Below are 144,179 nucleotides of genomic sequence, written 5' to 3' on the forward strand. Positions count from 1 at the left end.
TTCTTCTCTCTATCTCTCAGCTACGAGATCACACATGGGGACAGAAATGAGTTTCTTTATTATGTTTTCATGTTTTTGTGACTCTGTTTTCTATTTGTTAGTGCGCATAAACACGGAACCACACTTGTTTCTTGTTAGTGCTGAATACCATATATCCACCTCATGACTTCTGGACAGGTGGAATTTTTTGCACTTGTCCTACAAGGCTGGCAGTACTCTATTGATTGATGCTCCAACAAATCTCCAGAGAAAGATGCTTTAGATGTCTACCTTTGCTTCCTTTCTGAAGGCTAAAATGCCATGCTATCAGAAGTGATAAGATGTCTGACCTATGCCTTTGCTGGTGAATTCACTCTCTTCAAACCATATTTCTCAGCTGACTTGTTTATTTGCTATAAACCACTCAGGAACAGCCTCTGGAAATAACAGTCAGGAGAGAGACCCACTTTTTACATGGCTTGATAGTGATAGGACAAGTGGAAATGGTTTTACTCCAAAGGAAGGGAGATTGAAGCTAAAAGTTAGGGGAAAATTTTTTACTCAGAGGATGCTAGGCACTGGCACAGGGTGCCCAGGTGAGCTGTGGATGACCCCATCCCTGGGAGTGCTCAAGACCAGGTTAGATGGATCCTGGGCAGCCTGAGCTGGTGGGTGACAACGCTGCCCTCCCCATGGCAGAGGTGTTGGAACTGAATGGTCTTTAAGGTCCCTTCTAGCCCAAGGCAGTCTATGATTCTATGATTCTAGTTCAACACTAGGCCTTGATTTGAGTCTTGCACACCTTGAATGGAAATTTTGTGAAATATTTTTATTTATCTAATGCAGAGAAAGTAGATCATCAGCTCAGTATGTGTCTGGAGTTTTTTTTTCCTTGCAACAGGAGAAAGAAATCACATCAAAAATTCTACTCTATATGGCATTTGCTCTGGAAGAGAACAGTGCTTATGAAAGCAATCATGAAGAATTGCACCAATGTTTTTTAAATGCATAAGAAGACATTTACCATGCTACAGTGAGTGGATTGACTGGAGAGAGAGAGAAGAGAGGAATGATGCTTTTTTTTTCACTTGTTTCCATAGACAAAGATCTTGTAGATGAAACAATTTGCCCCCGGATTAATCTTAGAAAGAGAGAAAGCACTCAGACACTCTTTTTGCTCATTCCCCGTCAAACGGATGGAGATGATCTAAGAGTACAGCACTATTGGACTTGTCATGAAATGCTAGCTCCTTCTTGCATGTCACAGGCCCGTTCCTCATGCTTGGCTGCACCTCCAGTTAATGCTCATTGGTGGGACTGTGAAGAGAGGAGGTAATGAGTTTTGGAGTACTTTACTTCAGAAAATGCCAGACTCAATTCAGCTCTTGCTTTGAGATGTTGACTGTGGTTAGTATCTGAGGGCTACTAGGCAAATCACTGGTCTCCAGTCGCCTTCCTTTGAGATGAGTGCCCAAGAAAACACCATTCTTGCTGGCACTAATTTGAATCTTTTCTGCCAGTGTCAGGCCTCATCTACACCACCTGTTGTGCCAGTAAAAGCTGCCTTCTGTCAGCACAGCCTGTGTCCTCACCCAGTGCTGAGGCCTAGAAGGGGGGTAAAACTTGGTCTTTCTCTTTGGTGCTACCCCAAAATTACTTTTCCAGTACCATGCCACCAGCACAGATGGCAGAGATTACATCTCCCTTGCCAGACAGAACAGTGCAGGAGCAAGTCTCCTAGAATCTTATTGGGTCATGAACATCCATAAGATCTGATCACATTTTTAAATATCACTGGTTGCAGCAAATGGAAGCCTAGCCATAAAACTTTCCTTCATTGAGAGCCTGTGCTTCCCCAGTAAGGGAAGCGTTTATTACAACTCAAAGGGGTCACCAGCAAACCGTTAGCATAACTGACATAGTCCTACACACTTGGCATGCCCCAAAGTGAGTACATAAATACCTTCAAGGAAACTGGGGTTGATCAGGTGACAGAGACAGAACTCCAGATGAGGTTTGTGTAGGTGGAGAGCTAACGACTGTACCCTGACAGCCCAGTGAAGACAAGCCTTCTCTCTTTAACGCTGTCATTAACCTATTGCCAGAGGCATTCACTGACATTGAAATTTTGGGAACTATTTGCAAGCCCTCGAAAACACCTTGTGCAAAATCAATCCACTGTTGAGTATGCATTGGGAAATGTTATTAAGGGGAGAATAGAAACCAACTTCTTGAGATACTGGAAGTATGACTAGGCAATGAACAACAGTGCTTACTGAGAAACAAGATTTCTCTGGGACAATACAGCTTAATGTGAGCTTTGGGTTTCACCAGATTTTTTTCTCTTTTAAAGGATGTTGTCTAAATGAACAGGGGTGAAACTCACTTACCAGCAGATGTTCAAGGCCAGGTCAAAAACAAAAGGTCAATTTAGCAAATTAGAACTGAACTCTGAGTTAAATACCCCAAAGGCTCCAGAATGTAGGTGCTGACCCATCAGCCTTTCTTTTCAAACTTTTCCACTTCCCAGTGCAATCTCAAATGCCCAGTTCATGAAAGGAATAGTTTCAAAAATGCAGCTATACTTTACACTGCACATCACACTGAAAGAGGTTTCCTTTTCTAGAGCACATCCCACATCAGTGGATGGAAACTTGTGTATCCACAGTTAGGCAAGCAAATCCTCTTTCATATAAGAGCCTTTCATTTTTCATAGCAGTCTTTCACATTTCCATGGGTTTTGGATGTAGTACATTCCCCTTGTTCTCTTTTTCCTTCATTACTCTTATTTCATTTTCCATCCATAGGTAGTGCATTAGGAAGTCAAAATGTGGTAGCAAATAAAGATGGGCAAAATGTTCAGATTTCTGGGTAAAGAGCCATTTTTTTCTCACCAGTGTCACATTTTCTTCTTTGCTTGGGTCGGTCAGGAGCTTCCTCTGAGGTCTCACCATGGTACCAAGCTTGTTTGAACACACATGCATGAGGTGATTCCTTCAGTATGTGTGCTTGTGCATGTGCATAGCTGAATGTTTAGAAGAGAGGCCATGAAATGAGCACCATTTCAAAGGCCCCTGTTTGTCTTGGCATCTTTCTCCTCTCCATTTTTGTTAATTATTTGACGAACTCTTGCTTTGCCTGATGTCCTTCCAAAGGAGAAGAGTCTTCAGCCAACTGCACACCATTATTCAAACGTTCAGTCATTGCTCTGCAAAAGCCTCTTCAAAGCCCAGCCTTCTGCCCCTGTTTCTGTTTATCAAACAGCTGTGTTGAGATTGGCTTCGTTTGGTCAAGTTCAAGAAGCAGAGCTGCCAAAATTATGAGAGGGAGCAGGGGAGAGTGAAAATGCCTCTCACCTCACAGGGAGTGAGAAAAGGGAAAATGGCAGCCTCTGGTCCAGGATGTTATAAATAACCAATTTGGCACTGCTGCACAAGAAACAGCTTGGCTAGCCTTCTCTTCTCTTCTCCTTCCCCACAGGGTTTATTATGTATTTAACCCTTTGCAGCGTTTCTGAGGGAGAAGATTGTAACAGCCAGAAGACCTCTCTCTGTGTAACCCTTTACACACCACATACATCTCCAACATAACCCAAAAGGTCAATGGACCAAGACTGAGGCAAGGCTCCTTACCTCACTAGTGTTTACTCATGAAAGAAGCTCAAACAGCACAGCAAGTGCAAAATTAAGTAGGATTTGAAAAGGCACATGTTTCAGTTCCTTCATAGCAATAAACCTTACAGGAAAACAGAGAGGATGAGAGGAGAAAAAAATCTGTTTTGACTGAAGGACACATTTATTTACAAGGTTGGTTGCCTCTTATTGCAAAAGACATGAAGATATTCCCTTAGGTTAGTTGCAGCTCAGGATTTGTGCAAAAACTCCTGAGAGTCTTTTTTCCAAGAGTGTAGACATTAGGGAAGGGCAGTAGCTCTTAGAGATCCAAGCAGAGGAACTGCGATTGCCATTTGGAAGGATGCTGAGAAAGGACCAAGGAAACAGGACAAATCCCAACCGCTTCCCAACGGTTTCAAACTAAAAGAGGGGAGATTTAGATTGGATACAGGAAGAAGTTTTTTTACAATAGTGGAGGTGAGGCACTGGAACAGCCCAGAGACTTGAGTGGATGCCCCATCCCTGGAGGCATTCAAGGTCAGGCTAAATGGGGCTCTAAGCACCTGATTGAGCTGTAGATGTCCCTGTTCACTGCAGGGGAGTTGGATCAGAAGACCTTTAAGGGTCCTTTCCAACTCAGACGATTCTATGATTCTATGAAACACTTCAGTCTCTCTGGAGGTTTTTGCTAAATAGAGATTGCCTGTTGTAAGATGCCCCAATGTTTTATCCAGTCTGCAGTGATTCTCAGTTTTGACAAAATATACTCACCACCTCTGAAGTGTAAAGAATTTTAAATCAAAAGGGATTAGTGTTAAATCCACCAGTACCTCTGAGTACAGATCAATGCGCTGTGTTTATTTGCCACTGGCACCAAGCTGGGCCAGGCGGAGTGATTAATCCCCACCTGAGGCTGAGGGATAAGCCCCGTGTCTCTACACTCCATGCTCAAGTCTCTGCTCAGCTCTGTTTTGGGGAAGAATGCCACAAAAAGAACAAAAATTCGATCATCATGGAGAGGTTGCAGAACTCATTCTGTAAGAACTCGAGAGACATTATTCTGAGCAAATCCTTCTAAAGTGCAAATTTGCCAAGGGGCACATCTGGCAAAAACACTTCTTTTCTAACTCTTTTTCCCAAGCAAACTTTTTCACATTTCTCTTCTTCCTTTGAAACAGTTTTCTTACCTCTCTTCAGATAGCCTGGACATCATCTGGATTCTTCACTTTGGAGTCCAAGGCAAGGCTCCCAGCAGTGCCTCCACGTACTGACCTCTCTCTCTCCTTGTCAGCACTTTGGAAGGGTCTTCCCTGGGACCCTTTGTTCCAGCTCTCTCTGACCTTGGCAACCTTCTAAGAAAATCCTCAGATCATCAGTCACACACTCTCTCTGTAACTTGATTTGGCCAACTCTCTTGTTTTCCATCCCCTCTGGTATCCTTGTCAGTCTCCCAGATAGCACTTTTCCCCACTCCATTTGTCTTCATTTGGAGCCTCTAGCGATACCTCTTACCTAATCTCTCCAAAATTCCTTTCACTCTGTTATTCTGTTTTGCGCAAGATCTAAGCCACCACTGGAAATAACCATCCACTCAGCTTTCACTTGCATTGCTCCTAGAAAAGCCTCTACATAAATGATCATATTTATTCTGGATGTGAATCCTTTCCAGCAGAGGAAATTGGTCTGAAATTTTAGGCACTTCCTTAGGTTCTGGGTGGAGGATAAAAATTTCAGAGAATCTTTCAATTAATAGTTATGCAAAAACATCTCAGTTTAAGTCAAATAGTCTTTGAATGTGGCCCTAGAACAGAAATCCTAGCAGAAGGGCTCTCCTGTGCCATCCTCAACAGAAATGTATCATCCACAAAAGCATAGAAATAGCCAATTTAAAGGTCCAAGATTCCTAAAATCTGAAGTTGGCTATAAGCTGGGTTTTTCCAAAGGAGTTAAGTATAGAGATACCACATAGAGTGTTTCTGTTTTTGCTTGTGCTTTTTCAGCCACTGACACCAATGGGACTGATGGAGCAGTGACCTTGACAAGCCAGCTTCACCAGACTAGTTTGTAAATTCTAAATAGTAGGAAGCAACCAACTACCAAAAATGCTCTCAGAATAAATACTGCTCTCCTAAATTAGCAGTGCCCAGAGAACCTTCTCTTTTTCGCATCTTTTGATAGTAGCTCTTGAAGATAAATATATCTGAAAAATTGCCTGGCAGAAAATGGGTCATATATCTCTACTTGGAATTCTCAAAGCTGACATATTCATCTGGTGCAGAATGAGATATTCATACTAGCTCAGAAGGCTGAGAAAAAGAGCATAAATTATCACACAGAGTTTCTTAGAACCCCTGCAATAATTCTGCTGGTATCTGATCAGGTTCCCTCAGAAGCAGCTCATTTGCCCTGGAAGCAGAGATGATGAGAGCTAATCAGTTGGGGAAAGAAACTTATCATCTCAGTGAAGCATCTAAAGGACACTCTCTTTTGTCTAGTCTTGATCTCTAGAACTTTTTCATAACCAGAGTGCAGAAGATTACCGAAGCCAATAATTCAGAACTACAATCTGCTCCAGAGTAGAAAACCAGAAGGCCACGCAAGGGGCAGATTCTGTGCTGTCCCTCAAGCTGAAGACAGTTTTTCACACTGGAGTATCCAGTCTTTTACTTGTATGATATTCCTCCAGTTTCAGGTTTCATTGGGAGTTTTCAGTAGCAAGCAGACTGTCTTATTTCAGATGTTTGTGGAATTGAACAGCAGAGAGAAAAATGCCAGGGTTCAGACCTTTCACTTGAGAAACGTGAAACTTCCTTTTGATATATTTCTTCTCAAAACGTGGTATTTATTTAACAGGCTCCCTGACTGACTCTGGAAACCTGCTATTTTGACTCAAGAATTTTTCTCAGTGAGTTATATTAGATAAATATAACCAAAGTGTGTGATTATGCTGGGTCGATTAACTCCTGATGTTGAAACAGAACCATTCCTTTGGCTGTTCTCACCAGCAATTTGTCACTGGTTTATATTAGAAAAACCTCCCAATGACTGAGTGATGGAAACTTTAAAAAGCCATTAAATCTTGCCCCGCAGTTAATTGTTCCTGATTTTGTTTATTGCACTTATTCACAGCTAGGTTTTTCCCTCTACAGTCAAGGTGCTGGTGCTCTCTACAAGACCTGGAATTAACATAGTGGAAGTTTCTCATGCACTTTTTCCTGCATTGTCTGAACATGTCATAGAAATCTCAGAGTCAATCTGCTTTACTTTGCTGGAAGAGAGAGTCTGAGCTAAATCCTACACTGTGCTGACTGTCTTTAACTCCTGCTGTCAAATGGAGATCTCAGAGGAAGAGGCATGTATGGATCATACCTTTTCCTATGTTTCATGAGTTCTAACTGTGATTTTTAAGCCCTGTTTCATCTTGTATCACATTCCTGTGATTTGTCTTTCAGTGAGAAGAAAATAGCAATTTTGTCTATTTTCACTTTATTTTTCCCCAACATAAGACAACATCTCCAGCACAGTGAAAAGTTTCTTAATATGAATACTTACTAGTGCCACCAATGGACAGTCCTCATACAGTGTCTTCACTATACCGTTATACTACTGTCAAAACTCTGTAAAATTGCTGGATAACATCATGCCCAAACTGATGCATCTCGTATTTGGAGGAGAAACAAAATATTATATTGTGCTAACAAGTCTTTTTTTAAATCATTTTAGGAAAAAAACACAGGGCTAAAGTATTTACAGAACCATAGAATAAATAAGGTTGGAAAAGACCACTAGGATCATCTAGGGCTAGGAAGTGTGAGAAATCCATGACTCCACACTATGGCACCAGGAAGTGCCAAAGAACAGTAGAATGGGTTTAATAATCATCATGGCTGTTTATTTCTAATCATTAATTGGTTCTGATCCCTATACTTTTGGCTTGATGACAAAAGTCCACCTAAGCAGCAATTAATATTGTTTGATGAAGGTTCCTGGAAAACAAGGAAAACGTGTTGGCTGCTGGAGGCTTGCCAGGCATGAGGCAAGTAACCTGCTGTGTTTGTAGGCATTTGATTTGATAAAATAAACTGTCTCAAAATGTTTATATCAGGTAATAGGGGAGTGACATTAGCAACACCAGCTTGTGCCCAAAACCAAAAGAAATAAAGGCATTTTTGCAAATGTATCATGAAGGCAAAAATTGTTCCAAAATCTTCTCAAGAGCGTTGGGGTCCCAAGCAGCAGACAGAGACAACCTTCTGGGGAGAAGTTAAGGGTCTTTGCAGACTGTGTCACTTTTTGACTCTGGCTCGTGGAGGCAGAGGAAGAAGACTGTGGCACAAGGGAGTGAGAAAGTATTAATACTTTGCCTCAGTCCTTTGACCTCAGAGATTTCCTTGTACTTAAACCGAGAATATGGCTCCCAGAGGTTTTGGGAAATGAATGGTTGTCAAAACAAATACCACTCCCTTGACACCCACCCTCCTTCACTGTAAACAGTCTTTAATCGCTTCATGATAGGCTGCACCAATGGGATATTGTGATTAATACTGTTTACCACTAAGGAACTCCCATTGCTTTTTTACCAAGGAGTCATTAGAGTTGGGCTGTACATTGAACATAAGGTTACCTTCCTTTGAAACAACAACTCAGGGAGCACACTGCTCACAGTTATTGCTCTATGATGGGATCCAGATGAATAAAATGAAGAAGAGGTCTCCTGCACACTGCCCCTTCTCTGTACAGCTCCACAAGCTCCTTAGACATTTTTAAGCATTTCTAGCTTCATTTGCAGGAACACAGAGGCAGGCAGTTGTTTCATCTGACCATTGTTCACCAGTTAAGAGTCCATCTCCTCTGCTGTCTACTGAAAACATTGATCCAGAGCATTTCTTGAAATGACATAGCAAGCTGGATGGCCTGTTCTAAGAACAGCTTCTTTGAATTCATTTTCCCTCTTCACTTCAAATTGTGAAACATTTTGATTTTAAAATTTAATGGGTTTGTGTTGGGTTTTTTTTGTTTGTTTGTTTGTTTGTTTTTCTTATCATGTCTTTTTCTTTATTTCTTTTATTTTTTATTTTTCCTATTGAGATCAAGTTTAAGTTGACTGGACAATTTAGAGGATTTGACTGAAGTCCCATGAAACATAATCATGATGTCCTGAACAGATAGAGGGCAAATTTGCTCAAAGATCTCTTATGGTGCCAGTGTTTCTCCAGGCATAAAAAACTATTCCTATTTGTCATACTGTTACTTATGAAACACTCCCAAGCTGGGCTATTTGTTCCAGCTCATTTTTCCAAATCAGCAGAATTCAGGCAGAGATCGTGGAAAGAACCAAGCAAATATGTTGCTGGAAACATTATCACAGACTCAAACTGGAATCAATTTGAGGCAGGAACTGGGAGACCTCATCTTGTTCACTCAAATAATTGTGAGACCAATGGATATTATCCAGCTGCTGGGCTGCAGGTTGGAGTGGCCTTCTCAGTGAAGCTCCTATGTGTCCTGCAAGTAGGCTGAAATGCATTTAAAGTTTTCAGTGACCATTGAGACAAATAGAGGCTTACTTCCTGCATAACACAAGCCACAGAATTTCAATGGGAAATCCCCTCTGTGGGCCCATAACTTCTGGCTAAAAATGAGTGAATTTTATGATGTCATGTTGGGTTTAAGCTTTTCACCCTTGCAGCAACACAATTTGGTTGAAAATTGCTCACTCTCTCTTTTCCTTTTTTTCTTGTTGTTGTGTATATTCGTAGAGAGTGTGGACTGAAAATGGTTGTTTTCCCCATACCTTTTGTAGCACTTTTCTTAAATGATGCAATCAGCCTGAGCCACAATTGGGAACCAGTGATGTGCAACTTGATGAAATATACACAAGATCAAAGCTCAGATGGTTCCGAGCCAGCGAGTGGGAATGTGGGTCTGAGCTTTCCCAGAGTCTGGAGGAGCTGGTTCAGCCCATTGTGAAAGCCCTGGGTAGATTCCAGGTGCACATTTTCCTAAAATGTGGAGGTATTTAGATCATTATCTCTCATTTGAGCTTATTACAATGAATTGGCTTCTCTGTTCACTACCTTTATAACAGGTTCGATGATTTTTTTTAAGAAACTTTTATAGCATTATGATATTTGCTTGAATATGAACAGGAACATCATGTTTAAAGATTGATGGTGCATAACGCAAGGTGAAAAGGGGTTCGTAACCTTACATTGGACCTTAATTCTTTTTTGCAGTTCCAAAAAACACAGCAGTGCCTGCCCAGAAGATAGCATATACTCCAGCAGCTGCTGTAGAGAGTTAATTCCTAAGGGGCATTAAGTGCAGTACCAGCCAAACGCACCTCAGAAAATAACAGCCCCTACCCATATATTAATTCATTCTGTAATTAACACTGAGAATAATAATACAAGTGTTAAACTTTTATTAACACTCTCCAGTGTTCTTCTTGTCACGATTTATAACTTTGTCAAATTTTTATCATTTTAACTGAGACTTTCCATGTTTATGCTCTGACTCAGGTGGGCTTTTTTAATTTGTTTTGTTTGTTTGTTTGTTTGTTTGTTTGTTTGTTTAATTAATGTTTTAACAGTCTGTCCATTTCTGAAAAGAGAAACGGAGGAAAATAAATTCCTCTTCTAAACCCCACATTTTTCCCCGACTGTTTTTCTTGAAACAGTCCTGAAATCTTAATGCTTTCAGGAAGAAAATTGAGAGGGAATAAGCTGGGGAAGAGGAAGGTGCTGTTATGTGGGGTTAAGCCCCTGGACATGGCCATGTCCATATGGTTCTTACAGTTTATAAGAACTGAATGTTGTCCAACCACTAAAGTCTCTGCATATTGTGTCTGAAAAGTGCCATTCTCTACTGTAAACTTCTTACGTGGCAGGCAGAGAAATTGAAATCCTAAATAGAAGGACATAACTGCAAACAACAGCAATACTGGTAGTCATGGTAGTGGTTGCTCTTTGAGCTACAGAAAACTGCAGTGAGCTGCCAATCTAAGTAAGTGAAGGTCATGGTTACTAGCCTCAACTCTTCATTTTTTTTCAGTTTTCCATGACAGCCAGCCCTATATCACTGCCTGGGGAGGGAGATAAGGACCGTATATATGTTTTAAAAATACGTTTATGGAAAAGCTTTGTGAGAGATGTATACAGAGCTAAGATCTATTTCATGACAATCTGCCTTTTAGGAAGATTACACGCTATATCTAAGTGATTGATTGTGCTGACTGTAGTGGCTTAGGCCACATCTCCTCCCAGTACTAGGAAGAGGAACCAGCATTTTGAATACCCATATATTTTTGCTGGCAAACAGAGAGATTGAAACATATCACATCTCCTTTTAACCATCTGTTCTTGTATAGTAACAACTCCCTAACTCTGCATGTTGCACCTCCAATCCATGTGGCAGATGTACAGTGTGCTTTCAAAGGTAGTGGGCTCTCTGACGCTAGAGATTCATGCATACCCTCCCCATCTCCAATAGCATGTACTTACTCAGAGAAATCAAAGACCTAAGTCCTCTTCAGAGTTTGCTCCAGTCTGTCGAGTCTGCCAGCCAATATAGGAGGGGAGGTTCTGAATGTGTTCTCAGATCCATTCTGGATTAGTTTCTCAGCCTGTTAACCATGGACTCTTCTATTTCAAGTTACTGCTTCCCCACAGCCACCCTCTGAAAACCAAGAGGAAGCCACTCCCAATACAGGCTTGTTCCCTCTGGTGTATTTTCTCATAGGGAAGCATGAAAGAGGAGAGGGAAGAAGGTAATCCAGACTATTTCAAGAGCACTTTTTTCTAGGAAGATGTTTATTTAAAAAATGTATCTTCCCTCAAACTTTTGAATTCTTCAAATCCCACCACTGGAGCAAATATTCACATTAGCTGAAGTCAATAGCACTGTATAAAGTTCAAAAATCAGTGCTAGGAAGAATGACATCTGATTCTTCCCATATTTTTCTACCTTGCTCTCCAGTTGGTGGAGCTGGAAACCTCATGAGAGACCTTGTCCTTCTACTGATCTCCAGTGACAAATGACTGTGGGCAGCTCTGGAGACATGACGGAACATTCAAGGTGTTTGTTTTCCCCATGAACTTCAAGACCTCTCTTTGTTTCTGCCTGAATCAAAGCCTCTTAATGACCAGGATGTTGAAGTCCAACTGGTGGGTTCTGCTTTCCAAATTCTGCTGTGAGCAAAACAGGTGCAGCTTTTTTTTCAGAATTGATTACCCCAATTATTTCACTTTATTATATGAAGCCTAAGGAAAAGATGAAGTGCCCTAATTCCTGGCCACCTGCCAATTGCTGCTCAATCATTAGAAATTACAAATTGATGCTGGTTGTTTTGTACTATTCCATGGGAAGATTTATGTCCTTATGTAGCCATGCTGATGGAATAAATTAAGCTGGGCATGAGAAAGGAATAAAGATTTACTCAGCATTTGAAAGCCTGGCTTCAATGCCTCATGGAAGAGTGTGGCAAATATTCCCTAGACATGCAAATATATCACATATCCTTAACAAAGAAAACCGGGGTAACTTGCCATTAAAGCTGTGACATTTCACCCCAGCACCTTCTCATTCCCAGATAAATCCTCAAGCTGCTGTAAAAAAAAAAAAAACAAAAAAAAAACCACTGCGTTCTCCCAGTACAGAAAATGTATACTGGTCTTCCCAGTGGCCATGATTTTTAGAAATGGAACTGAAATGAAACCCAGCCTCAACCCTAGCTTTTCTGCAAGCTGAATGATGTTGCCCATGTAAGAGGAATTGCCTTCTAAAGATGAACTGAGAAGGAAAAATTGCTTTTGAATTGCTTCTTACTTTGCTTTCTTGGGAAAAATAGGTTTGTTTGAAATCTAAACTGGGAGTTTTCTGGCCATTAGGGCCATATCTTACTGGAGTACAGATTGAGGAAAGACAGAGACTCTAGAAGAGGACTATGCAGGAAGAGCAAGGCATTGAAAAAGCCATGGCTCTCAGTGCAGACTATCTGGCACATAGTAACCTGCAACAACCTCACACTGCTTGCACCATGCAGTGCTCTTCAGTAAACATATTGGCACAGTGATATTATTTTAGTTTTTTATTTTGAACAAGGGACTGCCCAAGGAAAGAGACTAGACTTAAACAGATCATCTTTCCTTCAAGCTTGCTGCCAGGAGGAACTGAAGTTGGTTTTCGTTTGTGTTCTTTTGGCAAGCCAGCTCAGTGACTTAGAGTCTAGATGTGTTCAGAGCTATGAACAGGATTTTAGTCATTCTGCTTGCATGGATTGGGCTGCGTCAGCCACCATTGCCCAGGCCTTTTCCAAGAGGGAAAAAAAAGACCGATTTATTTAAATTGTCAACATTCCAAAAAATTCACTGGACAAATCAAGGAAAAGAATGAGTTAATACCTCTGTTTTGCCCAAAATAAAACTGAGTTAAAAGGTATCTGAGTTTTTTTCTGCTTAGGGATTCACCATCCTTTCAGAAGAACTCACGTAAGACTTGAACCTAAAATACACCAACTCGTGCAAAAACATTGCTATTTGATACTCCTTGTTGCAAATGCATTTTTTTTTTCTCAGTGATTCATAGAAGGTTGTTTCTTGGACGACTTGTATTTCGTTTTTTGCCTTCAAATACACATATTGTGTGAGTCCAGCTGTGAAGTAATTCAGATAAATAGTCCTTTTCCCTAGGCTGTTCATGGGCAATTTCTTGCTGGGATTTATCTATCCTGATTGGGCAGCATGGCCTTGTAGTTCATTTTAAATTCACTCTCCATAAGAGTTCTCTCTAAATTCACTTGTTTCCAGCCTGAAATGTGTTTCACCATTTAAAAGAATGCCAAAAGTTGTGGGATTGGATAAGCACAGGATTGAACCCGAAGTCATTTGCTGGAATGTTTAATGAGGAACAAGCATAAAAGGAGTGAGTCAAAGAGAAATTGCTGATTAATACAAAAAGTATATGCACAAAAATCCATCTGTATGACTCATTCAAGAGGGAGAGTGGCGCCGGATAAGTCCAACTTGCTCATTGTAAACTGAAAATAAGAGGAATCTCTTGGAAAATAAAATGACAAACATCTTTCTCTTGATGCATCTAGAGCAATCTGACTCCTGCCATCTGCTGAGGCTTTGTGGAAAATGTTGGGAGCGCTCCTTATGATATTTAGTTTTACAACATTTCTGCTCACACAGCAATTCCTATTTAGGTATGTTCAAAGAATGTAACTTACAGAGTGCTCAGAAAACAGGACCTGTCTATACCCAGATTACCCCTTCTGTGTCTATGTTGAGACAGACTTCAGATAGCAAGGTTTGCATGTGTTGATGTATGTGCCTCATTTTTATCTGTCTTTCCATGAGAAAAATCCTGAGTGAGCTCTCAGAACTGCAGTGGTTATGAGAATGTGAATGGAAGACATACATGAAGGCTTGATCTCCTGTTATGTCAAAGTATAGAAAAATTTAGTCCAAACAGGTATTCATCTCAGAACCACATGGCAAATAGCAAGTTTTGATGTTTGTCTCTAGAATAAGCCTCACAATCCAATAAGTGTCACTCTTCCTGTAATTTGTTTAATTTTAACAGTTTGAGCCATACTAGAGTTGACATTAACTGAACACACTCTATCAACCTCAATAAAGCAAGACAAGTCCTTCAAAGTTTCTTAGTCTTACGGTGTTATCAGTTACTCCAGGGTGCAAGTGGGATTTATCACAGTAGGACTGCAGGCCCTGTAATCTAAGCCTGAATGCTAATGCTCTTGGTCTAGTGGTATTACAATGAATGTAAATTCTATATGAAATAAAAGGGTGATTTTTCCCCCTGAAGAAAAAAAAAATGCCTTATTGGTTAAACACTAGGACATTCCCTTGGAAAGGCAGTGTTTTTTCCTTTTTTATTTTTTCTTAAAGGGAAAAAACAAGTACAAATTACGTGTGCTAGGAAATGCCAGCCAATAATCAGTAGATATAATTCTGCAAAGTGTTAGTGGCAAAATCTTTCTGCAAGGAGCACAGGGCCAGTGTTGAGGCCAATTCCTTCTGGGTAATCCAACCAAATCCCACAGCACTGTGCTGCAAACTGTCCAACCCATCTCCTGCCTCATGCCTCAGAGGCTGACTTTCATAGAAAAGCATTTTACTTCTCACATCCACCCCAGAAACTCAGCTCCTGCTATTAAATAACTGAAATGTTTTTGAGACATTCCGATAAGGCCCCGAGCCACCAACCTCAATGCTACCAAATTTCAGGCAAGAAGTCCCTTCTGGCTTTGCTCCTCCTGAGTGGGCTGAGGTTAGAATCTGTAATTGTGGGTTACAAGTGCAGAAACAGAGAGAAAAAGACCAGATCCTTGTGGAAAGGAGGCCTTGAATGTGACATGAAGGGAAATGTCTGGATTCTACTGGCCTTTATTTTTAATAGCTGGCACTGGAGGATATTGTGATTCTTTCCTTCTCTTTTACAGACTCCTATTTGTCCATTGAGGGAGAAAAACAGAGAGAGATTGAGTGACACTGGAACATCAGCACTAGTAAGTAGAAATAAACAGTTTCCAGCAATTTTAGAATGGTATTTCTCTGAAGAAATGCTGTACTGCATTGGCTTTGATACTTTGGACTGTGAGGGTGGAAACCAAATTAGCATCAGAAAGGAAGACGTGTAGGCTGCTCCAAGTACAACTGATAGGTTTAATGTTAACATTATGAGAGTCTTGCCAGAGATTTTCACTGCCACAGAAACTCAGCAGTGAAGATAGGTAAGATGCCCAGGGAAATGGCGCTGAAAACATGAACTGGAGTCCAGATGGCTCTCCCAAAAAAGAGACTGAGAAATCTTCCTGGCAAAAAACAATCCCTGTCCTTGCTGCCTCTTTACAAACAGAGCCACAACTGAAAATCAATGCAATTAGCTGGATGACCTAGAAAAAGGCAGAGGGAGTCTCTCTTTTTAGAGTCTCTTTCGGTTGGACCAAAGTCCCATTCATCAAAAGAATCCAGCAAGAATTTCACAGCCTACTGAAAAGTGGTTCATTGCAATCTGAATTGAATGCAGTGTTTCTCGTTGGTCCTGTATCCAGTGCAAGTCAATTACATTTCCGCCCAAGGACTCCAGGGAGCTGGTGAATATTGATTGGGTTCCTAAGGCATAGGTAATCACATTAACATGAAGTATCATTCAACAGCCTGAATTTCTTAAAATCTAGATTGTGAGTGTTAATGTAACTGACAGAATAGCTTTCCAACACCTTTGCCCACAGATACCTACAGTTCAGTTAGGTGCTTCCAAATGTGACAGCAACCCCAGGGTTAATGCACCAGTCTTTCCTGTGTTATTTGTAGCCCTCTTTTAAAAACTATTTGTTCTCTCCCATAGTCTGGCATAAAATACCCAGCATATAGACCCTAATCTCTGCTGCCCAGAATAAAAACTAGTTTCTTGACCTCATTTTCCTTCATGGCCCAATCCAGTCATGGCATTTCCCCTAGCCAGGAAGGCAGACAAATGAGTCATGAGGGAGCCTACTGTTACAAGACTCCATGAATCTCCTCGCCCTGAAGAGCTTTACAGGCATTTCCCCCCCTCAAGGGACTCAAACTCAGAATCTCCAAATACACTTACCCTCTGCCAGCCTAGGTCCTGGGAACTTGAGTTTATTCCCAAACTCAGATGTTCCAGTTGACAGCGTTAAGCAGTGGCTGCCAAGCCAAAAGGCCAGTGAGTTGATGGGTTTTATTAAAAATAAATAATAATTTTTAAGCAAAGCTGGGTCAATTTTATCTTCGCCTTTGAAATAGAATGGATATCCTGCCTTTGACTTGGACTTCACTCTTTACCTGTTGGTACTTCCAGAATCATAAAAAGCAGCACACTCCTGCTGATTTCTTTGATGTTTTTTGATTTTTCGTTTCTAACTGATAAGAAATCGATTTTCTTTCTCTTATGTGAGCTCTAAGGAATTGTTTTTAAGCTTGAGGACAGTAATACAGACAAGCTTTTTGAGACGTCTGTTTCAAGTAGCCATTCATGTCCATATTTGAACATCTATAGGAGTTGCCCTTGTACAAAGTTGAAACACCTACTGAGGTACATTCAGCATGAAACTAGAAGTCAAACTGCAATAATTTTGATCTGAACCTCTGGGTTAAAACATAAAGATTACTTAGGTGTTAATGAAGTCTGTTTCAGTTCAAGTCTCTTTTTAAAATACCTCTGTTTATTATTAAGCCATTAAGAAATCTCCCAAACTGACAACAAAAAAAGGCAAGTTGAACTGATTGAGGATTTACAGCTGTACCCGTAGAGTCCAAAACAAAATTTCACCAGAAGAAGAAGAGAACTTAAAGGTTTTACTTGAATGAAGGTTTTTTGGTTACACCCAAAATCTGAACAAAAAGTTCAGCATTGTTCCTAGAAAAAAATCCTTACTCATTAATTACTACTGATAATGTTTATAATGTTTGAAAAAATACTTTAAGTGTAGTTTCTGTTCATTCAGAACATTTTACTTAAAAATCATCTCAAATATTTGATTGTAATTTGGTACTAAGCAGATATGTGTTAAGAGAGGATTCTGTACATCCCCTCTGAGCCATCTTCATCTTGAAGGATGTGTTTTTTATTTCCTGTGAGCCTTTAGTCATAGCTCTTCTTACAAAGACTGGAGATGGTTAATTTCTGAGAAAGAGGTGTTCTTAGTAATGGCAGAGAAAAGAGGAAAAGCTGTAAAATGTTTCTACAGTGTTGTCTTGCTGACTGTTTCTAACATGTAACAGAGTTTTTAAAAGGCTCTTAAAGGGAGTCACTCAGCCAGCTATATTGTGTCACTTTCCACTTCATGGGATTTTTATGAATGTCTGGGAACAGCTCTAAAAAATGTAGGAGTGGGTATTGAAGGATGTATAATGGACCACAGGAAGGAAAACACTTTGCTATTCAGTTCTGCATTCAGAATTTACCTAATACCATCCTGTTCACTAGTTTTTAGGCCAGGTGTGAACATAGCCAAGTTCCACCTGCAAAGCCCTTAAAAGTCCAGGTCATGATGATCTCTGCGTGATGTACCAGGGCAAAAAACTAAACACCTCTCACGTCTGCCATCCTGGCAAACATCCCAAGAGACAAGGTATTAGAGATAGGGCAACAGATGTTCAACAAGTCTAAGCGGAAGGTGTTGCATTTGAATCAGGGCAATCCCCGATGTGTATGTGTGTACAGACTGGGAGAAGAACTCATTGAGAGCAGCCCTGTGAAGGACGTGAGAGTTCTGGTGGATGAGGCCCCAGGCAACTCTGTCCATGGCATGAGGGCTTAGAACTGCATGGTCTTTAAGATCCCTTCCAACCCAAGCCATTCTGCTGTTCTGTGATTGTAGTAGTCATTGGAGGTAGATGGTGAACTGATCAAGGTTTCTGCAGATGAGCTGGAGAAGCTAAATGTTTCTTATCAGATATGAGCTAAATAACTGGAACAGCTTTCAGCTGTCAGGACAGACATTTTAAGTGTGACTATTTTCAAATATGCTTTGGCTTTCCAAGTAAATATCATCTAGTCTAAGCAGATTCTGAGTATTGTTTGACTCTGATTCTAACCTAAGGCCAATTTCTCTTCAGTGACAACAGTCCAATTCAAAAATAACTCTGCTGATTTCAGTGATTTGACTCTGGATTTGTGCCACTCTGCCCAAAATGTGAATTTGTCCTCTCATGGACTAACTGTCCCAGTAGAGTTTATGTGTGGTGCTCATTCAAGTCACTAAGAATAAGGGACAACTAGTTAGGGGTGCAGTGACCTCCTTATTGCCTCTCTTGTGACACCAAAAAAAAAAAAAAAGAGGTCCCACAAAGTCAGCCATCCAAAGTACCAGGTTGGCTGTAAACAATCCAAAGGGCCCTCTTTTCCCAATGCAGGGAAAATAGTTCATTAGGCAGCCCTGAAATGTATGGATCGTGTTTAGTCTACATGCTTAAAAATAATAATAATGTTCAGGCCAGAAGGAATTTACAAGCTTAGAGCACCATGGAAAGCAACTACCTTAGTCTGCAGACTGAAAATAGTCCAGAGAGACTCAGATAAGCTCCTCCTCATCCAATTAATTCATCAGACTTGGCCATGCATCATTGGCCCAAAACAGCACCCTTTCCTAGGCAATAATCTCTCTCTTCAGGATCCTTCATGAACTGTGCCAGATTCCTCCCGGCCTGTGCAAATTTGATTGGCATTGGACATCTGCCAAACAGCCAGCTTTTCCTCATGGGATCCAAGTTCTCAGAGACCAAAGAATCTCTTCCAGCAGCACGAAGCATAGGGCACTACACTGTTATTTATACGAGGCTCAGATCCTCAGTATCCTTTTTATGGGGAAGGGGATATGTCTGAGATCACACTCTTCAGAGGATCGCATCACTCTGGAGCTAGGAATGTTGGCCTCAAGATAATTAGCCCAGACACATTTCAATGGCAAATCATATTTTTCACAGTCCGGACAGCCAGACGTGTTTACCTCAATTCCCAGGAAAAGCAAAAGTTAGAACATTGAGACACTCACCATCATTCAGCTTAGAGGCTTAACCTCTTTGCTGGGAGCTAATTTGGGAACACTAAGCAGCATATCAAGGCCATCTCAGCAACACCCCATGCAGCTGCAAAAAGCCATTCAGAATCACAGCTGGATGTCATATCTTAACAGCTGCCATAAATATTCCAAACCTCTTCTCCCATGTTGGGATAGGAGTCTGAAGATTTAACAACACTGATGGCAAGATGTGCTCTGGAATTATGGATAATCATTTTCAGAATGATAACTATGATTTCTTTAATGTATCTATTGAATTTTGCAGTATTTGGAGAAACAAATTTTGTGATTCCAAGTAAACTTATTCCACGACACCATCTGTTACAATTGTTACTAAGCAGACAGCATTGAGCTCTTGTAATGTCTTTGGAACCTTTGGGTGAAAGAAACTAATTATTTATTCTGGACAGGAAAATGCACTAACTCCTCTCAAGTTCACTTTATGGATGTTCGTTTAAGAGCAATGAAAGTCAAGGTGAATTCAGGCAGCTCTGGGGTTTGTAACTCTATACATGTAGAGAGAGCCAAACTCACTGCTGAAATAAATGAGAAAAACTCCACTGAGGTCAATGGTTCCACCATCGCTGGTGTTAGCAATGGAGCCTGACTGTGTATGCACAGAGAAAGTGTCAGACATTTTCATACTAGAAACTTACACACATTCTATAGCCAAAAAGTATGAAGTCAGTCAGCCAAAAGCAGTCCTTCATCTTGCTAAGGATGGGTTGAGTGGTCTTGCAAAAGAAGAAAGCATGGTTTGTAAGACAAAGGTCATCATTTTTAACTAACACTGGGCTTTCATTTAGATATATGTTCATGAACAGTACAGATTGTCATGTAGCTTTCTGAAGTTCTATAGTGGAAATGCTAAGTCATGCTTAAACCAGTGATTGAGCACCTGGTGGGAAGGCAGAGCCAACCCAGGGAAGCTCAGCTGCATGCAATTTACCTGAGTGACCGGAAGGGCTGGGGCCAGGAGCCGCCCCTTCCCAGACCTCATTTAAGGGTTGGCAGTGAAGGTGAGGTTGTGTCTTGCTGGGGGTCTCTGTGTACTTGGAGGCTGTGAACACATTTTGAAGGTAAGCTGTTTCTTTCTCTTATTTTTGCACCTGATGTTGCTGTGTGTCTCTGAGCAGATCCTTACTTGCTGTGGCCTGAGACCTTGCTGTTTTGTTGTGCTTTCCATCAGGTCATGAGTATGTAGAATGGAAACAAAGAGCCCTTAAATTAAGGGCTGGTTGTGGTCTTGCTGGTCACGCTTTGTCTAGAGCTGTTGTTGGTGAGCATCCTCTAATGTTTGGCTCCTCAGTCTAAAATGGTTGTTTTGGTTACTTGCTCTTATTAAACCTCCAGATTACTCACAGGCAGAAGTGAGCAATGTTGTTTCCCTGGGGACCTCGTTAGTTACACATGTCCTGTTGGGGGAAACATGATCAGCAGTAAATGAACAAAACAAGCAAACCAACCAGAATATCCACTGTGAATGTAGGGAACCAAGGTGGGACCCCACATTTCTTCTTTGCTCTCAGATCAGCTCTGTTGACTACTTAATGCTTTTAAAAAGGTCAGAGACCCTTGACTAGAGGCTTTCAGCCAGCAGCGTGATGGGAGGGAGGATATTAGAAATGCATTCTCCTAGGAAAAGCTGTGCTTGCTGTAACACTAGACACAGAAAATGCTTCATGTTTTATTCCTAAGTCCATAGAGATACTGTGGTTCTAATCCACTGTGATGCCTGAAGGTTGTACCTCTTGTACCCCTTTGCCTTCCCTACCTTCTTCAGTAACACGCCGTAGAGTTGCTTGTTCCAAGTGGTCCACAGCAAGGATGCTTAGGATGAATTGCAGAGCAACGCCTGTTAACTAAACTCTTTATGAATCATCCCTAAAAGTTGTTCAGAAATACAAAAAGCTTAGAGAGCCTTTGCATCAATGAACTGAGGTGCAGTAGAACTGCCCTCCTTGGACAGCTGCTCGTTATTGAGTTCCTATTACATTTCTAGAAATCTTTATTGAAATGTGTATTTTCAAGTACTAACAGCAAGGCTATTTCAAGTAAAGGCTTAGTAAGCAAATATATTTCTGTACAAAGTATTTATCTGAAGACCTCAAGTTGTCTATGTTGGGGTAAAAATAATCTTGACAACCAAATACAGCCGTACTTCTACCAGAAAACCTAACTCATCTCATCCCAAAACTTTTCTGGAGCTGAAAATTGAGATTATGTCCAAGGAAGGTGTGGGTGTGGTTATAGATGTCTGAGAGTGGGAGGAGGTAGCCACAACTCAGAACTAAATCTTAGTAAATAAGATACTGATTTCTGTTGTTTACTGTGAAGCCTTGCTTGTATGTATCAGAACCAGCTCAGGCAGTTTAATTTCAGTATGCAGTGCTGCTGGGGGACTTACTGTGACTAAACCTTTAAGATCATGCTCTAAGGACTTCTGGCCCTGGTACAGTGGCAGGAGATTACTTCATCCTCTTTGTTTGTCCCAACCTTGAAGCTGTAAAGCACATAAGATAATCCGTTGTTACAGATTATAGTTTCTAGACTCTTGTTTATTAAACAAGAGTCTATTTTTAGGCAATAGATTTGCTTAGGGAAGTTGTGGAATCTCCTGAGTATAGTTTTAATAGCATGTTAGACAAATCATGTAGGTAAAGGCAATCCTACCTTGAGGCAGGCAGATCATCCCAGCTTTGTTTTACATGACTCAGTATATTGTGAGGAGAGGCAAGAAAGATACCCAAGCATAAGTTGGCAATAGTTGCATATATATATTTTTCTGCTGTAGACAAACAGTAGTGTCTGGGGACAGATGGTTACAAAGCAAATAGGAGAGGATTTAAATAGGAAGTAAGGCATCAGGAAGAAAAATGAGTAAGGAAGAAAGGTGTGGAGATTAAATTCCTGGTAGCTCTTAGAAACAAAGCAGTGGAGCTCCTCCTGACAACAAACAGACTCAGCAATTGGGGAGTCTAATGAATATTCAGTTTTAAAACACTGATTCAAGGACCTTTATGGACTCACCTCCTTTGAATCAACAACTCTTATGGAAGAGCATGTGAACTGCTCCTGCTGAGTTAGCATAGGCAGTGTCTCCTTGAGATAAATGCTCTATCTCATACTGAGAGTTCATTCTGCCTTCACTGTCCCTATTTCAGTGCACACTAACTTTTAACTCGTGTTGAATTTCAGTATAATCATGGCTGCAGAGCAAGAAATCACCCGTGTCCTTCTGTTCCTATATATACCTGCTTGCTATGTCTAATACTTAGCTCTTTGGATAAGATCCTTTTCTCATTTTTCTCATCTGTGTCTGTGCCGCCTTTGACACAACAGGAGGTGTACCCAATAGAGGGCTGATGATAACAACAGTCATACTCTTTTAGATGGCATCGCTCACCTTGATCTTTAGCTTTTTGCAGACTACTGTAGGAAGATCCTCATATACTAGACCATATGCAGAGCTAAAACAAGGGAGAGGGGATTTGGTGCCAGTGGTGTTTCAGCCTGTTCTGAGCATGCTGGGGGTGGGAATGTGGGACCTTGGTCTGTCTGCTTTACCTTTCTCCAGGTCCTGTTGCATTGTCTAAGCTGTCTTTGAGGGCTTTGCCACCAGCCTCTTGTTCTATCTCACTTTGTCAACAGTCCCTGCTGCACTTAATTAAGAGCTGGATCCTTCAGACAGAAGCATAGTAGCCCCCAGCAGTATTACAAAGGAGCACGTGTGTAAGGGAAAAGCAAGCATTTCCCATGCAAACCAGGGCTTGCATGCTCTGCCAGGTCAATTACAAGCTTTTGCAGCCACAGAGGAAACAGTTTTTTCCCCCTTTTATTAAAATGGCTGCTCTATCCCGTTGTGGATTGAAAGAGCTACTTGGCTGCCCATGGATCCCAGCTGACCTCCAGCCACAAGACCAGGCCTTTACCAGAAAGGAGGGGGACCATCAATCTCTAAATGAAGACATTGTCCTCCTGATTATCTCTTTGTTGCCAGTAGTGTGTGAGGCTACAGAAAGGAAAAGCAAGCAGTTCCAAGATGGCTGTGGGCGAAGGAGCGTGTCCCAGACTTGATGAGGCTTTTATTCTCTCTGGCACTGCACAAACTGCTCTGTCAGCAAGAGATGTCTCTATACATTAGGCATGAATTTTCTGGGAAAAACTAGGTCCCTTTCCCTCCTCCCACTGACAGTGCTCGCATGTAGCACATCTCTCCTGCACAACTGTTGTGGCAGTATGTTATGCTTCAAGGTTCCACTATTTTCCTCCCTTGCTTGAGCTTGGATGAACCTGTACATATATCTGGAGGGTTGTGTGAGAGAAGGTTCTGACAGATATGGGCAGGGAGCAGATGCCAGTCAACTGAGACTCACTGGGGAGAGGAAGAAAGACTGTGATTGGGTGCCTGAGCTGAGCTAGTGAAGGTCTCTCCACAGAAAAGAATCCATGAATTACATCACCTAGTCTTAATTTTCTGCAGTGTCAAATGTTGGAGTAGTTTGCATGGAAAGACTTCCAGTTGATGACTGAGAGGAGCTACTGGAGCAATAGGATTTGGTATATGGGATTTCTATCTGTGAAGGATAGAGGACAGACCTTATGCATCTTGTTCTGAGAGAGTAACTGAGCATTCTGCTAATGGCAAGGAGAAAGGGACTGTTTTAAAAGATTAGAGCTCAGGGGTATCATAATTGAAGTTACTGTTCAAATCCAGTGTTCATAGATAAAACTTCTTCCAACTTTCCCCCAAATCTTTTCCTCCCTTGCTTCAATTGCGGTCTGCCTGTGAAGGTTCACAGGCTGTTTCATCTTTAACTCATATATTGCATTTTGTGTTCTTGATGGGCAAGAGTCATTGCAATCAGCACCAGATCTATAAGGTGGAGAAAGCACACTGAACAGTCCAGTTGTGAATGCTTGTTTCAGAGGTCTTAGGTTTTTAAACACCTAGAAGCTTTTTTTCACTGTAGGTATAGAATTTGTTTCTATTTAGTTTGTCTTTAAAATGTTGATTAGCAACCTGGTCTCTCATCTCAGCATCCAAATCTTGTACCTGACTCCTTCCTCAGCTTGGTGTCTTCCTAATCTTGGCCTTGACTATACACTGTTCTTTTTTTGTGCGTGTTTTCATCTTTTTCCTCTGGAACTTCATATTTGGTAGCTCAGAATTTACTCACAGCTTGTGATTTTTTTTTTTTGCTCTTGCTCTTATATAAAAACCTGGATCATAAGAGGCTTATGAAGATCTGCTGACTTTAGTATCTTCACTGCAGTAGCCTGTTCTTCTAGCTGAGCACTCTTCCATGGGTGGTGTGCCCACCTCTCTTCAGGAGAAGGAGCAGACTGCTTTTCATGGGATGCAGTGGTCCCTCAGCTGCAAGTAACTCTGTACCCATGACAGCATGCTGCAGTGTTACAGTATCCTTTTATCTGATGTAGCGTTAGTCTCACAGATACTGTATAGCTACTGTGTGACTTTCTCCAACTTCTCATCTTTCTGAATTCCCGAGTGCTTGTGGGGAAGATACTGCAGGCACAAATTCCTTTTTGCAGTCAAATTGCGTACATTCTGCCAACGCATACTATCACTCACTGTCCAAGCACAGTGAATCATACTTTGCGAGGTGCCCTTTCAGTTTCTAATTAGCACATCTAGACTGAGCAGCCTCAAGTTTTTTCCATCTATCTGCATAGAAAACAAGCTAGCGTTAATAAGGCAGACACCTTATAAAACGTGCCTGGGGAACAACGCTGCAAGAAAAGGTTTCCATTTTGCCAGCCACAGGGTTACATGACATGAGAAGATGAGTTATCTGTTTTTATAGCTTCTCTGGTGATTTGACAGTTTAGAGTTAGCCTACAATGTGTAACTTCTAGTTTTGTTTGGATGTGATGCTTCTTGCTCCCCTCCTGCAGAAGCTTAAAATGCTGTTGAAGCCACCTCCTCTCCACTACACATTTCTTATGAGTGCTTCCACTTTCAGGTGTTTCACCTCTCTGAAATGGGGATATTAGAGCTGCATCAGTTCACCATAACCCAATTGCACAGCAAACTCCTTGACTCCAGCTGGGTGTCATCTTCTGAAGCTTGTGGGCCTCATTCCTCCTCTACACCCAAAAAAAAAAAAAAACCTGTAGATCACTGCAGTAATGTTCTCCCACACTTGAGTGCCTGGGGTACTGCCTGGCTCCTGCTGAAATTGTCTAGGTTTTGGTGGAAATGCTGCCGTGGTCCACTGAGATCTCGCAGGCTTTCGCCCTCAAACCCTCACTGAGGAAGGGAGGTTACATAGTGCAGCCTCACTCCAAGCTGGAGTGATGGGGTGTGCTGCCATTGGTGGCTGAACACCATTACAAGACAGGAATTTCCACTTGTAGTGTTGCCTCCTCACTGAGTGGCCTCTCTACCCAATTGTCACTTTTGAGAAGGGCAGGACACTTATTAGGCAGTTATTCCACTCTTTGCACATCTGTTCGTTCTTGTGATGAGCAGGAACATTCCCTGCTGCACCAAAACATAGGCTTGGCTTCTAGGACTTCAGTCTGAGCCCAGTATAATAAAGAATCTTTTTTTCCATACACCGTTCCAAGCCTATGTTGAAATTCAATTTGGGTTGGAGGACAATCTCTGAAGCAAACAATCCCCAGTGAGTATTTCCAAAGAGGTTTGAATGTACTCTTCAGGAGACATCAGTGGTTGCCCCAGGGCCTTCCAGCCTTTGCACTGCTTCACACACAAGGCAACCAGGAACATGGAGTTTTCTGAGCACATTAGTTTAGATATGTCCACAACACTGAGGGTGTCTGTCATATCCATCATTATTGAAGGTTTTGCATGTGTTAAGCTCCTGTCATTATAGATGCAAGCTTCTTACTCCATTATAGATGGCAAGCTTCTTACTACAACATCACTTGATGCTTCAACAGCTGCTCAATTTCCACTCAGGCAGTCCTGTCTATTGCTTTCCACTGCTGTTTCATCTCCCATCTCGCTCATGGGAGGGATGAGTAAGTGATGGGGAGGAGGTGGGCACCGACGGCTCTGACAGAGGCATGTTTTTACTGGATGTTCTTGTTGTTCCTCCATATCCAACAGAACAGTCTGTCTTCCCTGCACAGTGAGGGGTGCACAAAACATTTCTGTGTGTTCAGAGGGAGCTGTGCTGATATTGCCTCTGGCTCCTCATGTGCAATGGGGAGGCTCAGATGCGGTCATTCCCTTCTAAAGCCCTCACTGACTCAGACCTCCTACTTGCCTCTGATGGGATTAAGCCATCCTGGCTGTGATTTCGGAACCATCTGCGGGCCTGGTGTTTCATTTCTTCATAGTTTAGTACCTTGGTGGTATTATTGGTGGTGTTACAGTAGAGCGCTGGCTCTGTACCTGAGGAAATTTCTCCATTATATTTCTCTTTTCACTATGGCTTCTTGTGGAACCCAGTGGGGTGTAGCAAAAGGAGGGAATGGTCCAACACTTTTTCCACATAGAGAGAACTGCTCCAAAAGTAATGCCTTCTACTTCGTTATGTTGGCCTGTGGCATCAGAGGTGGATGTTGGTGGTATGGCAGAAGAGGTTGAAGTTTCCCACCATGCACCATGCAGGTTCTTGTTCATTGCTGATAAATGCTAATAAAAATGCACAAATAATGGTGTTGACTGTATTGAAAAAGTGTTTTGTAGCTGAGAATTTACTCTATCAAATAGTGTTGCTGTGCTCTTTGCTGTTGTAGTTTCCATGGAAATAAGTAGGTGGCATTACTCCTGGAGTGACAGATGTATAAAGACAGATTCAAAAACTGTGTCCCCTACTTTTTTATTTTGAGTGGTAGAAATGTCATTGTCCTTCCCCAGTGAAAAAAGTTCCTTTTTCACATGGGATTGCTTTTGCGAGCTTACATGTTTGTTTTTGGCTTTATAATTCTGTTTGTTTGTGCCCATGTATTAATGAAGAATCAAAAGTTGAATGTTATTTGAAACATTTAGATTCTCCTGCTCAAAAGAGTTCTGAATTTTCCTGTTTATCTCTCTCATGAATGACATGAGCTGGACTATTTTGAAGAAGATAAAATACTTACTTGATACCAAATATGTTTTCCCACCATCTGCACAGAAATCTGCATGTTGATCTCCTATTACTTTTCCATTTCTTAAAGCCTCCAGGAAATAAGAAAAATCCCCAGAATTCCTCATAGCCTGATGCACTTATTTACTAGATTGCAGTGCATTCAAGTTTCAATTATAAACCAGCTTTTTTTTTTGAGTACTCAGTGGACACACTCCAGCCCACATCGTGGCTTCTCCCAGATTTCTCCCACCCAACCTGCCTTCAGTTGGCCTCTTCTCTGCTGCTGTTGCCACTTTGAAAACTAGCTGCCCTAATGGCAAATTTTCTTTCTTTCTCTTTTGATGCTTTGCTTGGAACTATGCTCCAGCAGCACTGTTGAAGAGAGTTCCCAGTCCATTTTGGTTTCTTGGCTTTACCCACAATGAAGCATGGAAAGTATCTTGTATTATGTTCAGCAGGGTGTGGGGGAATAAAGGGAAGAAACCAGTCACTTCTGGTCAGAAGGGAACATCTGATATGCCAAAAACAACCAGCTCAGCTGGGATTCCCTTTCCAAATTGGATGTGATGACTCAGAAAATCGAGAAGATAATGAGCTGTTTATGAACAGGTCCTGTTTGTTTACTTTGCCTCAAAGCTGTGAATGGCCTGTTCATGAGAAGCATCCTGGGCCCTGACCCTGTAGAGGGACTCTGGGTGAAATGAGCAGAGATGCTGCAAAGGGAAACGCACTGCTTTCTGAAAAGCAAAGCCACCTGAGAGCTGGCTGTCCCATGAGGCTGCAGAGAGGACACTCAGTGCATGGTATTAAATGAGTACATGTTCTCCAAGAGTACAGGCCTAACAAGGACACTAAAGGGAACACTACCAGCCCCAAAGCTGACCTGGATGAAAGGCAGACTTCCAACTAGAGTGAAAGAAAAAGAACACAATTTTCCTTTCATCCACTGTCCTGGCATCTTGTCAGACACCAGTCAAAGAAAGCTGAAGGCCATGATGCATTTCTGGGAAATGGGAATACTTTCTTACATGGGATGTTGGAAGAATGTCTGTCCTAACGTGGCCTCTAGGAGTCTCCTTATCTAACTCCAGTTTAAAGTACTTCTTAAGGCGAATATTCAACTGTGAATTAAATGTTCCCAATGACAGATATCATCCCCAGACCTTAATTTTTGTTGTTGTGAAAATTCCTTTTTACAATATTCTCTCTTATATCCTGTCTTATTGTGCCTTGTCATACTACTTTTAATGAAAAGTTCTCTATTACTCCATTAGTATATAGAGTTTGTTGCCACAAAATATTAGGAGGATGAGAACTCAGTAGGAACTCAGTAAGGTTCAGACATAAGAAATATGGAATGGGTTCTGAATTTATCTGTTGTGGAGCCCTTTCTATTAAAGGGGCATGGTTCCTCTGTCAAAAGATGGAGTCAGGGTCGTGCTATCTCTTACACAGGGTAATTTTGCAAAATGAAGTGGAAAAAGAAAAGGGGGGTGGAATTGTTTCTCTCTTAAAATGGGGAAAAAAATGTTCTTGAGGAAATTCAAGCGGGGTTATTAGTGGCAAATCAAGGCAAGGTTGGCTCTGTTGATTCAGGGTTCAGTTTTATACTTGTGAGAGCTGATGAAACAGAACCCAATCCTGAGAGATTTTGGAACTGATTATCGCACTTCCATAATCAGAGTGGATTTACAATAAGTCTTCCAGTAATTATTGTGACCATATGTGATGCCTATGTGTACGCCCACAGCTTCTTGCAGGCAATGTGTTCTACATTCATTACCTTTTGTTTGTTTTTACACTGGGAGACTTGCATGTGCAAAAAAAGTGTTCAGGCTTTGTTTGCATAGGCAATGTAGGGAATATATAAACTTACTAAGTGTTTGGTTATTTGGTTTTTGCATGTGGCACTCCAGTCACTACACTAAGCATTTTGATCACGCAGGAGAGGTCAGGAGAAACATATTTTCTCTGTAGGACACAAAGCTGGCACATTTAATGTGTTCAATAACATGTTCAACTGTGCTCATTTGTCACAACAGGAATGCTGTTTCTTTGCTTTTCCTAGGAATAATAGCATCTTAGTTGATACATTTGTGGATATTTCCATCACAATGGAATAGGCTGTACTTTTGTCAGCACTGCTTTTGTAAATGAATTGATAGGTCTTTGGAGATGGACTGAAGAAGAACAATTTGGACACTGGTTTGAACTCGCCAAGAGGCAGTTCTGAGGTATTTCTTCATTCTATTATACTTGAGCAACTCAAGTACAAAATGCAGTACAGGGTACGGCTCTGGTGTCTGCAGGTAATGAATCACATCCACATGGACAGTGTTGTGGGAACAAAACTGGCAGCCATGACAATGAGGGCACAAGTCTTTTTCACATGCACTAAAATAGTAGCTACAAAGGAGGCATCACTTTTGGAGCAGCCCATTTTATTATCTTGGCCTGTGATGTTAGAGGCAGATGTTGGCAGTATGGCAGTAGAGACTGGACCTTCCCACCTATCTTCTGTTACAAGTTCTTGTCAGGTGACAGATGGCAGCAGAGGGGCAGTTTCTCAGAGTGGCATCCAAGATGGAAGTGCATATGAAGTAAAAGTGTGGAATTTAATCTGTCCATACAGAAAAAATGTCACCTGCAGTGACAATGGTAGTGGAATACCACAGTTAATTGGAAATATGGAGAATTTCTCACTTGAATTATTTGTATTTCACATTGTCTGTCTTCCAAGAAGATACATTGTCACTTGATGGAATGACTGGGTAATCTTTTTCAGTGTAAGAAATGTGAAGACTCCATCTGGACTGTTAAGGGCCCACAGGAAATAAACTTTTAGCTCAGAGCATCTTAAGAACAAATGCCAAAAATAGCTTTTTCTTCCAGTTTGCATTCTAGTCTTACCTACGTGGTCATAGAGACATTAGCACCTGTATGTCAGCTAACATACAGACAAAATTGTAACATAATCATTATACCAAATAGATACCATCTATGTGACTTATGGCAGGATAATGTAATTCATGTGCCATCAGGAGTGGAGCTTCCTTCATGCCTTGTCACATTTTCATCAAAATTCCTGGCCTGGAGTGATGCTTTTCAACAAAGACAAATATCTCTCCATCGCTGACATTATGGATCAGTTATGTCAGCATTTCCCTCTCAGAGATCACAGTGAGAAGCTCCAAGAGACAGAGCACTCGGCTTTGTCGCTTGAAAGATAAACCAACAAACAAAAGAGAGAGGACCTGAATATGCTTCATTATTTCTTCTAAGCCTCTTAATCCTTGAAGGGTTTAAAAAGTAAATTAAGCAGGTGGATAAGATGACATTTACAAAAGAGCTTATTAGAGGGTGTTGCGTTTGTTGTTGCAGAAGTAGTGTGATACTGTGGTTTAGAGGATGAAGCAAGAAAGGTCTCAGGGCACAAAGCTGGTGTGGACCACTGATTCACAGATGTGGTCATAGGACAATCACTTGACTCTGGAGTCTTTGTACAACTGTCACACTGAGCTGGGTAGTCAAGCAATAGTGCCAGAATAAGGAAAAATAAGGAAGAAAGGATGTCCCGCAGATTCTTCATCTGTATTAGATAAAATGGAAATCAAGAAGAAAAAGGAAAAAAAAAAGGGAAAGGAATTCATAACTATTTTCAGTCAACTGAAATCCATTTGGTGTGACCAGCTGCCCTGCCACAAAGGAGAAGGAGAAAATTCTTCCAGTGACACAGAATGAGTCACAGATAACTTTATCCTTGTATTGCCCGGGGCAACTCCCATGATTTCAACAAAAAAACTTCAGAGGAAAGACAAAATGGTACTTCAATTTGTATTGTTTTACATGGGATGTTGTATTTCAGAACTTAACCAGTGCTCTGGTTTTATCCTCCATTCCTGGGAGAAACAAGGACAAGTGATCAGTTTGTTTGTCTTCCAGTATCAGCTATTTTCAATGCTTTTTTTGTCAAGGTTTGCACCTTTCCAGTGTGTCCAGGTGAGAGAGAGAGGCCCTGACCTTCCGTAGGAAGCGCTGTGAAATGAGCTTTAGACCTCAAAAAAGGACTGCACGAAAGCCAGCCATGGGAAACAAGCTTTCTCTCATTGAACTGCATGTTAAGATGCTAAGCACAGCTTGACCTCTTCCCTAGTGCATCTGCGTGGTGGACTGAGCAGCTGCTGCAGCTCAGGGCTGGCCCATATGAATTCTTCCTTGTGGCCTTGTTCTTACCCAGCCCTGGAGATGGACTTGATGATTGTTGTGGGTGTCTTCCAACTTGGGATAATTCTATGATTCTGTGCTTGATTCTGTGCTCCCTTGATGTAGATGCCATGTTTGCTGTAGGAGGTACATAGCTTGCAGTACAGAGACAACATAGGGCATCTGCTAGGAAGAGTTAGCCTTTTGAGACACAGCTGAACGGAAAAGTACAAGCTGGGATTCCTCTGCACAGCCTTGAGGTCTCAAAGGAAGCCATGAAACAGGATGAGTGCAGAAAGCCCTGCTGGAACTCTCTCAGCCTCCTCCTGGCTTTTGCTCGTGTCCTTTGCTTTGTGCGACAAGCCCATGCTCTGTGCTAGCCATCTGGGACAGCATCACTCACATTTGTGTTCTGACATTCAAGAGTGATTAAATGCATTCTGCAAAAGGCAAAACCAAAAAAAAAAAAAAGCCAGTGAAACAGCAGGGATAAATAGATGTGTTTCTGATCTCACCCAGCAGTGCATCTATAAACTATTCCCTTTCTAACTTTTGTTCTGACTTTTTCACCCACTGTTCCTTCTCACCAGGCTTCCTTCTAAACCTGCTGCAGAGAGAAATGTTTCATTAATGCTAGAATCAGTAGGATTTCAGTTAACCTAGTATGGAGAGTTAAATGCTTTTGGATTCTATTTTCCAATAGAGATGTTTCACAAAACAGGAGTACACCCTGCCTGAAAATGGGCTTGCAGTCACCTGAGAATGCTTAAGTATTTTTCATTGCTGCTATTTCAATGCTCTAGGGGTTTGCCACCATTGTACAAGGCTGCCAATCTAATTCCCAAGAGCTGGCCCACATGGATTCTTTAATCACGGATTTCATACCCTCAGCACATCCCAGGTATATGCAAATGGCTGCTGTGTAAAACCCAGTTGCTGCTGGTCCCTGATTTGGAGCAGCAAGAAAAACACATCCTTAGCTCAATCGGTGGTATCCTGAACACAAGCACTGTAGATCTTGGTGAGGCTTTGACCTTAGTTGTTTTTTTTTTTTCCTGTAAGCTCAGCTGGTTGCTGACTTGTGCACCTCTCCCATCACTGGGTTTGCTTCGAGCTCACTGCAGTGCCCTGTGCTGGGAAAGGCCATGGCTCCGGCTGCTGGCAGCACACAGAAGAGAGATCACTGAAAATAAACAGAGATCGAGCAACTTGGTTTTCATAACCTCGGTTAAACGCAGGGGGTGAAGGATCCGAAGCAGCAAAGTCATGCGAGTTCAAGAAAGGCAGAGGGTAACCCCTGAGGGGCTCTTTTCTTTGGCAGCTGGGGAGTGGATGGTGCACAGAGGAGGGAGGAAGAAACAGTTATGGAAATTTTTGGTCCTCTGTGCACAGCAAGTTTGCCCTTATCTCCTTCTGTAGCTGTTATAACAGAGCTGAAGTACCTCACTTATGCTGATGAAGTCAGCTTCCTGAGATTCTGTGGCAAAATGTTGGATCATAACTCACACCTACCCACAGACCAGAGGTAAATTAAACTTGAACTAATACTATGAATTGCTCTCTTCTCTTGCTTGCCAGCAGAGACCTGAAAGTATCCTCCTTCAAAAGTATCCTCCTTCCTCTCTTCAAGTGGAGCATAATCTGAAACTTCTTCCCAACTCAGGGCAGGGTGTGGAAGGTTTGCCCTATTCATCCTGTGGTACACTGTGTGGGAGCAATGCATTTATTTGGTCCTGTCTCTAAGACCTTCTGGGTCTTTCGTGCCTGTTAGGATGACAGAAGGACACCACAAATAATGGAGTGTAGAGTAGGGGGAACTGGTCCACTCCAATAGGAAAACTTACCAGACCACACCTATCAGCAAGAACACTAAGGGCTCTGGTTTGTAGCCTGGTTCTTTCTTACTGCACGCTGTGGCCTTCCACCTTTTCCTAGTTTATTCTGAGTATGGAGGAGTAGTGCATAAATTGTGAAATGTGTAGAGTGGCAAATTTACCTCTTCCTTGGAGGAGGGGACAGAACTCAAGAACTCACTTATGGAGTCCAATTATAGGTTTCTACAGAAATGTAAGTGCTCTGAAAATGAACAAATGCCTTAAGCAATGAGGTGGTCTTCCTTGTTCTCTGGGTATATGTCAGCACTGCTTTCACAGGTGGGAAAGAACTGAGCAGGGCTGTCCATAACATTGGGAAGGAAATCTTACTTGGGAGTCTGGGGACTCCTGCACTGCTGGAATGAATCCATTTTGCCTTCTGCATGGCAACATCCAATAGATGTTTCAAGAGGCCAAACATATTTGTTTTCATGTGAATTTTGAAGAGCAACTTCAATCTGATTTACAAGGATTTTAGCATTTGTGAGTTGGCGTTCATTCCCAATGATCTGACTGGATGTCATTGCAGAAGTCCTCAAAAGTCTCCAGCATGCATTTGAGCAGTTCTGTAACATGTTGCTACATGTAATATATATGAAATATTATTTTCATGGAGTAAATCAAGCAAATACAGACTGTAAACCTAGGCAAACTTTTTTTCATAGTAGCTCCTTTCCACTTCATCAGATTTCTATGATTCTAGAACCAAATGCAGGCTAACATATTTACGGTCAGTGCTGAAAACTTCGGTGTTGTGACTGAAATTTCACTCTTTGTTCAGGAGGGTACAACTTAGAACTTACAACTTAGAACTTATATGCCACAGTGGTTGCCATATCTTAGGTACAGCTTGGTTTGCTTCAGGGAAATCAGTGATGTCTGTCTGCCTACAGACAAAACCTGTCCTTTGTCGTTCCTGAGACATGTTGTGTCCAACCTGCCCTTAAAAATCTCCAAAGAAGTCCACATCTTGAACTTCATTTCCTTTCCCATTAAGAAGGATTTTCTTATGATACCTAACCTACATGTCCCTTGCAACACTTTAAGTTTTGTCCTCTGCACCTTGGCCATAAAGAACAAATTGTTCTTTTTCTTCTGTCTTTTATGTATATAAAACCTGTTATCATATCCCTTCTCAGTCTGATCTTGTCCAGACTAAACAACACCCTTTCAATCTTTCCTCATTAGTCATGTTCTCGCGACTTCTGATCATCCTTGTTGGTCTCCCCTGGACATTGTCCAACCAGGCTCATCCTTCTTGAACCATGGTGCCTAATATTGGAGAATGTACAGCAGCAAAATTACATCTCATGTCATGCAAATGGTACACTGATTTATACATCCCAGTATGCTATTTGCTTTTCTCATGGCAATTATAAGTCTTCTCATTTCTGTTCAGCTTGTGATTCACAGTTGTCCCAGATCTGTCTCTGCTGATTATTTCTCATCCCGTATTTGTACATCTGATTGGTCCTGACTAATTACAGAATCATGTTCCTTGTATTTGTCCTAACTGCATTTCATCCTTTCCCTTTCTAAATCCACAGATTATTCCCCCACTTAAACTTCAGAATTATCAAATATAAGCAAGTTTAAGCCTGTCATCTTCTGTGCTTGCAGCTCTTCTCAAATTGATATTGGTTGCTAATTTAACTAGCATGTTCTCCATCACTTCATCTTGATCATTAACAATCCTGAATAGTAACAGGTTCAAATTTTTTTCCCTGCAGAATCTTGCTGTGTACATTTCTGCAGTAGAATAAGGATCTGACTCCAGCTTGTTGGTACCTGAATTTGGACAAAAACCTGTAGCTACACATTGCTTCTCAGCATTCTTCAGCACCTGAAGCTCTTCCTAACATTGGTATGAATTGAGGGAAGCTCAAAAGTGCTGAACTTTAAGCCATCTATAATATTGTTCATTCTCAGTGTACATGCTCTGTATTCATAGGTCAATGAATGTATTCCACATCATCGTACTTTACCTTCTTAATACATTAATGTTATGAAAGATAGGCTGTAGGCTGGGACAGGTGATGCATAAGCTAAAATGCCATAAGCAAACGCTGGTGAAAGCAAGGTAGCAGATCATTAACTTCTGGGGAGGATGCAGACTAACTTCCACTGTCTAAAGCACTTGTTCAGCACATCCTAATTCGGCCTTTGCTTTCTGCTTCTGTAGTTAGTTCAGTTTCAGCAAGTGAACTACTTATTCAGTTATTTCCTAAACAGTTCTCACATTTGTCTATATCTTCTAATTGTGTTCCCTTTCTATATATTGTTGTATTTTCCTCTGCATAGGAAGGCTTTTCCATCCTGTTAGCAGAGTATCTGGTTAGATACCCTATCTGGTAAGAAACCCCTTTTTGTCCCACTCAGGAGATTGAGAGTGGTGGTCCATTAAAAAAAATTTTTCAATGCTCATGAATCAAGGCTTCAAGCTAAACTTTTATAGCGTAACTGATTGTAACTGTGGGCTCTCTAGCTGGCATTTCAACTCTGAATGCTCCTATCACAAGCAGCTGCCTAGGGACAGGACCAAACCTATGCTTCACCTGTTAAATGTGACAAAAAGGAAGAGCAACTCAGAGAGATCCTCACTGGCAGCATGGCCTGTATGTTTGTTTTTGTTTAGAGCAACTTTTTCCTAAACCCTGGAGATACCCAAGACCCATTTGTGTAAATGTAGATGAAGAAAGCTGAGATGCCTGGGAAATTGAGCCTTTTCAAATTCAAGCAAACCTTGATGAACTTCCATCTGTGATTTGACCAGTAACCTCTGAGTCACAAGTAGGGTGAGAAATCACCTTCTTCTTGTGTCTGTGAGTCTGATAATGAACAGCCTTTGTGGCTTAGTCCCCAAGGCCAAAAGTCTTGCAATCTGCCTCAATTTAATTTTTTTTTTTACTTTTCCTCCCACAACTCCTCCTTCTGGAAGTCACTTATCGTTACCTCAGGATAGTTGCCAGATTTCCTTCTGGCATTACTTCTCTCTCTCTTTTCTGCAATCTTTGATTGCAAGGTACCTTAATCGCTTCCCATGTCAACTACTGCAAAGCCCTTTTTTATAGCCCTCATAAATACTTACTGGATTTATATATATTTCCTCTCTAAACTTCAAGGGATGCAGATCATTGCTTAGAATGGCAGAGCTGGGGGTGGGTGGGGCATTGATTCAGATCTCCACATGACTCAGGCATGGTAAACTTTCCTGCAAGCTGAGATGAGATTGGCTCCTTCATTAGGATGCAAAAAAATAATGGTTTGCAGCACTGGAACAGGGTTACCTTTCTTCTCCCAGATATCTCAGAGTGCTTAAGGATCAATATTTTCCCAAAGCACAACACCAGGCTACCTAGAAATCTGAATTTACTTCTTTTCTTTGTGAGTCTAAACATTTTGTTACACGTTAAAACAGAGGTTTTGACCCTTTTTAAAACTGTAGTTCCTCCTATTTTCATCTTTTAATCTGCCTGGTAATCAAATGATTGGTTTTTATTGTTTATTAAGCTAAAAGAAGCATAGACTTCATCCAGAAATGACAGGTAAAAATAGACCCACCTGGATTTCTTAGTGACTTTTCTGATATTGTTTATCGTTTATTGGATGCATGTTAGATTATCAGACTAATGAGAGGAATTTCTTCTTCTGGCTTGAGAACTTGTTTTCTTTCCATCCTTAGGCTTTATATCAGCTATCTATAGGGTGTTTCAAAAGTAATTGTCTTGTCTCAGCACAGTGAACTCACAATCTAATTCCCATAACACTGGTGATACAAAGCTGTCATGACAGCCAAGATATTTTTGCTTCAGTATTCCAAATACGCTTTTGTCTGCCTTCAAACAGCATTGATTTTATACAATTTTCCTTCCTGAAAAACTGTTCAGTGATGACTTAGAAGTGAGAAATTCTTGTCTTGTTAGCTTTTCCACCCAATTCCATGTAAAATTTACTTAAAAATCTGGCTTTGACTGACCCAGAAGTCAAATATAAGAGCTACAAGGCCCTGATTAAGAAAGCACTTAATCATTTTCTGTGCTTTGAGTTGGACAGATGTTTTCCTTTGTCAAGGACCATATCAGTAGCTGGGGGAGGACTTGGGGGAAAGAGTTTGGCTGAAAGCCTATGAGAATTCATAACCCGGAGATATATCTGCAGGACCTTACTAGAAGTATTGGTATTCTAGGACTATCAGCTGTCTCTCATTTTGCTCAGGATTTTCCAAGATACTTGTGCAATAGAACTCAGTGGCTTGGGTTGAGTCTGAAAACAGAAGCCACTGAAAGCCCCAGGAGTTGTCCTGGGACCGTCTACCTTTCATGGAAAACTGAGAGGGACCCTGAACAACTTCTGCATAGATTAGATTGCCCTTACTAAATATAGGAAGACCTTTAGTCCTCTGTTTCTCTTGATAAAGCTTTATTTTTAAACATATTTTTGTCTGACCTTGAGGTTTTAAAAAAAGAAAGAGAAAAGGGAGCAAGAAAATCCCCTTGATATGATTCCAAGGAACACTGAAGATAAAGCTGTGCTGTGGTTAGCTGGGATTCACTGAGTAGATGACTTTCATACAGTCTCGCAATGTCACATCAGCATTGTTCAAGTCATTTCTTCCTGGCTCCAAAGGGATATTGAAAAGCACTTCTTCCAGAACTTATCTAGTTCTGATCCATAAGGTTTATCCTCTTTCCTCTGGATTTGCAATGTATTTTCCCTGTTTTTCTAAACTCCACAACTATGGACAAGAAAGAACAGCAGTGAAAATGGTTGTCAGCATCTTCAGGTTTCAGTAACTTGATTTACAGGCTCTAGCACCAAACCATTGAGCTGTAGGTATTAAGCTCTCCCGTAAAGACTTGGCAAGTTCTCTCAGTCTGTCAGCCAAAGCAATCCAAATGGTTAAGGAGTCCGTGGCTCCAGTGGGGTGACAGGACACAGACCTTCTTTCTTAACTTAAAAGTCAGTCTTTCTAGTCCAGAGTGCACTGTCATAAGAGTGTGCTGGAAACCTGTACTGCCATTTGGAAAGTGTGAATTTTGTCAAGTGTGGACAAGCTTTCTGAAACAAAGTTTAAAATAGAGGCAAAATAAGCTGTTGTACACAATATTCACCTAGGAAAACATCACATGAGCAGCGCTAGCCATACCCAGATTTTAGAGAAAAACAAGCCAAGCAGAAAGCAAAGCTCTGGCTGCAAAAATAATTTCACTTGAGTATTGACAATTGCTTGTTAAACAATTGAGAACATGCACAGGCACAGCAACAGAAGCACTGGGTTAACATACAGTTTCAGGACCAACTGTCAAGAAGGATGTGAGTGAACCTTGCACGACCTTGAGAAAAGCAAACTCCCTAGTGACACTGGGACCACAGCAAGTGCTGTTTGTTGATGCAAAGCTGGTGTGAGCCACGCAACTCCATTTACCTTCCATCCCAGGGGAACGTTAATTTCCACCCCATCCCCTCAGTACCAGCTGGGTCCCCATTGCTAGCACATGCAGGGTCCAGGAAAACCATGCAGATGTTTTCATGAACATAGCAGAAGCCCTCTCTTTCTGCCAGGACTCACACTGGGCTTTCTGTAGGAGCAAATGTATCTGTCGCTTCTAAAGCAATGTGGTTTTGGAGCAGCTCTAATTTAATCTGAAGTTGAGAAATAAAATCCTCCTGACCTAGTTGTTCTATTCTCCTTACTCTAAACAATTCTGACAGTAAAGTGGTTATTGTTTGTCTCTGAACTTGGAATCTCAACCTGAGACCACCATCCTCTATAGTTAATTTCAATCCTGGATATGATTTCAAAAAGTTATTCTTTGCATTTTCCAAACCAAAAATGCACTGGCTCTTCTGTTATTAAATATCTCAGCTCTCAGACTGCTTATAGTTCAAAATAAATTATTTCAGATTTCTAGTCTTGTGGGCTGAATGTACTTTGCAACATAGATGCATCCTGGAGCTTGACAGTTCCTACTCTGGACCACAGCCAGCTGAATTTGATAGCCATACTGAGATTTAAGAGCCACGTCTGAGAGGTGTAGAGATTCCTGCAACTGCAAAACTTACTGGGGGTGACTAGAGGTTCTGGGGTTTTTGTTGTTCAGATTTACATAACGCTTATATATGTCTGTGTGTTCTGGAAGCTTTCTATCGTGCCTGCAGTACAGTGTTAGCTCTTTGAGTAAAATTCATGATCCTTGGAATGCTTATTTTTAATATTTCTGAGCAAATCACCTTATAATTCTCTTGGCCAGAATATTTCCTTAACCTGAAAGGCCAATGCAGCTCTTCCCAGGATGCTGCCTACTTCCTGGTTCTCAGGAAGGGCGTGAAGCTGAGAAAATGTGACCAAGTTCTTTTATTGTTGTATTTTCCAACTCACATCATCAGCCACTCTACTGTTAACATCTCTTGAGCAGTTTAACTACTGTGGTAGGCCCTCACCTGAATCTTTTGAAGGACTGCCAGAGTACAAAACAGAAAGGGTTAAATTATGTGCCTATGCGCAAACTTAGAAGTAATGTGCAGCCATGTAGAAAATACCTGACTAATAATTTACTGTGTATTTATAGCTCAAAACAGTTATAATAGAAACAACTCCTGCAGCAGCCTTTACTTTTAAGGGAACCTGTATGGCTTGTTGAACAGATCATCTTTGCTATTCAATATGGAACGTGCCATCCTTAGAAGAAAGGAATTTGCCAGTCTCGGCAGCAGGCTAGGCCAACTGTTCAGTCCTCTACAAAGCCTATTTGTAAAATTTTGAGGAAGGCAACTCTTCTCTGACGTCTTCAGTAATCTGGGATAATAACTCAGGATGAAGGAGAACAGTGCTTGGGGTTAAAAGAGAAAAATACTGATGAAGAAATCTTTCAGTCCTCTCTGCTATTACACACATAGCTATGAAGTGCTGAGCCAAATCACCTGCATTTCTCAGACCACTTGTCTTCATTAAGAGACCATACCTTTCTTTAGCTTTGAAAAATTTTGCTTAGCTCCTTTGTTATGTGTGCATCTATGAAGTGCCTGGTTTTATCCCCCATGGAAAGGGCAGAATTTGGGTCAGTATTTGATTTGAGCCTGAATTCTTCCAAGAGTCAGCAGGCTCTGGATTTCTTTTTTTTTTTAAAGTACAACTTATGACACTCTAGTCCTGATTCCAACTCTCTCTCTCTCCCTGGCCTGCACATAGAATTGTAGAAACATTAACCCATTACCACTATGCCTTTTAAACCATGTCTCTAAGTACCACAACACACATAACAAGACCAGAACTCGTGTTCCTCTTCAGGTCTTAGTCCAACCCTGACTTTGTCACAGAGGCATGTGCCATAAATGGTTAGAGAGGAATAGATATTTCATTCACTATCCTCAATTTCTGAAAATCACACTGGTCTGCACCCAGCTCTTTGCGCAGCATTCATCTCTTGAAAATGTGCTTTTGTCCCCAGCTTTACAATATTGAGGTTATGTTCTCCCTGCCCTTGACAGCACCTTGTTTGTTTTCAAAGAGAAGGATGATGTTGTAACCCAAAGCTGGATTTGAAGAGGGTGTGACGTGACTGGAGGGTGTCTGTAGAGCAGCATATGGGTGTGGGAGGTATCTCACAGCTGGGTAGGTTGAGGTCAGTGTAAGGTGTCTTCAGAGCATGAACTGTCTGAAATGTGATCCAGTTCTCTTCCAGAGCGTGTTCTGTGCTCAGCTTGGTATACACCCATGCAGAGATCCTAGTGTTTTCTTCTCTGAAGTTTGCTACTTTGCCTGCTGTTCATCATAATTGCAGTTTCTAGCAGGGCATTTTTAACCTCAGATTGCAGAAGACATTGAAAATACTGCTAGAGTGAGAGACCCGGGAAAACATGTTCTAGTTGTAGGTGCATGGAGAGGGATCACAAACCCACAGGGAAAGCATGTACCTGTTACAAAGCTGCTACAAGATAGCTAAGAATCAGAGCAGGGTACTTTTGGAGTAGTGTCTTTGGGAAGATTGCCCAACGTTTAACATTTGAATGCATTAAATTCACTCAAAATGTTTCACTGGATTCAGAAAGGAAAAAAAAAGCTGAAGTCCCCAGAAGGAGTGGATAGAAATTCTTTTTGCTCTTCTTAAAGAAACTGTCATACGTTTCTTTCTGGAACCTTTCCCTAGGTTTTGGAAGGTGGTAGAAGTATTATCGATCATTTCAAACCCTTCTCTCACCTTAAAGGATCTGCCACTGAGCTGTGCTTTGACAAGTAGAAATAGTGGTAGCAAAAGAGTTGGAGCCTTTGAAGTTCTGTGAAAAGTCTGGATGCAGCAGACAGCTTTACAAGGTGCCTCTGGTAATTTCATCCCACTGGTTCCCTCTTTCCCATTTTATTTACCAGGATAACATTTTATACTTGCCATTTCCTTCCACTATAGAGAAAAATGCTTCTTTTCAGGGACTTGAAAACATTGGCTCCTTTTTGCTCATCCCCTCCTTTTCCATTCCAGCAGAATGCACTCCTGCAGTAGCCTGAGGGGTTTTAGTCCTTTCTACAGTGTGTTTAAGGCATGAGTCTACCTTGTCAAGTACCTCAGTATGAAGTACACCCCAGGAACCACCAAACCACATCAATGTCCATTTTATCTCCTTCAGAGCAGTCAGCACCTGCTCCCAGCATGCAGCATCACCTTGCAAAATCAAAGGATTACTTGACCAAGAAATCTTTGACCTTTTACAACTAGATTTTCAATCTGTATATTGATTGAGATGGCTGCAAAGCAGGGAGACATACTCTAGAAGCTGACATTAAAAAACGGAGATTTTACAAAATTGACTGCTGGTTGGTAGTTTGATCTCTAAGATCTTCTTAGACAAGGAGAGGGAAGGTATCAAGGGAGAATACAGTACAAGCATGATGGCCACTCCTGGGCAGTAGAAAGTGATGACTTCTCCTTATACCTGGTTATCAGGAAAAGACTCAGATGTGCAGTACAGGCAGCTTGGTCGTGAGGCTGGTGAAGACAGCCGTGACATGCCTCACTTCATGCCAGAGTGGCTGGTGCATCTGCTTTTGGGAAAGGCTTGAGCAACTACTCTTATTAAGAACAGGATATGTGTAAAATATATGGGATGTGCTCTGCATTTGACTATTCGAAGACTAGACTCAACAACACTGGAGTTAAAACACCTTTTCTGTGCCTCTTTTGGGGTCACTCACCTCTTGTTGGGCGCCCTCCCCCCCGTGTTGTTTTCACCCCATTGGTTTTACAGCTGCCATCACATCCATCACAAGTCATATATATAGGCCAGGACAGACAATAAGGTCTCATTTCCAGCCTCCACAGTGGCATCATAACCCATTTTCTTTTATGAACAGATCTGCTTAAAATGCTTTGAAACCACAGAAAGGGACAAACTGGGAGATGAGCGTGCTGCACCCCTGGCTACTTGGCTCGCTGCCCCAGGGGAGCCAGGGGTGTGGTTACAGTTCAAACCAGGACAGGCTCTTTTTTTTCATTCCTTTTTCTGGTCCTGTTAAAGCACAAACTGAACCCATAATGTGAGGAGGAAGAAGCAGTCATCCATGCTATAGCAGCAGATCAGAGTGGGGGGTGCCGTATTACGCATTCTTTTATGTCCCTTGCTAGGAAAAGAAAATTAGAAAAGAGTCATGCAGAAAGTGAGAAATTAGTGGAAAATCCACTTTCAGTGGTGCAAAGGAAAGCAGATGTGAAGAAAATGTTAAACTTGGAAGTATACTTACACTTTTTGATTCAAAGTATGCTGTAATTCTCATGCCTGCTACTGAAGACAGGCTTATATGTATGGCTCTGCACTGATGAATTTTGTTGCACCATCTTGTTTAATCTGTTCCTGAGAACATGCCTGCCTGTAAAAGAATAGTACCCTAGCTGCCCAGGAGAGGTGACTAAAGTAACCATCAGGCAGTTATTTCACTGAAGCTCAAGGGGAAGATGAATATTTCAGACCAAGCACTAGCACGCTGTTGGAAAGTGGCAGTTGTGACAGCAAAAGCGATCACCCATAAGAGGAGCCTAAGGGTAGCACTCAGAAGGCCATCTGGTTTGCAGAGTGCTCCTGCCAGTGCTTTCTGCTCTGTGTCAAGCTCGGCAACTGTGACACTGCAGAATGATACTTTGGAAAGAGTTAAGTGAGGCAGGAAATGTAATTAATCTTTAATAATTCTTTTCTTACCCCAAATATTCCACAAGTTTTCCTCAGGCTTTGGACCCAGCCCAATGGTCTGCTCCTTCCTCATAATGTTTGAGAATGTGGGGCTGAAAATGAGTGTTGGTAATGCCTTTGCAGATGACCTTTCCCTGTAACAGGCTACACTGACTATTGGCAGTGTCCAATCCAAGATTTGGCTCTATTATAACTCTCCTCCTTGCAAAACTTTCTGTTGCCTGAAGTCTTTGGCAGAAGATATGAAAGATGCTTCACAAAATAGAGCAGAAGGGGGTTCCCACTGCTACTAGAGAGAGGTTGTTGCTAGCTCAGCACTAGCCTTTTTTAATGTGCTTTCACATGAGGTATGTTGCCCTTCTGGCAGCACCTCCAGGCCTGACTTTTCTCTTTTGTCCACTTGTGGGCCTGGGATAGGGGTTGCTCAGAGAAAGGTTCTCACAGTTCCCAGCAAAGTGCTGTCTCCACTCGATGACCTCCCTTATTGGTGGATGTTTTGGAGCTCAGTTGCAAATTAGCCTGTAATCTCATGTCTGATAACCTGTGTTGCATGGATGTCACCTGAAGTCATCTTCTCTCTTTGGTATTGCTGGATTACCATCTGACCCATCTCTGACCCATGACTCGATGGTTAATGCCTTTGTTCGGGGCACTGTAACTCTGTTCTTGCAGTACGTAAAGAAAGGCACAAAATCTGTATTTGTGAACCATAGATGGGGTGTGGTACAGGTAATCATCAGTTTAAAGCACAGAGTGCTAACTAACGTGCAGGTACTTTACCAGGATGATTAAAACTTTGGTCTTTAGGACCTTTTCTGAAGGTCATCTTTGTGCTTAAAAAGCAGGTCTGGGAGTAAAGATTTTAAGGTAATAATTTTTGCTTTTTACCTGACTTCTAGTCTTTGACTGTTGTCCTTCCCCTGTAATTTGTGATAACACCAACAGATTTAGCACTCTTTATCACTCTGCTTGAGACAATACAGCTCATACCAAAAAGTAAAACACTTCCTAACTTCTGTCAGTGGAAGTTAAGGAAAAGCTATCCTCAAAAGCTACCCTCATTTGCTCTACATTTGGGGATTGCTGCAACACTAACAAAGCCATGTTTGCCAGGCAGTCTGCAAAGACTTCCCATTTGCTACTTTCCTTTTATTCTCCAGTTCCTCTATTCTACCATGCTCTACAGCTAAGGATCAAGCTCCCATACTTTTCCCTGGTACTTGGAGGCAGCAGCACAAATTTCCTAGCACAAGTACAAGCCAATGACAAACTACAAACAGTGCTGGACTATACCATAAATCCACTCCAATAACAGGCTTAACTTCTTCTGAAGATCTCTGAGCTCCTTGACTTTAGCTGTCCAGCTTTTCTACTGAAAACTGAAGCCAGCCTCAAGCATTACGCCTTTTGGATCTTATTACACGTTTAACAAATGGTATCAAAAATCAACAAAGTAATTAATTAAGCAACCCTAGGTTCATAGGTTCCATAGGTACATTAGGTTGGAAAGGACCTACAAGGTCATCTAGTCCAATCATCATCCCTACCCACTAAACTACTAAATCAAAACTAAACTCTGAACAGTTTGGGTACAAGGGCACTAGAAAACGGCATTTTCTGTTTTGTACAGCAACACATTGCAATAAATAGTGAGTTTTAAAAATATTTTTCTTGTTTAGTGTGAAATATGATTTAAGGTTTTCTTTGTTCAGATGTATAATGTTTCATTAGGTATGTACAGCACAGAATATGAACATATTTTTGCCCAGTCAGGTTGTTGACTTCTGTCCCCAGATTCCTCAAGTTCATAAATAGCATCTCCTTGGTACTACTTTACTGGTCTTATGACACAGGCTTGGAACCATCACTTTCGCCACAACTTCTCAGATGCTGAGATGTGTAATAATCAGCATCTCCAGGCTGGTGTCCAGCCAGTTTAGGATCACATTCAAGAACCATGACATCACATGTACCTTCTACTCTAAAACCTGTCATAAGCAGGATCTAACTGTTGGTGGGCTGAGATACCTCTAAATGCTTAAATACATTCCTCAGCGGTTTTCAGCTTTACTAGCATCTACTTTGGGAGGATCTCATGACATTTGATGCATCAAGCTGCTCACTGCCTCTCTTGACATTGACAGTGATAGACCCATGTTTCACATTAGTAAGATGAATGAACAAAGAGGGAACACAAGCATAGCCACCTTGCACTGATTACTGATCTTCAGCACCTGGTACTGATTAAAAAAACTATTGTTCTTGTAATATCCCTTTTCTGCCTTATGTCTCATCAACTCTTCAGATTAGATTGCTGGACTAATCCTATCTATGATCACTAAATTCTCTGTTTAAGTGCTTGTGGGTAGGTAGCATCTCCTCCTTTGAAAGTTTCTGATGATGCCTTTCGGCACGTTCATCAAATCTCACTGTCACATGGGCCAAGTCCCTCACAAATGTCTTATAACTGTTGTTTCCGTTTTCTTATCCACACAGATCAAGAGTGGGAGAAATATTAAAACCGATTGAGGGGAAAAAAGCAGACCACATATTTTCTGATCACATTACTAGGTTGCATCGTGCCTGAAGTTCTCAGCTATGATAGCATTCCTATCCTTAACAAATTTTTGAGTTCTCCTGGCAGAACAGCTATGTATTTTGTGAGATGGAGAGAAATCTGTGATGCCCAAGGTGGCTTCTGCTCTGTGAAAAGGGGATTCGTAGTGCCCATCTCTGCACTTTCAGTACAGTTAAGGAAATATCTTTCCCTTTTGATATTGTTTAACTGCCTCAAAATCAGATCCTTATGACTAAATTAGAAGGACCTTTCTCTCACTTTTCCTGATCTGCACTTTGGGGGGAAAAAAAAAGTCATTAGAGGTTTCTGAGCAATCTGCCTCAAATTATCCATGGGACCCAGTACATTTTGGAAAGACATTCATTGGATTATTTAGTTCTGTACCTTGCCAGCCTCTCTCAGCTGGAAAAGGATCTGTAAAAGCTACTGCTTCTTTACCTTAAGGCCAAGTCTTGAAGTGTTAAAGCACAACTCCTGGTAACGTGGATCACAGTAAAATCTGAATTCCTTTAATTCACTTTCACCACTGGTTTATAACATTGGGACCCAAAAGGTTGCTTTGCAAAATTAAAGAGGATCAAGTGTCCTGTAAACTTTTTAATACCATGTGAAATTTGAAAGTCTAAATAGCACAGGCTTAGTTCTAGTGTCTATCAACATTTGGACATTTAATGAGTTGCATTTTATGAGTCTGTTTTTCTTGGGAACAATAAAAGGATATATGAAGGGGTAAAGTTAGAAGACCATAGCACAATGTACCTTGCCAGGGTCTGTCTAGCACTTTCCCAAGGGAAGGATGCATTAGGTCTGTAGCCATGGTGTATCCTGGGTGATTTTGAAAGGCCTTTGAATAAAAGAGGGCACTGTAGACCTTTTTGCTGAAGTGAAGGTGATGGGGAGGCAGAGACAGATACTGGCAGGCATCTGCAACCCATACAGTTCAATGCACAAATGCAATTACAAAGAAATTTACATGTTTCTGGCTCTGGTGATGTGGTCCCTATTCCTTTTATCTTATGCATTTTCTTTTGCTCCTTTTTCCCATTGAGAATTACATGACATGAGATCAGAATGCATCAAGCTGATCGTTAGGCTGCTATGTGAACCTCCAACTATTTGTTGCGATTAGTATTGTTTCAGTTGTCACAGAGAGATTTCTGCACTAGAGACCTCACCAAGAGCTGAAGTAGGAGAGTCCCAAAAATCCAAAGCAGCTGTATGGATTCCTAAGTTAGTCCTAATCAGTCCATACTGAAACTAAATTCCAGCAGAATTCGTTTTCTTCATATCTATGAATTCTCACCTCAAAACTTTCCTTAAAAAAACTTTCCTTAAATCATGTTTTCTCAGATTTTTCCAAAACATATTTGCACAGGGCTGAGAGACAGAAGAAAAGAGTTTGACAACAACTCATAGAAAGCAACTTCCTTTTTGTTGTATCTCCTGACTTCAGGATATATTTCTGTAATACCTGAGAAATTTTTCATCCCTTTTTGTTGTGCTTCACTTCTGGTAAGAGGGAAGCTCACCATTTTGTGTAAGAATAAATTCAATATGTCTTCCATCTCTATTTTATTATGAAAAATATGAAACTCTTGGAAATAACTGGAATATGGAGATATAATAAGTCATGCAAAAAACTATGGCTAGGCATTCCACTTTCCATTTTCTTTCTGTCAGTGTGCAACATCTTCTGCACAGTCACATGTTGAAACGTGTGTCTGGATTCACATATTACCCATGTTACCTCCATCCCCAGTGGCAATAGACCTGCACCAAATAAACATTACACCATTAAGCTTATTCACTATTGACTCTTGGCAGCAGCCTCGCAGGCTTGTGGGTAGTGTAGAATGTGTAACTGGGTTGGATCAGTGACTTCACTCTTGAGGGAACAACCCTTGCCTCTCTTGACCTAAGCTGTGCCTTGCTGAGCAGTGGATGCTATGAGAGTGCCTTCCAGCTACCAGCGGGTGGGTGATGACTAACTGGGACATCTCCCTTTTTCCAGGGCCAGGCGCTCCTTGCCAGTGACAAACCCGTTGTGCTGGAGCTTGCTGCCCCTGGCATTCCCTGCCTCTCCAGCTATAAGTCATAAGGCTTTGCTAAACCCCAAATTCATGCAGTTTGGCACCCTCTGGAGCAGGAGTTCTATCCAATACATACTGCTGCACACAAGTCAAGCAATAGTTGTGGCAAGGACTGGGCCAGAAGCTGGCCCACAAGCTCCTCTTTAAACTTCAGGAGGCAGGTTATTAGCTGCAGGGACAGCATGACGGGAATGCTGCATACTGGGAGGAACAAGCCAAGTATTTGGCTGAAAAGGAAGGGAGGCAGCAGGAGTTTTACAAGCTAGAAGGGAGGTAAGGAAAAGGCCAATAGAATAAATATGATGTATTTTAAATATCTGTTTCTCCCACAGTATGTCTCCCCTTTCTCTGCTTTCAGCCCCAGTTTTCAAGGCTGGAATGATAACCCCCTGTGCTTGCTATTAATAAGATGGTGCGCAGAGTTTTGTTTAGTCCTCAGCATGACCCAGAGGCAAGCATGCATGGGAACACAGGGGTATACTGCTGGGGGAAAAGGGTGGCTGCTTGAATTGTCCTAATGAGCCGCTTCTGCCAAGATATGGTGCAACATCATACTTCTATTGTCATTGCTACCATTCATCACAAGTTCACATACGTTTGTGAAACATCTGTCTAGTCTAAGGAGGGTGACATTAGTTGGGGGATGGCTTACGGGGACATAGCGATGGTGTGGCCCCAGCAGCTCCCAGGGATCCTGCAGCCCTTCTGGGAACAATAACACCTCTAAACAGCCACGTAGCTGAAGCTAGGGAAGGTCTGATGTTGGAGGAAGGAGGTAGGGGTGGGAAGAAAGGAACTGCGATGCTCACACACTCCAGCAATCCGGGGCTTTCTCAGCAGCAGAAAGAGCCAGCTTTTGCCTCCACCCTGGCCCAGCGAGGCTTCCCAGTGATGGGAAACACAGCCAACTTGTTTCCTGTAAACAGGCTGCTCTTCCCAAAGCCACGGCAGTAAGACAAGCCACTGAAATGCAAGCAAGCCCAAGATTGGGACAGGTGCCACTGTTGGTGACAGACTAAAAAGCCTCACTTCTCCCATCTTCCTACAGTGCTCTGCTTCTTATACATTCTCATGCCCTTTGCTTTCCACCATAGCTCTCCTCCTTTCTTCTCTCTTCCCATCTACCCATCTCCTAGGTCTTGCTATAAAAGTGATTTTTCTAGCAACTGCCTCATGTAAAGTTATGGCCATTATTCTCAGGGGGTACCCCTGGGCAATATTCAGGACCTCTAAGATGCAATAAATAAATCTGACTTCTTTTCCCAGTACCTCTTAAATTTTGGGAATGGGGCAGAGGATTACATTGCTGTACATATTTCGTTCAAGGCTGAAATTTGGCAGACACTTTCTCTGAGCAATATTTTAAAGAGAAGCTAGGATAGCTTTACACATGACCAGTCACTCCTCCAGCTTCATTTCTCTGCTTTAATCTGACAACAAACTGGGTCTGTATCATTGGAGGAAAAGATGAGCTAAGTCAAAGTCATTACCATGGTGAGGATCTGTCTTGTCCTGTATCCACCTCCTAAACAGGTAGCAACAAGTGACTGGGGACCACTAACCACTGTCAGCTCTTTAACATAGGCTATCACAACTTCTTACCTCATCCACAGCTGAAAACTTGAACCAGGTGATATGGTTTTGACATTAGTTGTGAACCATAGTTTCAGTTTCAAGGGCTGGCACATGGATGATTCCTGGGACAGCTAGCATTTTCCTTAAGACCTCAGCTCCTGGACTCCTTGCTTCTACCAAGTAATCCCTGTTTTGTTTTTTTTTCTTTATAAATTGTCCATTCACACAGGTATCATGATTTTTGAGAAAATACTGGTGAGGTACAGAAAAGTAATTTAAATATCCAAGTACTAGCAAATGTATTTTGAATAGTGCTATTAAAAAAAAACCTGTGCTTCTTTTTCTCTTAAATCTTGCAATATTTTGTAGTCTGTCTCATAGCTGTTAATCAATTATTACTTGGCAATATTAGGGAAACTATGAGCTGGAGAGAATGGTGGTGAATTCCCCAAAATAAAGACACTGAACTTCTGTCTCCCACTGAAACAAGTTCAGGATACTTCGTAACATTACATTCTGTAGCTGCGTAGTGCTAGACAAATCACAGCCAGCCAGTGTCAAGACGTAGGAAAAAAAATAGCATCAGTCTCTTGGCTGTATGTAAAGCAGGTAGATTTAGTTTTTGGTTTCAGTGTTATCTTATTTTCTTTTTTGGGAGGAGGAAAGAAAGGTGGAAAATACACTGAGGATTGAATTTCAACCTCGTTCTTTATACACACACACAGTTGGTGAAGAAGAATGTGCCACCTCTGGAGCCCCTGGAGCTATAAGTAGACTTCTCTCCTTTGTTTGGTCTATTTTCTGTTGCTGAGGAACATGGGAAGGGCTTCGGTCACCATAGTAATTCAAAGCATTTACAACTGAACCTTTCCAATCCGAAGCCTGACATGACATGTTTGGTTCTCCCTCCTCAGTGTCAGTTACTGTGCATGAAAGACATTTCAGTACAACTAGGGTAGAGAGGACTTGATCAGAGCATGACCAGATGGCACCAGCCAAAACACACCTTAACTCAGCAAAGGCAGTGAAACGTTCCACGGAGATGTGAGTGGATCACTGCAAGGTGCGGTTAGATGAAGCTCAGGCCTGAATTCATCAGCAGTGGGAAGTTCAGTCTTGAAAAATGAGGGCACTGGGAAAATTCAAAGCTGCAGAGCCTGCCAGTTGTCAAGGATGATACCATCCAAACCCACCCTGAGAATTGAGGATCAGCCCTCCTGGAGAAGAACTATTGAGGAAAGAGGTGCAGAAACACTTGAAAAACTGAAGGAAAAAATGAAATAAAATATGGTGAAAGGGCTATTACTTGTTCTACCTGGAGAAAAGGGTATTGCCAGGATAAGTTTCTCCCATCCAGACCCATCTCTCCCAGTCTTGCTTCAGAGGGAGTTCTAGAGAAAGCTACCACCTTCCTATGATCTCCTTATTCCCACCTGGCACGGATCTGGGGCCTTCCCTCAACTTTGGCTGACCTTTGTTTGAAAGGGTGCCTCTTATCCAGTGCCTTGGAGGTCCTCCAGGTAGCTCTTTGCTTTGCCTTTCAGCAGGGATTACACAGGATGCCACAGTTTGATCTGGCACTTGAGCTGAATGCATTAAATTGTGAGCGTCCCTTCATGTGTTTTATTCCAATGAGGAAACCAGGGCCTGGTCTCCCAGGGGATTTCTAGGACTCTCACTGGTTGAGAAACTTGGTGTCTGACTGTGCCATGTCTGCAAGGCTGTGTTTACTTCGTACTCATCTAGAAAGTTTTGCTAGGAGGAGGCTGCTGTACTGCCTGTCCCTGTGGAATTTGTTCCATTTTAGCGCTGAAGTTTTTGCCATTTATTCTAATTCTTTTTAAAATATCCTTGAAAGGAGATGACCCAGTGCAAGAAGGATAAAGACAGCAGTTCTGTTTGTTTGAATCTTGAAAGCCACAGTCCACCCCATTGGAAATCTGGGATGGTAAAATATCCATCTCTGTGCATAACCACTGTAAATCCAAAACCAAAACCCGGGACTGAGAAATCTCCACATGTGATACGAGCCTCTAAGATTGAAAATAAACAGCCAGAGAGTTGGCTGGAAGGTGGATCCTTCCCTTCTGCCTTCCGTCCATGAGTGCATTAACAAGACAGCTAGCTTAATGCAAAAGTGCTGCTGATTCTCAAACCAGTACTGTCAAGGTAGGGTGTTGAGGAGGAGGGATTATGACTATTTGTATACTGCTTTAAGTATTTGAAGTTCCTTTCATATCTGTCCTGTCTTCTACCATGAGATGGAGCAGGTCCTCTTTGCAGGGTGCACTGCAGCTAGCCAGTACATAATGAGAACTGTTACCAGCTCTGGAGCATCTCAGCATAAGCTAATCAAATAAACAAATTATTCAAACTCATCCCAACACCACCTCTGAAAACATTGTAAAGTAGCCTCTGTCACTCTTTTTGCATCTCCGAAATGCAATCAAGAGCATAATGAGAACTGTAACATAGGGGCCATGAGAAAACACTTGTCTGGATCATCACAGTTAAAAGCTTGAGTAAGAACTAAAAGATTTGGCCTTTGGAAGGCATACTGGCTCTGGCTTGGAATGGCTTCATCTCTCAATAGGAATTGCCCATGTCTGGCAGTATGTAGAAGTATACATGACTATCTCAGGGGGCAGGTAAAATAGCAGGAAATTACTGTTTGAAAATTAGACCATAAGTTTAGATACAGATGTTTTGATCCTGGCGCGATTTGTTACGAGTAAATTTACGTATTTTTGGCAGAGATCATGAAATGAGAGAGAAGAGAGTAGAGATAGGGTTTTATAGAGAAAAACTAAACAGAAAGGCACCAGTTTGTGTTGTGCATTTCAAGTCACCGGCAATCCAGTCTATTGACAGCTGCCTCCTGATGTACTAAGTACAACCAGGCGGAAGGGGCGCAGGGCTGAGACTCTGGAGACAGAGTTTTTTCTGCCTCTGGTTCAGATTTGTCATTGCACTTCCAGCTGTCCTTGCCCGTGGCACTTCTCCTACCTTCCCTCTGCTTAAAGGGCAATTCTGGGGGCAGGAAAGCAAAGCTGTCTCTGAGACCAGAAAGCTGGATGCCCAGAACATGCTATGTCTGTGGGAGGCAATTCATGGTGCAGCCACAGTTATGTGAGCAGGAACTGAAAGCCATCGAGACCTGAGTGAGTGGAGGCTTTGTGTGCCTAAGCAACCAGGAGTTAAGTATCTGGAACTAAGTAGCTCAGGAATGAAGGCCCCAACTAGCAGTGAGGAAGTCCCAGTAACGAAAAAACATGGGGATCTGGACTAAAGAATGCCAGTAGTGCAGCTCTGCTCTGCTCCACTTCCTGTGCCTCCATCTCTAAAATCCCCTCGTTAGGGGGCTGGTTACTTCTTAGCAGGAAACAACACTGCAGCAGGTTTAGCATGATGAGGGCCTGTTATTACAGCTGCAAAGGAACTTCCTGAGAGTTCCTCCTCGTTTACGCACGCTGCACCGCCAGGCTGAATGCCACAGCAGAAAAGCAAAGGACCACATAAGAATGTGTCCCACTGCTGGGAGGGGACTTGGTAGAGCAAATGTTTCCTGAGGTTTTATTCCAGAAACCTGGTTATGTTAAAGTCCTAGAAAAACATCCAGGTCTGCTGATCAGTATCATGAAAAGGTGGCTTGTGTCACTCAGAAGGGTGGGGAAGGCAAAGGAAGAGCCCAGAAATGATTCACTTGGCACTACTCTCATTTCCTCTGTTGAAGCTTCACTAAAACCTGCGCAGCAGCAGGGTTGTATTCCTTCCTCTGATCCTCTGTCATGCATGCACTCCAGCAGGGCTCAAAGCAAGTGAAGATCTAGCCCAGCAGCTGTTAGAAAGTGTAATTCTAAGAAATGGCTTGCAAAGAAGCAGCAAAATTGCTGGGAGAATCTGGCTATGCAGAATACAATTTCTTCTTTAGAATTTATTGAAAATACTGCTGTTGGACTGGGCAAACAGAACATCTGCAGATAGATCCATGCTTTTCTGAGCTGTCTGCTTACCAGTATAGTTCCATGTTTCTTTTTGGCTCTGTAGAAATAGCCTGAAATTCTGAATTAGACCCACACAAAGTAACTGTCTCATATTTAGATTGCCTGTAGACATTTACGCCTGTGCAGTGCAAACAGTACCAAATGAGCAATAATAGTCGCAAGACAAGCATTTGTAAGGCAACAGCCAAGAATTACGGCAGTGGAAAGAGCTTCACAATCCTATTGTAGAAAGCAAAACATTTTACCCTCTCAGAGAGCCTGCCTTTCTTCATTGATGGTCACGTCATACCCATCTTAAGTAGACCCAGCAATACAAGAGGAAAATAGGCAAAGAACATAGCATTAGAGCTGAGGTCAACATCTGGATGGACTTAGGCTTCACAAAAGAATTCACTGACTCATTGGCACATGTGAGGACTGTCATCTCCTCTGCAGCATTTAATCTTTAATCATGAGAGCCCATCGGAGTAAGACTTGGCTTTCAGAAATATTAATGGAGTAATAATGTTATGAAAAAAGGAGAAGAAAAAAAAAAAAGCACAAGGAACTGAACAGTTCCAAAAAGCACCAGTATGGCTCCCTCCTTACTCAAGTATGTACACACACAAGTTGAGAGTAGCCAAAAGACTGATCAAAAACCTAACAAAGTTCCTTACTAGATGTTTGAACAGAAATGGGATAGGAACTCCATCTGTGCTCTAACTGTATATCTCCTTCAGGGGTTGCACAAGTGATGTCAATGGTTTGTGGAGTGATGGAGGTCTCCTTGTACTTTGGTGGGGTGTAACATGGACTCACCCAGCAGGATATCCACACCCACATGCCACACTGATCTGGGGCAGTGATGCCCAATCCAGGGAGAGGGAAAGAAGAGGAAACAGTAAGAAATGCTGGGCAGGGCTTTCCTGTCACAATTGTTTTGAGGAACATGGGCCATCGTGTCACTTCTTGACAAAATGTGTCTCAGACAAGCTGCTGTGGGCAGAACATCTTTCCTCATGTCTAGTGTACCCTTCTCCCACTTCATCTGAGAAGCCTCAGAGCCAATTAAGAGCAACATCTTATGGTGTCCATCATGTGGCCAAGCACGACATGCTCACTAACATTGGCCACATTCTTACCTTGACATTCTTGTCAAATTTTTTCCTCATGTGGGTCCTAGCTGGCCAAGGATAAAGAGAAAGCCACAGAGCTGGTGTGCTGTTCCATGTACGTAGGCCCATGTCCTGCTCTCCTACAGAGTATCATCACCTATGATTTATCAAAAGTTTATTCATAGGTAGTGTTGGGGAGCTTATTTGCTTGTGCCGTCTCAGCTGCTGTAATTTATTATTTAAATTGGTGCTTTATTAGCTTCACTCCTCATGATTAGGGAGATTTGTCTGTTGCAATGACCTTGTGACTTGCAAGGCACCACATCATATTTCTCAGAGACTCTCAGTGGCAAATCCTGCAAAGCAAATAGGACAATAGCTGTTCAGGTATCCTCTGTTCCACGTGGGAAAGACTTTGGTAGAAGAAATTTAGATTCTGACTTGACTTTTCATGATCAGCTCCAATGCTCCTTTCTGTCTTCATGCTTCCATCAGCTGACAATTTACTTACAAGGTCATGAACTATCACTGTCCTGATCCTACCCTGTTATTGCATGAACATGAAAGCCATTCTTGAGGCAGCTAACATTGGCCTTTCCTGGATAAGGGCAATTAAAGAAGTGGTGTATCTCAGGTGTTTATAACATGTGCAATAATTAGCTGAGCGAAAGATTAACAGGTAAAATATTTACAGCAACTTAGTTCTCAGTCTGTGATTGAATGGCCACAGGAAGACAAGCTTTAATCATTTGTTTCTCCATTTTCAATGAATACTCTCAGACCTAGACAGCGAAGAACATCCTTGTGTGCACCCAGCATGAAGGAGTCTGAGATAGCATTCTAGGGATGCCACACACGTGGTAAATAAATAAAATTAAAGCCAACAAAATGTATTCAGGCCTGTTTATTGCGTGACTGCTTCTATTCCAAGCTTCCCAGTAGGCAGAATTGTTTGTCATGCAATTTACGTTGCAGCATATGTCAGAGAAGGCCCTATCTCAGTAAAACACCCGTCTCCTGTAATGGTATTTCTTGCCCACTGTAAAAGAGAAGGTAGGAAAGCAAGAATGAAAAACATGCTCCTTAGCCAGAAAGCTGCAAAGGGCATTAATGCCAAGAGTTTAGTATCCAGTTTGCTCCAGTGTTGCTGCTTTTCCGCTCCCTGTGAGAGCTGCAGCTGCCATGGGGCCTCCCCTCAGCTCCTCTGCTCTGTGCTGAACCAACTCAGGGACCTGAGCTGCTCCTCAGCTGTCCCCCTAGACTCTTCACAATCATCCACTGGATGCTCTCTGATGGTTTTGTGTTGTTCTTGCAGTGCCCAAACTGCACACAGTGCTAAGGTAACAGGACAACACCTTCCCTTTTCCAGTGGTAGTGCTGGTCCTGATGCACCCCAGGAGACAGCTGGCCCTTTTGGCTGCCAGGGCACATTGCTGGTTCAAATACAACTTGCTGTCATCCAGAACCCCCAGTTCCCTTTCCTGGGGCTGCTCTCAGCTTCTCATCCCCAGCTCAGTACATAGAGCCAGGGCTGCCCTGTCCCAGGTGCAGGATACAACACTTGCTCTTGTTGAACGTTGTGTAGTTAGTTGGTGCTTGCCCAGACCTCTAATTTGTCAAGATACCTCAGCAAGGCTTCTACCCTTGAGGGAGTCAAGAACTTCTCCTGGTTTATCAGGATCATTCCTGAACCAAAGAGAAGTTTCCATGGCTAGTCACAAGATAGTCCCTGCATCATTGTAGTTTCACATGGATTTTCCAGAAAGTCTCATCTTGTAACAACCTTTCCACCATTCAGCCTGAAAGACAATACCTCTTGTCCTTTTCTTTTGCCTCCTCCTTTGTCTCCTGCCTTTGCCTCTTAGCTTCTGCTGGGAGCATCCCCTGTCGTGGTGCTTCTGATATGGCCTATGTTTTACCATTTCTGCCTTCAAGACCTCTGTAAGGGGATGGCAGCTTCCAGGCAGAGGTCCCTGTTTCTCTGATGTTGCTCTGTGTCAGGTAGTGAGCTGAAACAGTACCTGGCGTATCCCAAGAGATCAGCAATTATGACATACAAGCCTCATAGAGTGTTTATGATGCAAAAACTAAGGAACACTTTTGCCACTTATGGGGGTAACCGTATTTGTTCACTTGGTTTTCCAGCACAATAAAAACTGCTTCTTGATTGGCATTTGACTGTGAAATAAGATTTTTTCCTTCCATCTCAGAATCCAAGAATTAACACTCAAGGCTAAAAAAATTTACCGTGGGACTTTCACTTCAGGGTTTTCACTGTCTTAGGAAAAGGAGACAGAGATACTGAATTTGTGATCACCTGAAGAGTGGTGAAGCTTAGCAGTCCAAAGCCCACCCTTGTAATAGTCTTCTGCAAGGCCCTTCTCTTATGATCAGCTCTGATGTGAAATTACATTGAATGGGGAGGAAAAAAAACCAACACAGGGAAACAAGGAAGTTTGTCAGGGGCAGAAAACAGATTTGTAATTGGTTTCTACTAATGAGTTTGTTTTCATTCCAAAAATCTCTCCCATTAAAGAACTGATGCCTGCCATGTAAGAATTTGATGTTAGGAAAGCCAAACCACCCTGTAGCTACATGAGCATTTTTTTCTGCTCTCTTGTTGAAGTGACATATGAATACTGTGAGGTTACTTCTATTGTGCAACTGACGCATTGTTATACCACATAGCAGGATGGAGCTGACCCTAGAAACTCCCAACACACAATAAATTGAGATCCTCTCTTGGAAATGACGCTAGCAGTATGCATCTCAGTAATGATAGCCTTTGGGCCTTGCTCTGGAGTCATAGGGAGTTTATGAGATGTTATATTCTCCTATTTCCTCCCTGTTGAAACCTCCCTGGGAAGGTCTTTCAGCATCAGGATGTGTCACTTCCAAAGGGAAGTCTGGGCAGAACCCATGGCAAAAAAAATCAGGTAGGCAGAAGGATGCAGTCTACAGCTGGATCTGCTCCCAGGCCTACTCCACTGTTCTGACTTCCAGAACTAACTGTTGAAAAACCTTGAGCCCCAGAAACAACTTTCATTGTGTTAGTCACATTGTTTGACCTTTATATATTACATTTATATGATGTAGACACTGTAGACATGCTGTTTTGTGCAGTAAACTGTCATCTATCTCTCACAGAGGACTCCGAATCTGTCCAGAAAATATTGGATAAGTCCTAAAACCAAACCCAACATTTTTAGACAGCGGAAAGCTTTTGGCATTTAAAGCAAAAATTGTAGCAGGCATAGTTTGTTGCAACCCAGAATCCTGCACAAGGATATACGGATACCATAGCAATGATTTCACAACAACAGTAGATAAAGAAATAGAAATACTTTATTTTTCTCTCTTAGTCAGAAAATCAGAAGGGTACTGTTGCTGAAAGTGAGTAAGGCAAGGAGCAGAGGCACTTTTAGATCTGTCATGCAGGAGGAGAATGAAAGCAGCACCTTAGAAAACCCGAGAAGTAGAAACAATGAGGCTGAATATGAGTGCAATATCAAATGGTGGGAATGCATTCGTTACAGTCAATTATTCTATAACAAATATATGTTCAGGCATCATTTTTCATGTTTTATGAGTTATGTTTTCTTTCCCTACATGAAGGCTACTACTAAAACAGTAAGCAGTCAATTTAGATAATTCAGCCCTTCTGAGGTGTGATTTTTTTTAAAAGGCTGCAATATTGCAATATCTAAAGAATTGCATTTTGCTCAGAATAGCAGCTAGAGCCATGGCATATGAACATTTGTAGAATTAGACCACAGTGCTTCACTTTAACACAACAATCCCAACATGCTGAAAAATGTCTACTGCTACATTGAATCAGTCTAGCTATTGCTTTTTTCAAGAAGAAGGATTAGTTAGGAACAAGAACTTAACTGCTCCACAGATTTACACAGAGACTTGTTTGGAATAGCAGAGCACCTTGAGGCAGCTGCTGGTTCTTCATGAACTCTTCCTTCATTCTTTAGTGCAAATTTGAGAGACTGACAATGAGGAGGGGACATATGAATGATCAGAGCAGAAACCACACCAAATCTCATTGAATTTTATCCTTGAAACAGTGTGTTGCTGAGGAGCTCCATGGTCATTAAATGTGTGAAACTTAAGATAACTATCCACATAAGTCAACTCTCCGCTAATGCATTTGTAAATCAAGATTCAGTTTCTTATCTTCAACAGATATTCTTAACACACATCCACAAAATAGCCCTGAGATCATAGGAATCCCAGTAGCATCTGTGCTCTTTGATTTTCTTAACCATTGTGATTGCTGACATTAAGACACTTCTCTTGTGCAACTGATCCAGTGGGTCAAATTCTTCTTTTGCCTTTCCCTTCTGAGCCAAAGAAATACATGAAGGATAAATTTATTCCCCGCCCTACCTTTTCTTTCTTTTCTTTTTCTTTTTGGCTTGTAATCTTAAGGATCATCATAAAAGAGGTTTAATAATGCCTACAGGTTTTTACACTTCAGTGAAAGATGACAATGCACTCCTTAGGCATTTTGTTCAGAACAAGTCTATGTGAAGATCTCCTTTGACTACAGCATAGAGTCATTCTCTTAAAATCATCAGTTGTGGTTTTTCTTTAGTGTGTTTACTTAACTACTGAAGAGGGCTCTTTGTGCATAAAAAGTGCACTTGATCTGAAAAAGAAAAAAATAGATCTTTTGCAGAAAGAGCAGCTATGTTAAAAAAAAGGACAAAGGTTTTTATCTTAGTAGTTAGAAAGTGGTTTCCCATTGACTTGCATAGTCCTATTTCATTTTCAAGGTTACTAAAAAATTATGCATGTTTAAGTTCTACTTGCTGGCCACAGCTGAGGAGGTGAAACAGTAGGAGTCCATAAACTGGAAACGCTTACTCACTGTTTGCTGATAATAGTCTCAAAATGGATAGGAGATAAGTATCCACTGTGCAAAGAAATGAAGTCAAGTACTTGCAGTTGTAGTCACTGAAGCTGCTACGAGCAGGTACATGCATGCATAAAGGAGTTTGAGTTATTAAGAACTCATTCTGGAGAACTGGAGGAAAATCTATTCAATACCCTTTTTTGATGCCTCTTAGCAAAGCCAGTTCTCAGGAGCTGGGATAGAAAAGCCCTACTGCCCTCACCATCATACACATCCTGTCCAAAAAATGTTTACTAATTGAAGAAAAGCACAGGGACAGTCAGTGCCTCTATCCTTTAGGGATTTCCATGAGCAGAAATGCACTCTCAAAATGCACCACGCAGGGTGCCACCACCCTCCAAACTCAACCAGGGCTGGCCCCTCTCTTTGCTTCATCTGTAGCCTTAAAACCATTCCTTAGTCCAGAATGTTTCCATTTGTTTTGTATTTAGACATATGCTTCTAGGATACAGAGCCTTCTGAGGGGGCCATATCTTTTATTTTGTTGGTAGGGCAACTTTTCAGAGTCCCCGGTTGATTATCCCTGTTTACCTTCTGATAGCTGTGTTTCCTGGATAGCTGCCATGTGTTTTTCCTTTCTCGTTAATCTTATGGCAATGATCCTGGCCTTCAACAGATGTAGAGTGTTTGTCCTCCTGGTGTTCAATAGGCTTCCAAATCATAAACAGTTTTTCATGTATTTCTGGGTACATCAGCATTCAGAAATCACACTCCTTTACGAGTAGCAGTCACATCTAGCACTGAGCATTTTCAAATCTCTACAGACACATAAATTCATGCTCTCACTGCTGTGCAAGGCAATAAAGTTTCGCAATGACTTCCCACACTTCCAGGGAAGAAAGATGAGAAATGAGATGCTCCAGGTCGCTGGAGCAAAAACGAATCATGTAAACAGGTGTCCCAGCGAAGTCTTCTCTTGTGCTGTTTTGCAGGTTCAGCTGTTGCATCTAGATAAAGCCTCTGAGTTTTCTGTAGCTCCTTCAGTCCCACAAAGTGCTCTAGGAATGCTGTTAACCCAGCAAGACTTTTCTCTGACATCAACACTCAGCAATGTTGAGTTGAAAAAGCAACAGACCATGGCATCTTATTGTATTTTTTCCGAGATAGGATTCAGTATGAAGAATTGACACATTGTTTCAGTGTCTACACACCAGTTAACTATTAATGAATTCGCAGTCAATAAAATATACTCTCTGGGTAATATCCGGTCACCAGTTAAACTATTAGTTATGTTTGGAAAAGAGTTTATGATCAATCCCCAGTTGCCACAACCTTATATGTTCTGGAACATTCATTTTTTGGCCTGACGCTTCCTAGTAATTTTAAGGGGGGCAAAAACAAATCTTACATGTGCAGGGGAAAGAACACAGCTTCCCGAAAAAATCTACTTCAATATTTTCAGGCTCATGCTAGAAGAAATATGCACCAGTTTGGGAAGAAATTTTGCCAAGGCAGGCATATTTTTTTTTTCCCCAGAAATAATAACTGTTCATTTTTGAGGAAAGAACGAGCACAGCTATCCCAAAGGTAGGAGGGCTGGGAAAAAAAAAAATCAAAACCTGTGAATTGAATTTTTGAGTCTTCATTTTCTTACATGTATGGCTACTGGGACATTTCTGGAAGAAATGGCCCTATGCCCATTAACTACATGAACAGTTCTCAAAGTGGCTTTGTCAAACTCCTCTGCTCACAAGTTTTATTTACATGAAGTCCTCAAACTTCATTGCCTGAGAATCTCACCTCAAAAAGTAACTACGTATGAGCAAACCTGGTAGAGTTACAAACCAATTTCAGAGTTATTGATGATAACTATATACGTATCACAGCATTACATGTTTACTTGCAGTCTTCAAACACTTAAAATGGTAACACTATTGCCATAGTTGGCATCTCACTTCATGTCTAAATGCCTTAAAGATGCACACAACCAAACAGCCAAACCAACAAAACCCACACAGTTCTTAGCTCAGTAGTTTTAAAATGACTCATATTTAAGCAAAGGACCTAAAACCATCGCAAAGTGAAATGATGGCACTCAGAATCTGGTCTGCATCTGACCTCGTGCTGCCTTTCAATATCCAGCTCTCTTACCTGGTAAAGGCACATACACATACAGCTACTTGAGGGGTGGCACTGGAGCGAGTACAAAGCAGTTTAACGGGTTAGCTAGAAATCTGTGACAGGGAGGGTTTAGAAACAGGGTTTCTCCTGTGCTGAATGTTTCCATACACTAATACAGAGTGACTTGATTTTGTTTATGGTGTGGGACCTGGATTGCCCACAAAGTTCTTTTTCACAGGATGCATTTTCTCAGTCCTCTCTCATTAAAGTAAATCTGATTATATTTCAGACTCGTTTTTTAAAGAGAGGGGAGCTAGCAGGGGGGAGTTGGAACCACACACTTAGATAATTTCCATTCAAATCCAGCACAGTGGTCCTCTCTCTCAGCCAAGTTGCATTTAGAGGAAGGAGACAACAAGGGAAAAAGTTGTGCTATTCTTTGATGGCCTTCATCGGGTGGGTGAAGCATGACCAATCATCCATAATCTGACATGGCCTTGGAAAAGGCAGAATCATGCCTACATCACATATACCTCCAACACCAGGAGAAAAGGGGATACTGCAGGGGTGGAAAGGAAGAGCATTAACGTTGTAGTAACAGGGAGAAAATATTATCTTGAGGGGGAGTAGGGGCTGCCTGGCAGAAGACACCAGAAATCAGGATTGGGGGGCGGGGGGCGAGGTGTTTCATCCCTTCCCTATCCCAGCCCCCCCCATCCTCGCAGAGACTTTCAACATTCGTTATCCAAGCAGCAAGCTCTTTTCTGTGAAGGGGAAGAAAGAAATCGATTGTGTTTTTAAAAGCTACTTGAAGCCCACAAAAGGTGCATTGTTTCAAAATGGGTTGAGGGGGCTGGGTGCTTTGGGGGGAAAGAGTTGAACTTATACCATCATTTCGTCTAATTATGCCTGATGTTATTCCTGTTGTCATGTGGGTTACTACAAAGCCAACTGCCAGCTTGTGTCCCTGAAAGCAAAGACTAAACTGTTACACTTACAAGGACACGAGGCTTGCTCCCTCCTCCCTCTCCCACACTACCGCAGCCACAGGCTCCTCCTTGGGATACCCACACTGTAAAGAAATGTCAGGAAATGAGCACGGAGACAGAAGCCACCTTGGAGTTACCAACTGCCAGTTAGGATCCAGACACCTGGCTTATCCTGTAAAAGTCCAGGGACATGCTAAGAGGTGTTCAACTATGGACCTGGACTGTGTCATAGAATCACAGGATCATAGAATCATTTGAGTTGGAAGAGAACCTGAAAGGGAACCTGAAAGGTCATCTGCTCCAACTCCCTGCAGTGAGCAGGGACACCTACATCTTGGTTATGGTGTTCAGAGACTAGTCTAGCCTGATCTTGATTGTCCCCAAGGATGAAGCATCCACCAGCTCGCTGGGCAATATGTGCCAGTGCCTTACCACCCTTACTTGTAAAAAAAATCCTTCCTTATATCCTTCACTTAGGTCCTTTCCTTCTCTTTGGACAATACATTCGCTGTGCCTAATTCCCAGTCCAGGCAGCAATGGCACTGATGCCGCAGCAAAGTGACCTGTCATCTCATCTAGGTTTCTTCTTAAGAGACAGCTGTCTTTGACAGAAATAATGCTGTAAATGCTATAGGCTACCTGGGTGTGGGATACTGCCAGGAAGGAAAGGCACAGGTCACAGGGCAAAACCAGAGCAGTAACAATAAATCACCTATTAAAAATCTCCATCAGTAAGGCCCACCTGCTCATCTGAAGGCCAGCTCCAGCAGGTCAATGACTTGCCTGTGTCTTGCTTGCACTGATCTCCACATCTTCAAGGTGGGGCACCTCAATGGCTTTCTTAGAGACCCTCCAGTATGTTTAGAAAACAAGCAGACATTCTGTCCCCGAGCCAGCTCTTCAATGTGCATACATCCACACGCCTGCCAGCCTGGCTCCACTTGGACCAGGGAGAGTCTATCTCAAAGGGCACTAGGGGTAAGGGTTGCCTTCCAGCTCTGCCCCTGGACTGATGCCAGCCGAAGCCAAAACAAACATGGTTGGAACCTGATTCTTTGGCAGGCTCCACCAATTCAGGCAGGGTCACGCCTAATAGCTGGGAACGGGTGAACTTGAATCACAGGACATAAATAAGCCAAAAAACCTAACACAGTGTTGGAGGCAGCTTAGCAAAGCTTTTGTTTGCTTTCATTGCAGCTATCCTAGGCTGCACACCCTGCACTCCACTGTCACTTTAGCCTTTCAGGACACCATTTCATCACTGACATGGGGTGGATGTTCAGTAGAGATCCACACGTTTCCTCAATGCTGAAGCACTAAGGGACACTGTAAGCCTTGTCAAGGACTTCCTATGCCCCACAGCTCCAGGCAGGTTTTACAGTATTCTTCTCCTGTTTGCACATATTATATATATATGTATATATAATTTTTTTAAATATACATATATATTTATATATATATGACAGGATATTAGCTTGGGAAAATAAACTTACTTGTTTAAGGAGACCGTGCAAGGGATTCTTTCACCCTTTGCAATAACTCTGCTTTATAGAGACACGTCACCTGCACTGGTCCCAGTCTCATCTGAGCAGTTTCTGCTGTGCTGGAAAGAACATCTTTCATGTGACTGTTCTCCCACACTCAAACACTGTTCTGCTTTGTTTTTTTTTTAATATGCAGGGACACATATTGCCATACACCTATGCTAGAGATGGCAAAGCCAAAAAACAGATGCTTACCTCTAAAAGCTGCCCTTGTTTCACATTCACTAACCTCAAGCCCTCCCCTCATCCTCTTACCCCTTTCTTTATTACAGTGAATCACAGTGAAGGACTTGGAAGGGAAAGTGAGTCTTGGAGCTGACTTGGAATCTATCTGACCTGGTTTCTGTAGATAGACGTACTGACCTTCAAAGCTAGACTGAAAAGCTCACCTTTACAAAGCAACTTTCCCAGCTCTAGCAAATGACTGTTGGGACAGACATGCTGGAAGCTGTAACAATAGCTGTATTGATGGGAGGGAAGATTTTATTGTAAGTCGGATTTAGGAATGAGTAATTATGCAAACAAGCAATTAACTAAAATAAATATGAATGGCTTCCTCTTGGGGGATGCTTTTAGTTTGACTTGTAGCAGGATCAGAGGCAGGAGGTTTCTCAGGGCTGAATCAACTCTTTAAAACAAAGATAAAGGAGGCATTGGCAATGAGGGGATAAACACTTCTCTGTCTCTCTTACGCATCATTAAATGCTATGTGCATATGTATGCAATGCGGCTGCTGTAATTTTCAGAATCGGGAAATATATTAAAATACCAAAGATTTGAGGCCAGGTAAACCCACCTCATTGACCTACCATCTGCTGAGCAGCACCATTCTGCTTATTCCCATAAATTTCACTGATGCAAGACAGGACACTTTCTTCCTTTTTTCCTTTTGGTGGTGGTAGCTGTTTTCTGATTTCTTTTCCCCCTGAGAAGGCAGGCTGCAGGATGCTTGCATGATCAGAGTACAGTGATATTACTGCCTGCCCCTTGCAGCTTCAGCCTAGCTCAGCTCATCGGAACAGACACTTTGGAAATCCAAATGTTTCTGAGGTCAGCCTTCTTCTGTAGTGCATCACCTCCTTGTTTACAAGGCCTGTTCTGCCCCACGCTCCCAAGCTGACGGAAGGCAGCTGGGCTGAGAAAGCAGTGCCAGATTCCAGGAAGAAAAGGAGACCTTCCTGGAAGAGACAAGGCAGCTCTGCAGTTTCTGAGTGGGAGAGGAGGTAGTGGCAGATAACGTGCATCATCTTTCCTTGCTCAGAGACAGTCAGCAGAAGGGATTGCTTCTAGGCTTCCCTTTGGGAACATCGTGCAGATGGGCTCCCAGAGAGGAATTTGCTGGAGATGCAATTTGAATTTCAGTTTGACAAGCAGGAAAAAAATGGTCCCCTCTATTCATTCCCCCTACCTCCAAGATTCTAAATGTACTCCCAAATGACTTTGATTGTATTCCCAAATGATTCCCTTTGTTTTTAAATTCACCAGCCTTTTTGGAAGGTAACATGAAAAGAAAGGTTAAATAATCCCAAATCAAAAGGAATTGTTTCATTTCAGGTAGAAGATATTAAATAATCTCTGTAGAAGATTTTTTTATTAATAATCAGCTGAGTTCTAGAGCCCCATCTCCTGGAGTCAAGTGATGATACTGGAAGCTTTGTTTGGTTTCTTTTGACATTTCTAGATCTTGTGGTTTGGAAGAAGATCTTGAAAATGTGTTTTAAGCATAATGAATGCTATGACGTCTGTCTGAGCCTCCACACATCCGGAAACAAAAGTTTCATGGAGAATGATCTGTTCCAAGTTTATCAGGACTATCTTAACTCCAAGGTTCACTGGTGAGGCTCTGTCAGCATCACTCCTGGAGGGCTTGCATAGGACTAGATGCTTTTATTTAAACTGCATAGTACTTAATTTATCACTGCAGTCGACTCGCTAGGATCAGGTTGGATATTAAGACAGATTTCTTCTCAGAAAGCGGGCTGAGGTATAGGAGCAGGCTGCCCAGCAAGGTTTTGGAGTCACTGTCCCTGGAGGTGTTCAAAAGTAGTAATTAATGACAGTAATTAATGACATTAAAAGTAGTAAGTAATGACAGGACGAGAGGGAATGGCCACAAGTTGCGCCGGGGAAGATTTAGATTAGACCTGAGGAAGCATTTCTTTTCTGAAAGAGTGGTCAGGCACTGGAATGGCCTGCCTAGGGAGGTGGTTGAGGCACCATCCCTAGCGCTGTTCAAGAAGCGTTTAGATGAGGTGCTAAAGGACTTAATTTAGTAGTTGGGTAGAGATAGTGATAGGAGGATGGTTGGACTAGATGATCTTATAGGTCCTTTCCAACCTTATGAACTTATGAACTTATGAAAAACTAAGTAGATGTGGCACTGATGGACACGGTTACTGGGCATAGGGAGGATGGGTTGATGGTTCAACTGAATGATGTCTTTTCCAGCCTTAATGATTGTACGATTATGCAATCAGAAGAAAAAAAAAATCTATTCAACATGGTTAAGCCTCTTCCTCTGTCCTATGGAATACCAAAATCATCCATTCCCTGGTCAGCAGTCAATCCCAGTGCCACTGTGTCATTTTGCCCAACCGTATTTCACTGTTCCCTTCAAGGATTTGCAGTTAAGCTTCTTGTTCTCAGGCAATTACAATGCACATTTATTACAGCTAAGGTCAAATCCAGAAAAAGAAGAAATGACACCAAACAAGAACCTTCACATTTTGTGTGGCTCCAATGGTGATGGGATACAGGCCAGCCTGTGCTACAGCTATAGTCATGCAGAGGACTCATTTACAGTATGGCCATCCACAGTGGTGAAGTCAAAATGCTCAGTCTGAGCCAGGACCTGGTGTATGGCCAAGAACATTTCCTCTCTAGCCTTGGTATTTATGCCCTCCAGCAATCTGGAGGTTTATCAAGACTCTGCCACGGCCTCTCTCAACCAATTTACAGTTATTCACGACACCATGGCAACTTGACTATGAGTCTGAGCCCTTCACTGTCATTTGGCCAAGCTGGACAGATTTTTCTTTCTCAATTGCAGTTCAGAAACCAAGCCAGCTCAGCCACCTCTGGTCATTTTGGTCACCATTCCTCTGAACTGCCTCCACTTTTTCTCTCCCTTCCTGGCAATGACAGCCCAAAGCCAAGCTGTCTTCTCGACACTCTTTCAAAACAACACACCAGCTAGAAAGAGGTCTTCTTTCCCAAGGACAGAGGCTGCTGTTCAGGATTTGTTCACATGCTTTCTTCAAACATCTCACTTGGTTCAGACAAGGAGCTAATGATTACCCAGTGCAGTGCTGTGGGCCTCTGCATCCTCTCTGCTGACAGAGCATCTCCAAAACTTCCCTAAAAGAACCTGAACTCCTCCCTTTGAGGGAACAGTGGGTCAGGAACCTTTCTCCTGGGGGGTCTTTCTGAGGTTTGCAACCTCCAGGTTTACAGAAGGAGGCTGAAAAATAGGAAAGTGGAGAAAGCAAAAAAAGCCAGAGCAGCTGCAGAGGCTGCTGCTGAAAAGAAGACAGTGGCTTGGCACAGCCAGTGAAGGCACCAGAGATGATGCTAGAAGGCAGAACAGTGTTGTGGGGTGGGAAAAAAAGAGGAGCAGAAGATTTCATGGAGAAGGCAAGGGCAGCTGAGGTCAGAGATGGTGGAAGGAAGGGAAACACTGAGGTGGGAAAAGCTGGTGTAAGGGCAGCTGAAGGGACCACAGGGGGCTGAGAATGCAGAAGACATGAGACTATGTAGCAGAGGAACAATTTCTGGGCACCTTTCTAATGCTTGCAGGAGGGATGGAATGGGGAGGAGTCCCTCTCTGTTCTCTGACCCCTGAAATTGTACAGCCTGCCTTGCATGGATATTTTGTGCCATTTCTCCCTGATGTGAAGTGGATGCTTTCATAACTCTATACTCCTGTGTTAAGAGGTTAAGGGAACATGCTTTCATTACTCTGCACTCCTGCACTAAGAGATTAAGGGAACATCCAGACCGCCAGAGGCATCTATATTAGCGATTATAAATTAAGCTACCTGAAGGCCCAATACCCTTGATTCAAACAAGAAGTCAGTCTTCAGCCTTTATGCCCGCCCTTTACACAAACAGAAGTGTGCATCTAGGTCTTACAGCAGAAAAGCAACTCCAGGGGATGAGGTTAGGGATCATCACAGCTCTACACACAGACTGTCTCCCGCCTGTCCCTCAGCACAAGACACTAAAAAGGCATAGTTAGAAAGGAAAAGCATTATTTCTAATTAAAATAGGCCCTATATGGCTTAGTCACTGCCCAGTTCCCACTGCCTCTGTCCCATGGAGCTTTTAGTTGGAGGCAGGAGCATCGTCTGCTGAGGGTGGGCAGGGGAGGGCTGTAGCCCTGGCTCATTAATTGTGTGCAAAATGCAGGCAGTTCTCCTCCAGGGTCTGAAACAACAGCGAAAGTGCAAATGAATCTGGTTACTTGAAGGCCAGCACACAATGCACATTTCTAATATTTCAGGGGATGATGCTGTCTTAAAGATAATAGGATAGCACGCCAGATGCTGGCATTGCAGCACTTGGAAAGGAGATGGGGACAGAGTTCCTGTTTATGCAGAAGTGACTGAGTAACTAGTAATTTTGGTAAGGGAGCATTACACACTCCTAAACAGCAGTCTTCCACTGGGAGGTTTTCAGTCTGTGGTTAGTCGTTGCAGTGCGATATTCATAAGCTGCCATCCAACATGCCTCAGGCCCAGGTCGTGGCTGAGCAGCTCAGGGAAAATCCCCCAGAAACAGCAGGGAGGCTGGTTCCTGGCAGATGGGAAGCAGATTTCGAACAGGGAGGTGACATGCATGTGGAGTCACACAGCAGAAGCACACAGACACAGGAGTCAAACGGCATCTAGTAAGAAAGGCACACCAAAGCTGGACATGTCACCAGGAGCAGACAGCAGGGCAAGGAGCTCTCCAGCACAAGATTTGCAAATCTGGACCCCAGCCAATCACGTGCTGCTACCCAGAACATTACGCTTTCCCTGTCCTCTCCATAGCTACAAAATCTGGTCCTTTCCCTGCTGTCTCCCATCTTGCTGCTGTGACTTTTGCTGTCTAACCTGGGGAGCAGAAGCAGCTGTTGTTCTTGAAGGAAAAGGGAACTCAGTGGCACCGTGGGAGGACATATCTCCTTTTCATGCGTGGCAGGCTGCTGTCACCAGGTGATGCTGTAGCTGCAGTGCCCCTTAGCCCTGCTGCAGCCAGAATCTCATGCGTGTCGCTTTCTTTTGCTCTGGATCTTTAAGGTGAGCTGAAAGTTCCCTTGAAATCTTGATTCCCAGGGTGTCAAATTCCTGCTGCAACTCTCCTTTAAATGAATCACTAAATCATACAATCACAGAATGGCTTAGGTTGGAGGGGACCTTGAAGATCATCTAGTTCCAACCTCCCTGCCATGGGCAGGGTCGCCAACAACTAGATAATACAATTATAATAAAAAAAAAAGAAATAGTAATTAAAAAAAAAAAAAAAAGGGTGGGGAGGTTGTTCTTGTTTTAAAAAAATCATCCAGAAGCTGCACACAGCAGCACCGGTTCAAAGGATAAACCTGCAAGAGGGGCTGGCAAGTGGTTAACAGGAAGGAGGCAACACCCCATGGGCTGCTCTACACTCGAGTGCTATGTTTGGGTGGAAACCCAAGCCCTGTCTCTTGGAAGAGATATCTGCTGGTACAGCAGTTGCTTGAAGTCTATGAAAAAATGAATACATCTGTCCATGCAGAAAAAGCATTCTGCTGATATGTCCAACTCCACCAATTTATAGCTTTCCTGCGTTTGCCCTGGAAACTTGCCAGGCAGTGTACACTGAATGTAAAACACTGCAAGCTTGTGACTGCTTTCCTTTGCTTTTTCAAGTTCCGAAGTCAGAGCCTGGACTTTTTTTCCTTTTCTACTTATTTTCCCCAAAGGGCTGACACAAAGCTGTTCCTCATGTGAAGAAGCTGAGATCCTGAAAAGATCTTTGCCTTTGCGTGCATGGCTTTACGCGTCCCCTGTGCTCAGCTCCCAGAAGTGCTCTGCTTTGAAAGAATAACATGGCGTGCAGATGCCTATAAATGGAAGATGAAATTGTTACTATTAAGACAGGGCCTTGCCAAGGCAAACAAGTGCAGGGCAAACTGTGTGTGCAAAGGAAGGGAGCTGAGAAAACTCGAAGTCAGCTGAATCATAGCTTCACTTTAATTTTAACATCACTTAAAACTTCATAAACACAGCCATCTTATTAATAACAAACCTAGCCCCTCAGTAGAGCTGTTGTTTGGAAAGCCAAGCCCATGTGCATGGGTGCAATGGGAAGAATGCTGCAGGAGAAACATGCCTTCCAAAGCTGTGTTTTAAATTTAAAATAGTTGAGATGTCTGAGACACAGCAACTTTGCAGGAGCCACGAATAGCATTTGATGTCTGCACTGTGGTTCACCAGGGTCTCGACCTCCATGGAGACAGCAGTTTGTCACGGCTGGAGCAAGGAAACATAGAATGGCTTAGGTTAGAGGGGACCTTAGAGATCATCTAGTTCCAACCCCCTGCCACAGACAGAGTTGCCAACAGCTAGATCTGACTGCCCAGGGTCCCATCCAACCTGACCTTGAATGCCTGAGAAAAAGAGCACAATGGGGAAAGCTGCTACCTGTGCAAGTGTGCACCAGGACAGGGAAAGCACGCCCAACTCACAAAAGTTGTGGTGTCCAAGGCCCAGGTCCCAGAACCTCACTTTCTTCTTTCTTGGTGTAGGATGACCACACATTAGGACTTCTGCATTCTACTCCTCTCAGGCTTTGCAAGAGCTGTCAGTATGGCCTTGTAGGGGTAAACCGCTTGCACACATATTAAAGTGTACACACCCACACTGCTCACGTGGGGTGCATCAGCATCAATCCCTGGTGCCCTTTTCCACCTACCCTCCTGCCTCGCCAGCAAAACTTCTGGGATATTCAGACTGTGCAGATGTGAGCAGGCTCCAGGGTTGCCCCAGCATGAATGCATAGAGCTCAGTCCTGTGCTCTGCTGTTTAGTGAAAGGAAAAAATAAATAAATAAAACCTTTGCTAATTAGGAATTGAAAGCGATAAAGATGCTGGAACAATCTGCAGAGGCTTTGAGATGCTCTGTAGCAGACGGTAAAATGGAGCAAAACATTTTTACTGTTGCCTTCCAGGAGTGATTTGGTATCTGCAGCGATCTGATAATCTTAGGGTGAGGAGTGAAAACGCAGTGGTACAAGGCTTGCTCTTTATTACTTCTGACATTTTATAAAGGCAGGCTGGCTCAGCAGCTCCCCTAATATATAGCTCCTAAAGTGGAGATGCAATTCCTAACGCATTCCTAATGAAACCCCTCTGACTTCCATGGCCTCGTGTTAAGACTGAACTTGGCCTTGTCAGTAAGGCACATTTGGATTTCCAAACTGCAAACTGCTTCTGGATTCCAGAGGGACTTGAAAGACTCCCAGAGCACTGGAGTGCAACAGTGAGATTTATGCTTTTCCCTGACTTTTCACTACTCGATAATACATTGGTAGGGCCAAAGTAAAGCCAGATTTGGCATTTCCCATCCCTGATTTCTCTACTGCCTGGGGAACTAAATGGCAGTGTGGACTGGAACAGTAACACTGTAAGCCCTAGAAGAGCCTTTTTCTTGGGTACTTTCACAGCCTGTGGAAAGAATGGATGAATATCCTACATGGATATTCAGAATATGAGGACTTCACTTTTTCTCTCTCCTGTCTATAGGCCCACTGATGACACAGCTTTCCATGAGGAGGCAGAGATGTGAAAGCTTTTTCTGTTATTTGTTTGAAGGACAGTAGCACTTCTAGGCTTGGTTTGAACCTGTTGGGCAGTATTTGTACCAACTGCCAAAATTAGTCCTGACTCTGGAAGAAGATGACCCCTAAGCAGATAAGACAAGCAGGTAAAAGGAGAAAAGAAGCATGGGGAAGGCTGAACAGATCCAAGACATGCTCAAGGCCTAACAGCAGCACAGGGAAACTGCATGTTGTTTCTCCTTCTTTTGCCTAGAGATTAAAGGAGTTGGAGGGCTGTGTTTCCTCCAGCCTTACCTACAGACCCCAGCCTCCCCTTGGGATCAGTGGCATCCTGCCACCTTCCTGGCACTGTTCTCCCATGCACCCCCTCAAAAGCCAGCTGAGATTGCTCCGGATGAATTTCCCTAGCCTCCCTTCACCATCTCACATCTCTTTTTCTTGGCAGTAGGGCTGGCTTAAGGCTCTTGATCACTATAGCCAAAACACTCAGTGGTCTCACATTCCTTCAGCCTCCCTCCATGCCTTGGGCTAGGAGAAATCATAAAGTCTGAGTCCTGCTGTTAGCAGTGACCACATTCCCACAACCCCTCTCATGAGTGTATCGAGGGAGAGAGACACTTAAGCTGCTAGTGACAGGGCTTTGGAGCGGAGGATTGCGGTAGAGCAGTATTTCTCATCAAGTTGTCCATGAAGCACTGTCAGATGAAGGGCCATGAAATGACAGCAAATTATTAATTTTATTAATTCATGTTCTCACATGCAAATATACAGTCAAATAGGGAAAATAATAAGAGGAATATGCAGGAGATCATCTTCTTTTTAGTAAGCTGTGAATGAAAAGGGTTGCGGCCACACTGACAAAATGGTCTCTGGCTTTTCTCTTTTAAAAGCAGTTGTCATATTACCCAAGGTTAAAAAGCTCAGAATGAGTAAGTCTCTGAAGGCTTTCTCAGTTCCATTTCTATGACTTAATAATCTTAAAATGACTTGGTCTGGTTTTTATTTTATTTTTATTTATTTTATTTTATTTTATTCTATTTTATTTTATTTTATTTTTGTATCGCTGTTTTCCATCTATTCATATTGTCTAGATGTATTCATGGGCAGCCTGTACCCAGCTGTTCTTGTGCCAACATTGTGCTTCAGTTAAATAGCGCTCCTTTGTCCCCAACATTCAGGCTCCTGATGTATCCGTGGCAGCCAGTCCTAGTCTTACCCTTTTCAGCCTTCATTTTCACTAAACTCAACCAGCCAAGCTCTTCCCATTGCTGTCCACAACATGAACACTCTTCTCCAGGATGTTCCAGAATCCCTCTCCACATCTCCTTCCATCTCACAGCTCTAGTATATGGTAGTTCCACTAGGATTTTCTGCCTAGAAAATATTGCCTAAGAGAAAATAGCCTAGCTGGAGTTGGATAAAAGTAAAATGGGAATTGATGGAAAGAGGAACACAACTGTAACAACGCTTTCTGCTATCAGAAATGGCTACGAAATGAGAACTTGCCATCACAGTCCTCTGCTTTACACTGTGGCCCATCGAGCCCTGCATGCCTGCTAAAGACCTTTCCTGAGGTCATATCCCAGTTTCCCAGGTGTCTCCTGGCCTGTGACACAAGCTACTGAGGCATACACCTTTCTCCCATATGACATTATCCCTTGTGAGGCCATAAGTTGTGATCCTCCCTGAGCCTCCAAGTATAAGTCAGGATATGAAGGATTGACTTTGCTCTGGGTTTCGAGCAGTAAAATCTTATGGAGGACAAGGTAAGGGTGAGCTACTGCTTGCAGAGCACAGAAAGCAAACATCCTGCTTCTATCCAGCTGGGGAGCAGCAGTAGCTGTAAAGGAACAGAGGAGAAGCAGACAGAGTAGTGAAAAGTCACTGTGAACTAAAAAAATGCAGCTGCATTTAAAGAGAAAGGGGAGCCTGATGCTCCCAGAAGGATTTTATTGTTTGCATTTGTAAGACACTAGGCATTTTTAATGATGTGTTAATGACTATATTATTTTCAGATGGTCTTTCTCTATTTAAAAATTTAGCATCTCGTCTTAGTAGGCTGTTTAGGATCCCTCTCTATTGAAGGGCAGGAGATCTGTCTCTCTCCAAGAATGCTCTCTGTGACAGAGGGATGCGCTGCCATCCCGAGCTGTCAGCCTCTTTCCATGGCTTGTAGCAGCACATCCACACTCCATCCCAGCTGTGCCTGACAATTGTCCCTTCAGCAGCAGCCACCCTCTCCTGCAGTGGCCAGGGATTTGAAAACCCTAACTTGAATTGCCCCAGAGTGAGCAGCCAAGTCAGAATGAGATGATGGGAATCCCATTGTTAACTCTGGTGAACAATAGGTAAACGCAGTCCCAGAGGACCAGAAACAGCCCCTGGTTGAATGTTGCATATTAATCTCCTCATTCTTTGAGATGCATATATTTGCAACCACCATTAGGCTTAGTAAAACAACATATGGGACTTCCTTGCTCTGTAAATTTCCTTCCCACCTCCAAAAAATGCTACTGAGCATATCCACACACTGCTGACCTGGGCCAGACTGAAAGGGCTGACTGAGGGCAAACATCTGTGGGCATTTGTTGATGTGTGAACAAAGACTTCCCCAGGGGCTTGGTGGTGCAACCAGCTCGCTGGTACTAAGAGAAGAGCATCCCATGTGAAATCATACTCCTTTTACACTCTGCTACGTGGGGAAACCAAAACTGGCAACCATCAAAATCCTGAGTCATCGCTGAAGATGTCAGTCTTTATTTAAAATACTTTGGGGAGGGACTGCAAGCATTGGCTGCCATGACTACTGTCTATTTTGGGTTCCTCAGCCCTCAGTAAGCAATGTTATAGAAAGGCAGAGCTAAAGCAGGAGACCTGGCCCTGCCTTCACAGCCATTTGTGTCATACATACATACATTCATTGACAGATGCAGATCATCTTAAAACCTAGTATTGTTTTTTACTGGAGCTGTATCTGCAATGGACACGCTCTGGACCTCCTCTCCTCTGCTGCTTAGAAACCTTCTAATTTCCAGTATCTAAGTTTGTTCACAGCTTACTCTGAAGCTCTTTTTTTTCTAATCTCTATATAAATAGCCCCCAGCAGCCTGGATAGCTTGTTAGCAGAGCATACGTTGATCCCCACTCAGGGCTTTGAGACCCAGATTTTGGCATGAATCAGGCTCCAGCTGATGGCAGTTCGCTGTGTTTCACAGGAGCAGGCTTTGTGGCTCAGATATTGCTGTGACCCGAGCACTGCGTTGGAAGACACGTCTTGTGTAACAGCCGTTTTATTTGCAGCATTACTCGGAGCTGACTTTTCTCTGTCCTTTGTCCTGGGGCTCTGGTTTTTGGCACCACCTGACATTTGACTCAAGGATCAGTCAGTATTTCCATAATGATTAACCCACTGATTGTGAGCGCTCGTAGCCTGGCGTTAAATATGGGAATACTTTGATTTCTCAGATGCCAAGTGACCGTTGCTAAGCAAATAAAAACGTGTCTTGAAAGCCACCCTCCAGGGTACCCTCCGTGCTCAGGGGAGGGCTCACGAAGCGATCAGGAGAGCTCTTTCCTTTGGCTGGCTTACACATGGCATCCAGTACTGCAATTACAGCTCAGCGCAGAAGGGGGGATCAAACTCATGGAGGAAAAAAGGGAGTTAAAAATGTTGGGAAAAAAATTGCCACTGGAAAAATCTGAAGGAAATGGCATTTTTAGAGGAATTTTATTTCTTGAAATACAAAGTGTCATTGGACTTTAAGCCACTTTCTGTCCCTTTTGAAGCCAATTTGCTTCTCCAGAAATGCCAACAGCTTTCATTTTTAGCTCTTCTGAAAGGCCTGGGGATTTTTATTTTTTTTTTAATCTTTTGAATGTTTTCAGAAGAAAATGCAGAGCCAGAAAGTCATTACAAACAAACAAGTGAGAAAACAGCAAAATGCCTGATTACAAAATGAAGCAGTTCAGGTTTTCCTCTGTTGCCGTTCTTTAAAACATGAATTTTGAGCTTTTTTTTCCTTTCTCTGTTTTTGTTGTTGTTGTTGTTGTTGTTGTTGTTGTTGTTGTTAGACAAACTTTAATTTGGGAAGTGTTGCTGGGAGCCAACCAAAGGTGCCATGTGGATTATTGACAGGCACTCACTGTGGGAAGACAGTGAGATGGGAAATCTTTACTTGATTAATTAGTGTATTTTCATTTGCATTCGGGGAGACAGTAAGTTTAGCACTAGGAAAGAAGAATACTTTGGCATAAGAACTGATAAGAGCATGAATTCTTTATCTGTAGTGCCCTACATCCTGCAAGGAGGGAAACAAGCTCTTCTCTTCCATAGCTGTCTGTCGTTGAGCATGAGTTATTCACTGCACTGAGTATGATAGAGCAAAACATTCATAGTGTCGTGCAAGACATGGAGAAGAGCATAGGGTGATGACCAGCGTAATTAGGGGACAAAAGGATATGGTCCCCAGGCTGAAAGCGCTGGAAAAGTCCGCTGGGAGACGGTGAAAAGCAGGTCAGAATACGGACCTGCCTCTCGGGTGATGCAACTCCGACCTGGAATGACTGCATATGTGGGTCCAGGAGATCACGGGATGTTTGTAAAATAGATCTTCTCTCTTGTGTAAGCAAGAGGATAAAATTATCCTGGCAGCAGCTGTTTCCCAGAATGAGGATCAAGGCTGGCTGTTTCTCCTGCAGAATGCAAGACATCAAGCTTTCCTATCCCCAGGATCCTGTATTTCCCATCCTGTGCAAGTGGTCTCAAACACATGGACATACTGATTTCTCTCTGACACATTTTCCACAACAGCATGGCATAGGCTTCCTCTTAACATCTCACACTGTTAAGTCTGCTTCCTCACCAGTTTCTGTGACATGAAAAGCAGGAGAAGGAATAATGGGGAATAGGGAGGAAAACAATGGAAGACCGAAGCCAAAAACAGAGTGAATTGAGCAGCTTTAACAGTATAATACCATCTTGAAGCATCCCCAGAAACAAGATAGGGTTGAAGCTCCTTCAAAAGGCTCAAGTTATCTCCCAGTTCCAGCTCCAAAGAGGACATGGACCTTCGTGAAGCCACTCAGCTGGCACTGTGAGGATGGATCCCACAGGCAGTCCCTCTGCAGGCAGCAGAGGAAGCATAGGGTTCAGAAGAACAGCCATCTCTCCACGTGATGCCCAATGATCCAGGGCAGATAACAGAGCCAGAGCTATGTGAAGTAACATCCGGCATTTTCTGGGCTTGCCCCTTCAGCACCAGGCCTGGCAGTCCACCACGAGCTCTGCAGCAGTACAGTGCCTTTATACCATGTCACAAATCTTGCTGTTCCCTCTTCCAAAGGAGCTCACACGCTTGAATTTGTGTTTTCCTGGGTGAGTAAGGGCTTTGCGTGTTACTGGCAGCACTCACACCCGTGCTGTGGGCCCGCATCTGCTGCTGAGATAAATCAGAGGGAATGGCAGGGTGGTCGGGCGAGCATCTGACCCAGGGCCTTAATAGTGCATTTAATTTACAAGCAGGAAGGAGGTTTAATATTTCCATCCCCTGTAAATACACTCACGTGGCATCCCCCCACCTGTCCCCTGGTGGCTGGGCTGAATGCCACCAGCCAGGGAGCGGAGCCCAGGCCGATTCTGTGTGGACATCGGGCAGCACTAGGCACAGATATATGATAGAATGATTTGAGTGGGTAGGGTCCCTTAAAGGCCATCTGGTTCAGCTCCCCTGCAGTGAGCAGGGATACCCACAGCTTCATCAGGTGCTCAGTGCCCCATCCAGCCTCACCTCAAGTGTCTTCGGGGATAGGGCACCCACCATCTCTCTGGGCAACTTGCAGCCAGACCCCAGATATCAGCAGGTGAGGAGAAAGTGAACACTTGGACAGCTATGTTGCATTTATTACCATATAAAAGTTTATTCCCATCATAAAGAGATGTGCAGCCAGGTGCTGGATGGGGCAAGTAAGACTCAGAAATCTTCCAGTCTCAGTACCTATGTCAAGACCTGGCTCTCAGAGAATGCCATCCCTGTCACTGATTTATGAATGTGTCCCAGCACCCTCCAGACCACACACTCCCAACATATTTCCATGCTGTGATCCTGGCTCTGTCAGACTCAAGTCAGACATCCGTCCTGTGTGTAAGGATGGATCCTTTCAGGGGTTTGTGGATTTCTCTAGTGCTCGCGGCATTGTCTTTTGAGTCATGACACCACTGGTGGCAGCAGTGGGTGGTGATGAGGTAATGGCACAAGCTGCCCAGAGAAGTTGTGGATGCACCATCTCTGGAGGCAGTCAAGGCCAAGTTGGATGGGGCTCTGGGCAGCCTGATCTAGTGGTTGGCAACCATCTCATGGCAGGGGGGTTGGAAATGGATGATCTTTAAGGTTCCCTCCAACCTAAATCATTCTGTGATTCTATGATAAATCCCTGCCTCCCTCCTCAGGTACATGCCCAATGGGTCCTGGGGAATAATGCCCCAGAGTGCTCCACGACTGCCTGAATTATCAAAGATCTTCAGCTGAGATCTTTTCACACGGTATGAAGTGCCAGCTGCCGCTTAGCTAACCTGATATTGAAGGACACATTGCGTTACAGCCTCTGAACTGGCTTTGTTTTAAAAGGGCTGTCTTTTGTCTGTAACCCTTTAACTTTCTGTCTCTTTTTACTTTCCCTGAGGCTGCTCTCTGCTTCCCTTTTTCAGCTTTTTTTTTCTTTTTCTTATCAAGCAGCTTCCCTCTCTGTGACGTGGCTGTGAATTCACTGAACCTAAATTTTAGGTATCTGTCCTAAACTGGTGATCTAAACTCCCTTGACACTCCAGAAGACAAATCTTCCCTGCTTCTTTTGATTTTGTCTTAATCTGGCATAAATTCTCTCCAGGAATTGCCAGTATCTTCCCAGCAGCTATAGAGCAAATCTCATTTATGCGTCACCTACTTTTTAGATAACCATAATATACAGTGAGGTGACTCCTGCCTATGTTTAGAGAACTGAAAGTGGATTTTTATCCTGTAATTTCCTTGTGGCCTAAGCACATGCAAAGCCATAGGGGTTATTTCTGTTTGTATGTTTGTTTTTTTCTCTTTGAGAAAGGAGATGTTGATATGACTAAATTATTAGAAGGAATTAATGTGAGTATCAAAGTTGTGCTTTCCACCTTCAGTTCACGTCTAACTGCTGTTCAATTGTTCCACATCTAAAGGAGGTATGGAAGTCACAGCACCTAGGACTTGAACAGAAATACCCCATAGTGGGATGAAACTCTTGTTTTTGGCATAGATTTACTTTCAGCTAAAGATGGCTCTGTTCAGCCACGCACTAACGTGTCTTCATTGCCTTCCTAACATGCAAATGTGATCACGCCTTCTTAACAGCACTCAGGAACATCATGTAACCCTATAAGGAGGGAAAGGAAGAATATTGCCTTCCAAGTTGGGCCAGTATTAAATCTACATTTCTAAGGGCAAGCATTTGAAAGCATGACTTCTGCTGCAGGAATTGGGAATTAAACTTTACATCACAAAGGCTTATTTAACATAAAGAAGTATGAAAGGGATAGGTTTTGATTTCAAGTTTTTCAGTCCTTAAAGTTTCTGTTTAGGCCAATTCCAGAAGTTAAAGTGTCCTTCATTACTCTGAGCTAAATCTGAGATGATATGAAACCATCCGACTCCAGGAAGGGTGCTCTGAGAATGAACACCTGTAATGTGTCAGGGTGGGCTGGGGGGCAAGTTTACTGAAGAAATTTGATGAAAGGATGCAATTCTTCAACTGTCCCCCTCCCCCCAGCCCAAACCTGGAGGTGGAAATGTTAATGCAGATCAATTTAAATCATAGCTTCAGGCTATGGAGGTTTGGCCCTCTCAGTGCTTACTGTTAATATCAAAGCATGAAGAGTTCTACATGTGGAACAAAATTTTTTACCAAGCTAACACTTCTTTCTCTGATTGCGGCTATAGAAGGCAGCTGAGATGTCGCAGATTGGCCAGGAGAGATGGACATCCCTGGACCCAGATGCTAAGCATCTATTTTCCTCCTCCCTCCTGATGCTGTCCAGCTTCTTTGCTCTGACTCTGCTCTCTCCTTCATTTTGGAGATTGTGTTTCTCAAATCCTTATACATCCTTCTGGTTCAGGAGCTCCTTGCCAGTGCAAGAGAACTGCCCCCCCATCCTTTTGTGTGCTGTTCTGCCTAACAATGTCATGCCAAACATGCTTAATCAAGCTCCCCTGAACCAGTCAAATCTCTGGGGAGTCCAAATTTGTATATTTTCTTAGGCAAAGTAATATCACACAGAGTATTGAATGACAGTTAAAAACCACATCTGGATCTTGCTCTATTATAATACATCCATAGCCCTAAGGGGAAGCAGTGTGGTTTAGTGATTCATGAAACCTGAGTTTTATTCCCAGCTCCTCCACTGCTTCCTTGGGTGACCCTAACTACGCTATTTCGCTGCCCTGCACTTCCATGATGCCATCTGTGAAAATGAGGGAGAGTGGTGGTCCCTCCTGCCCAAAGGCCTTTGATTTCCTCTGAAGGCAAGTGCCAAGTGTTATTGCTCAGCCTCACATTCTTTTTCTTCTTAAAAATAGAATTGGCCTACATCTTCCATCCAACTCCAGACACAGGTTCTCCCATGGCTAGGTATACCTCTGTAGTCCCCATGAGGCTCTCCCGTATCTCTCTTCTGCCTTCACAACTGGCCATGTTCAACACAGTTGAAGTTGTGAACCCATCCCCATAAAGCAGGAGGGATGGCAGAGCCTGGAGCAGCATCCAGAGATTGGGCCACCCAGTGTGTCCCTTAGGAAGCACTGTGCTCAGTGGCAGCCCTGTCATTTCGCAGGCTGAAATCCCTGGAAATAAAAAAGGCACAACAGTAATTGTGACACAAAAAGCTGTCTGCAGTGGAGAAGGTCAGCATGAAGGCTGTGCACATAGCTCATTTACGACCTACTGAGACATAAACAGTTAAGCATGTAAAGAGCACAAAGTGACAAGCCTGGCTTTTCCTTTGAGAAATATTCCCATATTTCCCAGGTTACAACCCACTAGATAACAACCTTGAGCTGAATGTTATCACGGCTGAGATTTCCCACCGCAGCAACATACAGGATACTTTTTTGGTTCTCTCCAAAAAAAAAAAAATGCATACAGCTAAATAAAGTGAAGGTTCACAGCTCTGACAAAGCCTTTCAGTGGGAATCTGGGACGCTTTTCAAGTGTTACCGACTGCTTTATTTTCCCATGGCTCTTTCCAAGATAATAATTGCTCCGCAGATGTTTCCCTCAGGACAGTGAGATGTTCAGGTACCGGGGCGAAAGCTGAGGCTTTGGGCTATCGTTCACAAGGCTACTGTTACCTGCTGTGTTCTTGCAGAGTGCAGCCTTTTCCCATCACAGAACTTCTTAGGCGTCTGGTTTATCAGAAACACTGTAAATTTGAGCCTTCTGGCTAATTGTGCCTGATTTATGTGAATGACGCGGTTGTATCTCTATGCAACATGAATAAGAAGGGGAAAGACAATTTCTGCCACACACACAGTAACTTGCACAAGCCCAAATGCAAGGCTCTGAAATCTGTTACTCAGCACTTTAGGAAGTCACAGCATTTAGACTTCCTAGAAGGCTCACACTTCCAGCTTCCAGCACAATACTGACAGGTATGGGAAACCAAAAATGCAAAGCTTTTGTTGTACTCTTCTATACCTTCCCTTTTTCTGGCCTCAAACCAACAGAAGCAATGTGGACTCTCTCTTTGTTGGAGTACTACTGCAGGATGACAGGCCTTTGCTTCATACCCATAGTGTCACAGAGAAGATAGCACTAATCTTCTTTCCTAGCCATGCTACCTCTCCCTCCTTAACTTAAAAATAAGCCCCGTTAAACAGGTGACTCAGACCTTGAGAACAACTATCCCTTCATCTGGTAATTTGAGGTCTGTAAAAGTCTGCCCCACGGACACTTACTGAGTCACAGAACACAGTGTGTACAATATTTATGACCATTTTTGGTGGCTACAGTTATACAAAGGTGACAGGAGGAGCAGTTTGCATTTGTTGTGCAAGCACCAGCCATTTGGCTGCTAGGCTTTGTCTTGGAGGGACATCAGAGGAAACTGTTGGGGACTGACACTACAGTCCTGCTAAGAGATGCATGGGATAAACCTACCATCAAGATGCAGGGATGTAGGTTCAGGTATCTAATCAAATCTGAAAGCAGCAGGGAAGGGGGCTGGAGTACCTCTCCCACCTCCCCACCCTTTCCAAAAAGTATGACCACCTGATAGCTCCTCAAGACAGGAATGGAAGGCTATTTTGATAACAGAGAAAATCTCTCCTTTCCACTCAGCAGCCTTTACATAGGACCTGCAAAATTGGAAGGAGAAATTTGCACTCTTCCCTCTGCTGCTGTAGGTTCAGCCAACCCATGTGTCCCATGCTTCCAGACAGAACAGAGGTTCTCTTTTCTCTGCAAGCGTAGGGGAGAGGAAAGGGAGGAGAAATCCTGAATGCAGCTGCAAAGCTTGGCTTTGAATTTGCTGGGCAGAATGTTAAGCACCACGGAGGTCTGGTCAGTCAGCAATTTGGATGGAGTTAAAAGAAAAATGTACTCCACCTTACCCTGCTCTTTTCAACTGGTCTTTCTTTGCTTCTCTCCCATATAACAATAGATAGAATATTTTCTGCCTAGTCACATTCTCGCACACACACACACACACTCATACAAACCAGCCTGGAAAAGAAGCCAGATATATCACTTGGGATCTTTTCCAGCAGTCTCCTAGAAATAGAAAGCCAACAAGAGAAAACACTTGGTCACTGCCAGACTCCAGTGCCTCTGTCTGAGCTGAGCTCCTTGGAGCCAGAGCGGTCACTGTAATGTCAGGACATTGGATTTCATTAAAGCTGCGGTCATTGCAACGAGCCTTGCTTGGGAAAGGCAGCCAGCCTCACAGATCAGAGGGGATGATCTCTGATCTCAAAGCTTCCTAAGAGCCTGTGGTGATGCTGAGAGCCTATGCTACTGCCTGATATTGCTTATGAGTGGCAACGCACTTGAACACAGAAACTCTTAGAAACTGTAAAACGTAAAACTCTCTTCCCAGAAACTGGGAACTGTGACTTAAGTATTGTTGTTATGGCCTGAGTATAGAGAAGAGTAAGGACAAATCCTCATAAGAGCCGTAGTCTTGAAGAAACTGCCCATATTCACCATCCTGAACTATCCTACAGTGGCATCTCCTATTTGAGACAGCATAAAATCCTCCTTCCTCTTTGCATAGTCCTGCAGGAGAGGGAGAACACAAGATCGTCTCCTTGCAGACAATCAGCTAATTAATTAGCACATGCCTGGGTGTAATGCTTTCAGCAAAGACCTATCTGTGTGCTAATTAGTATCATTAGCCGGTGCCCCAAGGAACCAGCTTTGATTACCCTTCTCTCACTGATTATTCAGGAACAATCAGGCAAGTGCTTTCACTGGTCATAAAATAATTTCAGTTCTTCTTAAGGCCCATCTACAGCCTTTAGGTCTCTGACCTGCTGTGCCAATGAGTCATCGCCGTCTGAAAAGGATTATTTCTTATTAGCTAACACCTGCCATTCCCTCTGCACCTGGAGGGGCTGAACCTGATAAAGGGCAATGGCTCCACAGAGCAGGTGTGCTCACATTGGAACAGGTAGGAAAGTGCATCCAGCAGGTAGGTCAGGCTAAAGAAATTGAGGCTGATCTAGGATGTTGCTGTTGTTTGCTCTATTTTGGCCAATGGGACTGGTCTTTTGGTAGAGCTGAGGAGGAAGAAAATAAGGAAGAAAAATCTGTGCTTGGATTTCTTTTTCCTTAGTTATATCTTGTTATGTTTATATATTTTCTCTGTTGACTGCCCGCAGAATCTTCCAGTGATTTCAGCTTTGTTAGCAGCAGCTACTTTTTAAACCCTTGTGCTCAAACACTTTGTAAGACAAAGCATTTATCTGTTGGATTTAAGACATTGGTGCTTTATATGCTCACTTTACCTTCGGGTGGGAGTTTGAAGCTTGAGAAAACAGGTATAATTAGCTGTGTCACTCAGCTTGAGATAAAACTTGATAAAACCTACGCTCAGATAAGGTGCCAGCCAAATGAATGCAAAACAACAGCGAGCCATCTTTCTCCATGGCTAGCTTAATAGGGTGAATTAACTGTAAATAACTCAGTTCAGGGGAGCACTTTTGTAGTAATAATGGACCCTCTTAAGCAGTTATTAGGAACTCTTTGACTTCTCAAGCATCTTTCTTTTGTGCTTGAACATGGAGGGTGGTGGAATGAGGAGATGGAACTTGCAAGAAAGTGAAACTAGCAATGTCATAGAAAGAAAGCAAAGCAGGATAAAGGCACAGCATAACAGCATCCAGATCTGGCAGATAAATGTGAAGGGGACTTGGACTGTCACTGAGCTCCCTTTTGGCTCCGAGAGAGAACAGTGAATGAAGAAGAAAATGGAATGCAAACAGACATGTTTTTAGTTTTCCACAATGAAGTCCTCCATATGTACTTTTTATGTATGGTAGGGACAAGGGAGCAGGAAGGACTCTAAAATCCTAGAAGTGCTTTTCAACCCACGGAAACAGGATCATCATCCAAGAAACTTAAAAATACAATAGATCGGTGTATTGCCAAACTGTGCAAAATGGCTGACTCAAGCAATTATCAGAGCCACTATCACCAAGCAGAACAATATGCCCAAATTGAAAAGGAATGTTAGAAAGACATGGGAAGACTCAGCTGAACCAGTCAGATGCCAGTTTCAAAATCAGGGCTGGAAGGAAGCCGGGAATACATTGTACAAGACAAAAATTTACAAATGTTCTCATTCATCTTCCTGTCAAGCTAAGCAGGCATCCAGAGCAAAGGCACAGCTGCCTTTGGAGAAAGAAGCTCTTCAGATGAGCTGACCTGCCATCCTACGTAGCTTAGTACGCAGATGAGGTATAAGTTGGAGCGTCATCCTGTGCAGTTTCTCAAGAGCGTGTTCTGGAGTAGTATCAGGAGCCAGGAAACCAGGAATGATGAAACTGCCTGGCGTTCTCACAGCGCCCGTTACATGGCAAAACAACATAGAGCCTCAGCCAGCAGTTACTGGGCACAGCAACCCCATTTCACATTATCTATGTTTATGGTTAATGAAGAAATGTTTTTTGGGTTGTGTTCCACTGGCCTATTGCTACTGACAGGCAAAGGTGAATTTCCTAATTCCAGTAAAATAAATCATAATGAGTTCAATTTAAAAATTGCTAATGCATTCGAACAGAGGCAAAATCAACAGAAATACTAGGCCAGCCGTTCTCAAATTTCTGTTTGCAGTCTTTATAGCAGCTGTAAACACTAACATTAATACATATATGTATGAGAGCTGCTCCAAAAGGTCCTCCTTTTTTATGATGTTGGCCCACAACATCAGAGGTGGATGTTGGTGGTATGGCAATAGATGTTGAACCTTCCTGCCAATATTCCATTATGTTTTGGAGCCACATGACAGATGGCAGCAGACAAAATGGCATCTGACATGTTAGTGTGTATGAAGCAAAGATGTGTCATTGAATTCCTGCACATGGAAAGAGATGGCACCCGCTGATGTTCAGCAAGCATCAACGAACCTTTATGGAGACTCGACAGTGGATGTGAGCACAGTGAGACAGTGGGTGGTGTGTTTCAGCAGTAGTGACAGTGGGTAGAGGTGACTGTTGAAAAAAGTGATTTTTTTTTAGCTGAGAATTTGCTCTATCGAACAGTGTTATTGTGCTCTTTCTATCTGTTGCAGTTTCTATGAAAATTAATATGAGGATTTTTTTTGTTGTTGTTTGTTTTTTTGGGGGGCAACCTACAGAATATACTCCTCTAAGAAGGCCAACATATCCTCCTCCTTCCAAGAAGGCCAACAGCATCCTGGCCTGTATTAGAAATAGTGTAGCCAGCAGGAGCAGGGAGGTGGTCATCCCCCTGTACTCAGCTCTGGTACGGCCGCACCTCGAGTACTGTGTTCAGTTTTGGGCCCCTCACTACAAGAAGGACATTGAGGCCCTGGAGCGTGTTCAGAGAAGGGCAACAAAACTGGTGAGGGGCCTGGAGCACAAGTCTTATGAGGAGCGGCTGAGGGAGCTGGGATTGTTTAGTCTGGAGAAGAGGAGGCTCAGAGGAGACCTTATTGCACTCTACCACTTCCTGAAGGGGGGTTGTGGTGAGGAGGGGGTAGGCCTCTTCTCCCTGATAAGTAATGACAGGACAAGAGGGAATGGCCACAAGTTGCGCCGGGGAAGATTTAGATTAGACCTCAGGAAGCATTTCTTTTCTGAAAGAGTGGTCAGGCACTGGAATGGCCTGCCTAGGGAGGTGGTTGAGGCACCATCCCTAGCGCTGTTCAAGAAGCGTTTAGATGAGGTGCTAAAGGACTTAATTTAGTAGTTGGGTAGAGATAGTGATAGGAGGATGGTTGGACTAGATGATCTTATAGGTCCTTTCCAACCTTATGAACTTATGAACTTATGAACTTATGAACTCTAAGCACTGTTAGAGCCTGGAGCAAAGGAGTGGAAGAGAAAAATATAGGTAACCTAATCTGAGAAGCTGAATCTTAACCTAAGACCACTGCACAGATCCCTGTCAAGATCCAGTTAGCTCCTCAGAATAAATCATGCTCATAGGAGGAAGAAACATCAGTAGAAATCACAAATCCTTGCTTTTGTAATGGGCTAGGTAGTGCCCGTGGACTTCACTACAGCCAAACACCAAGAACTGGGTAAGAGTAGAGGCTACATGCTCATCATAAGAGACTCAAAGAAAGGCTCCCTGTGTAGGTTTTTGGCTAGGCATCAGCTCTTCTACTCAGTAAATAACAGAACAGATGCCAGAATATACTGTACCCATGAGAAAATCAAATGGAGAACAGACTCATGCTCACAATACAGATGTTGGTTAAATTGCCAGCCCACCTGTGAAGTGTCAAGAAGGGCAGAATACTCTTTGAAATCCTTCTTCCTAAGAGCACATGAGTTAACATTACTTTTCACCTCTGATCTAAGTTGTAGCTCTGTGGATTTTAAGATCACTGCTAGCACGTTAGCTACCTGAGCAGGGCATGGTACTTGAGATTCATTTTGCTATTTCTTATAAATGAGACTGCTTAAATGGACCATGACACAACCAGTAGGGAAGGTGTAATGCTGAAGTATAGGGAGTGAAGAGTGCCTTAGTCTCTAAACAAGTTTGTTGTGGAAGGATGTGTGCTGCATTCAGCAATAAATTAGTCCTCTTTCTTCCCGTGCTGGGAGAAAACGTAGCCAGCGTACCTGACCAGACTTGATTCTTTTCATCTGAAGAATCACTGGGGTCCCAAAACACAGAATGGTAATATTGTATGAAGCTTCACAATACAATAGTGAGCTGCTGTCCTTATCATCACCTGTCCCGGCTGCCTTGCTCATGTAGCCTGACCAATTTCTGAACAAAAGCTGATTTGTCTGGGGTGCAGCTATTTTTAAGAACACATACCAAGTGATTGCTTACAAAGCTTTCGTTATTTAATTCTGCACTGAGGGCTTTGCAGACGTGAAAATGCTTTTATATGTTGCACACAGCCATGAGCCTGTAAATTTTCTCTTTTTGTTTTCAGAGGAAAAGTTGGAACAAAGATAGCAAGACTAAACCAGAGTCTCTTTTTCTTGCTGGTAATCCTATTGGACCCAGTCCAATTCTGTGTCACTGAGTAACTCTTTCCTCTCTTGCAGAGCTCATATCCAATTCCTTCCTCTCCATATTTCCTTGAGAAACTTTATTTTCTACTAGCAGATGATCTGTAAATAGAACCCTTGGTTGGCATCACCAACACCTTTTCCTGTATTCTGGGCTTTTCTTCAATTATGTGAGTCAACTATTTTATAAACCAGTTCATTCAACACCCGACCGTATGCTTGTAGGGCAACAGACGTGTCATCCTTCTGCTGTAACAGGAGTACCAGCAGTTGCAATGTGAGTATGGAAAAAATGGTGTATCCATGGCAGTTAAGAAAGGACATTTTTAGCTTTAGGGTTTAGAAGGAGGTGGGATCAGGAAATTTCCTCTGGAGAAGTCTGGTTGGCCCACATTTTTTTCCTTGCTTTGAAACAGGACAGCAGCGAGCAAAAAATGAAACCTTTCATCAATTGAAATACTTCAATTACTCTGAAATGATGTTCTGAGGCAAAGAGCTCAAAATATCATTTCAGAGTAATTTAAATATTTCAGTTCTGGAAAATAAAATTGGTGTTAATCTTTGTAGTTCTGATATTCCTCTTGTCCATTATATAAGATTTTCATTCACGTTTTTATACGCTTTTCAAAAAATGGGGCATCTAAAAATTTGTTTCTAACCAGAAACCTTGTCAAAAACTTATCTTGAAGTAGACATTCATCAAAATGCATATGTGTGCCTGGAGTTTTTCTCTTTCCATACGTTGTTGTTTTTTTTTTATACGAGCAAAGATGTTTCCTTGGGAAGTTTCCAAACCACTTTCACTTTATGATGTTATCTGTTTGTATAGTATCTGAACACTGGTTCTCTAAAATTGGTTGCAATAAATGTTTGTTTAGGTTGGAATTCTCCAGTCGCTTAAATCCTGCACGTCTCTCAGACAGCTGATGGATTGATGCAGATGGGGATCTGTTGGACCTATTTATTCTTCATGGAAGCCAAGTTTTCTCTGAGGTACTGTTTTAAGAGCATGTAGCAGCTCATTGCTCTCAAAGCACCCTTTTTTTTTAATTCTACAACAGAGATTTTGCAGAAATTAAAATACTTCTATATTTTGCAGAGCCAAGAACCCATATATACCTCTTCTTTATTTTTTTAATATACACATACACACACACACATATATATATATATATATATATATATATATATATGTAGTAAGGAAACTCAGAACACAGACTGAGTGTAAATCAAGTCACATATTTAAATTGTTGGGTTTTTTATGGTTGCCGGCCATCTTTGTTCTAGTTCAGACGTCAGTGACTGTTCCTATCCTCTCTGGAAAGCCATGAGAAGTCATAGGGTTATGTTTGCACAGTTGATGGTGCTTCAGTTTGTTTTGACAGTCGGGTTCTGAGCACACTGGCAATGAGAGGAATGTTCACACAGACAGCAAGTTAGTACCTGCGAACAAAGCTGCCATGAAACTGACCCTCCAAACTGGTGCTAAACTGCAAAGAAATTCTATCAAGTATGACAGAGGGGATTGGTTTAAAGAGCAGAACAAGCCCATCTTGCCAGCGGGATGACAAGAGGTTACATGGAATTCTGGGATAGGCTAAATGACAAACTCCACTGATGAAGCTATACAGACACAACAGGAAATGTGTCAGGAGATAACACTGCCCAAAATTTCAATTTTTAAACATTTCCAATTTTAATTAGAAAAAGCTCATAGAGGCCAGAAGCCTAAGGAGTAGAGGCCTGACACATAGGGCTTCATTGGTTATGACTGGGAGAAATAAAATCCCTGCCAACACGGAGGAGTATTGTATCAAATCTGGAGCCTCGCTTTCCCCTAGAAGACGAAGTTCTTAACTGAAAACTCAAGTGTCTCGCAGAGGATTTGCTGCAGGCCCAGTTGCCATGCCCATTCAATGACTCATTTGAAAACAACCATTTTCTGAGAGTCTTTGTTTATGGATATTTGAGCAAATAAATGTCAGCTCCTCCTCTCTAGTTATTAATGATACAGTTGCTTGGCTCTGTCTGCACAAATTCTGCATCTTTATCTGGTGACTCATCTCAAACACAAACTGAATGACAGAGATAAGCTATGTACATCTCCTGTACTTCAGCGTCATCAGCAACAGCTAATCAGTTGGATCACCAACCAGGTCTACCTGCAGGAGATCCATGGGGGCAGATACTGTAGCAAGAGCTATCACCTCTTCACATCCAGATACTGTTCTCTGATTCTGCTGGAATCCATGGGAATAGGGAGAACACTGTCTTGTCTAGGAAAACAGAAAAATTAAGGTGACCTTTCTGGGGGTGGACTAGACAACCAAATTGGTAGTCAGTTCAAGAGATTAAGGACTTTCTGGTTCTTCTTTCCTTTTTTTTTCCTGTAATCTTCACGGAGGTGCAGATGAAGATGCTGGTACAAGAACAACAAAGCAGAACAGGTTGGATTTTTTTTTTTTTAAGTAGAAAATGCCTGTTTATCCCAATTGGTCAAAAGAAAGAGTTCATCCTATTTAATTTTGCTTTCAAAGTTTTAGTTGTTGGAGGTGTATATTTTGCAGGGGTTTATTATTATTATTATTATTATTCAAAATACATTTCCATTTTAAGCTCTAAACCTTAGAACAATTTTATTTAAAGCTAAAAATCTAAACAAAACTTATCAAAGTTGTGATTATTTTTAGCCTGTCAATACAAGGAAATTGTTCATGTTTCAACTTTATAATTTATTTTTTTAATTCAGGAGAGGCAAAGATCTAGGAATAAAATCCATAGGAGAAGAGTTTCTTTCACAGACATGTACTTATCTATCAAAGGCAAATGAACAGTTTTGACTTTTCTGATAAGTGCAGTGACAGTAATGGAAAAACAGACCACACTAACACTGTAACTTCTAAGTTATACATTTTATCTCTGTCTCATTTTCAGTGTGATTGATGTCTATAATAACCTAACCTTTAATTTTATTCACACTCTGTCCAAATAAAATCGAGACTTCCTAATCTTCAGTGATTGAGCTAATTTGAAATACAGGTCTGTGTGCATGTACTTCGTGGTGGGAAAAGCCAGGAGACTTGCACCATTCACCACCATTTCTTTTCCTTTCACCTCTCATCTCTTAGGAATGGAATCCAGCTGCTCATTTTTCTAATGTAAGTGTCTGATTAGTTTCTTTCTATACTTACAGTTACTACAGCAAAGAAATAATAGGCATGAAAATGATTTTATTGTTTTTGAAGCCAAAGATCTGGATTGTTCTTTATTTCCTGGCTCTCTTAAGCTGCAAGACTGCAGCTTCAACCTTAAGTGGACCCAAAATGCTCATGAAACTTCCCATAGGCCCTATTTTCAGGCAGAACTTAGAGTTGTCTTTCATCTGAGATACTCCTGTACCCTGACTGCCAACTTAACTGAGTGTCTCACAGCCTTCCCTCTATTTTCCCAGCATCTCTGGGAAAACTCCATTAGGTAGGAATCTCCCCAAGCCCAGATTTTTCTTAGGTGCCTGACACTTGTTCAAGTGGAAAATTGCCACTAATTTCCACGAGAGCAAAGCTGTTAAGTACACTGGGGGGCCACAGATATGTGCACATAATTATGACAGCTTAGCAAGTTACCACCTCTTCCTCTGAAATTTGAGGTAATTTCTTTCACTGTATGGTTGCAACTGTGTCAAATACTTAATAATAGAACGGCTTGGGTTGGAAGGGACCTTAAAGAGCATCTAATTCTGAACCCCTTGCTGTGGTCAGTGTTGATACACACCAGATCAGGCTGCCTAGGGCCCTATCCATCCAGGCCTTGAATGCTTCCAGGGAAGGGGCATCCACAGCTTCTCTGGGCAGCCTCTGCCAGTGCCCCACCACCAATCTATGTAAAAAAATTTCTCCTTATATTAAATCTAATTGTAACCTCTTTTAATTTAATGCCATTCCCTCATCCTATCATTATCAGAGTGTGTAAAAAGTTTGTCACCCTCCTGACTATACACTTGCTTTCAGTACTGGAAGTCTGCAATTAGGTCTCTGTGGAGCCTTCTCCAGGCTGATAAAGCCCACCTCCTTCAATCTTTCTTCATAGTAGAGGTGCTACCGCTCTTGGATCATCTTCAAGGCTCTCTTCTGGAGCCATTCCCACAGCTCCACATCTTTCTTGCTGAGGGCCCCAGACCTGGACACAGTACTCCAGATGGGGACTCATGAGGGCAGAGTAGAGGAGGACAATCACCTCCTTTTCCCTTGCTCTTAGCCTCGTTGAACCTCATTAGATTCCCGCATGCCCAATTTTCAAGCATGTCCAGGTCACTCTGGATGGCATCCATCTCTTCTGTGTCAACTGTACCACTCAGGTTTCTGTCATCTTCAAATTTGCTGAGAGTGCAGTCAGTACTTCTATTTATGTAATTGATAAAGATGTTGAAGAACACCAGTCCCAGGACAGAGCCCTGGAGGTTACTCTTCATTGCCAGCCTCCACCTGGACGTAGATCTGTTGACCCTCTGGCTGCAACCATCTAACCGATTTCTTATCTACTGAATTGTCTGCCCTTAAAATCAATATCTTTCCAATTTAGATATAAGAATGTGCTGTGGGATCATATTAAAGGCCTTGCAGAAGTTTAGATGACATCAGTTGCTCTCCCTTTGTTTACTGATGCTGTCTCTACATCATAGAAGACCACCAGATTGATTAGGCACAATCTGCATTTGGTGAAGCCGTGCTGCCTGTCAAGGATCACCTGTTTGACTTGAAGATGCCTAAGCATAGCTAAAAAGTGCATCAACTGATTGAAAGTAGCATAATTCCCTCAGCACATTCTCATATCCATCATATTAAGATTTATGAACTTTTTTAAAGAAAAAAAGGCCACCATAGACCAGTGAAGACTTCATGTTTATTTGATACCTTTATTTTCTCAAGTTTTGCTTCCTCCCTTGCACATATGTGAATGTATTGATCCCAATTTCAGCTTGGGATCAGGTTATTCATTTTGGTTTTAATTCTCAGTCACTTTGGAGCTAACTTCTGATGGATCAGTTTTTGAATACGTTTCTGAGTGACTCTTCTGGGGTCACATTCCAGCAGAGTCACACCTGCACTGATTTCTGATAGAGGCTGTAGCAATATTCTCAGGACAGAAACATCTTTCCTGTCATTACTCAGATGAGCAAAGCTTCATGCTGGCTATTCCCACTGTTTCTAACGATGGTTCACTTTAAAAAAAATTAGTGACAACAGCTAAAAAATTAAAAATAAAGGGAACCCACTTCATGATTGTAAATAGCTCAGGAAAGCTTACAAAAACCCACTGTGTCTCAGAGCAGAGAGGAGTTTTTCCTTTATACTAGTAACTGATGCCTCCAAATCACGTTCCTCTTCAGACTGCTGTTGTTACAGTAAGGCTTATGGGTCCCATCTACCTCTGTTCCTCGGGTAGGACTTTTGGCAGTGACTTTTGGCAAATGAGCAGGCTGATGGGTTGTGGGCAACAGCTCCAAGGTGTACATGAGGCAGGTAAATCTGCTCGGCTTAATTAGCTCAACGCTTGCTCACAGTTTCAGTGTATACCCAAAACAAGATAAACCTAATTAGATTGTTTTAGTCAGTGTAAGGAATTTAATTCTGTTATTCTGCTATCTACAAAGGCAGACAGATACTGGATGGATGGATGGATGGATGGATGGATGGATGGATGGATGGATGGATGGATGGATGGATGGATGGATGGAAAGAGAACAGCCTGAAGTCTTTCTAATGATAAATCTATTTATTTAACTGTATTTATATGGGATAATCTTGGCTGAAAAATGCCCTTAAAAGAAGTCCCTGTGGCGTCAGTTTGCACAAACAAAAGAAAAGCAGCAACAAATAAATAATTCCATTTTGCATGCTGCATGGGACGTGAAACACAAGGCAGGCGTTTTGCCCCTGGAAAGTTTCCAGCAAAATCTTACCAGAGGCAGTTTTGGATGAGAAGCTCCACGTTTGTTTGGGGATCTGTGTGCACATGCCATTATTCTGAGGGGAAAGGAAATGCATTTGTGAAGCTGCATCATGAAACGCAAATAAGTTGGTGTAAGATCAGTCCCAGAGTCATGTGCTTGGGTTCATTTATTTGCTAAATCTGGCTAATCATTATTTTTTAAGGTTATGTTTACTTGAATGCGAATAGATATGGGGGGCAGGAAAAAAATAGAGGACAGGGAAAAATTAAGCTCTTTTTCTAGGAAATTTCTTTCAATGCATTTACACAGATCATCCTTTGTGGGATGAAAAAGAGTTTTGGAAAAAATCCCAGCAGAAAACTAGGGGCAAGGGAAGGGTCACGCTTTCCTGAATCATCTATTATCATCAGAGACAAGATACTGATGGAGCTGAAGCTTGGCATGTTCTTGTCTGTCCTCTTTTATATTCCTGTCACAAGAGCATTTCAAGTTTCTGGCCAAAGATATCTTCTGTAGTCTTTGCCCTCTTTCTGTTATCTAGCAGAGCCTGAAACAAGATAGTCAGCAGGGAGTCACTGACTTGAAACACAGGCAGAAGCCAATTGCCTACACGTAAACCATTTTAGACCCCCTAGGGTATCCTCTGCATCCTCACAAACCTGCCAGATTTGCTGAGTTTTGCCTAGGGAGTTTAGTCTCGTACTAAACTTTGTACTCCCCGCACTGTGGATATTGTGTTTTCACTACCAGAAATTCATGGAAGACAAGAATCCTCCCAGCCTGGTGTCCCAGTTATTCCCTGGCCTTTCTGGTGTTGTGCCATTTGCACATTCATCTTCTGTATCTAGAAGAGACTGAGAATATCTTTCCCCCACTGGCTCTGAGCAGTGCCACTTAAGATGTCTGTGTTTTGTAATCTGTCTGGTCTCAGCACATCCTCTAGACCTCATATCTTCTGTAACCCAAGTCTGCTGGCAAGTTGGTTCTCCCCAGAATGGTTCACACAGCAGCTCTGAGGAGACAGGATCAAGGTATGGCTGTGCTTATGGCCATAGAACAGCCAACACATAGACAGGGGAACTGGAATGGAGACTGCCTTTCCATTTCATATTTCACTACTTTCCCACAGGCACAGGTTCAGAGCTGTCCACTCCCAGGAAGCAAATGTGAATATCTTGGGCCACCTGGCCTTCAATGAGATCAGCCAATTCATTTGTCTCACCATGTAGATAAGCTTTCGTCAGACTCTTCATCATCTTGTTTAAACACAGGGCTGGTGCAGCCCATCTCCTTTTTAATGCATTATTCACTCTGCTCCTTTCCCTTTTAAAATTCCTGACCGGTGCTCAAACACCAGCAGTCAGTGTCATTGTCAGATACGTCATTTAAGTCCCAATAAATCATTATTAGTGCCAGCATTGTTTAGAAACACAGTTATTAATAGAGTGTTCCAGTGTAAACACAGAGGCAGCCAATCCAGGGGTGATGGGTGTGCTGGCGTCACCCCCTTCTTGGGGTGTTGGGGAGTTGGACTAGATGACCTTTAACAGTCTCTTCCAGCTCAAACAATTCTATGATTTTTGCCAGCAGGATCTCCCCTCCACCACTTGCAATGGCCAGTGGTTCTGAACACCTGCCAAGGAGAATATACCATCTGCCTGGTAAAGGCAAACCCCTGTGTTGGCCTGTAGCAAGCTGAGCCTGCCAAGAAAGATACGCTGTGTCACAGGGAAAGATATAAAAAATGGGTGATGGTTCACAACAGTGAAGCAGTGCTGTACCCAACCGCCTTTCATTAGCAGCTGGCTCAGAGAGAGATTTCAACATATCATGGCAGACGGAGCCTTTTCTCATCCCCATGTGGGACTGCTCACTCCCCCGTGCATATCAATGTTGTGGTGATGAGTCAAGGGAGGGTTGATGGATGGATGTTTGAATTAGCTGGGTAGCATACGCTGACTAGCAAAGCACGTGGAGACCGAGTGTTTATTTTTCGTGTACAGCAGCATAAATCCCAAGTGCCCGTTCCTCCCCCGCAGGGGAGCGGGCTGGCTCTCAGTGCACACCATCACCACCTGCCCATATGCTGAGCCAGATGGATTTGCTGTCTAGCCCACTAGGCTGCCTGAGAACCCTCGTGGAAGGGGTCTGGAGGGTGTCTGTGGAGAGGCAGAGGTTTTAAGTGGGGACATATGGAAAGGGGGAGAAGTAGACTGATGGTCTTGATGAGAAGACTCACAGATCAAAAAGGAAAGCTTTCCTCTGAATGGTAAGAAGCTGCTACAGTTTGTGCCATTGTACTATGCTTGTGAGAGAGCATGGACTTTTTCTAGCTTTTGTGCCCTTCCTTCCCATAACACTGTCTTTTCAAATTACCTCCTTCACAGAGAGCAACTTAAGGCACACCAGTCTTAAATAGCTCTGTTCAAGGAGGTGTTTGCTTCACACCTGTGGGAGCAAGCAGGAGGAGACCACACAATAGCTTATGTGTGGTCAGGGACCTTCATGGGCGGCCAAGGAAAGGTGTGATTAGGGCGATAGGAAGCAAGCCTCCAATCTTCTATGAGCACATCTCAGAGAATGTGCATGTGTGTGTGTGTGTGTGTGTGTTCTGTCAGCGGTAAAGAAGGATGGAGGGCAAGTCTCACCACTGCAGGTAGCAACCAAGATGGTGAGATATTTCCCATCTTGCTCTTCCTTGAATCCATCACTGTAAATAGCTTGGCTTGCTTCCTCCTCCCCCACCCTTTTTTTTTTATACTTTCTAAGACTCTGAAGCTTGCATGAAAACACACAACCTTAATTGGCACTGTCAATTCCAGCTGACAGATCTCCCATGAAACACACCCAGCAATAAAAAATGTAATCCCTTAACCCTCCCCTACAATGAAGCTCAATTATAGCGAGACAAGGAAGACTCCAGTGGATGGCTGTAGGCAGACAGCAGTTTCGTGGACTTATAAAAAAATTTAGTAATTTTGCCAGTACTTTGATAGGGACCACTCTGTGCTAACAAAATGAGGTAGTATGCCAAGAAATGTTAAGTCCTGCTGAACCACTGGGTAGGTTTTTAAGGCTGCCCTAGGTGCTTCACTATCGAGTCCAACCTGTTGTGATTTATCAGCAAGCATTTAATCCCTACCCACTCTTCTGATCCTTGTGCTTCTCATAAGCACTCACAATAGTTTGCTTTCCTTCCCCAGGAGGAAGGATCCCAGGCAAGATCTTTTTGCCCCAGCACCTTTACAGAGGAGTGAGGTGACTTTGGGATTGCTTGCTTAGCAGTGTCTGGGAAGGTTTCTTCCCTTTGTGTGCATTCACACCATCTCCTCTGCCTCCTCCCTGGACATGGGCCACCACTGCACTGCATGGAAGTTGCATAGAAGTGTGAGTGTTCATGGTGCTGTGGCCACAGGTGGGGAGGAGGAGAACTGGCTGAGGAAGGTTGGGTGACAGCACATTAGCTCTCTGGAGCCTTCCCAAGGGAAGCCACAACCAGATGTGCTGGTGGTGTTGCAGGAGAACTTCAGGGAGAGAGTTAATGGGGACTCTTTGATCCTCATCTCCAAGGCAGGTGGAGCAAGACAGCCAGATCTGTTCATCAAGTGGGAGGCGGAGGAGAAAAGGGCAAGATTTATCCTGAAGGCTGGTGGCTGCAGTATCCCTCCCTGAGAGGCAAGGCAGCAAGTGAGGTGCAAGGAGAGAGATAGAGAGACAGTGTGATTTGTCTCAAATCTTTGGATTTGGGTTTTGTCATCAGCAGCTCCTGCAAGAAGAGGCAAAGGCTCTGCCAGGGGCAGAAGTGTGCCCTGAGGAGGCAGAGCCTACAAAGCATCACTCACCGGCACCTGAAGCCAAGGATTCAGAAACAATATGGATAACGATTTTGGCAGCAAAAACGAGTGAGGTGCTCCTCCTGTTTCCCCACTGCCTCGCTTCTTGGGTGGCCATTTCCCTGGGGCAGAAAGGGAGCATGAAGCGCTGCACAATCAGTGGGAGAGCAATGGTCAGGTGCGGGACAGGAGGAAAGGGCAAGAAGGGGTAGGAGATCATGATCCTATCCCCACTACCTGCTCAGCTTCACGCCAGCTTCCTTCCCTACTTGCTTTGGCTCCCGTCACAGCTCCTCAGGGCTCAGCACCCTTCTCCAACCTCTCTGTGCAGGCTGGGGCATGGGCCCAAGTCACAGGTTCAGGCCCACGGGGCTGAGTGCCTGCATGTGCTCCTTTGTGCAGAGCAGCAGCGAGGGGAGGGGAAGGTCAGCACCAGCTTTTCCCAGGCTTTGCACTGTGCTTCTCCTTGCAGGGAGCTCTGCAGGGAGGAGGAGAGGTAGGCAGCCAGGAACGCAGACTATGAGCACAGGGGGAGGCGGAGGAGGTGGCTGCTTGGGATGGGGATGCTGGCTGGTGCTGTGGGGCTTGGTGGTGATAGAGTAGTGTGGGATGCCGGAGCCGGGGTGCCTGTGGGGGAAGCTTGTACTGTCTGGCGCTGCTTGGATGTTCCCTCATCTTTGATAGAAACAACTGAATTCGCGAACTTGTTTCCCACAAGAAAGGCCCTTAGTGTTCACAAGGGAACAGATTAGGGATTGTCCTAAATCCTCACGGTGGCCAGGGCAGTGGGGGAAAGCCAAGTACCAGATGATTTCCTCGGAATGCAACAAATCTCACATTGCGATAAGAGCAACAATAGCTTTCCCTCCTCCCTCCGACCTCAGGCCCAGCACCTCACAGGATATTCTCACTGGGCAAAAACTTTGCAGCAAGAGCAAATCATAGGGGAAGTCTATCAAGCAACAGGGCAGAGGGGTCTGCAGGGTTGAGCTGAGGGCAATGGGCTGAGCAGGGGAGGCAAGAAGATGCCTCCATGCTGCAATTACTGCCCCAGCACGAGTCCTCTGTAGGCATGTGCTGACCATTTCTAGTCACTGGGGAAATCTCCAAGCAAAATACTGGGCTTTATCTGCCTCAACATGAGTCTCCTTCTCAGTCAGAGAAAACATCTAAGTTCTCTGCTCTGCCTCAGCCCATGCATTTGGATGTTACATCCTTCCCCATCATCTGTGAAGATCCACTGATCATGGGCACAAGAAAGGCTTGGCAAATTTTCCTTTCTTTTCCCTTTCTTCGCTTCATGATTTTTCATCTCCGCCCTGTCTGTCCTTGAAAATGATCAGTGTTGCATCTGCCATCAGAACAACATCCAAAGATGAATGCAAATCATAACAAAGATACCTGTGTGGTGTTCGCAAACTGATGTAAATATCCTGACACAACATTACACTCAGTTTTCTGTTTTTAAGTTAGGCCTTGCCTCACCAAAGCTACAAACACAACTTTAAAAAACACAAGCTTTTTGTTTGTTTGTTTTTCCTCCCATGATTTGCAAATGATTGTTGCAGTTCACGCGTGTTTAAAACTTTTTCTTAGGTGTAAAAGTTACACACATCATCAGTAGGGCACCACAACAGATGGTGATACTGATTGAGTGGAGCTCTTCTGTCCTAATTATTGCTCTGCAAATGAGTCAGCAAGGCCTGAAGGGTGTACTTGTTAGAAGAACAGCCTGAACTCCTGACTGCTGATGGAAAGACCTCCTTGGTGTTACCACAAGACATTCTAGCAACCATTCTCCTTGTGGTCTTTAATCCTTCCATCCTGGAAAGTCTTATGTTTACATCATCAACCATGAAGAGGCTTATTAATCCTCTTCACAGCATAGAAAAACAGGCTGGCCCTGTACTGAAGAACTTCACATTGTAATACAGCACGGTCCTGAAGATCATGGACAGATGCAGCAGCACAAAGTAGTAAGGAAAGTACAATGCAGTTATCATCTTTTACCTCCCCACTCTACAGGGGAGTTGGTGCAGTACATGGCCTATGATCCACAACAGAAGCAGCTGCATTTCAGTTGACAGTCAAAATTACGTATGAAAAAAGTACACACGGTCCTCAGTAGTGAAACTCCCACTGACCATCACACAGCTATTACAGTCCACGATTCCTGATAGCAGCGATGGCAGGGTTTAGATTAATTTGCCGTCATTTCATCATTTACACTAAATGCCATGGTTCTTTGATAAACATGTCAGGCCTTTTTCCAAACAATTTTTCCATTCGGAGCTGATGAAAACAGGCTGTCAGCACTCCTGGTAGAAACACCCTGCTCATGGCAACAGTCGCTGTCTGGCCCAGTGGTCTTCCTGGAGAAAGTCCAAGTGGGAAGGCAGTCCAGAGACTCAATTCCCAGTGTTGATAGGGGCTGAAGGAAGGTGACCACTGTTTCAAGATGATATGTTTATTCCCTCTAAGGAATTTACCTCTGAATATGGTATTTTTCAAATACCATATTGGAGAAATACAGATTTGAAAGATGGACTATTTGGTGGATAAAGGATTGGTTGGATGATGTAGCCAAAATGCTAAGTCACAGCCTGTACCAGTGATGGAGCACCTGGTGGGAAGGCAGGGCCAACACAGAAGAGCTCAGGTGCATGCAATGTTCCTGAGTGACAGGAAGGGGTGGAGCCAGGATCCACACCTTCCCAGACCTCATGTAAGGATTGGCAGTGGAGGCAAGGGTATCTGGCTGCAGGTTGCTCTGTATCTGATGTCTTCTGAAGATAAGTAGTTGGTTCTGTTTGGTTTCCCGTTGGTTCTGTGTTTATGGCTGCTACATTTGGACTTATCCTCACTTGCTGTAGCTTGCGGCTTTACTACTGCACTATTACTGATGCACTTTCTAATGTGTTATAGTGTTACAGATGGTCACAGACAGAGAGTTGGTCAATGGATCTATGTTTAGGTGGAGGCTGGTCATGAGTGGTGTCCCCCAGGGCTCCATGTAGAGATTAGTGCTCTTTAACATTCTTATTAATGGCATAGACAGTGGGATTGTGTGTATCCTCAACAGATGGCATCAAACTGAGTGTGGTGGTTGACCCAGAAAGAAAGGATACCATCCAGTGGGACCTGGACAGTTTTGAGCTGTGAGCCTAGATGACCCTAATGAAGTTCAACAAGGCCATGTACAAGGTGTTGCACTTGGTCTGGGGCAATTCTAGATATGTGTACTGACTGGGAGAACTCATTTCTCTGTAAGCAACTCTGGGGAGAAGGACTTGTGTATTCTGATGGATGAAAAGCTTGATGCAAGCCAACAGTATGCGCTAGCAGTCCAGAAGGCCAACTGTATCTTGGGTCTCATCACAAGAGAGGTGGCCACGAGGAAGAAGGAGGTGATAATGGTTCCCCTCTGCTCCGCCCTTGTGAGACTCCATCCGGAGTACTGTATTTAGGCCTGGATTCTTTCACATGAGAAGGATGTGGAGCTGTTAGGATGGGTCCACAGGAGGGCCTTGAAGATGATCAGAGGGGCTGGAGCACCTCTCTGATGAAGGAAACTATGCTAGTCTGCAGGGAGGGGCTGGCACCCTAGGACACAGTACTCCAAATCTCCATGGGCTCCCTCATGGATATTGGCCTCTGAGTGCTCTTAATCCATCATGCAGAGCTGAATGCAGACTTCTTGTCACTTGGGAAGTCTAGACTTAAAGCCAAACATTTCACCGCTGGAGTCCACCTCTATCTACAGGAGGACATTAAACCTAGAGTTATGTTCAAATTCTGTTTTTTAGAGAGAGTGCTGTGCTAAGGCAGAGCACGTGGCACCTCCTGAGTCCAGAATTGAGACCACAATTGTAAAGAGATCCCTGAGAGGCAGCTGCAGGTTTGAAAGGGCAAACCAGAAGTAAGAACTCAAGTGAACCCATTCCTTGAAATTCTGCATAGGTTCTGCCCCTAAGGAGTCCTGCAGCATCTTTTGTCTGTGCCTTCGAAATTTGTCCTCAGGAGCTGAGTTCACTGTGGTAATACTAAAAAGCAAATTGTAACCAGATCATAAAGCAAGAGGGAAAGGATGACAGTCTGTATACTGAGTTATGAGAGTTCAGCAGTTTCTTTTTAGAGTATTTATTAGGCTGTTGTCCAAAGAGTCCTTCACTGTTTATGACACACCATAAATACCATCTGTCTCCCCCCTCCGGCTCCCCAAACAGTTAGCTGTTCTCTGCTGCAATGCAGGTCATCTTGATAACCTGCCCCACAGGAGGAAGTGACAAAAATAGATCCCCCTGCTGAAAAAAAATCTCTTTATTTGCTAAGCACTGATATTTTGCCACTATTGATGTAATCAAACACCGCGTTGATAACGTGTGAAAAGTCTACAATAAAGACTCCTTTAATTTGGAAATCAGCACCTGGAAGTGTGCAATGAAGGGTCACTGAAGAGCGGGGTAGAGCAGAGCTTGAATTCAATATACTGAAGCATTGTTTGAGGCATCCAGCTTTGCTGAGGCCCAGTGACATCAATAGAAGATAGTTGCTCTGCAGAGATACGTAAACTGGAGGTTTTTCCTGGCTATGCTCCCTCTTCTCATCTGGACTTCTATACAAGGTGAATTGTAGGTCTTCAGTTGTATCTTTGTTGCTCAGCAAGGGCTGCTTTATCTCCAGAAGTGTCAGAAGCACCTGCAGTATACACTCAGGTTAATCAGTTAACATATGAAGAGCTCTCTATGGATTATGTGAGTGCAGTGCTGTCAGAGAGGTACCTGCAGAAGTCCTGAGGTTTCTGGGAAGCTTGAGTATTATACTTAAAACTGCTTAATTTTAGTAGCTATTTTTAATCTCTCATTGTCAGCAAGGTATGCTCATTCACGCGTGGCTCACAAGCCTGACTTTGATTCTTAAGTTCTATTTAGATAGGTAGGAAAAAATAGGTGGAGAATTCATAGATGACAGCAGCTCATATGTAGAAGTTGGGCACAGTCAGGCCAGAAACAAGGTGCAAAGTATGATTTATCCCTGAAGCTTCTGGTATACATTCCAGCACTATAAATATTTCAGTGAGGATAATGTAGTTTTGGATTTTTTTTTCTTAATTGGTACACTGGTTGAAACAGGGATGAATTCGTGGAAATCCTTAAGCCTCAGGATTGCATATCTGAACAATTAGAGATGTCCCTTCCAACTCTGTAATCAGTGAATCTAAGACCCTCCAAGAACATCTACCTGGGATCATACCGAAGGTCAGCAGTAGACAGCTTAAGTATCCATTTGAAGGAGATCTGCTTTTTAATGTTAACTAATGCCAGTGGACAGCTGACAAATGAGGCTATTTAAAGAACTATTTACTGTCACTATTCCAAATTGAAGAACAAACTGTTTTGAAAAAATCAGAATTATTTCACAACTGATCAGAGTAGAGGAAAAGACAGAAAAGGTCAGATGACATATTGTGAACTAGTTTCCCTTTTGTGAACTGTCTAATCAACGTGGCTTTATTACGGAATCCAGTCCCCTCTGAGCAGACTGCAGCGTAGGGAAATCTGTGGGCAATTTGGTTACAACAAAGAAAACAACATCTCAGAAATCCCTGTCGTCCTCATATTGTTTGCATGGGACTAAGTTGTTCCATACACACAAGTCCTTGTTTAGATTGTTTGCTGCCATCCTCAAGAGAAGATATTGTAGTGGAAGGGGAAAATGAACTAACATACACTAAACCATTCCTTAGCCTCTTAGCTTCATGTCATGGTAAGTAATGAGTTTGGTACTACATCATGGCAATGTTATGACAGAAAGCAAAGCCCTTCTGACCTCAAATTAATCCTGTCTTCTCTGAGAGCTTTGTTTCAGGCTTCACTGGGGACATGTGTGTGTAACTTTAGATGATATCTGAAGGCATTTCAGACGTTAGCCAAAAATGTGCTTTATATTTATGCTGCATTTTGTTGAGCCTTTCCATCCAAAATAATCAGGGGTAAGCAGGGGAAATCTCAGGTGGAAAATCCCTTGAGATCTCCTGATCCCCAGAGTAAAAAAAAAAAAAGTATTAAAAACAATTACCAAAAATGTCACAACTGCATGATTGGTGTCCACCAAAAAGCTGTGTTCAGCATTATTGTAGCCTCTTAAACTGGAGGCAGTAAGTCAAGACAGTTGCACACTGCAAGAAAGAGCTGACTATCTCAAATCTAACAGAGGAGAAGCCATTTTATACATCTAGATCATGGAAATTTGGGAGGGGAAAGAAAAACGTCTGTGGAGTCGTTGACCAAGTTCCTATTGTGTTACAGACTATGGAAAAGTTCCCATGCTGTTTCATGGCAGGAAAATCTCCTACCCCCACTTAGTCTACAAAACATCTTCATCTGTTCAGTGTTAGCCAGTTTCTGTAAATCATATTTCCATTCCATCCATGTTGTCTCTGTCTCTTCTCAGGATGCCTGAGACATTTGTCCATTATTTTGGTCGGTGAGACGTTTATTTTGAATTTTGTTCCAGCTAGATTCAGTTTTGAGCAAAGGTGGAAGAAGCAGGATGCTTAAGGGGGAGATTATTGGCACATCACAGGACACTTTATCCTTTCAGCTTTCTAGGGCCATAAAAAAAAAGAAGAGGACTGGAAACTCCTTGAGTTCCTCCTTATTGGTGTCATACACGTATTCTCTTATCTGATAGAGAACAGATCTTAATGATAGTCCTTGCTATTTTTAGTTTCTGCATTATGGCTGGTACAGATTAAGGACAACCCAGTGTTTTTTGGGATGAGCAGACTGTACTTGAAGGTGGGAGACAAGGAGTTAATGCTGAGCAGCACTGTAGACACAGCTGTATCAATGAATGGCTGGACTCTCCAGAGGCAGGGCTGGAGCAGCTAAAGCTAATAGGTAAATTCCTCAGCATTCCATTAAATAGGTGGGCTTGGTTGTTGATATGCTTTCTTATTTGATTGGCTAGGGGGAAGAAGCTATTGTATTTGAGCTCTGCAAAACCATCTTTGGATTGTTATCAAAACTAAACTGGAAAAAACTTTCTAAATATTTGATGTCATGCACTAACATTGGTGGGTTTTGTTCTGTAATTCCAGTGAAGTGTGTAGAGTGGTGATGGTGAGGGAGCAATAGATGGAAGTACAAGGAATCAATAGACATCTAGCCAGTTGGACTTCTATTATAGTATGGGTCAACACAAAAGTAGAGGTTTGAGTCTCAAGTTCAGGGGTGACAAGTCCCCTTAGATTTATGAATTGATGTAGTCTCAGTTCACTTGTCCTTTGGGAACGTCTATCTTCCATGCTTTTGTCTGCCTTCAGGCTCCTCATGCTTCTCTCCTTACAATTGCATAAATTTCAGCAGAGGAATTATCTGCCTATTTTTGAGACCTTTGTCTGAGGCTGTTTCATATATTATGTTTTAACCTGCTTACTGAAACTGGATTCTTGTAAACTGTGCAGATGTTGCTATGTTGAATGGTTTGACCTGTAGTCTCCAGTGCTGTCCATCAGTGGTCCAGCTCTGCCACACCTCAGGCAAATAAATAAGGATCCTGCTAGCTTTCAGCTCCCTCTACAGTTAAAAACTGTCTGAAGGTTGCACAGGTGACCTAAGACCTGAACCACAACTGGAAGGCCCCAGTCTCTCTCCATTGACTGAACAGCGAGCTTATCTTGTCTATGCTCCTAATGGGGACAGCTCAGTTACTAGCTGAAATTCATGGATATGGTGGTGCAAGTAGTATAAATGAGCAAAGAGCAGATGAGTTCTTCCACCAAAACAGTGAGAGACACCGAGAAGACCGGAAAAGGGTCACTGCTTAGGACTCAAGAAGCAGAATGTTTGAATATGTTCTTTCTCTGTGCTTTAAGAAAGGAGGCAGAAAGAATTTTCACCTGAGTGTGAGGAAGGGGGGACAGGTAATGGGGAGAATTTGGTGAAGTCTGGTACTCGGCTTTAAGTAATCTGTGAGGCTCTAACTTAACCCAGCAATGAGAAGGGCCAACAACATATCCCTGTCTGTAGCTGGGTGGTTGGAACTCTATGACCTATCTTAAGGGTCTCTTCCAACTCAAACCATTCTGTGATTCTATTTCATGTTTTTCGTGGTCTGCTAGCCAGCCCCCTCCAGAGATGGGTTGCATATCAGGCAACCAGGCTGCCTCTGACATTAGCGTGTCCAGGGTTAACATTTGCTTTCTTAAACTTTTGTCCTTCTCTTTCCTGTCTCTGACATCCCACCAAATAAACAAGTGCTTTAGTGCAAGGTGGACAAGGGATCTCTGGGGTGCTTAGAGGCATTATTCTATGAGGGAAAATGCGAAGTTAAGATCTTGGAACTTACGGCCATTCACCTGCATTTTTGTCAAGATTAGTCTTTGTGTTTCCTGGCTCCTGCTTGTGTGCTGCCTTCCTTAATTCCCTCCACAAATCCTACAGATTACAGTATTTCCCACCCAGAGCCAGTTTGTACCACTGCTGTTTTCCATTAGAGAGCCATCAGGTGGCTGTTTCAGTAGAAATAGTTTCCTTGGGTCTGTGAAGAGATGATCTTCAGAAATATTAAGCAGTTGTGACTTTGAATGACTTGATGATTAATGCTGTTTGTGGTATAACCGCACTATTCTCTAATATCTGGGCATTTCTCTCACTTCCTTCAAAAAGGATAGTCATTTTAGATGAGCAGCTCACACAGTGGAATGGAATTTGGCTTAGTTTACTTTCATTTTTTTCCTATTGTTGTGTTTGGGCTGCATTTTTTTTCTGCATAGCTTTCAGAAGACCAGTTAAACTGATCTTCTTCCACTGCTCTCTCTGTGTGCTTTTCTGAGATATCTCTTCCCAGCGGTCCAACAAAAAAAAGCATGACGTGAGCCAATTGACTGAAGGAGGGTGAGAAACTGCTGAGAAAGAAACAGGATGGGGAGAAGGACCTGACCCCATCTAGCTAAAGTTTAAATTTGTTTTATGTCACTCTTGGGAGACTCTAGGGTGGCAAACAGGCAAATTTGCAGGCAAACTGGGAGAGGGAAAAAAATAGAAAGTCTTCCTGTGCCAGCAGAGGGCATTTCTCCAGGCTCCTGGGACAAGTAGCTTTGCTGTGTCCCAGGGAGGAGAGTTTTGTTCTCCAGCCCAATTTTTGTTCTGTGGTTATAATGGAAGATTTGCATCTATGGCACTGTTGCCCTTAAATCTTCTATCAGGATTTAAACGCATTAAAAAGCATTAATTTAATTTCACTGGCACACTTTTTATCCAAGAGCTTGCTGGAAGCCTACCTCACTGCCTCTGACGTTTCTGTGGTCAGAAGCAGCAACCAACAGCAGCCGCAGGCAAATGGGTCTCAGCATCTAGGGAGTGGGATTTCATTAAGGAGTGCCATGGCACAGTGCATGAGTGTCTCACCTCTTTTCTATTTGAAGCAGAACAGTCAAGAGAAACAGCCAGAGAGCTAATCACCACCACAGCCTATTGGGAAGATAGGAATAATTATTTAAACCAGTCTTGAATTACTCATTGGCGTGCATCTAATTAACAAATTCAGTTTATTCCTGTAACTATTGTGCAACAATTAGTGGGTGTTAAATTGAGCTCTTCTGCCGGCAATTTCAATGGTGTAATTTTGCCAAGATGTGTCTGTTTTGCCTGCAGTGCCTGGTGCCACTGAGAACAGTCTGGAGGTGGTCAGAGCATTTCGACTAAAGTTACTTTTGCTGAAATGTACCATTCACGCAAAGCCTTGGGCATTTTTGTGGATAGGACAAAGTGATTTTAAGCAAGCTTTTCTGTGACCAGATTCCTGAGCTCTGAGACCTGCTGTTCACTTCAGACAAGAGAGAAGCAGACATCTGAATAAAAGCACAGAGCCAAAAACAGATGTTCTGACACAATTATGCCTCTCGCATGCACTTTTTTATTATTTTTAATGTTTGCCCTGTTCCAAGGCAGAGCAAAAAAAAAATAAATTTCAAAACCTTACAAGATTTCGCAAAGCTGAATTGTATTCCCCTAGCAATGCAAGCACGTCTGCCTGGGGCACAGAAATGTTCCTTGGGCCCTGGAGAAGAAGTGAGTGCCACCAAGATTGCAGGGCTCTGTGTCTCACTGCTGCATCAAGGACACCGTGAGGCTTTGAAGCCGTGAAACTTCTAGGAGAATGTTTGAAATGAAACTTTTAGGAGAATGTTGGGTCTCTTATACAAGCAAATCTTGAATTCAGTTGTCATGACAAGCCGTTCAGTCTGGATATTAGGAAAATCTTCTCTAAAAGAGTGGTGAAGTATTGGAACAGGGTGCCCAGGGAAGTGCTGGAGTTACTACCCCTGAAGGTGATAAGAAATGTGGAGATTTGATACTGAGAGACATGGTTCAGTGGGCAATGTTGGTGGTACATGAACAGTTGGGAGTAGATGATCTTAGAGGTCTTTTTCAACCTTAATGATTCTGTGGTTTCTTGATGAGTTATCAGGAGTCATCAAATCTCTGCAGGTTGGTGGAGACATGTGAAATGAGAGGGTGGACATCCCTCTCCACTGTGATAACAGATACTTTTGAATCTGTGTCCTGGTTTCAGTGGAGATAGCACTGAGAGTACACTGATGTTTCGGTTGTTCCTGAGTGATAGGAGTGAGCCCGGGGCTTGGCTACATCTTGGCAGGGAAAACCACTGCCTTCATAGCACAGCAACAGGGAACAAGGACAGCTGGACTGAAATTGACAAAGGGTTATTCCATACCATGTGACATCATGCAGAAGGCCATTAAACTGGGACCCCACTGCTCAGCAGTTGCTGGGCATTGGCTGATGGGTGGTGAGGTGTTGTGTTGACATTAATTGGTGGGTAGTTGTATTGTAAGCTGGACGTCAGTCAGCAGATGGTGAGCAATTGCACTGCAGATATAACAATATGTATTTGTATATACATATATAAATTGCATTTGTTTCAATTTTTCTGTCTCTGTAAATAGTCCTTATTCAACTCAAGTTCTATCTTATTTCCATTTCTTTCACTGTGTGGTGATTTGCTGCTTGCCAGGTTAAACAACAACAACTGGGGAGCAACAGCCTGAGATGTAAAGCGACCTTCCCTGTCAGAAGGGAAGCTGACACTAGGACATTTGCTGTATGCTGAGTTTTGACTGTCCTATTTTAAAATTCAGTACCCAAGCTTCTGTTGTGCTCAGGGGATCCCAGAGGCCATGCATAAATATGGCTATGTAAACTTGTTCACAAAGTGAGAACTGAACACAACTGAGATGTTTCCATTTATTCATCTGTTTCAGTCTTGGCATGTTGAGTCTAATGCCATTTACATGGGTTAAACTGCTCTTACATTCACTGTCACTATGAGACTTTGGCTGCTTCCAGGGCCTTTTTTTTTCCAGCATGATATAGTCGTATGAACGTCGTAGAAGCAACACTTGTTGCTTCTCTCTTTGACCATCCTCACTCTCTTTCACTCCTTTAAGCCTCTCCTATAAATAAATAGCTGCTGGAGATATACAAAGTGTTGCTTAAAAAAGAGGTGATGGGAGCATGCTGAGGGGGGAATGGGCCATTATAGAAAAGGCCAGGTGCTTGGCATGTCCCCAGCTTGTGAAGGTGGGAGCTGTCACAAGTCTGAAAAATATCAGTGTGGGAGATATAAATAAAAGCTTTAAAGCCAGGGTTTTAGAAAGCCATCTTTAAATTCTGTGTAATTTATAGCCTGCTGCAAAGAGAAGAGTGCATGAGCTCTGGAAGCAGAACTAACCCATTCTGTGCTCCTTCTATGTTTGGTCTGTTCCTACATATGCGGTGAGGTGTATGCTGGCATTCAAAATTTGGGATTTTAGCCAACAGCACTTCCTCCCACAGGCTTATCTGGGTCACTGAGGCTTGGTCCATTTCATCTTCTGGTGTCTCAGCTCTCCGTCTATGAACTGGAAACAATCACCATTGGACTTGATGCAAAAAATAGGCTAGTGAGTAGGGATGCTGAACACAGGTAGGACAGTGTGTACAGGCAGCCAGAAAGTCCACAGTAAATGAGCAGCCTTCACTTGTGGCTCTATACAAGTGATTTACTCTTTCACTGACTCAATTTCTCTTTAAAACAGGGATTGTTCTAAAAAGTTCAGAAACTTCTTTCAATAGCAGCTATGAAGTGCTTTTCTACTCTTTTGCAGGACAAAGCTGTAGGAGAGGTGGGGTGCTAAGGTCTGCCCCAAGAAGGGCCAAAACGGCTGCCAAGCTGGCATTTACAACAATTGCTTCATCCAGCTCTGGAACTGCATTCACCTCTAGGATGTAACAGAGCAGCTGTGCTATCACCATCCAACAATAATAAACAATGGGAAGCAGAATGGGCTTTCAAGGCAGTTGAGTCTCCTGAGAGGACCTAGCCTACCACATTATCATTGCTCCCCCTTCTCCCCAGCTGGATAGAAGTCTGGAAATCGTGAGTCTTAAAGCAAAATAAAGTTAAATGTGGTGTCAGAGCTTTAGTATTAATGGCAAATAGCTTTGGTGCTCATGCTTTTCGACAAAAGATGGTCCCATGTACACCCAGCTGCCCATTTCACCACCACAGGCATTGTTTCTGTGATGATGCAGTAGGACCACTGCCACCTCTCTGGTCTCTTTCACTTTGTTTCTTGCCAGAAATCTGCATCCAAGCCTCAACTTGTTTGGAGCCTGCTGGGTTGGTGAGATTTGACGGGAGCTCACCACCCAAAGTGCTGTGGCTTGAGGCTATAGATTTAAGCAGCAGCATTAAGCACCCTGCTCTTTAACTTGTTTCTAATCCATTTATTTAAACTTCAGAGTGGTTTTAAAGCATGAGAATCAAAGGCAAGAGCAATTTAGAGTTTTCCAGCCTGGCTCTGAGATCTGACCTCTGCACGTATTCTGGCTGCCTTTAAAAGTGCACCAGCATAAAAGCACAGTTTGTGACAAAGCATCTGGAAGGATTAAAACCTTTCTGGGATAGAATATGCTTCTGTCAAGGACCTCTTTCCTATCTCAACTCTGTTGCCAGAAAAGATCTTTCCTCAGGGGGCTTCTAACCCGCCTGAGGGATTTAGAGAAGAATTGTTGAGAAGAGCGTATAGCAATTTGATTAAGGGATAAATGTGGGAGGGATGGTGTTAAGGGCTAAGAAGGGAGGAACAGGATTAAAAAGAAAATAGAAGTAGTAGGAAGTAATAGAGCTGGATGAATCTGTGTAAGGCAAGGTCTGTGGAAGTGTTTTGGAGTCTAAAGTTTGGAGATGTTTTCTTGTTTTCTTCTTAGTATGTCCTTCAGCAGTGGACAAAACTGAAACCAAGCATTTCTTGGGGAAGGTGATGATGGGAAGGATGGAGCTGCTGGAAGAGAGCAGGAGAGCAAAGGGATTTTGAAGATGGGTTTCAAGCTCTGGTGTGAGCTGTTGACAGTGCCTGCCTGATTATGCCACCTCCTCCGGTCAATGCTTGGGAAATCATTACCTGAGCCCTCCCAGATTTGTTTAGAAAGGCAACCTGGGTCAATTAATCCCTCTTCATTTCTTCTCATTCTGTCTGGACACTTGCTATGAAGTAAGTGGTAACCAATCTCATAGCCTATGGAGTCAGTCTGTCTTCTTATTCCTTCTTATTCCAGTCTGTCTTCTTATTTCCTTAATATAATAATATTATATATTCCTTATTATAGTAGACACCTTAGAAAGGCGTGAAAATATTACCAAACCCCAGGAGACTCAAGCTGCACAACAAGGAACCAGTCTTTCAGCCTCAGAAGTGACATGAGTCTGGGGCATGAGACAGAGCCAAGTATGAGAAAAGGCCATTCATCTGAGGAGGGACCAGCAGTCTCTGGGCATATAGCTGTTTTCTTGACTGGTTTGAGGTTTCTGTTGTTGAGGTTGTAGGATTTTTTGTTTGTTTGTTCTTTACTTTCTGCTCTTTCACCCTTCCACCCTGAATTGGCTTGACATTAGAAAGTGATGTGAAATGAAGCTGCCTGCAAGGGTGGTTTCTGCATGCCAACTCTCCCACTGTGTTATTACAAGTGTATTTCTGTACACCACTGTGCTAGGTGCTGTACAGATTCAGACTTAAAAAGAGAAAGGAAGAAACACTGGACAAACAAACTGTTTGTTCATGTAGTACTGCTGATGCCTGGGTTCCCACTGATTTGTCTCTGGTGATTAATGAAGACCTCTGTTTGAAACTTTTCCTGTTCTCAGGACTCTAATTTAAACACGTGAACTTAGGCTACCACTTATCTCTCCATCTCTCTCTCAGTGCTTATTTTTTCTTATATCTCATCTCTATCATTTGACCAACAGGTTAGACAGTTACTTGGAGAGAAACGGATTGGCACATACAAATGCAGACAATCCTACCGCTCAAGCCTAGTTTCCTTAGGAACTTGGGTGAAAAGATCCTTCCTAAGGATTTAGGATGAGTTCTACCAAAGAAATGTTACTACCTTGCAGCCAAAAATGCTGCAAGATTTTGGGTCTCTTGTGGTCTGAGCTAAGAAATGAGTTAATGCAGATGGACAGGCAGGGGAGCTCAGTTCAACAATCAGGCAATATCAAGCTTATTCAGCACAAATGATGCCAACAGGCAACTGAACTACTTTTTCTCCAATGGCTATGATGCATGCCAGCTTGAAAGGCATCTACCCCACATCTCTGCTAGGGTCAAACAGTTTTAAGTCAGCTTGTTCAGGCATGAACTGGAATGGAGAGGACACTTTGCTATTGGATGGGTATTGCAGTTCAGTTTCCCTGTGTTGACTTGCAATTTGGAGAAGACATTATCTCTTGCAGTCTGGTGGTGGTTGTGGAAGTCACAGTTCAACTAGCTTTATTACTAAGAGGAGTATCAGTGCAGTTTAAGGAGATTCAGCTGGGAGACCTGCAAAGTGGGACCCTGAAGAGCTTGATTCTCTCTCAGGTCTGTTAAGCTGGACCTGCAATCTTGCCTTTAGCTGCCAGGAAGTTGTATCCTTAGAGAGGGAGGATTTCAGAGTCATTCAACAACAACTGTGCTGTATAATGTGCCACCTGTCAGTTTGATGGTTGAAAAATGAGAGAAGCACTGAACTGCTCTAAGGCTAGAGAGCTATTGGACATAGTGAGGAAGTCAAAGACCAAGAAAACATGTCTTATGGTGACAATTGCTCTGCTGAGGAATCTTTCCAAAGAAACAACAAAAAAATTTATTATTTTTTAATGTCTTAATGTGCACAATAGAGATGAGACCTGGAGTGGAGACTATCTGGCGTAATATTGTTTTCCGAAGCAGTCTGGAGAGGTACTTCTGATTGGTTCTGATTAGTCAGTTTGTTTCTAAGGCACCTTGCTAGCTGTTGCAGACTGTGAGTGTTTTTAGTGAATTGTAGGAAGATAAGAACAGACAACCCATGTCAGACTGGGTTCCTCTATTCCACAACGCCTTTGCTGACAACTAATAGCAGATGTGAAGGGGAAAGATTATGAACAGGGTGAATAGGGAGTGTTTCATTCTGTGAGCAGACTGCAGCTTCCGGACTTTCAGAGCAGGAGATGAGGGCTTTCTGCTTAAACAGCTGTCAGTGCTTTTTTCTGGCTGCCCTTTATCTTTTAGGTTCTGATTCAGTGCAGCCAGAGACCTCTGCAGTGATTAACTGACCTATGAATATTGGGAAAAAAAAAACAACAAAAAACACACAAGATTTCTGGTAGTATCTCATATGGAATAAATTTATCTGTATGTTGCTGACGTGAATCCCTCCCTTTCAGGTATCTAGAATGTCCACTTCTAATGAATCTCCTCATCATCAACCAGAAAAAAAATAATATTCCAAAAATCTTGCAGGATACTGGTGGCATAAATATTCACTGACTCTTCCCTGTGTTTTGGCTCCATTTCCACCTTTTTCCCTGCTTATGTTATCAAGGGGGCACTTTTCTCCTTTCTGGCAGTTCAGGTGGAAAGCCTTCAGTCATACGTAACATCTTCATCTTCTATTCTGTCAGTATTTAGATTAAGTCTCTTGAGAGTAATCTTCCAGGAGATACCTAACATATTTGTTTTAGGGGAGAGAGTGAGGGGGAACTTCGTACCATTCTTGGCATAAGTCGTAATTTTTAAAATCAGGCCTGAACATTATGTAATTTTTGGCAAAGCTTCGTTTCAGGTGATGGTCTTTGGTGTGGACACAACTTGACATTGAAGCATATAATTTTTTTTGCAAGTGTCAGTCTTTGATTTTTTTATTTTTTTTTTTGTTCCTTAGAATATAAAGGGATTGAGGAAGAAAAAAAGAAAGAAAGAGAAGTCATTACTTACCTGTGTGGAAAGAAAATACACAGCAATATACACCTGGCCCAATGAGGGTGAAATGGCATAGTGCAGGTATAATTGTAAATGGCTGTAGGAAAATATAATCTTTTGTGAAGAATTCTTGGGGCACAGCCTCCATTTGTCGGTTACCAAGCTTACCTGCAATGCAGATAAATAAACCATGAAAAGATCACTTACTAGTAAAGCCTTCTCCCACCTTTCCCCTCCCTCCCATGGCCAGCACATTCCCATTGAACATGTTCGCAGACTAAGCCAACTGGTCTCTACTATCTGTGTGGTAATTCCTCTATGGAAAAGAGGAGGTATCAGATGCTCTTCAACAGAAATTTGAAACCGAGCATAAGTGTAAAAGGTGGGTATTGTATCTGTTTACCACTTACAGTCACAAAACCTCCTCCATTACTTTTTCTCTTTGTCACTCTTCCGTTGCTGAGAATTTGTAGTATTAACTATTCATGCTCAAGACTTGCTTACTCCTTTAAATAGGTAAGGCAGGGACAGGCAAAATCTTATGTGGTCTACTTATCAATCCAAGCCAGAATCACATGTGGCTAGTTTTCCCCTATCTCCCCTGTTCTCCTAGCCTGATGGTCTGATTAGTCACAGGCAATATCTGGTTCCCACCCCCAATTTCTGTGGGTCTTCATAGCAATCCAGTCCTTGTTGGAGAGTGGGGCGTGGTTTCTCAAACCTTGACTGGATAAATCTGGGCTGAAAAATGCTTTTTTTTTCTTTTTTTTAAATTGTGTTTTTGTTTTCCTGTGGAAAATGTTGAGATTTTACCAAACAATGAAAATGTTTGGCCAAGAGCCCTCCATTTCAGTTCAGAAATGTTCCCCTGTGGGAGTTGTAGCTGGTATGCTTTGTGTCCCTGTCCTTCCCTGTGTGCTGACATTCCTGCCTTGCCCACATCTCTCATGATGCAGCATCGTCCCCCCTCTTGCTGTGACAATGCTATGCACCATGGAAGTCAAATCACCATGGTGCTTTGTGAGAAATACAGTTCACGTGGCAAGTCTGCCCTAAGAACTGGATGGGGTCACAACACTCTTCAGTGACATCCTCCAGTAAACACTGTCTGAAGATTTCTTAGTTGAATCCTCAGATTGGTCATAATACGACACAAAGCAATTTTGCATTTCTTGAAAGGCAAATTTTCCCCTGAAAAAGATTCTAATGGAAAATTTCAAGCAGTCCTGGAGGAAGTTCTTTGCAACCCCCTTTATGTTGTAGTTTACCAATTTGGTCTCACTTTTGTTGGACTTCTTTGCTGTTGCTTCTGCTTTACCTCTGATCCCCTGATAACAAAGTGAGAGCTTGCTTCCAAACAAACAGGAAACAAACCAGGAGAAGCTGACATACATTACCAACAACATATGGAAAAGTTTGTACCTTTCTGGGCAGGCAGATTTACAAGGTGAGCTCTCATAACCCCTGAAGAGAGGAAGATGCTTCCCTGATTTTTTGTGTGTTTTAGCAATGAAACAAAAATCCTTTTAGATCTAAATCCAGCAAATAAACATCTCTTTATGTTTCTATGCAGAGGGTTTTGAATCTCAGTATTGCACTCAGCTTATTTGTTTGTTTGTTTTTTTCTTTTTAACTCATTTCAGGTTAGTGAAATATGCCAAAGTGCCTGAGCTGGATCTCTTCCCCTCCCTTTCTCTACCTTTCAATCTTTCTCTCTCTCTCTCTCTCTCTCCAGGAGCAATACAAGAGCCACATACTGTAGCCACAGACTACCTGCTGACCGGACATCTCAGATGCTGTCCAACAGTTTACTTTTACAGCCTGTACTGCAAAAACCAACAGCAGCATCACTGTAGTAAGGTAAGAAGCCTGCTCATCCAGGCCTGCAAGACCTTCCTGCTTAGAAGCAGCTTCCACTCACTTTCCAATGTTTCTGTACAGGGTGGGTCTGAAAGGGGTGACGCACAGCCTTGTCCTTTACCAGAGTGCTGAGCTACACAGCATCCTGCAAACCCTTCCTTCCTTCCTATTATTTTTCTTCAAGTTAGGGCCTTGCACATGTTCTTTTGTCTGAAGTGATGCTGCAGTACTGCAAAATGCCCAGTGGCATTTTTGCTGTGGATGTGCTCGAGATCAGCTACACTTCAGCCTGAAAAGGGGGATAGGGGGCATGTTTATATTCTTGCAGGTGGGGAAAATGCAGTAGACAGCATATTCTATTCCAGGCTAGCTGTACAGTTCATCTCCAGATCCCAGGTTCCTCCGTTAAAACCTACCCCCTGCCCCAGGGAACAGCCTGGCAAGCTCTTCTGACCCAACAGCACTGGCAGCTGTTTGGCAGCTTCTGAAGTGGATCCAATCTGGTATGAGTTTGCTACACTTTCATTTTGTCTACATCTTCCAAACAAATAACCGAGTCCAGAATCCCAAGCTGTGTTTTGCAATGAAAATGCTTCAATGTCTGGGAACTGCTTCTGCTGCAGGGAAGATATAGAGTGCTGTTAACTGTTTAAAGGGTCAGCAGAGAAGGAAAGGCCAAACACTTGCCTTAAGGGTTTCTTAATGAAAGCCATGTGGTTAAGGAACTTGGTGGAACTAAGGGAGCTTGGAGATATCAGTCTCTCTGGGCCAGTGCCCTCAACATTTTGGGGCCAGCATTTTTCCATTAATAGCAGGGATTGTCCATGAATCTTCTTTTACTATCAGACCTCTAATTGGAAACACTATACCTCCACAGTACACTATATATGAGCTGTACTGAACAATAAGTTTCACTGAATCACTGTGCCTGCCATTCCAAGCCTTGCAGGTGACCAACACTAATTGGGAATTATTTTAATTTGCAGAGGGATGTAACTTCTCATCTTTAACACAACTAGACCTGACGTGAGGAGCAGCAAAAAGGAGAGTTCAGCTGTGTTCAAGACCACATTGCTTGGTGACATTCCCATACAATCCAAGGCAAGATAATTAATCAAACAACATCTGACCAAAACCTTCACTTAGAGCTGGAAAATAGTGGGGGAAATATGTCTGTAGGAAGGTCAGCTTTCCATTCTTGTTTGTACAGAGCCTGAGAGAAGAAAAATTAGGACAGAAGAAATTCTTATCTTCTCTCCAGAGGTCTCTAGAGATTTTGATTTCCCCTTGCAGTGGACTCAGAGGAGCATCCATGTGACTGGACTTATTGGATTATCTGGATTATATTACAATATGGATGTCAATGGACAGTATCTAAACTTTTCCAAGCAAATATGGTTGCCTTATTTTACAGATAGAGTATGGGAATGGTATCCTGCCCCACTCCTTGTAAGAAAAAGCAATAACACTAGGCATGGAATCTCCGACCTTGGTTTATTCCCTCTACTGCCCTTCCAACCCCATCCCTTCTTAACAGACCATTCCTTTTTAAAACCTAATTAAAAGGAAGGTTAAATTAGTTTTTGCAGCCTCTCCTTAGTATTTCTTCTATCTCCCCCTGAGAAATCTTAACTGGGGAGTTAAAAACGAAATCTTGATGGGTTTTACTTCATTAAATTGCTTATGACTTGATCACAGAACGAATGACAGTTCATTTATCCTCTCATTCCTTATATTACTTCAAAGCAGCAACAGGGGGCTGATCTTAAGTCACGCTATTTCCTGAGGAAGGCATATCAGCTCAGGGCATGTGTACCTTTAAACCAAATTCTGCCCAAATACAGAGAGGCAATGGATCAGCTCAGTGCAGCATCTCTTCTTTTCCTGCCAAAGTTTTTTTTTTTCCAACTTTCCAGCTGCTCTGACTCAGGTCAATGACTAGCCAAAGGTCAAAAGCTGAGTCAGGAGCTTGGAAACCCCACAATCCTGCTGACTCTCAGCTTAGCTTGGACTGTGCAAGCCCTCAGTGTCAACCCCCTCCCCACTTTCATCAATCTCTCCTGTCCTGGAGCAAGCAGCTTTCTTCTTGGAAGAGGTTACAATCCTTCCAAGCTCCTAAATGAGCAGGATGGGCACAGCTGCACTTGGAACACACCTGTGCTTTTTCTTGCCAAGTACCTTGCAAGTATCTTGAGAGTGGCTGATGTCAGGTAAGTTCAGAAGAAAAAATTATCTTAACCAGCTCATTTGCAAGATACCTAATCCCTAAGGCATAAGCAGATGGTTTTCCTTCCATTCACAGCTCTCCCTAGAGCACTGCCCTACCCCAAGCTACATCCAGCTCCCAGAAATACCTCCTGGCTCAGAACTGCAACTTCTCTTCTGTGATGACAGCACTGGCAGGCAGAGGCTTGGGTCATATTTACCTCCTTTTTTGGGCATACCCCTCTCTCTCCATCCTTGCTGCAGCTCTGCCCTGACTACAATGCAGGGCATCGTGCAGCTACATCACAGTTCTGGCCTAAGCTGCAATCCCAGCTGGTGGTTGGATGGCACTGGCTTGCAGCCCATGGACTGACAGACTTTGGATGGGACTCATCTGATGGGGTGTTGACAGACCCATCTCAATTAATCATGTTAAGTGTTCTCTACAGCCCACTGGGATGTGATCAGTGGAGTCAGTGAAGACTTGGGCATGGATCGCTACATCCGAAAGTAACTGCCTACATTCGTACAGATTATGTGAGCTGCACAGACTAGTTTAGATGGCATCCTCTGTGTCACAGGCAGATGAAGTAAAGCTGCATAAGACCTTTCTTGTGTCCAAATGAATCAAGAGGTGGACAATTTTTTTTCTCTGTGCAAAATCTTCTATTCCCTCTGCATTCAGTGAGGAGTCTTAAGACTTTATTTCATGCTATCTAGAAGATCAGCCATCACCTATTATTTACTCACCATAATTTCTCAGTGACATATTTGCTCACAGAGCAACTTCCGTTTGATCCTAATTTTCTTCAGTTAGAAGGTTGCTATTCCAGCAACCATGTAAATGATCTCAAGTGCATAGATGAGACCAGCCCTGATGGCAGCAATCTTACCAGTAGACTGGGATGTCCCAGTCATGAAATCCACCTGAGTAACCTGAAGTACAGTTGTGCCTTCTTTGTAAACAAACCATTGGTAGAAGGAAGAATTTAAGGAAGACCCAACCAAACTCAAAGGGTGTGCTGTGCTGATGATTCATCCTTGCCAAGATATCAACAGAATTGCTTCCAAATAGCTATCAATGAATTTTTAAACATTGCTTTCATAGAGAAGCATGACAAATACAAGCAGTAGGGAAAGCAAAGAAATGTGCTAGGTCTGGATCATGCCAAGTCATGGGAGAGTGACTTGCATTGAACTTTGTTTGCAGAGATTTCGCTTTTTTTTGTCTGTTTGTTTTACAAATGCATGTAATCAGCTCTCCTCAGCAGGTGCATTAGTACCCACGGATGACTGGTGGCTTTGCAGAGTCTTTGGGATGATCAGAACAGAGGGTTGTGCCTCTTGAGGAAAGAACTTCTTAAAGGAAGGTCAGCGGAACTCTGGCTGTTTGAGCGTATTCAGAATATCTCTCCTACTTTTAAGTTTGCTTTCCTTGGAGAGATCTCAGAGCATCTGGTGAAGTTGATAAGGAACATTATCATTATATGAAGGGGAACTTGATGGGGGAATTGAGGCACAGGCTTACTGGGGTATGCTCTACCCTCAAGGCTGGTGTTGGAGCTGGGAAGAGACTCCAACTCCTTTCACCCTAGTGAGTAGCAATAGCCAAAATTTCTTCAATGTTTCTTCCATGGCATGCCTCCAAATGGAGTCCTCATAACAAAGCTGGACTAGTATCCCAAAATAAGTGCAGATACCCTCAATGGAGTCTGTAATTACTCTCTCTGCTGGGCCTGGCTGCCCTCTCCCCTGCCTTCCCTCCGGGCCTGGACACCTGTGCTGTACTGTGATTGCCTCTTCTTTTATGGCAAACAAGTCTGGATTCTTCCAGTGTATATTTTTTAGGCATTCTGAACAAATCTTGTTTCTTTTTTCTCTCTTTTTGCCTCAGCGTGTGTTTTTAATTGGATCCACTGCTCCACTTTTCCTGCTTGCTAATGCTTTTCTTTGGGGAAGCGCAACCCTGCACATACTCACTCCTCCTTGCCAAGCCAAGTCCGTTTCTTTCTTGGGGATAACCTGACTCTGACCTACTTGTCAGCTATACAATAAATGCTGTGCTTTCAGATTAGTCTACTACTGTTCAGAATCATAGCACTTAGCCCATAATTTGTACACTCACGGGAGAGCAGCAGAAAGTCACAATTGGCAGCTGGTTTCTGCAGGAAGTCTGTGTACTTGCACCCAGGGATATTGTCCACTGGTCCCAGGGCTATCAGCATTCAGAAATGCCTCTCTTAGGTGCTCGCTGTCCTTTGAAGCCCCTGTGCAATGCTTTTTGTGCAGAACCTCAAGCTTTAAGTCAGGTATTGGTGTCAAGAATTTCATCCTTTTTGGTTTCTCTATGGTACCGTTTGCTTCGAGGAGCATTCGTGTGGTTGCTGCCAGGCTCCTTTCCAGAGGAAAAGATTCAGGTGGCTTCATTCCCTTTGTCTTTGCCAAGCGTTTACATTCCTGCTGATGCCACATGATGGAAGTGTCACACACTGGTGCACTGGCAGGGAAGCCTGGCCCTAGCTCCATGGCACAGGGCATGGAGCAACTGAGAAGTGAGTGATTTGTGTCGTGTGGCTTTGGTTAGGAGACCCAACTAATATATTTTATACCAACAACTGGGTGTTAATTAGCACCACTTCCCAGGCTGGATTAGCAGCCTGAATGTGGAGAATACATTAACAATTGTAGTGTTTAACTAGTTTTCCTATTTACCCACCCTCTGGTCATAGAATTATAAAATTGAGTTGGAAGGGACATTTGAAGGCCATCTAGTCTGACTCCACTGCAGTGAGCAGGGATACCTACAGCTCTATCCAGTGCTCAGAACGCCTCCATCCTGACCTTGCATGTCTACAGGGACAGGGCCCTCATCAGCTCGCAGGGCAACTTGTGTCAGTGCCTCACCACCCTCATCTTCCCTCTTTTAGTTTGAAATCAATTCCCCTTGTTCAGTCACAGCAGATCTTGCTGAGAGAGTCTGTCCCCTCATCTTTCCTATAGCTTTGCTTCAGATATTGAAAGGTCACTATGTAAATATTCTTACCACAGGGCCAGAGATGGAAATTTCTGGCCTCAAGTGGGTTTCATCTTGGGAGCTTCGATGCCTTTGCATTTTGTAGCTTAGTGATAGTGGGTCCAGCTTAATATTTCTAAAATTTCATGAGCAGGTTTGATGGTCTCATCTGCCCACCTGAACTAGCCCATGGCCTCAAGTATTATGATTTTAAGGTATGGTGGGGTGGGAGGTATCAAGCAAGAAGAAAAAGATTGCAGGTTATACATTGCCCAGTGATGTGGTGGATGCCCCATCCCTGGAGACACTCAAGGTCAGGCTGGACCAGGTTCTGATCACACTGATCAAGCTGTAGGTGTCTCTGTTCAATGCAGGGCAGTTGGACCAGATAGCCTTTAAGGGTCCTATCCCACTCAAATGGTTCTGTGGGTCTATATGTGATCAGCAGCCTCAGGAGCTTTCTAACCATTGCAGCCGGATCTTCAAGCAGCACTTTCAGGCCTCTTTAACTGTGCCTTGCCTGTCAGATCAAGCAAAAGTGGTTACCATGACACCACAAACCATATTTCTCTGGCTGAGATGTGCCAGAATTTCAAACAGATGTGGCAGGGCAAACAAGAAGCCCCCCTGGGAGTGTGCCAGGAGGTTAGGAGACATTTGGTGCCTGTGCACGTCCTTTCTGCCCTGCAGCCCAGCCCAGAGCAGCTCAGCAAACAGTGGTACTGGAAAGGCTCAAAAGAAAATTGCTGAGTTGGGAACTCTGATGAAATAGCACCTGCCTTGCTTTTTTTTTTTTTTTTAATCTTTCTTTTTTTTTTTTTTTTTTTCCTTTTAAGGCCACATTTATAATTTTTTTGCTGCTTGGAAAAGCTCACCCCAGCACTGTTTGGCATTTGTTCTTAGCTTGAGCATTCCCATGAAGATCCTCTGTAAATAGGCTAACGTTGGTTTCATTTCCCCTCTGAAAGCAAGAAGGGATCCTTCTGTTTCAGTAATGCTGAAACAGAGAAGATTGGAAGGGGGCAAGGGGGACTTTTTGGCTGGAAACAGCCCTGGACAGATCGGGGAGGTCCTGTGGGAGCAGGTTGGCTTTGTCAAAGCAAGGTTTCCCAGGGAAGCATGCCAGCTCATCTTTCACATCTAAAGGTCAGAAACCCACTTCCAGGGAATTTGGACATTTTGAGGTTTCACTCAGTGGTGGAATGAATTATTTTTATTAGAAGTGGGGTTTTCAAAGACGGAGAATATATCTCCTTAGCTTAACCGAGAGAGTTAGAAAAACAGATGCACTGTCAGGCTCATCGGAACTGAAACTGAAGTGCACCCTGTTCAGCTGCACACAGGTGGGAAACACTTGTTCCTGGTTTAACTTCTCCATGTCAGCTGTCAGGACAGTTTGAGCAAAGAGCAATGGGCCTCTGGGAGAGGCAGGAAAGAGATGTTTGCAAGGAGAGAGGGGACAGGGTGCAGGAGACGAAGGTGCAGGAAAACTGTATCTGATGAATCCATGCTTTCTACCTATAGCCTTTGTATTAAAAAAAAAAAAAAAAAGTCTTTTTGCATACCTTTTTTTAATTATTAATTTGCTCCTGCGGCAATTTCTGGGTACAGGTATCCTGGGGGCTAGCTCCTAAACTTTCTGGGATTAAAGAGCAGCACGCCTGCTGCTCTGGGAGAAGGTAGGAAAATGCTGGCATAAGAACAGAGAGTGAAGAACATTTTTGCCTCCATTTTCTGAAGGTTAGGGAAGCCTAACCTCATGTAGCCCCACCATGAGGGGTATTAAAACAAGTAGAGCTACCATCATTTTTATTCCAGCTGTAATTTGTTATTGGTTGCATACCAGCTAGATCAGTTTAAGGCAACAAAAACGTACTCTATTTGACTCTATCCCCAGCCCCTGTCTTAACTCCTATGGCAGGCTGGTAGCAGGAGAAGTAGAAATTTGGCTCCATCAAAATGTCAGTTAACCAACTTTTACAACAAAGTGAAACAAGTGTTCCCTTGGGTGGTCCAGTTCAGGTACTAGTGGTGCACAGAGGAAAAGGTCATTTGTATTTAAGTAGAGTGGGAGCTGAATGCCCCCATGAAACCCGAGTGTTTGAGTTCCAGGGCAGTTCCAGGCACTGAGCTCACTCTTTAATTCCCAGCAGTGCTATCTCAATCACCAGATCTCTGCTTGTTTTATTGGGAGATAATTCAAGAGAACGCATCACGGCCTACAAACCTATTCCCTGCATTTCTGCAGGTATGTGGGCAGCTGAGGGGCCCACATACCTTGGGCGTGACCTGCTCCAAAACAGGGACAGTCGGGTCAGGCTCAAAGGAGCAAACTTCAAAGTGCAGTGGTATTTCTTCACGTTACACACACTTCCCATGTGAAGTTCCTTTGTCAATGAAGGCTAAAGAGACTGTAGGAAGGGCAGGGGGAGGTAATTCACTGAGGATGGCACCTATTAAACACAATGGTCTACAGGGCAGACTTTGCAGGAAGGAGCAGATTAATGGAAGTTGGAACGTGATCCAGTTTGAGGGTGGATATTGCTATAACTCTCTTATGTATGCTCTTTCCCCCAGCAATTTGACACTGGCCCCAACAGATGAGCACGTTTCAGGCTAAAGGAGTATCTTTCTGCAGTGAATCTGAAGACTTTTAGGAATTAACTCATCAAAATAAGAACTAAAACAATTGAAACACTCCTGCTGAACCCACTGAGTGCTGATTGGACACAGGGATCTCACACAGCAAAGAGAGTTCAGTAGCAAGAATGAAAGACAGTGAGTGACAAGCCGTACAAAGAGCAGTCCAAAATTCCCTCCCAGGGAATAAATATCACATTTACCAGTGCTGTCAGCACCCAGTGCCCAGCTCTGTGCTGCAACAGCGTACCTGCAGAGGACTTCCCACTGGATTTGATCTTGGTCCCTCCTTTTCTTTAGCTGAGCAAGGTAGGAAGGGTTTTATTTATCTATTTATTTAGTTGACTTACTGCATGTAAATCAATTCCTCCTTTGCGGTCCTGGCAGGGTGTCAGCAAGCAGGAGAATGCGTGGGAGCGGAGGCTCCTGAATGGTTGCACAGAACAATTCCCTGCCTCCTCTCTGGCTCGGAAAAACGGTTTCCCAGCAGTGGGTTTCCATATTGTTCCGCTGGAAGAAACAGAGCCAGGCATGTTCTTTCTGGGTCTGATCTTATCTGAAAACGCTCCCATCACCGTATTGCGTAGGTACAGGATGGCTGTGGAGAACTCTATTTTGGCAGTCTTCAGCAAGCTGTATGGGAGCTCTGATTTTCGCATACCCTGCAGCTCATTTTGTCTCCTTTACATCTCAACTTTTCTCTTTCTTTGATCTGAGAGAGACAGAGCTTCTTCCTTTATTCCCTTGTTAGGTTTCAGGCCCTGGAGGATTTATGATCATTGAGTCATGATCATACAGAATCTGATTCAAAGTCAGAGACACCTCTTTTCCATCTGCTCCCTCTGAGCAATAGGTCTCCAACCTGAACCTGACCTGAGACAGAGAAGAAAAGTGACACAATGAATATCATAACGGAAACTGAGATTGCCCAGCAGGGAGGAAGATGTGTGAGAATAATCTTTTGTATCTAAATCAAAAAGGCAAGTAGTCACCAGCCACTCACAGGGGGCCAGAGCCACAGTCTGGACTCAGAGCTGGACCAAAACTCTCTCCTCCCTTCACTAAGGTGAAGTTATTGATATTTCTAAAACTAGGATCCCACTGACAATGGGCCTGAATCAGTTTTGCAGTAATGTTCAACCTGGGAGACCTTTCTCTATCTCTCAAGTCATGCACTTCTGTTGAAATCAAGCAATTAAAACTGGCTAATATGGATTCTACCTGCTCTCCTTTGCTTCCTCATGAGAAGAACTAGGTGCCAGTAATACCATTCAGGAAAACCAGTGGTCTGGGACTGATGGGAGTGGAAAGAACCTGACTGAGATACATGTCCTGATGTACTTCTCTTTACTTCACCCATATTTCTTCCTTTCTGCTCCTGCATGCCTTCCTCACCCTCAAGCTACATCACTGAACCTACCGTAAGGGTATCCATACACCTTACAGCTGATCAGCTGCAAAGAATATGTCAAGACTTTGCCCTGAACTCCTCTATATACTGCTTTGGTGCAGCTGAGCAAAAGACCAGGGCTGTAGGCACCCAGCAGAGCAGTGCTGGTGCAGCCACACAGTCACTGATCTTTTCTGAGAAAGGGTCTTGTGGCTTAGCTGAGGCTGTGACAGGTTTCAGATATGGTCCTGTCCCTTCTTAGCAAGCCTACCTTCAGAACAGCAAATTGGCAAATACACCAGGTTGGCTGGACCCCAGGCCTTCCTGGATCCCTTCCCTGACTTCTCATCATGCGTGTTTTAAATTACTGTTTAAATCAAAGATGTCAGTGATTCAGGCCAAAGGGTTTTGCTGAGAGGTAACCTCATACTTTTTCTCTGGCATCCTTCCTTGTGCTGATCCCAGCACCAAAGCCTCAGGGATCACGAAGGGGCTGGAGGGGGTGCCATCCCATGCTGCATGGTCCAGTTCTTTGGAGGATCAGAACATTTCACCTAACATTTCCTGCCATGAGAAGGACACAGCACAAAAATTACACACCAGATCCCCCTTATTGCTTGACACATTGCGTTTGTTTTTTCGTTATTCTACAAGGGGTTGCATTACTTTCAGGGGTTTGGGAAGAGCTTGTGTATGCAACTATGTGAATGCTGTGGGCACTGTACTCAGAGAAAATTCAGTTTTGCAGGGTTTTAGCTCTATTAACCCAGCTAAGCCAGTGTTTGCCTCCCTGAAGCGAGGTCACCTGCTTCTGATGTGTCATTGCATAGGGATGCATGCACCTACACCCTACCAGTGGTCCCACGTGTGAGCTGAAAGAGACTTTCATAGCTGCTGCAGACTGGGAGTGTGTTAGAGAATAGCCCAGCTCCTCTGAACTGGGACTGTGGGACCTAAGACTGAGGGAGAAGGAATCTAATAGCTGCTGCCAAACTCTGCAGGAGAGGGGAAATTCCTCGCTAAGCACAGTGGATATTAATGCATACCCCAGCAAAGACAGCATATCCCACCAGGGGCACTACCTTTACCATCAGTAATATTGGAATACAGAACAACCTCTTCGGGTTTGGAAGGTGTTTCACTGTCTGCAGCACTGAATTCCCCAGGTAGGTGAATTCTTATCACCCTCCCTAATTTCTGGGTCACAGCAATACTGACACCCAAGATGCCACTGTTGGGATGGCTGGCATGGTGGATTGGTATTGCATTTTGTTTCATGTCCAAGCATTATCTGGCCAAGAGAGATCTGAGAGGTTCATCATGCTGTAGACTTGCCCCTAGGCTGATGGATAAATTTAAGCATGTAAGTCAGAAACTTGCTTTGACAGAGCTCTGCTTGCACTTCTGCATTTACCCATCTCTCCCAAGGTCTTTCTATTTTCTCTCCCTTCTTACATGTACTAGAGAGACAACCTCTACTGTTAAACTGAAATTTTACTACACTTAAGAGTCCTTTCTATAAAAGCCTCCCCCCCCAAAAAAAAAAAAAAAAAAAGATTGTGGCTTTATAAAATGCACAAACATGAAAAAGTCAAAGCCATAAACTCGTCTCCAGCTGAAAAGCTTCTATATGCAGACTAAAGCTCTCAGGCAGGAATAAGGTTCCTGGAGTTAGTCTGAAGGGTACAAATCACTTCAATTTCCATCCCTGGCAAAACGTTCAATCTTGGCACCTCAGCAGAGACCTTTGCTTCCCTCATCCCTTACTTGATCACAGTATAGCTCTGTAAGTTTCCATGCTTATATCCTCCTTACCAGTCCTAAAGGAGTTCCCAGTGGATAGGAAGGCTATCTCCTCATTACAACTTTTGACACCTGGTTGCTTCTCTTCTGCTCTTTCTTTAAATGCTGAATCCAAACTGACTCAGCTCTGTACTGCAGCTATGTCCTATTCTTCTGGAGTTAACAGACTGGAAAACACAGACTTAACAGCAACCAAGAGTAAATATAGTTACCTCATTATAGTTCTCAGTTGGATCCTTAATACATCTTTTCCTTCACTAAAAAATGTCATCATGCACTTGTCTCATATCTGTTTTCTGTGGTCAGTCAGTGCTTCCCCTGGCATCCTAGGAACTTTCACAGAAGTATTCTGGTGGACCTTAAAAACCACGCTTGTTCTATGAGATTCCCATGGATACATGCTGATTTTACATGACATCTACTCAGACATGTGGCTATGACATCAGCAATATTGGAAAAAATACTAGAATTTTCTCCCTCTTTCAGATAGAAGGCAACAAAAGAAGACAATCTTATCTCAGAGTTATCGGCCCTTTCTGAATTTCTAAGTGCAGTTACTCTCATCAGAAAATGATATCACAGGAACCCCTACACCTCAGCAAAAGTTTAGTAGCAAAGTACTACGAAACAGATGGAACGTGTTTTAAAGATTTCTTTGTATAACAAAATAGGCATTACAAATAATTCCCTGGAAACTACTGAAATTAAGCATTAGACCCAACTTTACGTAATTTTTTTAAAATTTCAAATTTGGAGCCAGAATACTAGGCAAAATAGATCAACAAGCCCAAATAGCCCCTAATTTGAGAGAAGTTTGGAAAGAGACAAGAATCCACAATCACAGATGATTTTTCATCAGCTGACCTTGGTAAGAACACACTGACTCCTTTGTGAAGTAGAATCTGGGTGGTTTGGGAGGCCAATTAATTTATTCACTATTTTTCTAACTTAATCTACAGTGACTCTGAGATCAGGTTGTTGGAACTTTCTTCCTTCTTGAAGGAGAGTGCCCATGCAAAGCCCTCCTATGACTTACAGGTAAAAAGGAAGAGTGTTTTCTGCTTTATGCTCAAGGAGAAGGCAGAATATCAAGTCTAGTTATGGTGAGAAAACATTCATCTGGCACTTTGACTGAAGTCCACAAGCCATCAGAGGAGTCTTGTTCCATCTATTTTTTTTTTTCCTATTCTTGTTTCCCAGTTTTCTTGGAACAGGCAATTCTATTACCTGAGATGGGCATGGACTCCCCACTTCATCTTTGTCATCTCTGTTGAGTTGGTGAATTGGTGCCAATGGCCAAAGGGCAGCATGCTCAACCTTCTGTTCCCCTGGGGCATCTATTCTGTAAGAGAAGAGACATGGCCAAGAGTAAATCACACAGACACTCTGAGCAAGTTTATCTCTAGGGCTCACAGCAATTCAATCAACCGCATATGTGATTAACCCCATTATGAGCTCAGTCCAGGAGGAGACTCCTAGAGAAACATCTCTGTACAAGGAGAGTATCAAGGTCTATGCCTAACATCCTGTTCTCTGATCATATGCCTCCAACTCCCCATGCTTCCAGTCATTCCCATTTCACATCTCTTTCTCCAGAGAAAGGAATGAACTAATGAGATGTGAAGCAATCAAACTGGAGGTAATAATTAATGACAGAGCAGGAATTAAATTTGCGTGAGTGAAGGGAGATCTTCACATAATGAAAAGCTAAGGAAGGATTAGCTCGACAACACAGAGGTGACCTTAGAACTTCTGTGCAAGCTTTTTTGGGAGAAACAGACCTGAAAACTACAGAAGCAGAGGTTAGTCCCTGTTTTGAGGTCTGTCACCACAAAAGCGTTAACACCCCACATCTCCCTACCTTGATGAGTTAGATTTGAGGAGAAGAAACTCTGGTTTGATTTTGTACGATTTCTATCTGAAGGGTTCAGCCATGGGCTAACCTCCATGCCCTGTAACGTTTCAGAGCAATCAGGGAAGACAGACAGATGGAAACACAGGGGGATGGAGGGAAGCTGATTTATATGCAGCTGAAACACAGCCATGGGGCTGCTGCCAAACCATATAGATGTGGTGGCAACACAAACAGAGACACACAGAACAGCCTGTGCAAATATAAACACTGCCACACGTGATGAGGGTTCACCAAGTTCATGCAAACACCAGGGAAAGAAAAGAAAAAAGAGACTTAACTAGAGAAGCAAGTGTAAAGATTATGTCAGGCACAGGAATTCTGTTAAACAAAATAAACAAATAAATAAATAAAATAGCCCCTTCTCTTGTCCTGCAGAAAAGCATGCTTAGATACCAGAAATTTGCAACAGAATTAAAGGGCACAGCCCATCTTCTGCTGCTGCCAGGTGGTATTCTTAACACTCCTGTGCATAACAGTTGTCATTACCAATCAGTTTTCCTCTCCTATCTAGATCTTGTGGCTGGTAGTTTATTAAATCATATGGCTCTGATTATTACATTTCTTTCTCTGCCAGCTCAGGGTTGTTTCCAAATGCAGATAGCTCATTACAGAATCTGTCCAGGCACTGGCTGCTCCAGCAAACTGGCATTTCTTCTCTAGCTTTCCCACGTGAATCTAGATCAAGTCCAGCAGAGGCTAGAAGTCATCATCCTGTTAGAAGGGGCTTGCATGGAACGAATTTCTGGATCTGTGTATAGTCTCTAGAGGCTAAGAATTGCAGGGTAGAAACCATTGAATTATTGCTGACTGCCATCCTAGGACAGAAGGGGCATGGAAATTAAACATTCAGCCACAGCTGAGGACGTCTCCTCCACCACCACGAAGACCTACTGGCCACAGATGAAATAACAAACCATATTCTTGCTTCGGAGTATCATATTGCAGAGATGCCAGTGCAGCATTTTTATCAGTACCAAACTGCAGAAAAGACTGGATTCCATATAGTTGGCTTTCCAGGATGGAATGCTTCCCTTTCACAGCAGCAGCTATTGCAGCACTCTCCCTGTTGCACATGCCCCTTTATTCAAGCCCTGATGCCCCTATAACAACTGTCTAAAGATGCTGCCATCCTTTGGCAGCCCCCAGGTAGAAATAGGGAACGAAGCCACTGAGTGCCATCTGTGAAACCTTCAAATATTCCCATCAAAAGCTAAGCACTCAACAAACAAAGCTGTGGTGTCTTACCAAGGGTCCACAGGGGCACCACGATTTCCTTTGGGCTGAGAGATTAGATGGTTGGAGTGTAGGACTGTAAGCCAGAAGGCTCCCATCCAAGCCCAGCCACTGAGTCGAAGTCCATAACTACCTACAGGCCTTAGCCAAATGAAGCTGTAAGCAGAAAGTTATATCCATGAGTCTGATGGGACAAAGTGTCCTCTTGTTTGTTGCTGTCCTTAACGCTGGCCTGAGCAGGCCACACCGGTTAGTTAAAATTGGTAGAGATATATGCTTGAACAGCATGCCTTGCCATTTCAAAACCCCTGAGCAATAGACACTCTTGCTGTTGGCATGTCCTTCATCCACCAGCAGAAGTTAGCACCCAAGATGTAGAAAACATCCCAAACTTTCACTGCTGCAGTCTTACTTCTTTCACAAGGTGGTTCTCTCCTGAAGAAGGACAAGACTAGGAAGATGGAGGTTCACCTTTTGTATCTGTAATGCTCTAGTGTGATGGAGAGTACAGCAATAATAGCAGAGCAGCACAATTCTAGGCTGCAGCAAATGAGAACAAGCCCAAATGATGCAGCAGCCCTGGACGCAGAAACTAAGGAAATTAAACTACTTACCTTTGGAAGGCCTTTGGTAGGCAGGGATCTCCAGCGAGATACCATTACCTTCACTGCCAGCCCTTAAATGAGGTCTGGGAAAAGGTGGACCCTGGCTCCACCCCTTCCTGTCACTCAGGTACAGTGCATGCACTTGAGCTGCCCTGGGTTGGCTCTGCCTTCCCACCAGGTGCTCCATCACTGGTTTGGGCCGACTCAACATTTCCACTATGGTATCCTATGGTTCCTTGTTTCTATGGAATCTTTTAGCCCGTATTGGGTTAGGTGCATTGCGCTGGCTCACAGATGTCCTCCAGAGGTCCCTTCCAGCCCCTGTGATTCTGAGAATCTCCCTCAGATACTGATCAACATGCATGCAATAATAAATAAAAATACATGCTCTGCTGTTTCAAGATCTCATAGTATCATATTGATTTCCTTCAGGTTCATAGTTTCTTGGTGATTCTTCTCTTTTTATTCATCATTTTAAACTCACAAGACTTTCTCAGCAGTTGTTAGGCTCTGATGTTACCTCATCTACAAGATGTCTGCGCCTTTTGCTCTCCAGACATAGAGAAATGAAAATGAAGTGACTATTGTTTTTTGCATCATATTTTTGATAAGGAGACTGAAGTGAACTCTAAAATAGAGCAGCAAAAAAGTCATTTGTTTTTCAGAAATGCATCAAAATGTCTTCACATCTGTTTATATTCTCCAGGTCTAAATCTCATCTCCACAGGGACTGTGCAACCCTGCTTGGTCTCGTGTTGAAGTCTGGATATTTGTTCTGACTCCTTGGGAAGGCTGTACAACCCAAAGCACAGTTCTTTTGGAAACATCTCCATTCCAGAAAGATTACATTTCAATTTTTTTTTTTTTTTTTTAATTTATGAAGTTCTGTCTGTAGTGCGAAGGAGGTTCAGTTGACAGTCCTGGAAATGCAGGTCTTCTGCTTAGCTGTAGTAGATGCAATGTAGATTTCACCACTCCACCCACTGGCAACAAGACCTCAACTTGGAACATCAGGGAAAAAAAAAAAAAAGAGCAAATAGAGTTCACTCTCCGTGACCAGAAGTTAGCTCCTCTGCTGTTACAATCAATAAAAGTGGCAGTTTTGAAGCAAAGGCAGATCAGGGCAAGTCTTGCTTACCCTCTTTGGATTAGATACCATCTGTTCTTCCATTAATAATCAGTTCCAAACACTCACATTTCACCAACTTTCCTTGGTTCCAGCCAGGAACCCTGCTAGCAATGATTCAGAGTTGCTCCCAAACCAATCACCAGCACCAACCTCAGTTCATGCAGTACTTTGAAGATCTGGAAGGTCGATAAGAATCCGTACTTCTCTTGGTTACCCTGCACACACCGCCCCGCTCTCACCATTCCCCAGCTCTGCTGGAATGCATAACCAAGCCAAGATTTCTATGATGCATTGGGCATGCGGGAAGGCCAGCAGTAAGCCTGACAGCAACCATGGCTTCAAATTAATAAAACAAAACAAAGGAAAAAAAGTTGAAAAACAAATTAAGGAGGACAACCAACTTCTATATAAAACTTTTCCATCTGGAATTTCTTCTGCAAATAAATATCTTTAGCTAAAACCCTTACCAGCGCACAGACAATACAAAAAATGTGTTTAGAAAGCAGGTAGATTGTTCTTAGGGTTCCATAGCCTTTTTATTTTTTTATCATTTGCAGATAATTTTGTTCATATTTTGTCCCCCCCCCCATCCTTCACAGGAGCCCCCTGTGAGCATCTACAAAGTAACCATGTTTTATCTTCCTTGAAATTCATTCTTAACACTTTCTTTCTTTATGATGTGGAAGGCAATCTAAGCACTTATGTTTCTGAAATACATGATCATTCTGTTTCATTTTTCCCATTAGTCAGTATCTCAGTATACATTCATCTGTTCCCTTTCTCTTTGTTTGTATGGTTTATAGGGCAATCTAGTATTGGTTTATGAATGAATTTCATGAGAACCAATGAGCTGTCATGAATTCTCAAGTGAATCCTGTTCATAACATTTGTTTTAAATGTTTTACATTTCTTCTCTGGTTCAAAGACAGAAAATTCTGTAAAAAACATGAGGTTTGGAAAATGTTTTTAAGGAACCAGATGACCAGATGAGAGAATGGTTATGAGTGATTTTTTTTACCCCGCCAATGGCCATTAACAGGTATTTCTAGGTGTTGGCAATGGACATACAGGTAAATAAATGGGAATCTTTGGTCACCAACACTGATCTTTTCAGTAGAGCTTGTGTCACATGGATAAAGACTGAAAGAAGGTAAAATCTGAAAGGCAACTTAGAACTGTCCTCCTGCTGTATAACTTCAAGCCCATTCTGTCCAGGCTAATTAAAACCTTTTGGAATTAAATGTCTTTCAGACATAGAATCATTGTTTCAGTAATCAGAAAAGAGTGAAGACTTGTGTGGTATTTACAGCTGTCAGTGATTTCATGAGCTGCAGTAAACATCCCTGCCACTTAAAGATCATGAAGCATTTTGAGAATACATTGACCATATACTGTCACGGTCAGCGCCTTTTTTAGTAGAAATGAAAATGTACTTAAGACCCCATGGCTGGCTGTGATGGATTGGTTTGCATCGTAAAAAGTGAAACACTTTAATAAAAGCATACTTTATGAGTCTAGCTGTTAGCCATGGGGGTGTCATCACACTGTAACCTTCCAGTTCTTGTTCTCTAGGAAGAATCGAAGGCAACCTGACCGGTAATTTATTACAAAGACAGGTGCTGAGACAGCAGAGAAGAAAGGAGGAAAGTAGAAAGCAAGATGGAGAGATGGACATACTTAACTACAAGATACTGTTTGCCTGGGCTACAATTTTTTTGCACACCAGATGTCTGTATGGTTCAGGCTGACAGCACTGAAAAGGGTGGGAGACTTTAGAAGAGACAAATAAAAGAGGAATACATAAAACAAAACCAAGACTGACTTTGCTGCGTATTTCCTATCGACCACTTCACCAGTAAAACTTGGGTCTTTCCAATGAACAACATACCATACACTAACACTTTCCCATGCAAATGTGTTTGGGGTCCTCCTCCCAGCTTGATCAGACCAACTAAAAAACTGATTCTAATTCAGTAGGCCTAGGGAATTGTAAAATGCACTTCTCTAATTAGTTGATCAGTTTGAAAGTGAAGGACTTGAGTGAAGAAATGTAATGATGTCAGTTCTGTGATATTTGAATGGGCTTGTTTACATTCCTCACCTTACACTTTTTTTCTTTTTCCACCCATCTTCCTCTCTTCACCTCTCTCCCCTTCCCCCAACTATCACTGTTTCTTTCTTGCTTCCTGCCAAGTCCATCACATACGTGGGGTCAACTAGACAATTCTGCAGATGGGTTGACAATACTGCAAAACAGTCAGTATGAGATATTCCTGTCTGGCCTACAGATGGGGGACTCATAAACACTTGATACACCCAGTCACCCATTACTGGTTTAACAGTTTTTTATTGGAAAGCCAAAAACTTCCCCAGGCAACGCAAGTAGCTGCCATGTGTTCAGGATACTAGCAGTGCCTCTAAAAATTCACGTGTTTTCATGCTAGAAGAAAAAGTGAGATTCTTTCCTTCCTTGTATGTTTTCGATGGTTGAGAAACAATTCAACTATACAGGCTGTCCTGCGGGTACTGGCAGGTTCTGCCAATTGGATGTGTGTGAGTGTGAATGATGCTTTTTGTCTTAAGTCATTCATATTGATTGCATTCAGAACATTCTGCGTCAGTATCTTCTGGCCCTGATGATACCTCATCACAGCTCCTCAGAGGCACCACCACTTAATATGCCTGAGTCAGAGCACAGAGTAAGCAATGGAAAAAGGAAAAAGGCTGCTTCATACCTCCAGAGCTTTGCTCGGTCCTGCACACAGCAATGGACTTATTTGAAGCTTGACAGTCTTCAAGTGAGATATAATTAGGAGCCTCCTTTTCCCAGTGTGAGCTTAGGGCACCTATCTCTGCATAAAAAGAAAATTGCAGGGCAGTTCTTCCACGTGTGGGGCCTAAAAGCTTTCTAATATCCCACTGGAATAATCAATCTTCTTTAATTCCTCTGGCTAACCAGAAATGAAGACCATCAAACAACTACAGGTGCTTTAGGGAGCAGGGAACATGATAAAATAACCCTTAATCCTTATTTTTTTCATTAAGTGCTAGGAACCAAACACCTTTACACTGTCTGATGGCACCCTGAAGACAAAGGGCTTCAGCAAAGACCACGTCAGCCTACAATGGTGGAGGATTCCAGCATGCTTTTAGAAGGAAAAAGCCCATTACCCTTGGTTTTCTGGCTGAATTACTGCAGAGAAATTGCATTCTTGTTTCTGAACCCCTTTTGTGGTCTGAGATTGACAGAACATCATTCCGTGCACACCGAGAATACTTGAATGGTGTTGCTGCATGCCACCTTCTGTCCCAGCTATACTCACATTTTTCTGTGTATTATGTATTTAACTCCCTGAGGAAACTAAGAAGTTTTGCAGACCTCAGTGAAAACAAACTGGCTTCTCAGTGAGACAGAAATGAAGTGTGCTGAGAAAAGAACACCTCTAAAGGGAAATTCGGACTTATTCCCTGAGACTTGTGCCAAATTACTTTGTAGCCTCGAGGTCTTGGTGGCCAGCAGAGACTACATTACTCTATTAAGAAAAGGCTAGAAAAAAATGACTGAAAGTGCTAAAATGCATTGCATACACAGTGTCACTCCCTGACCTCAAACAGCTTGAATCTCCCGCCCTCCAGAAATATATAAACAAAAAACATCTAGAGAAGAAACATGGAAATGCATTCCACATAGAAAAGACACACAGAAAAGAGCCCTCTGATGTAGAACATTAACAGCTAAAATACAAGACATAAATATAAAACTGCATTTGAAATACAGTAGTGCCTGATGACCTCATCATACATACTCCCCAAATGAGGGATTTCAACCCCTTTCTGAAGAACATGCCCAGTTTGTAATAAGTGAGTCGTTCCCGTGATATCTTCAAGGGAGCTCCTTGGATTACTCATTAGATTCAAATCTTGGCACCTGCATCAGTATGCTGCTGATTCAATACCCAGGCCTGAGGAACAGCCAGTGGACAGAGCTGTCCACTCACCGCAGCAGGGCTCCACGGACAGCAAAGCAGCAGCTGGAATTTCCAGTCCCAAACTGGAAACTGACTCAACCCACCTTCATTCTTGAAGCCTTAGTGTCTTCATGCCAGAGCCTGTTCTTCCTTCAGATTTATTGAATGTCTGACATTGGAACCAGCATGTGCAACCTGGGGGTGTCTGTCTCTGCCCGTTCCTGAAGAGCATTTTAGACCCATGAATAAATTTCTATCTAGCTATGCCACATTAAGAAAACTAATAGGCTTCAGACCATATGGTGATCCTCATTATTAATACGAGAAATATTTCTACAGAGAAAATGTATCCAGAAGAGCCTAATGCATAAGAAGTTATACAAAAGTTAGTTTTGGTGACAACTTTATGTATGCAAGCTGGCTTTACAATTTTGTTATTTTCATAAAAAGGCTGCATCATCTCCAAAATATTGCTGAAACATTTGCCTTAAAAAAGCATAATTCCTGGAAATCTGTTTCTTCTTCTGTTAGTTGAAAAGGGAAGAAGAAAATAGTCTGTGTAATTCTTTTGTTCACAATACAGCACAAAGGCCTTGGGGTCCTCTGCAGTCTTGTCAAGTACTTCTTATTGTTACTTACACTGGGAAAACAACTTTTCTGTCTTCTAAATGTGATGCAGGAGAATGTTTATGTAATAAATCAGATGGTGAAGGCCGGAATGACTCATTCTTATCTATACTGAGGTTTATCTCGACAATTTCAGTCAATTATAAGTTAGGTTCCTAAATCAAGCAGCTTCAGTTAGAAAAGATGGCACTGCCTATCTGGAATATGCTCAACCTATGGAACAGGCTAGGATGAATATTCCTTAGAGATACACATCTTTCTCTAATGTCTAAACAGATATCTACACAGCAAGAAAATACCTAAATACTAGACAGTTTTAAAATTAGGTGAGTTAAATCCCACATTCAGACTGAATTCCTGTGTAACATTAGCCATAGCACTCCCTGGATGAATTCATTCATTTAAAACAGCTCTGGATTTGTAATCCTTTCCCACATTTCCAAGAAAAAGAACTACATATGTTTCTGCAAGAGTGAAAGAGAGAAGGGCCCACTGTGGCCTCCCTTAGTTCTGCTTTATCAGGGATTGCTTGCCATGAGATGTACAACAACTCCACATCCTTCAGAAAGCATTCTTTTTCAGAACAAGCACACCTCACTAGTAAAGTTATCAACTTTACTTCTTGCATTCACATTTTTGCACTTCCCACTTTTATGAGACCAAATGGTTGTTTTTCCTCCTCTTGATTTATACCCTGCAGTGGCACTTCTCTGCTTCTGCCTTTGACTCAGGGAACCTGAAGACCTCAAAAAGAAAGGAAAAAAAAAGTACTGACTGCTAACTCAGTCCTCGCTAACCTCAGCAGTCATAGGTGACTAAACTGGGACCAGCTCCTCACTATTTCATCCTGCTTCTTCAGCTTGGTCGCTGGTAAACTCCATCCCTTTTCCTCTTGGTGGGAGTTCTGGGGACTTTCCCACCCTGTGTCACCGCATCTGTTCACTAAAGCCACAATCTCACCACAGCCTCATTTGTCAAATGTGTTGTGTAAGATTCAGCCTTGTGGGTTTCCTCCGGAGTAAGGAGACAACAAAAATCTTCTGTGGGAGCAGAACCACCAGCCTGTTCTCTCAGAGTGCACTAGAAAGGGACTTCGGCCCCTTCATGTCTGAGCCATTTCAGAGTTTAATCTTAACTGGATTTATAGAACAGGAGGAAGATGCTCAGAAATGCTTGAAAGTACACAAAAGAAGCCCTTTCAGTGCTAATGGCCCAGCTAAAAACCAGGATATTATCAAAGACAGACATCCTCTGGCTGCCCCTCACCAATTATCTGAAGATGAGTGGCTCCTGATCCGTGCTTGGGGCAGGTCCCACATTCCAGCCCTGTTCCTAAACCTCTGCTTTGTGCCCTAGCTGTTCTCCCTGTACTTCTAGCAATCCCTGCAGTTCCTGAGTGTGGCAGTGCCAGATCCAATAAACGAGCCTTAGTAAACTCCTTAACCTGTGTCCTGTTTCATGCATACCATGTGGAAGGAGGCTCAGGAACAGATGCAGGTGATGGGACGTCAAACATCTAATCTGGTGGGAGCAAAATGTGGAGAGGACAGTGAGACTGAGGTTTGATACTGTCACCCATCTCCATATATCCTTCAGCAGGTAAGAAAGCTTCACTGCACAACATGGGGAAGCCAAAGGAGGGCATCCAGTTCTCACGGTTAGCATGGAAGCTTCTCCCACTGTGTTTAAGCAAAACTGTTTTGTGGACTAGAGCTATGTGTAAATATCTTGGCTTCTCATCAAGTAACATTTCTCACCTCATTTTGTTAATGACAACCAGGAGGGAGGTATTTGGTATTCCTTGTGAACTCTCATGGCAGTTCCAGGAAGGGCATATTTAGGGTTTGTCGCCCATCCCAGGCAATATTCAGCTTACAGCAGCTGCCAAGGAGCTGGAAGATTGTGTAAGGACACAAGAGTAACTGAGCTGGGTCTAACCACAAGTCCATCTAGCCCCGCGGCCCAGGGAAAGTAGGAATGGCACAAGTATATATGCTATTTCCCCCAGGGCTGACTAAACATATTTAGTCTCTGCATATTTGCTAACTCTCAGTGAACTGCTTCCTCATGTACTCATCCGTCCTCCACCAGAAACTTTTTCTGCATCGGTGACATCTTCTATCCTCCTTCGGCTGGTTCTGACCCTGCATCCCCAGCCCCATTTGATGTACAATTCGTGGATGCCAACCTCAGTCCCACTTTCCTACCACTTCTAACATACAGCAACTGTGAGCTGGAAGTGGTGAAAGAGTTAAAGCTCAGCCCTTCAGCCAGCACACTGCACTGCTCCAGCCGCAGAGTATGTGCAGAGATAATGCTGCACACATGTTCTGTACTAGACAGGTATGCAAGACAAGATAGCAATCAGCTGACACGTTTTGTAGTTACAAAGGCTGAGCGTGCTGAGAACTCATGCACTGGGAGAAATGCTGCTGAGCACAGAGGAAGGAGAGGGCTCAGCACAACACCAAGTTCTGCTTTGGCTCTGAACAAGTGAGAAAGCTTTCTTCGGGTTCTCCTAGCTGAAAGTGTGTGAATACCTGAGGCTGGGGTAGAAGTTGCCTCCTGCCCTCCCCCCACCTCCCCCCACACGCACACAATCGTTTCTTCCATCCATATCTCCCTGCAGCAACTGAGTTTCTGGTTAAACCCAGTGCTGAGTCACTGACAAATAAATTCAAACCAATATGAAAACCTTCCTCCTTGACAACAATCCAAAAAAGCACAAACGAGCAGAAGAGATGGAAGAAAAAGAAGCGAGGAAGCTGGGAATCCTGAAGAGGGTCCTACAGGAGCTATCTCAGCACCTTCTCTCAGGCAACAGCCTGCCCCAACAAAATCAGAGCCATCCCTTTCCTGACACCCCTGCTATACAATGACGAACCAAAAAAGGCTAATGCCAGTTCCTGAGAGATGCCACTTCCACGTCCATCACGAGACAACAAAGCTTTGCACCTGGTAGGGTGAGATCTTCTTGGTCTTCGAGGGAAGATCCTGTTTTATGGCTGAAGATGAATTAAAGCCATCTGAGCCCTTGTCCCATGCTGTGATGGGTGGCAGAGCTGCTGTCTGAGCTGTTCTGGCCAATTTTTACAATGGTGCCATTATCCATCAGCCATCTGGTAGGCATAGCCTCTGTTTTTTCTGCACCTAACCCTGTGTTGGCAGATGTTAGATGGAAAGGAAGGTTGGCGGGCAGAACAGGGATTTGACATCTTGTCCCTTTTCCCCTTTGCTAACATTCCTTTGGCTTGTAATCCTGACAAACCAGCAGACTGTTATCAGATAAGTTCTCTGCAAGGACATGGCTTCACATGTTTTTCATCCTTTTCTTTTAAGACTTCAACGGCCACACTCAAACCAATTTCCCAGGAGTCAGCAAGGAAAAAAGTTTTCAGTAAAGCAACTAGGCAAAATTCTGGTTTTAGCTTTGTTTCTTGTAGGAAGGTGGAAAGGACGCATCCTCCAAAATGCCCTTAGGGGTCTCTGGTATTCTTGGTTATTTTAAAAACTCTTGTGAGCATCAAGGGCAATGCAGCATGTGTCTGGCAAAGGAAAGCAGGAGGAGGAGAGAAGCCTTCAACAGGTTGCAGCTGCACAGGTTTCATATGCAGGCTGCCCCACAGCCCTTTTTCCTGTAAGGAAAGGGTGTATTCCCAATCAAATATGGCCCAATTGCCTCAGCTGATGTTGCTGATTGCTGTTATTTATTATTTTAGAGCTAAAAGAATGGATTAAGGTCCCATTGTTCTCAACACTGGATTAACAGAATAAGGATGAGACGATCTCTGGTAACCAAGCCCAGCAGGAGAGGAACTCCTGACAGACAGCCCCTCTGCTGGGTGAGCTATCCTGGGGGCACTGGGCTGAAGCTAAAAAGCAAAAGGAGAACCAAGTGAGCAGATTCACTGCCCGCACCACAAGGCTGCAGATGCAGCAGAGCTGTGCTCCTCTCCAAGCAGGCCTGGTGGCTTCTGCCAAGGGCAGACTCATCGAGAAGTTTGTCCAAAGACAGTGTGTCTCGCTCTCCGAGTTTAACGTGACGCCTTTTGGTCTCTGCAATTCCCTTAGCACCTCTCAAAGGCTCATGGATTTGATTCTGGCAGCTGTTCAGTGGGCCACATGTTCGGCTGATCTGGATGATGTGATTGTTTTTGGGAGGACTTTCCAGGAACATTAAAATTGCCTGGAGGACGTGTGTAGCTGGCCAGAGCGGGCTGCTCTGAAAGCAGAAACCCATCCAACTGTGACGAGTGCCGGTCCCAGGTGCAGTCCGTTGGTTGTATCATTTCTTCAGCAGGGTGTGCCTCTGCATCCCACCAGGAACAGGCACTTTAGACACAAACCCATCCCAGGAATGGCAGCTGGAAGGAGTCACTCTGGCCTTGCATGAGGCATGTGAGTCCTAGTTTTGCTCTGGCAAAAGAGGAAGAAGAGGAGGGAGACGCGAAAGAGCAGCCTGGACCTGAATCCCTGGCCTGAGGGCAGGCTTGCAGCAGCATTTGTTGGCTTGCTCAAGGTGTGCACATGGCAGCGCTGGGATGCTGGTCCTGCTACCTGCCCATATCACTGCCTTCCTCCAGCAATGCTTGGCATTTGGACTTCAGAAGTGCATCCCAGGGAGGTGGCACTGAGAATTGCTGAAGAGCAGAGCACTCATGAGGGTTTTCTCCAGAGGAAGAAAAAATTAAGACTCTCTTGAATAAGCTGGGAGGAAAAATAAGGGATGCCTCCTTCCAGCAGAAGGATCTTGTGGCTCAACAACAGCACAAGGAGCTGCCATGAGCAGGAGTGGTAGAGCCTGGGGTTGGTATAACACTGGTTATGACTAAACAGAGGCATGGGGTGCACTGCTCTGGCAGTAGCTCTCTCAGATCAGATGAAGTAGATCCTGAAATACAGATTTCCACTGTCATGCTTGGCTGATAATATGTCAGGAATAGGGCTCTGCTTTAGGACAGTTTTTCTGCCCTCAGGAGAAAAAAAATAGAAGCAGGTAGTATTGTGCCAGCTTCTCCAGATACAATGGAAAATGCCCTGTGACAGGTGGCCTTCTAAGTGAAGCCTCTAGAGTACAGTGAGCACAGTCCCTTCTCTGCCTGCTTGACCCTTCATCCCAGACACAGTCTTTTCTTCCAGAGCTCTCCTGGCCATCTCTCAGCATCCTCCTCTACAGACCTGTTTGACCTCCCAGGAGGGGCACAGACAGACCTTCCAGCAGAGAAAACTTGAGTTCAGATGGGGATACCTTTTGGAGGAGCCTTTCATAAAGCAAACTTCACACAAACATTCATGGCATTCAAAACCTCCTTGGAGGCTCATCACATTTCTTCCCTATGTGTAATGTGCTTCAGCAAAACTCATTGTCCATCAAATCCATGTGTCCAAGCTAATGTTGTAGGAATCCTGGAGCGTGTGTGGAATTGATTGCATTTTGCTGTTGGATATGTTAGCTAAAATGCAAATTAGCTGTCACTCTTGGAACTTAGGCAGTACTGAGCATTACTGCGCTTCCCTTTTTCCCCTCGTGTTAAATACACCCATGTGGGATGGATGGCCTTTCCTAAGCACCTAGTGATGCTGATAGCTCAGCCAGGCAGTGAGATTTGGCTGAGCCCATCTGTTTATAATAGCTTACAAATCTCATCACTTACTTAAAAACTATGAAAAACTACGAACCACACACATATGCTGCTAAATCATTTGGCTCCACGTGTCTGGGGGAGCCCACCAAGCCTAAGCAGAGTGCAGAAACCCAACAGAGAAATGGATGTCAGAGTAGGGTATGAAAAAAAGACTGACAATCAGGGGGGTTAGCCCCTGTACAGATAGAAATTTGTTTGGAATTGTCTCAGGTAGGGGCTGCAGCCCATTTCCTAATCCATTTCCCTTTCTTTTGGTACAGAACTGTTAGCTACACTTTCCCAGTGCTATTATACACTGCTGCTGGCACCCAGACTCGCCCCACCAAAACCCAGGAACACTCCAGGTCTCAAGTACAGGTCCTCCTCCAATGAGCTGTCATGGCTGCACCAGAGAGAGTTCCTGCCTTTCCTATCAAGACCTGATGGACGGAAGTGTTTTTTCTTTTTTTCTTTTCTTTTCTTTTCTCTTCTTTTCTTTTCTCTTCTCTTCTCTTTTTCACTAATAGCAATTACAGCAAAGCAAAATGAATTGCTTGGTGCAAGTTTGGGTTACAATAAAGCAGCTGATGCTGGGTCTCTTGAGAAAATTAATGCAGCTCAGCCTGGAGAACGACGTGACTGCAAGAGCAGCGGCCAGCTGGAAGGCTGCAAACAGCTCAGTAAAATGGCAAGGCTGACAGTTACTACCTTTTCCTGGTTGGTTGTGTATCTCATGCTAAAGAGAGGTGACAACCTTTGGTCACTTTATGGGCTTTAATCACAAGCAGAGCACTCAGTGTGAGAGCCCAGACTCCCATAGCTTGGCATGCTCTGCTGCAGACCCATTATAGCACTCTGTGGCACTGCGGTGCTGAACACGGGTGGACAGACAGAGCATGGCACTGTGCAGGAAGAAGGTTTGAGAGCTGGAAGGAAGATTTTGGAGCCAGCCCTAAGATCAGTGCAGCATGGAAGATGAGTATGCATGCAGGTGGCTGTAATGGACCTAAACTCCAGGCACTACTGAAAACAAAAGCATGAAAACTTGGGTTTGTCTCATGCAACTACCCGGCACTTGTTCCAAGAAACCATTTTCCACAGCTGCTCCCTCTCTATCTGAAGAGTGCTGCTTGTTGAGGAGCTCAGCTTTGCACCACTGGAGTCAAAGCTTGAGAGATAATGTGAGACAGAAACATAACACACTGTACAGTCGTCTATGAGGCACATCTGGATACAGAGTAAACCTCATCTCTTTGTCAATATAATACTATGCATTTATTTCTCCCTCTGGGAAAAGCAAAAACAGTTCAGGTCTGAGCAACAAAAACAACAACAAGAATATCTAAAACAAAACCATGATTAGCAATGTGGAAGCGTTGCTATAAGAGGAAACCATGCACAACATGGACTGTTTTAGATAAAGTAGGTGAAACATGCAGCTCAGTTCAAAACAGAAGCCAGAGCCCTCTCAGGCCAAGTTTTTTCCCATAGATGACTCCTATGGGAAAGAAAGAGAAGCACCAACCTGCTGGAGTAATGCTCACAGTCAGTGTGGGTTATACCCCACCTGCTCCCTTCTAGATATGACCCAGACACAGTTTCAGCAGGTTCAGGGTGCTGCTTCCCTTTCCCACTCTCCTGTCCTGGTCACCTAAGAAGTGGTTGATGTGACAGCTTCTCCAGTACTCAACTGAACAAATATCCCATCCCACAACCATGACCATACCAATGCATCTCCTAATTATCACCATCCCTCCTGCACTGCACACATGAAACTGGCCACCCTCATCTAGCAGTAAGCATCCCATATACTTTTCCTGCTGCCACGCCACCACTGTAGGTTCCACAAGAAGTTGACACCAGCTTCTCCTCTCTCACAAGGTCCACATCCCACAGATTATGTGCAAGCACAGATGGCCCTTCACTGTGTGTTAATTGGGGAATGTTCCTTTTTATCTGGTCACTGGAGCTTGTCCTGGCCTTCTCTTTGATTTCAGAGGCTTTTGTGTGAAGCTACCAGGCAGAACTGAAGGGCTGGTCAACAAGACCTTTGTGAATGCCCTGAATTGCGTGAGCTGTTGGGGCGGCCTGTAGCTGTGCAAACATGCTGATGGCTTTTAAAGGCTCTTACACTATTGGAACAGAGCTTTGGGGTTATGTGGGATGTATAGAAATTTGACCCAACAAGGAGGAAACTGGATGTAGAG

The 144,179-nt window shown here is 43.1% G+C and overlaps 1 long non-coding RNA gene across 2 annotated transcripts; it reads left to right on the forward strand.

Annotated features, from left to right (window-relative positions):
• The first annotated feature begins 15,056 nt into the window (after nt 1–15,056).
• On the forward strand, nt 15,057–115,806 carry LOC136057673 (uncharacterized). Of its 2 annotated transcripts, none has more exons than XR_010623057.1 (3): nt 15,057–15,126; nt 113,923–114,041; nt 115,696–115,806. It is a non-coding gene; the product is annotated as an uncharacterized LOC136057673 (long non-coding RNA). The 2 variants fall into 2 exon arrangements; XR_010623056.1 differs by lacking the exon at nt 115,696–115,806 and adding an exon at nt 88,762–88,876 and having other exon boundaries at nt 15,063–15,126; nt 113,923–114,193.
• Nucleotides 115,807–144,179: the final 28,373 nt, after the last annotated feature.

The sequence above is a fragment of the Cyrtonyx montezumae genome, unplaced genomic scaffold, assembly GCF_038088225.1.
Source record: "Cyrtonyx montezumae isolate F1298 unplaced genomic scaffold, pur_monq_1.0 scaffold_7, whole genome shotgun sequence".
NCBI lineage: Eukaryota > Metazoa > Chordata > Aves > Galliformes > Odontophoridae > Cyrtonyx > Cyrtonyx montezumae.